The sequence below is a fragment of the Thamnophis elegans genome, chromosome 1, assembly GCF_009769535.1.
Source record: "Thamnophis elegans isolate rThaEle1 chromosome 1, rThaEle1.pri, whole genome shotgun sequence".
Lineage (NCBI taxonomy): Eukaryota > Metazoa > Chordata > Lepidosauria > Squamata > Colubridae > Thamnophis > Thamnophis elegans.
Genome location: NC_045541.1, coordinates 119724369 through 119868547, shown reverse-complemented (window position 1 = coordinate 119868547; position 144179 = coordinate 119724369).

The following is a 144179-nucleotide window of genomic DNA, read 5'->3' as shown; positions in this document are numbered from 1 at the left end:
TTTCAGTGCTGTTTGAATGGTCACTAAATGAACTGTTGTAAATCAAGGACTACCTGTAATAGTTACAGCAGAATCATACAATCGTTTGAATGAAAAAAAAAGTATCCTGTGAATGAAGGGCCAACCTTTGAAAGGTCCCATTTTGAAAATAACCTCTTATCCTTAATGATCACAGGATGAGAAATAAATGCTACTTTGAAACTTTTTAATTTTCTTTTATTTAGCCAGAGTGGAACCTGACAGGTTTTAATGTGATATTCCAGGTATCTTGGCACACTGTTTTATTACTCAAGGACTCAGTTTTCCTAGCTAGTAGAGAATAAAGTTTCTCCCAGATGACTTATTCTGGCCAACGTAGATGGAGGTCTAACTTGCAGTTGATTGCTTGCATACCTTCAAGGAGCCCATTCATAATATAAATGGCAGGAATTGAATTTGATCCAAATACGGAGCGTGAACAAGATTCTTATATGTCAAACTCTGACCACCCCAGTAGAGCCAAATAAAAGCTCTTTCTTTCTACAAAATAGCAAACTTACCATAGTAAGCAGAAAGCGATCCAGGTTTTAGCTAGCAAAATCTTGGGCTTTCTAACTTATTTTTCCCACCAGCATAGTTCTATGGAACAGAATTTAATAGGCATATATTACCTCTTGTATTAGTAAATATTGTCCTAATATGGGTTAGAACTCTTCAGTTTAGCAATTAAAATATTATGTTTTGGATTTATATATAGGTTTTTCGATAGGTCAGGGAGAATCTTCCTATGAATCAGTATGGAGATTAGGCTTGCCAAAAGAGTTGAGATTATAGTGCACATCTGAAAAGTAAAATATGAAACTGGATCAGGCAGAAAAAGGGTCAACTCACCCAAAGGACTTGGTAGTGGTTGTTTAAAAGACTTGGAGTAACTAAACAGAGAAAAAAAATATCCTTAACCAGGGTACTCAGATCACCACAGACCAATCCTTATGACCCAAGACTTCAAAAAGGATCTCCAAGACATATTAGCTGATAAAAAAAGTAAAATGGCAGAAGATCCCAGACTCTAGAATGCTTTGTATTTGTATGTGTACATATACCTGCATTTTAAATACATTTGTAAAAAATGCAATTCAGTGGTGAGAAAAGTAAGGTTTAACACTTAGGCAAGAAAAAAATATCAAAAGCACAGGTGTACAATAAGTGGTACCTGGCTCAACAGCAGTAACTGAGATAGGGGTCTAGGAGTCCTACTGGAGAACCGCTTAATTGTGTGCCAGCAGTGTGTTGCAGCTGCCAAAAAAGCCAATGCAGTTCTAGACTGCATCAACAAAGGGACAGTATCAAGGTCACAGGAAGTGTAGTGCAACTTTATATTGCACTGATAAGACCACCCTTGATATACTGCATCCAGTTTTGGTCATCACAATATAAAAAATGATGAGAATCTAGAAAGAATGCAGGGGCCCTGAAGTTAAAACACACGAACAATTGCGGGAATTGGATATATCTAGTCTAACAAAGAAGAGGACTGGGGTGGCAGGATAGCAGTCTTCCAATATTTGGAGCTGTCACAGAGAAGAGGTGAGTCAACCTATTTTCTAAAGCACCTAAGGGCAAGACAAGACGTAATGGATGGAAGTTTATCAAGGAGAGATTCAACCAAGAATTAAGGAGAAATTTCCTGTCAGCGAGAATAAATATCAGTGGAACAACTTGCCCCCATAAGTAGTGGATGCTCCATCACTGGACATTTTAAAGAAGAGATTGGACTACCACTTGTCCTGAATGGTATAGGGTCTCCTGCCTGAGCAGAGGGTTGAATTAGAAAACCTTGGAAGGTCTCTTCCAATTCCGTTATTCTATGTCCTTATAAGTCTTTATTAAAAACCTGGTAGTGAGACCAACGTTTTGGGAGATGTAGGACCTTTGCTGTCAAATTCCAATTTATCACTTTCGGCTCTAGCTGCAGCTCTGCATGCCATGCATTATGATAGGTCATTATAATAAATTCTCTCATTAGAAGGTTCATGTGTGTGGTGCGTATGGGGCCATTTCTCTAGTATTCAGTTGTTCTTATTTTTTTACAATTATTTTTGGTGAAAACTACTAGAAGGAGTTGTACAAGTGATATATGAAAAAGTTTAAATAATAATAAATAGCAATGGCAGGAATTGCTACAACTAGGATATTCCAGGAATAGCTGTAGCTGGAAGACCAGCTGGAATGGATAAAATGCAGTCTTCCTCATAGAAGCAATTTATTTTTTTCTAAATTTAATATTTGATTAAAGCCACACTCCTCAAGTCTTGTATATTTATTACTATTGCCTTTGTTTTTCTCTTTCTAAAAAGCTGTTTCTTAAGAATTCTAATAAATATCACAGGACATTGATTTAGTCTTATTAAATCATATTTGTTTTTACAAAATAAAAGTTCCAAGCATTTAACTACCATATACCACAAGAGCTGCAGTGGCGCAGGGGTTAGAATGCAGTACTGTAGGCTACTTCTTCTGCATGTAGTTTGGCAGTTGGAATCTCACCAAGCTCAAGGTTGACTCAGCCTTCTATCTTTCCAAGGTGGGTAAAAGGAGAACCCAGATTGTCGGGGGCAATATGCTGACTCTGTAAACTGCTTAGAGATGGCTGTAAAGTACTATAAAGCGGTATATAAGTCTATTGCTACATAGACATGATTAACCATGCAATATAAATAAATCTGCCAAAAGAATGAATAGCATAGCATTATTATGGAAGTAACTGTCAGGCCCAGGCCCAAAGACAACACAGCAAAATCCAATCATGTCCAATCCTTTATTTGTTTACACCTAATGGACACAATCTTGTCAAACTAAAGGTATAACCTTCCAAGAGATATTAACCGAGAGATTCTAGGATGTGGCTACCATGAACCTGTTCCCTTCCCATTCAGCTCAGGGCTGTACAATTTCTTAATTTGGGCCTCTCTCCTGAAAAGGTCTGTGTTGCAATAACAGACTCTTAACAGATATTAACAATTAATAGAATTGGAAGAGACCTTGTAGGTCATCTAGTCCAATCCCCCGCCCAAGCAGAGACCTACACCATTTCTGACAAATGGCAGTCCAATCTCTTCTTGAAAGCCTCCAGTGATAAAGGTCCCACAACTTCTGAAGGCAAGCTGTTCCATTGGTTGATTGTTCTCACTGTCAGAAAACTTCTCCTTATTTCTAGACTGAATCTCCCCTTGACCAGTTTTATCCATCATTCCTTGTCTGGCCTTTAGGTGCCTTGGAAAATAGCTTGACCCCTTCCCATCTGTGGCAGCCCCTCAAAAATTGGAATACTGATATCATGTCTCCCCTGGTCCTTCTCTTCACTAGATTAGCCACGCCCAGTTCCTGTAATCATTCTTCATATGTTTTAGTCTCCAATCCCCTAATCATCCTAGTTGCTCTTCTCTGCACTTTTTCTAGAGTCCTAATTCTTAAAAAGTATTTCATGTAAACACTTATACCAAGCATAATAATAATATTAATCCTTAATATTAATATATGTAATTAACATTAATATTAAATAACACCAATACTAATTAATAATTGAGATACCACCAGTATGTTAAATTAAATATACATTAAATGTAGTATTGTACTAAGAAATATTCTTAACATTAATAGTTACACCTTTTCAAGATAATGTCAGCTATCTTTAGAGGGTAATAGAAATTGGCATTTAGAACAGTTTATACCAGGAAAGATGAAAGACTGCCAGTTTTATTTCAAATTTGACAAATAGCTTCCTGTATGAAATAGGTTGCATTTGGCACAAAAGTATATTCTGGAATGCAGAATTTACAAAAGTCTACAGTTATACCTTTTTTTTATTACTATGATTCCAAGATATATTAGATTTCAAAATACAGGCAGCTGTCTAGATATTTATTTCTGCTCTTGTCTGTTTTATTTTCTTCTGTCAACATGTTTGATAAATATTCTAACATGTTATTTCTTTTATAATTTATCAAACTTGAATTTGAGTGGAAGGGAAATTACCATGTGGGTCTCTGTATGCCAAGATTACCTTTCAGCTCAGATTCAAAGATGGATTTCTGCTAGGTCTCAGAATCTTACCTCCTCCACCACAGCACCATTAACCATCTAGTCAGGCTACATCTTCACCGTGAAGATGCTTTCTAAACTACCATGCTGAGTCATACTGTCAGCTGTCCTGCCAAATTAATGAAAATGCACTTCATCTTGTATTGTCAAAGTTGGTATATCTCTCAGCTTGTTTAACTTGTGGCTTCAAGTAGTAATACCTTCAAGTACCTTATTGCTTGACTAATTATTATTTAATTTTCAGCATGTTCATATATTCATTCATACATTTATTCATTCAATTTGTACAGGAAAATATATGTCAAGATAATAGAAATAAGACTAAGAACCAAACTAGTGGAAGAGCGAATGGGTTTTGGAAGAAATGGAAGTTGCACTGATGTAATTTTTGTGCTCAACAACTAATAGAAAACTAAACAACGAATAGAAAAGAATATGGAATACAATAAGAATCTCTTTGTTGCATTTGTAGGCTAAGAGAAAGCACTTGATAGAGTTGATAGGAAATTATTAAGGCAAACATTAATTCAATGTGGAGTAAGTGAACATCTTATTAGAGTATGCAAGAGCTTATATAATGATTGCAAAAGTGTAGTCAGAACATCGGAACGCTTCAAAGTAGCATCTGGAATAAAATAGGAATGTGTACTATCACCACTATTGTTCATCATCTATATTGACAGCATAAGCAAAGAAGCCAACCCCCAAAATAGAAATAATATCAACAAACTACTCTTTGCAGACAATCAGGCATTGAACTGCAACACCATCTTATGGTGATGAACCATGAATGCCAGACATAATATGAAAATCAGCAAAGAGAAAACAGAAATAATGACTATTGGAAGAAAAAAAGCATAACCTAATGGCCTCAACCATTGTTAATTGTTGTAATATGTCTCTCGTATCTTCTCTCCTTCTTCTCCTGGGTTTAAAGCAATTCCCATCATAAATTTAAACATTTAAATATACACCAGTGAAGGAACGCAACACAATCTTACATCTCTCTTATATCTATCCCCCAGCCTAATCATAGTCAAAATTTCTCTTTATGACCTATCATTGATGTCCTGTGCAGCAGTCCTGATGATACAATAGTGGTATATTTTAGATCTGTGTAGTGATATACACAAAGTACAAGAAGGCATTTAACTACCATATACCACAAGAGCTGCAGTGGCGCAGGGGTTAGAATGCAGTACTGCAGGCTACTTCTGCTGCATGTAGTTTGGCAGTTGGAATCTTACCAAGCTCAAGGTTGACTCAGCCTTCTATCTTTCCAAGGTGGGTAAAAGGAGGACCCAGATTGTTGGGGGCAATATGCTGACTCTGTAAACTGCTTAGAGATGGCTGTAAAGCACTATAAAGTGGTATATAAGTCTAATGATGATACAATAGTGGTATATTTTAGATCTGTGTAGTGATATACACAAAGTACAAGAAGGCACTGTTTTGCTCCATAGGATTTCTTCTTTTATCTCCAGTAAGATGCAGATTGCTGTTTCGCTCAATCTCTTCTTGAGGTTTCCAATAAGTAAGTAAGTATATATGTATGAATGTATGTATGTGTGTGTGTGTTTGTGTATGTGTATGTATTTAAGTATGTATGTGTGTGTGTGTGTGTGTATATATATATATATATATATATGTGTGTGTGTGTGTGTGTGTGTGTGTGTGTGTATGTATGTATATATATATATTTATATATATGTATGTATGTATGTGGATGTATGTATATATATATGTATATATGTTTGTGTGTGTGTATGTATGTATGTGTGTGTGTATGTATATATGTAAATGCATATGTTTGTATATATATGTATGTATGTATGTATGTATGTATGTATGTATGTATGTGTATATATATATATTCGTAGATTTTCACGGGTGTAGGTATTCTGGTCTTGCATTCGGGTCTTTTCCCCTGTAAGATTAAGATTGTCTTGGCAACGTTTCGGGAAGGTCCCACTCGCCATCTTCAGGCTGGTGTTTTCGGCTTCGTGCTTGAATAAGGCATGGTCGGAGCTGTGATCTTTCTATAAATCTTGGTGGGGTGTGTGTGGAGTGCTGGCTTTGTTGCTGTAAGTGGGTTGATTGCCTGTGTAGTTGCATCCTGATTGGTAGGTGGAGTTGATGTTTGTAGATTGGTTGGCTGTTTTGTATCATCCTGTGTGGCTGAGGTGCTGGCTGTGTGTCCATTGTTCTTTTGTGTTGTAATGACCTGGGTGGTGGGTGGGGTTCGTTTGTTGACTAGGGCTGGTTTCCAGATGTCTGGTAGGTAGGAGGTATCATCATGTTTATTCACGTTGTGGGGCTGTTTCTCTATTTCGATGGCTTCCATAATTATTCTCTTGTTGAAGTGTTCTATTTTGGAGATTAATTTGGTTCCTTCAAAATCAATCTCATGTCCTGTTGCTTTAAGGTGCTGGAAAAGGAAGGAAGTTTTTTCTTTTTCTTTTTTGACTGCATTCTTGTGTTCTGAAATGCATGCATATTCTCAGGGTGAATATTTCAAAGTCTAAGTGAGTTTCCATTAAGCAACTGTCATAACTTTTACCAGTTTCTTTCTGTATATGAAAAAGTTGAATTACAATTCAGGAACTAAAAAGGAATCCTGCTGAGTATAACATCACAAAGTCTTACAGCACTATGTTCATTGTTTCCTCAATGTGAGGCAAAGTTTCTAGTTTACCCTCAGTGGTTTCTGTGGTTTCTCCTTGGCCTTACTGCTGGAACATGCCACTATTCATTAACAATACACAGGGTATAACGTTCTGATTTTTACAGGTGCTAGAAACCCCCCAATATTTGGAAAATCAGCTTATAAAAGGAAATCAACAGCAATATGACTGTACTTAATGAAATGAAGTTGTTTGTGAATGTTTTTAATAGATAAAAATAAGCTGGATTGTTCTCGCTTTCCATTTTGTGAACCTTCCAAGGTCCAAACCTGATGTGAAGTGGAGTTTCTGAAGACCCATATTTATCTTTAAACAGAAAGAAATATGTACTATGGAATTATGCTTAAATAAAAATGTACAAAACACCTCTTCACCAGCAACCAACACCAGATGAGCAGAAATTAACACCATTATTAACACAAGACTAACAATCAAGAAGCACACAAGACCCTAATCAATCAAGGAACAAACAAGCAGACAAACAAGCTAACAGTAAACTACAGTCCAATCAAGGAACCATAAAGACCACTCCTACCAACACTGACAGGGCGAGCCACTAGTACGGTATATAAAATGAGAGCAGTTAACACTCCCTATTAGCACTGATGATGTTACCTAGTTTGTTGATGAAAAGTTTTCAGGGAAACAACCAAACTCAGACAGAATCATTTTAGGAAAAAGTCTGGTGTGAAAACTGGAATAAAGAGTGGATGAAAGCAGAGGTGGGTTCCAGTCAGCTTTACTGCCAGTTTGCTTGTGTGTGCACTTTGTGAGCGTGTTGGATGCATGCACAGTTCAATTAAAATTGCTCTGTGCATGTGCAGAACCCAAAAACAAGATGGTGGTGGTGGTGGAACTGATTCGGGGGCGTGGCAGGCCTGGGACGCTGCCGGTACCAGTGACCCAGGCCACCATATCACTACCGGTTTGCCCGAACTTGCAGGAACCCACCTTTGGATGAAAGGGTAAGAAATCAGGAAGATAGTGTGTGGGTGGATGTCCTTGGAAATGAGAGGGAAATATTCTGCCAGGGAAACAGGCAAGAGAGACAGGAGCTCCCAGTGGCTTAACAGTCAGAGAAAGAAACTTAGGAAGGACCAATCCTAATGAAACAAGTAGTTAAAAGGTGGGATGTCCAGTCTTTCAAACTTGCAAAATTCTCCTAATGTAGCTTTACCAAAAAAAGTAGACTTAGTTCATCTACTCATGTTTCCTATCTGGTTTACCTGGGAAGGCTACTATCATATAAATTTCAAATTGATAGTTTCTTGCTTATGTTATCCGAGATATGAATTAGCAAAAAACATGGAAAGCAAACTTACCAAAAATTTAAGCCTTGAAGAATAATGAGAGCTTTTAAAGGAATCATGGCCATCATTGTTCTGTTTAAATTTGAATTTATAGCATTTTGTTACAGATAACTTGGTATATGAAATTTATATACGGCCTGTTCATTCTCCTTTTCATTAGGAAATTATGCAAAGCTGTTAGATTCATAAGTAATTGTACTTATTTCTGTCAACCAATAAAGCTTTTCATTGGCAATATTTTAAAAATCAAGTTCTAGTGATAAGGTGTTCGCTTAGAAGTTTCCTTAATCTAGTGTTAATAAAACACAAGAGAAATTACCTAACAAACTACCATATATTTTGCTCCATAAGACGCACCTGACCATAAGGCGCACTCCCATTTTTGGCCTCCATGCATCCCATTTTTGGCTTCGGGGTGCCCCAATTTTGGCCTCTGTGTATCTGTTTTTGGCCTCCATGCACCACGTTTTCAGCCTCCAGATGTCCCATTTTTGGCCTCTGCACACCCTATTTTTGGCCTCTGTGTATCCTTTTTTTGGTCTCCGCATGCCCCATTTTTAATCTTCATGTGTCCCGTTCTCTGCATCCTTCCTAAAATGAAAATGGATAAAGGGTGTGGCCCGGTGGGTATAGTGGGGTTTCAGCAATATTCATTCCATAAGATGCACAGACATTTCCTCCCGCTTTTGAGAGATAAAAACGTGCATCTTATGGAGCAAAAAATATAGTATATTCTTTATATGATTTAATTAGTAATTAAAATACATATGCATTGCATTAGAATTTCTCCTCAAAGCAAATTTGAATAAGCTGATGATTCTAGCATCTGATTTGCTCTGGGTAGTCTGAAAGAACAGTCTAAAGCAGACCTGACAAGGAGGATAGAATTACAGCCTTAACTCCCTTGTTTCCATAAGTCGATATCCACATTGTGTTATTAACTTTCCAAATTATTCTTTTCCTATGGAAATTGAGGAGGACCCTTGGTTAACTGCTCACAGTTATTATTTGAGATGTGTTTGTGAATTTTCATTTTTTATGTAATGCACTTTGAAACAAGAACCTTCAAGCCAAAAGAAATAAGAGTATAACGTAGTGTGAAATGGATATCCACCTATTTAGGAGGAAACCTCACTGAATCCAGTGAAATTCATGTTTGTGTTAGAGGCACACGTGACTCAGTTATTAGATTATTTCCTTTTGTATGTGTGTCTTCAAATCAGTGTTGACTCTCAGCAACTGCCAGAACAAGTCCATGCAGTTTTTCTTGGCAATATTTTGGAAGTTGGTATGCCATTGCCTATTTCTTAAGACTGGAGAGACTGACTAGCCCTCCTCCGCCTCCCCCTCCCCCTCCCTATTTATCAGGAAATGGAAGACATGGAAAGATGCAAAAAACTCACTAAGCATGCAGATTCAATGCCATCTCTAAACAGCACCATGAAAAGGGATTTGACAGTATAGGTGACAGGGCAATGTCTTTTAGATTTGTATCTGCCAAATAGTCTTAAGATATAGATGTGGGCTCCATTACATTTTAAACCTCTTCCTTGGAAGGAAGGGGTTCGAGAGCAGGTAGGATAAAGTTTCCAAGGAAATGCCATTGGGTCAGTTGGTGGAAAGTGAGCATGTTAAGTTCTGATCCATAGGGAGAGATTTAACTATAAGTTCTCCACAAGTATAATGACATCAGAAGTATTTACTCAGCACAGTAAGTCTTTATTTAGGCAAAACATAAGTTTTGTTAAGTATGACAGGTTTGTACTCTAGTTAATATTTTCCTGGAAAAAAACCTAAACCCACTAGCTACTTGTGGATAAAACTGAAACGGTATTTCCATTTGCTGACCAGCCTATTTATTGAGAGCTATTTCCTAAAGGATCATGTCACCAGCCATAACTGGATATACTAGAAGAACAAAAGGTGGAGGGAATCTCTCTTCTGCCAAATCCAGGGAAAACAACTAAACAGGTAATTATAATCTACTTGTGGAGGAAGAAAATGAAATACTGTCGAAGCATTTCTGTGTACTTTTGGTTGATTATCCCTTTGGCTTACCAGCAATCCTTTCCTGTATGTCTACCAAGAGTCTTTTTATTAATGTATAATAAAAAAATATTTTTATCTTCATATCTTCACTTACATTCTAGTTATGTTCTAATCTGCGCCAACATTCACAACTTTTCTGGTAATTCGGGGAACCTCTTGGGTTCTGCAACATGGCCGAATATTTGGAGAACATTTGCACCAACAATCTCTTTTCCTAATTTCAGATATTTAAAAGTTGTTTCCCAAGTCCCAGAAGCATAAGTGATGACATTTTTTAAAAAAAATAAGAAATTCTGGTTCAGTCATTCCTTGGCAGTACTAAATAATCTTTCCAAGAAAAAGTGTAAGATATTACATCTACACTTTGTAGAGAGCTGCACTATCCCTTCAGGCTACAAAGTGAAGATTTTAGCCACTCAGACATTTTTATGGAAAATGAGATCATAAAATAAAAAAGAGGATCCCAACAATTGTTACAAGCCTAACACCAATACTTAGAAAATGTTAAAGCAGCTAATAAAATAGAATAGGCCTACTTGTAAACATCTTGAAGACAATATTGTGATTGCTAAAATTCAGAAATGCTTTATTTAAAAACGGGGCCATGTGAGACAAATGCCATGTCTTTTGATAAAGTAACTATTTAGTGACAAGGGTGATTTATTTGTTTATTTTTTTTTTAAAAACCCATTGAAATCAGATGATTCTAAGTGGTTTTTAAAGGGAAAAAACCTAATAATTCAATTAGAAAATAATAATAGCATAACAATATTAAATTGTCTTAAACAAGAATCATAAAAACAGCTCTATGGCACTATTTTCACTAATTAAAAAGCTCTCCAGAAGAGCTCCATTTTAATTTGTTTTGGTTATAATGTACTTTGATTTTAGCAAAGTTCACGGTAAGATTTCACACAACACTCTTACTGACAAGGTGTGAGGATGTGATTTGGATGGCACCACATTAAGATGGATCCACAACAAGCTGGCAAACTGCCATTAGAAAATCAGCATTAGCAAATGTGTGCTTAGTTGTAAGCAATCTCAAGTGAGGTTCCACAAGGATCTGTCTTTTATTTTATTCAACATTTATTGAATATTAGTGAAACCTTAATGGTGAAACATTACATAATGCAATGTATAATACAATGTATTAATGACCTGGAAAGTAGGATTGATGGAAACTTATTATGAAGAGAACTGATAAGATGAAAAAGACAGACATTGAAAAGTCTGGCTAAAAAGGAAAGACAATAGGGATAGTATTTAAGATCTCCTCTAGTAGATCTTCCATTGATTTCCTGACTCTTTACTCCTTTTTACTGTCTGGCTGTTGCCTGCTTACATGTCCTTGCTGATCAGAAGGTCAGAACAGAAGAATGAAAAGTAATAAGCCTAGTAACAGCTAGCTATTAGGTGAACACCCCATAATCTTTTTTTGCTATTCTTTGAAGGTCAAACCGATGGCAGTAGAGGAATATCTATATTAAAGTTGCCTCCCAGCAACTTGTACTGATGCTGCGTCAAAATAAATAAACTTCTATGTATGCACAACTTATTATCAGAGTCTTCATGTTCTATGATGCAAGTAATATAAATACAATTTATATTGAGCCTTTTGTCCACAAGTATTCAGGATCAAAGGTACAATTTTAGAATTAAAAGAGGTTGAAAAAGCATTTAGCTTACCAACCCAATGATTCATCTGAGAATACAAATGAAAACATTCACGATAGATGGTTGCTCAGCTTCTATTTAACCATCCTTTAAAAGGGAACCACAGGTTGTCCTCCGCCTACCACAGTTCTTTTAATGACTGTTCAAACTTATAGCAGCACTGAAAAATGTGACTTATGACTGTTTTTATAGTAACAACATTTGTAGCATCCCCATGATCATGTGATCAAAATTCAGATGCTTGGCAACTGGTTCATATTTATGACCGCTGCTGTCTCCCAAGGTCACGTGATCACCTTTTGCGACCTTTTGACAAGCAAAGTCAATGGGGAAGCCAGGTTCACTTAACAAGTGGGTTACTAACTTATCAACTGCAGTGATTCACTTAACAACTGTTGCAAGATAAATCGTAAAATCTGGCAAAACTCAGTTAACAGAGGTCTTGCTTAACAAGAGAAAATTGGGGCTCAATTGTGGTTGTAAGTTGAGGACTACCTATAATTTAGCCTCTGCTGCTCTTATTGTTAGGATTTTTATCCCCTAACATTTAACTGGAACATTTAACCACTTTTCTATAATTTAAATCCCATATTCTATGTCCTACCTCCAGAATAATACAAAATAGGTCTTGTCTTTATTTTATGTAGGATATCCTTCAGTATTTGAAAAGTGCTACTGTACCCTATTTTCTCTCCTCAAAGTTAAATATGCCCAGATCCTTCCATTCTACTCCTAGGATTTTAAGATGCCTTTCTCCAAATCTATTCCAGTTACTTTGAACATTGCTTTAAGTGTGGTGCTCAGAATTTACACAAACCATCAAAGGAATCTGATTAACACAGAATGAAATTGAATAAGTATTTTCCAATAGAAGTATGCATCCTAAAATTGCATTTACCATATTTTTTTTGCAACCATATCATACTTTCTGTCTCATATTCAGTTTGTAATCAACTCAGTTGCTAAAATTAATGAGTGTATCTCCAAGCTAAGTGTTCCATAATCTATATCTATGCATTTGATTTCAAGCCATCCTTAAAGAGTTATGTGCCCACTTAATTGCCATGCTATCCAGCCCATAAATAGCTTATAATCAAAATGCCACCAAAATTGTTTTGTATGAATTTTTAGATAAGTATTTATAAGACCAGGATATGAGATACAAAACCTTTTCAGTGTCGTGATTGTGAGAGGCAAGAAGTAATAGTCCATTTGCAAGTACTGGATGTGTCCTTTTACTTAAAATAAGTTCAAAGTAATGAAAATGTTTCTTCAAAATCTTCACAAACCAATTTGCCATCTCTTCTCTTGTGCAATGCTTATTTTAAAAACTTGTCTTGTCCTTATTTGGGATTCCATTTTTAAACTTGAAAACATCCCATTTAAAAGCATGTCTGCAGTTTGATTATTCTAGCAGAGGTTGTCTTGTGAAGCTGGCAACATCTGATGCCTTCTTCTGGTTTTTGGTCAGTAGCAATTTAACAGCTTGCAAAAACCATGAAATAGTCTTTTATGGGCTATATTCAGTTACCTCATGTCTCAGGTAGTTGAAGCATGCTCAGTTAATCTTGCTGTCTGTCTGCCGCTAAAGATTGAAGTGTATTGCCTCAAGCGTCACTCATGAGAGGCAGCCATATAGTACAAAGAATAGTTTCACTTGTCTGAAATATCTACTGGCTAGCCATGTTGGGAATAGCTTTCTTATTAGCTGTCTTGTCTGTAGAATAATTGGGTTATAACCAGTGGTGGGATTCAAATAATTTAACAACTGGTTCTCTGCCCTAATGATTTATTCCAACAACCAATTCACCAAACTGCTCAGAAAGTTAACAACAACTGGTTCTTCTGAAGTGGTGCGAACTGGCTGAATCCCACCATTGGGCAAAAAGATGGTGAGAATGCAAAATTAATTCCAATTTCATTGTATTTAAGTGCAATGACAATAAAGATTATACTTATACTTATTAGTAGAGGCCATTCAGTCAGTTAGAGGCACAACTGATTTTTATCCATTCCCCATTTCTTCAGACTTAAATTGTTCTGACAGATTAGATGAGGAGAAAGTGCTATTCCATTTAGTGAACTTGCATGCAGGGTAAGAAAATAGCTGGGTTGTATGATCTCATTGTCAAAGGACATAAGGTCCAGGTATTCTAACTATCCCAATGACACATTTACTCTTCCTACATTTTTGAAGAGACAATTTAGGTAATGAAGCCTACTGAATTTTATTGCATTATTGCTTTAAACCCTTTCTATACTTTGTGCTTGCATATGTATTTCTGAATGAGCTTTCCCAGTAGACTCTAATTATGCTTATTTAAAAAAGTTATCATATTACATATAACCTTCTTATTTCATCTTCCACTTCTGGAGTTTTCCTTGTATAGAGAGCTTGAAAAGAAATATATCAGAATTTACGAGCATGCTGTATGTGTTTGTGGTTTATTTAGCTTACCACATGAAAGTTTGCTTTTCTAGTACCTTCCATAATGTTCTCTTCCTGTGTAAATCATGTATCAAATTTTGTGAAGAAAACTACAAAGACCTTTAATTCAAGGTTCAACCGTTCTAGCTTCACATGTGTCAGGGACCAGATGGAAAACCTTCATTAGTAGGTCCTGCATTAAAATCATAGACCAAAAGAGATTTTGGTAATATGTCAAAAAAATTCTAAAAAATTGTAAAGAAAGGCCAAGGAAAGTTTTAGAGACAAATCAATATGTTGCCCCTCTGTCAGTTTGAAGACAAACTCCTGATTCTGATCTTGTCTGAAAGAAACAAAGGGATTTGACTTGTTTCCTTTATCAAAGTTATCAAATTTGAAGCTTAAGCATATCTTATCCTTTCACCGACTACTAAGTTTTGGGGATGTTAATTTAAATTAAACAACTTTTCAAAAGATTTATTTTAAAAAAAGACAAATTTATGTGATTGTGACAATCAGGCCTGCTTTTTACTAGTTTGTTTTAAAAATAATCCTTGAAATTATAAAGTGAAGAAATCCAGCCTTGATGCAGAGATGGAATGGAGTGCCACCTATAAATATATCCTCACCTTAACATTAATCCTAACTCAATGTTTTTCAATTCTTCCACCAGAGCTTCTGAGCTTTTCATCCCCCCCCCCTTGTTTACTGCTGAATTAAAATTTCCTAGACTATATTATTTCATAATGTATGGAAGCCTGACATGTTACATGTTCCCACATGTAGAATAATTAAAAAAAACAATTTATTGAAAGGATTCATTTTTACTGAAAAGGTACTGTTTATAAAATCTAATTCATACATATGAAGATTTATTTACTGATTTGATTTGATGATTTCTAGAATATCACAAATTTCTGGGAGGATCCTATTTCAGAGGTAGGCACTAGAACAGTCTAAATTAAACTGGGAAATAAACTGAATCTTGAATGTTCAATGCACAGGGTTACTTCTATAGAATTATTTGATATAGTGGCTAAGTGACAGCATCAGGGTTCCAAGTATTAGACCCATACTAAACAAAACTCCAAGAAAGATGAATTCCTCAAATAATAGCTTTATTAGATGATATATCATATTGGCACAAATCTGGTGAAAACTGACTTTGAGGGATCTGCGGTTCTCACCTAATTAAAAGTAACATTTTCCCCCTTAACCCCAAAGAATCAGTCACATGGTCCAATCAAGGCACCATCTGGTGACCTGGTACCATCACTCCTCCTCCCTCCATAGAGGTGTGAGAAGTCCTTGGTTCCCCCCAAAAAAGTATTTTATTTTGACTACACAAGACCAGCTATCTCCAATCCCCCCTCCCTATCCCTCAGCTGCAGTGTGGCAGCACTGAAGCTCCAAGATGGCTTTGGCCAGGCCAGCTTCAGGGTGACAGACAGTTAAAATCTGTTAAATCCTCTTTGATCCAAGCAAAGTTATTGGTGTAATAAAGGAAGGTCAATGTTTAACACACTACATTTCTTTTAAAGTCGCACAGAATTATTTTGTGCATATCAGGGACGTGCAGTCACTAGAGGCAAGGGAGGCGGAGCCTCACCACTCTCCTCAGGAAAAGAAAAGAAATTTAAATATTTTTTTAAAAATAATTAAAGCCAAGATAGTTGCTACCAGATTCCAGGTCACAGTGGCTTGGTGTCTGCTTAGTGTTAACCAAAGCAGGAGGCGAGAGAACTTGGGGCCTCTTTTCCATAAGGAATTTTTCACCTTCTAAAAGTTAAGAAAGAGTTAAAAGGCAAAGAAGTTCAGATGGAAAAGAGGCACTAATTCTCCTGCCTCTTGATCTGGAAGCAGCCAATCATATCTTCTTGAGCACGCTTACGTTGGGTGGGTTATTTTGGAGGGCGCGCTTCAGAGGAGAGAGGAGTGGGGAAGAAGGAGGAGGCTCGCTCTTCACCCCTCCCCAACCTTCCCAGGGTCCAGATTCCCTTCGCTGCAAGCCTTGCTGTCTCTTGCATGCCAAAGGTGGGTGGGTGTGGGAGCTTTGGTGGCCCCAATTCTTCTCTGGGGGGTGGGGGGTGTCTCCTGGGGCTGCTGGCTAGATAGACTCCCGAGGAGCGACTCCTTCCCTCCTAGTCCCCCTGTGGGTGGCTGGAAATGTCAGCGCTGAGGCTCTGCGCAGCGCCGGGAGGCCACGGAGAAGCTTCGCTCCGCTTCTCACTCAGCTTTCCCCCAGAGGCGATCCGAGACTTCAAGCGGTGGAGTTTGGAGAAGCAGCGGCCGCAGGCCGGGTCAGCGGGTGGGCGGCGGGGCACTTTGCATCGCGGGAGCCGCCAAGCGCCTTTGCTGCAGACCCGGGCGCTTGGCGGCTCCCGCGATGCAAATTCTCTCCCCCCACCGCCGAGGCCGCAAATTCCCCCCCCCCACCGCTGAGGCTTCGCAAAAGGATGCCCAGTTGAGCCTCACCAGGCATAAACCTCACCGCACGTCACTGGTGCATATGTAGCAATTATTTTAGTTGCTCAATTCTTGATTGTTCTCTTTGTATCATTAAGATAGTATGTTTTGAGGGTATGTACATGTATGCGAGCGAAATACAGAAGGCCTGAACTTCTTTAAACTAATCTGCATACAGACATGAAAGTAGTTAATAACTGAACTATGCTTGGAATTCTCTTTAAAATATAACCAATTGGCTACTATTTGAAGCAATGGTTTACTGGCTATAATTTGTGGCATATTTGAAACAGATGGCGGCATCACCAAGTCTAGTTTATCCAAAGCCAAGAACATTTTTTTCATCCAAAACTATAAATTTATTGCTACATAAACAAAATGAATGATTTAAGCTTAGCATCTGCATATTCTGCACAGATTAAAGGTACTCAAATCCAAAGAGAAGGGAACCAACGGGGTGCGGGGAGGAAAGCAATAAAAACCCAGATGGTTATTGGGAACAGTCAACTACAAGTGCTTGTGTTGTAGGTATATTTTTTTTTTTTGGGGGGGGGAGGATTTTTGTCCTGAACTTGTTCTATAAGCACACAGATAAATTTGTACATACCAGATAAAATGTTGGATTATTTCAATAGTTTCTTTGAAAAACTAGTTAGATATTATGTCTCATGGAGTGTAATATGTACTCTGAATTCAGTAGTGTCTGATTCTCTGAACAGTTGGCCAAATGTCAGGCTTGGGTAAATATGCCCCTGTTGCAATTCGTTTGAATTTGTATTTAGTGATGACAAACTTTATTTTCCACCAAGGCTTTCAACTATATTTTGAATTTCTTTTAGAAAGATCATGTACTTTGGGGATCTTTAGATTCATTAACGAAGTTGAAGCAGGGGGAAAGACATGTTAAGAAACATTTCTTATGTTAAGAAAACAGTCAAAGGAGAGATGATAAATATTGCTATAGTTCTGAACTGTGATTCATTTTGGGACTGGATTTGCTTCTCCAATATCTTTCCTGTTTTCAAATACTCAGGGTCACTGCCGAGAAATATTCAAAGTTGCTGCAGATACAGTGATTTCTGGAATGCCTCATTCTTATTGTGAACCATTTGCAAGAGAAGATTTTATAAATCCCATTAAGAGTGATTTGCCCTCTGGATCATTAAAATTGTTATTAAGAACCTCCCTATGAAATCACTGTTGTTCCCAGTAGACATGTAGCCTTCTTTCTAGATTTCACCATGACTAGAATACATTGCTATCAGTTTTAGGGTTATATCTTAGCTCAAACAGGTGTACATGGTGCATGCTTTATCTGTTTCCCCGCCTCCTGTGACACCAGTTGCATTGAAAGAGAGCAGCTAGCCCCAAACTACACAGCCACATATAAGGTTGGACTTATATCTAAGTTTCCTTAACTCTAGGTCAACCTTGCCAGCTTTCAGTAGCCCATCAACTTTCAGTTTTAAATACTTGGGACTTCCAATCTTCCAGATCTTCAATTTTATGAGTTCTGAGATGTTTCCTTTGTGTTCATTTATTTATAGATATTTACAGGAATTATTACGCCACCAACTATTTTAGTCCTTCTATCTTTTATTGCCACTTCTGTTTTATATAACATCTGGAGCACTCTGAGCATTGGTAAATAAATTGGTACATATACCTTAATCCAGAACAGTTTTTCAAGGAACAGTTAAGCAAGGTGAAATATTTTGGATACATCATGCGAGGACCCAGTTTCCCTGAAAAGTTCTGAATTCTTGGAAAATTGGAGGAAAAGAGAAGAAGTGGATGATCAGCTGTCAGCCTTGCAAAACAATCCAGACAAGAAGCACATCCAGAAGTACTAGTTCTATTTTATTTCATTAGCAGAGTCATGTAAAATACATTTCTTCTCTGTCACTTTTATAGCCCAATAAACTTCTGAGACCTATGCTATGCCCACATTCCTTCTGTGGACTGAGATGCTACTTGTCAGATGGTTTGCCTGGCTGCAGCACTTCCTTCCATCTCCCAAGGTCATTCTCACATACCATTATACCACCAGCTGCACATCCCAACAGTGGATGTACTAGATTAGGGTGTTGAAAGACCCTGTTGGAGACAGGTAATCTTGAAGAAAATACCTCTATGTAGTTATTACAAGCTGACACTTACTTGATGGCACATAATCAGTCAATCACTGATTGATTTAATGGAGATCAACTAATTTAAACTTAGCCTATTTTCTATGTCAATACTGGGTTTTGAATTTATCAGTTGGTATCCAAAAAGAAACATATGAGGATATTACTTCCAGGTAGACTTATGGAATTTCTTGTTGAAATTTGAAAAAAACCAGACTGTCAAGCTAGCCTGTGGTTCATTTTTTAAAACACACACACACACACACACACACACACACACACACACACACACACACACATAATTATCTCAACTCAGTACAAATAGACAAAGAAATAGTGAAAAGAATGTTACATGTTATCATCCGAGGCACCGTAGGAATGGTAACCATAGTCATGAAATAAAGAGATGCTTCATTCATGAGCAAAAGAATACAAATCTAAACAAAATACTAAAATGCAAAGCCAATAACGATACAAATTATCAAGACTATAGTTTCCCCATATATGGCCATGTAAGTTGGACGAGCTGAAGGAAAATGAATGTTTTTGAACTGTAAGAAACTGTTGAGGATATCTTGGATCTCAAAAGGAACAAACCATACAATAATAGATGAAGTAAAACCAGAGAACTCACTGCAAGCATTAAAAATGAGGATGAAGTTTAAAGATTTTAAGCCTGTAAGGAGAAAGTATGTTTAGAAAAAGTGAAGACAATTGAAAAAGAGGCTGGCAGGGGATCAGGCAGCTAAGTACAGGTCCAAATATCACAATTGAAAAAGTGGCTGGCAGAGGATGGCCAATATCACAAACATGAATTTACATAAACTCAGAGAAACAGCTACTGGCAGACTATATTGTCCATCGGGTCATCAAGAGTTGGAAGCAACTGAATGACTGAACAATAACATCCAAAGTGCCTGCCCTTTAGCGAGAAAGCTGTCTTTCAACAAAAGTAAGAAAGAAGTCACACATGAATAAGAAAACAGTAAATGAAAAAAGACGTTTGCTCAATTATATAGAAGAGATTATTTAAAACAAAAACAAAACCCCAAACCCAAGGTCTAGTCTTTTACTTTCAGAAAACATAGCTGCTGGTTTCTAACAAATACCAGGCTTGATTTGTTTGTATAATGTGGTTTTGAATTCTTTTGTACATGATATATTTGTCTATTTCTCCATAACATCACTTGCTCCATAACATCACTTGTTGATGTGCTTTAGCAAATAAATATTTCCATACATATTTTATGCTTTTAACAGAGGTTGTCAGCAGAAATGCAGAAGCTGTAAAATTCTGTAATAGGAAATATAAAAATCACACCTGCCATTACGTACATTTGGCCATGCAAATAATGTAATTCATTACTGTTTCAGTTGTGAAGAAATTATATATGTGTTGAACTCTCAATAGCAAAACACTGATCCATTTGTGGAACTGTGCCAGAGGTGGTATTCAGCCAGTTCTGACAGGTTCTAGAGAACCGGAAGCAGAAATTTTGAGTAGTTCAGAGAACTGGCAAATAGGCTGGCCCTGCCCCCGATGCCTCCCAGCCTCTCAGCTGATCTTCTTTTGTTTCCCTGAATAAGAGAACAGAGCTGGAAAGCAGATTAATGAGGCGGGGAGGGAATGGGGAATTTGCAGTAACTTTCCCCCGCGAGTGGGGAGGGAATGGGGATTTTGCAGTATCCCTCACCTGCCATGCCCACAAAGCCACACCACACCCACAAAGCCACGCCCATAGAACCCGTCGTAAAAAAATTTGAATCCTACCACTGAACTGCATGTTTATGTAATTAATAAAGTATCATAATAAATTTAGCTGGCTTAGGATATTGGTCAATGTAAAACATGAGACAATGTTTAGGGTAAAGATTTGGCAGACTGAATTTGTTGTGAGTAGTGGAGTATTATTTACTACTGTATACACTTCACGAGTATAATTCTCTGAGGAAAATTGCAGATGACCAAGTTTTGACAAGACTTTTCTATTAAAAGCTGGTGTAATACATGCTTTTGTTCAATGTAACTATTTTTAGTTGCAATGTAACTCTCTAGAGTTTACATCTATAACATAATTAATTAAGTTAATTATTGTACCTTACCTTTGAAGATTACATGCAAAGTTGTCATTCCACTAGTGTTTTTATAACTTTGTCTTTACAAATAATCTCTATTTACTTGTACACAATAAATGCAGACATGAAAATTGCTCAGTTGGATGCTGTGTTTGATCAGGCAAGATGACTTTCATTAATCTGAAAAGCAGACCTTGAACCTGCAGGAATAATGCTAAGAAAATGATGGTGATCATTACAAGTAATATTTCACAATAGGTAGCCCTCTTCCACAAATAACACTCTCTACTAGATAAAAATGAGAGTTAAATGTGCAGAGAATCCTGTTGGTACATAACTGGTATAGATCTAAGGAACCTAAGTCCAAACTAATCCCTCCAAATCCCACAAAGCCCTTCTTTTCCTACTGGCTTTTGGCTTATATGGTGGGTCATCCTTTTCCAGTAGATTTTTGGCATGGAAAATGAGTCTAGGTTGCTTGCCTGCATGATTTTTAAGTTATCTTGCACGTTAGTATTTCTAAACCAGCCCGAGTCCTATGAAGAGCTAGACTGGTATAGAAATAATACAATATAATTAACTATATAAGTAGCCAACTAATAATTAACTCTTAGCTAGCCTTGGAAAGCATCAGCATCACATCTAATGTGAAATATTGAAGTACTTCATCTAGAATTCTCCAACAGTACATTCCTCTTAGAGAGCAAATCCATACAAAATAGAATATACGCAGACAGAAGATTTCAGTTCTGATCATTATTAAATAGTATCTTTGGAGGATAAACTTTTCAGTTCTGATTTTTAGTAAGACAAATGCATTTTGGTTTATAATGTAAAGAGTTTTATACAATTGTTCTTGTAAAATAACTTTAAAAAAACCCACTGTTTTCAAATGTTTCCATGTTTTGAGTGATTGATTATGTGCCGTCATGTTATTGTCTACTGTTAGGAATCATATAGATCAGGGGTGGACAATTATGCTCCTTTTAGGACCTATGGACTTCAATTTATGGAATTCCTGAGCCAGCCATGCTCAGGAATTCTGGGAGTTGAAGAGCACAGGTCCTAAAGTGGCCATAGTTACCCACCCACGATATAGATTGATTTTCTTCATGGTGATTTCTCCCTAACTGCGTCCTTTAGATTTCCCAATGGTGCACCCATAACCTTTGTATCTAAGTCCATCCACCTTGCTACTGGTTGCCCTCTTTCCTTCCACCTTTCTTGCCATTAGAGTCTTCTCCAGAGAACTAAGTGTTCGCATATTGTGTTTCCAGGAATATAATTTTATTTTGGCTGTACAATTTTTCTAAAAAAAAAAAAAAAAGAACCCAACAACCACAGAAACCTTATTTTAAATGACTTTGTGAGATATTTTCTCTCTTAAATTAAAACAAGTTTTTCCCCCCATGAAACATGTGTGCTTCCTTGTTTCTGGTATGTGAACCGGAGCATGCATTATGTAAGCTATAAAACTCTGGACCTAAATATGTTTCAATTCCTCAAGTTATTAAGACTGTCAAAGAAAAGATGTTGAATATTCCCAGAAAAACCACCTCGTGTCACTACATGTGCCGGATTTCCACATTTTAGTCTCAATACAGAACATACCGTTATTCAGTTCACTTTTCTGCTTTGTCGTAAGCCATGCCTATGGCAGACATGAAGACACTTCTGGATTATTAATCTATGATGGTTTGCCCTTTCTTTTAGTTCAGAAATTTACAAGCTGTTTTATTCATTATGTGAAACTTGACAGAATAGGGAATAGAAGCTGGTGAACCTGACATCAATATGTTCACAAACTCATTCTTCTTTTTTTGTAAATGAAAAGGATTTGGTCCATTTGGGACTCTGAAAGTACAGTGGCCTTGAATATGCATGAAATTTTTTATGCACTTGGGAGATGATCCACACAGAGACAGTTCTTGACTTACAACCACAATTGACTCCAAATTTTCCATGGCTAAACAAGATAGTTGTTAAGTGAGTTTTGGCCCCTTTTACAACCTTTCTTGCCACAGTTGTGAAGTGAATCACTGTAGTTGTTAAATTGTTAAGAGAATCTGGCTTACCCATTGATTTTCCTTGATGGAAGATCACAAAATGTGATCACGTGACCTTGGGACACTGCATCTGTCACAAATACATGTCAGTTGCCAAGAGTCTGAATTTTGATCACATAACTATAGGTATGTTGCAATGGCTCTAAGAGTGAAAAATGATCATGTCACTTTTTTGAGTGCTGTTGTAACTTTGAACTGTCACTAAATGAATGGTTGCAAGTTAAGCACTACCTGTACTCCTGGCTATTCTTTCAGCATCTGTTACTTCTTTTATTCAAGTCTTTGCAGATTGCCTGTAGAATTGCAAGACAATTCTACTATGATTAATAGAGTCCTAGAGTCATGAGCTAATTATCTCCATAAGCCAATTTTAAGAGGATGAATAATTTCAGTTTTAAATATTCATTGTACCAGCTTACCATGGAACAATTTGATAAGCATTATACCTCCTAATAGTACAACTGGAAGCAAAGAAGAGTCACTGTGCAGAAAAAAATGTGTGTACCCTGGCTCAGTGTCAGTTTCTAAACCCCTGCTGCTTCTGGTGGAAACCAAGAGTTATTGAAAAGGATATCATACCTCTCATGTGACAAAACAGCAGAGGTAAATGCATTCTTCAAGAGCTGCCAATAGACTAATTCCATTCATTTTATCTAAGCCATTTGGCCTCCACTTCTGCCTTCCAAAGCAATGCAAACTGAACATTCTGGGTATCTGAACTTTTCGTTTTCAGTTCCAGAAGCCTCCCTTTTTCCACTAAATATCCAGAAGCCACTAAAAATTACATTTCACCCACCATCTGGTTTTGACACGTGTCCCAGCCAGTAATGTTTTCCTCATTGTCACAGGCACATGTCTCTGTGGTGACTTAGTGAGGAGGCCAACCAAGTAAATACTTTTTGTAAACTTATAACATGTTATTTGAGGTATGAACTACATGTGCTATGTCATCTTTATGAAATAATATTTTTTCTTCCTTCATAAAATTTATTCTAAACTATTTTTACTTTCCAGTCTAAGAAGTGACAAATAAAACGAGACATTTAGAGAAAAGTTTGGCTTAATGTGGAAAGATGTGACTTACATCACTGGATATCATCTTCTGAATCCATTTCAATTATGTTCCCTTTACTAGAGCAGGGGTATCAAACTCACAGCATGACAGTAGCATCACGTGACGTATCGTGACTTTTTCCCTCTTCACTAAACCGAGTGGGGGCGTGGCCAGCACGTGACTTCGGCCTGCAGGCTGCAAGTTTGACAGCCCTGGGCAAGAGGTTCTTCTAATTAGCATTTTGAGCTTCATTTAATATTTGTATAAGAAATTCAACATGAATAAAAAATGAGGATCTCTGGTACTGGTATTGGATGCTGATCTTTCATCTTTCAAAAAATTATTTAACATTACAGTGATAACAATCACAATAGAGGTTATGGAAACAGATTGGAAGCTTCACAGCTAAAGACTAGTGCCTCTGTAATAGTCTTTAGCTGTGAAAAAGCACCTTCAAAATGTAGTTACAACCTGTGATGATTGTGGCATGCTTTTTTCCTTGTCTGAGTATAGGCACATGTTTGTGGAACATAGTCTTGCAACAATGCTTGTGGAAAAAAGGTGAATATTAGAGTAGCTAATGGATGAGAAGCTGAAGATTTATCAGATGAAATAAAGGAGGAACTACAGCAGGACTTGATAGGGACTGCAACTTTATTGTGAAGTGCTGAAACAAAAGTGTGCCAGTTGGATCCATTCTCCCATTAAATGTACAGCCTGTCAGTAATACAGATCAAAGGACAATTTGCAAGACTTACCGAATTCATTGGAAGTTTTCCTAGTCTGTTAAATATGTATCAGGGCAAATTATATTTTAAGGACTAGCTACCACTGTGTAGTTATGGATTATGAAGATCTAAGAAGGAAGCTCAAACATCTGGATTTCAGATGACATTCACATTCACACTTCCAGTTGATAGACGAGGACTGGACAAGTATGTGTATTTCTGCTGGAATGCCACAACTGGAAACAGATGTAATAGAGCTAGAAAAAAAATCAGAGAAGGGCAATGTTTATGGAAATTCTCAGCTATCCAGGTCAGAGTTTTTCCAAAGGTGCTTTTCAAAAGGCAATTGGACTGCTTTTTTTTCTCTTGAAGCAGAGGAAGAAAACATTTTGCTTCTCATCCAAGAAGCTTCATCAGTTCTGGGAGGATGATGGAGCGATGGAAGGATTAGTTCTTTTTAATACATTTTATTTATTTCATTTTCATTTTCATTTTATACAATCACTTATATACTGTGCGTAAAAAAAAAAAAGAGAAAAAAAAAAACCCAACATGACACTTCATTCCTCCATACACCCTCTCTTCTCTCCCTCCAACTTTCATTTCACCCCTCCAGCATTCCCCTCTTCTACTTCCCTTCCCCCTCAGACATCTCCCCCTCCCTCCATCTCACCCTCCTTACATTCCCTCTCACTCCCTCTTTACTTCTCCCTCCTCTTTCCCTCTTCTCCTCGCTTTGGTGTATCCATACATTTCAGTTTGTTTTAAAAGAGAAAAAGAAAAAAAGAAAAACGAGCCGCAGTATACAAGTGAATTCTTATTGTTCTAAGAATTGAAACTGTAATTCCACCCTCCCCCCTCCCCCCTATAATCCCCCCTCCCTAGCCCCCTTACGGCTTCGCAGGTCCCATACCCGGCATAATTCTTTAACAAGCATTTGAGTATAATAAGGCCAGCTAACTTTAAAATTAAAAAAAATAAAATAAAAGTAAAGCCAAAGAAAAAAAAAAGAGAATAGTAAAAAATACAAAATAAAAAAAAACACACACACACAAAGAAAGGAGAAACAAGAAGGGTCAATAAACCCACTACGTTAACACAGCTTCCCATTATCTGTAAATCTTAAACAATGTAGCTCATTCCAAATTTCGGTTATTTTACTACTTGCAGGGTTTCAAACTGTATTAGAGCCAGGTAAGTTGATCAATTAGGATTCCCCAACTAAAAGTCTCATTGCTTTGTCTATCTATTCAGACCTTTAATTTATCTCTTTTTTATCCGAATATCCAAACCTTTCTATAAAACCATTAAACTCAAGTACTTCTTTCATTTTTCATTTCCAACACCTCCCTTTCTATCCTTACCCACCTCCACATGTAAATTTTTTTACCTTCCACCCTGCCTTTATCCATATCCACATATATATTTTATCCGCATCCATTGCTCCTCCCATATTTACTCCACTTTCCTGAAGACTCTCCGACCAATCTTTCTTGACCTTATATTGAAATAGCAACTCAAACAAACATCAGCTTGCATTCTAGCCCCAGGTAGTCTAATTAAGCTTTCGCTACCCTTCCCTCTCCCACGCGCCTCCCAACTCCGTTCGTCCCAGACCACAACTCAAAAAGATCGCAATCTCCGCTCTCCTCGCCTAGGAAAATAATTCATGCGCAATTTGAGTTAGAGTTCAGACAAATCTTATATACAATATGTGTCCACAATCAGCAACGCTTCTTTCAGTCTCCATGTCTCATCATCGATATACAACTTTTCCATTTTATCCCAGACGGAAATCATAAAGCTTTAAGAACATCGCTAAGTCTTTATTCTTTAGTCTTCTGCCCTTCCGGAAGAGGAAAGCAACACCCTCCGCCTTGTAGCCACGTGTCTCGCTGTTTGTCTTCTCCTTCTCCTTGTCTCTCTCCAGGTCCGGATGAATCAGGAAGTCCCGCCTTCAGGGTCTCGTAGTAAAATTCTCGGGCTTCACAGACAGAATTAATGCGGTGTTTTTGGTTGCCAAATGTAACTGTAATACCAGCTGGGACTTCCCATTTGTATGGAATCTGAGAATTTCTGAGTTCTTCGGTTAAGAAAGCGTACTCTCTCCTTGTTCTTAATATTTGAGATGGTAACTCTTTAAAAACAATCAAGTCCTGTCCATCAATTCTCAACCTCTTGCTGTAAAGCCTCTGTATTATCTCATTTCTGGATTCCCTTGTGGTAAAGTATATAATTATGTCCCTCGGAAGCTGTCGCTGTTTTGCTACCCACGAATTCTGGCGGTAAATTCTTTGAATCTGCCAATCAAAGTTAAATCCCGGACTTCCCACCAAGCGGCTGAAAGCCTCAAAGAAGATCTGTTTCAAATTCTCCTGTTGGTTTTCACGCAATCCTCTAACTCTTATGGCAAAGGCAGTCTTATTATAATTTATCATGACAAGTTGTTTTTGAGCATTTTCAATTTCCTGTTGTAACGTTTGAATTTTGGATATCAAATTAAGATTAGTTTCTTCCAAAAGTTCCAATTTGTCCTCCGTTTCAGCAATATAATCTGTCATGACTGTCATTACTCCGATCATATCCTTCTTTGCCTGAGCAATTTTAGCATCAAATTGATCATATAAATCCGATATCAGTTGATTAATTTCCTGTCTGAAATCATTAAGCGTTTTGAGAAGAAATTCTTGTGTTAACAAATCTCCCGTGGAGGGTGTAGGAGGCAAGGGTAGCGGCTTCATAGCAGTTTTTGGAGATATGTTATTAAGGAAGCGCTTCTGTTTAGATTTGGGAGCCATTCCAGAGTAAAAATAAAAGACAAGCAATCAAGCGAGCCAAAAATCAAAGTCTCTGCTCCCCTCAGTTAATCTTTTAGCAATTAGTACAGAGAAGCCTTCAGGAGGGTAGGGCTGACTAAGTACGTCACATCAAACACAAAAGCTACGAGATCGCCATCTTGTGACGCAGCTAAAAAAGAAAGGGAGCCTTTTGCGAAATTGAAGCTGGTATTTTAGATAGTAATAGAAGAAATTCCTCAGGAATGGTCCCCGCCCGGATTGACTTTTAAATAGCTTAGCTTTGTCCTGGGGGGGGGGGGCAATCTGCCTAGGGCTGCAAAAAAGGCAGCGCGGAAAACTGGCCGGAGTAAAGGCTCAGCTAATGTTGAACCTCTTCTCCATTCACAGCAAAAAAAGGCTATGAATTACAAAGAGATCCTAACGACTGACCTTCTCCCTACCCCTTTCTGCCAGAAAGGGGAGATATCTATAGATCTTATAAGATATACGAACCAGAATCCTGACAGGAGCTTCGTTGAGCTCCCGACGGCGGCAGGCTCCTCCCCCCGAAGCCGGAAGGATTAGTTCTGACAGGATAGCAGGTTGTCATATTTCTTTGCAGTCATCTGGTTGTTAGCATGCTCTTTGAGAGTTCTTGCTCCAAATGGGAGTGGAATCTTCTTGGAACTGCTAAAAGGATTGCACTGTAGACAAGAGAAAGATGTTGAAGTGCAATCAAAATTATCAGGAACACTTTCCCTATAAGAAAAGGTTAAAATGTCCAAAACTTCTTTGTTAGAAAAATAGTAACTGGGGAGAAAGCATGACTGAAATATATAAAGTCATGCATTACTTGGAGGAAATACACAGGGAAATGTTTTCCTCTTTCTCTTAAAATAGCAGGATCATGAGTCAACCAATGGATCTGATGGGAAATTCAGGCAAAAGAAAGCACTTTCTTTCCACATTATGTGGATTTACGTTTGCTTCAGCATTCCTAGCATTCAGATTCTTTTTTTTTTTCACTTTATCGTTACTTCCCCCCCGAAAAAAAAGTTACTTAAAAACAAATACAATAGGAAAAGACAAAAATAAGTGTCCCAGTACAATCCAGGAGATGGCATCAACACACCATCTAAATAAAAGATAATTTAAATGATCTGCATATATAAGGCTGCATGTTTTAACTCATATTTTCTGCATATAATTGTTTAATAATTTGGTAAGAACCCAGTGACTGCCAGTTATACAGGGTAAAAAAAGTGTATAGATATTGCAGCAGAAATTTAGTAAATGAATGGAGGATGTCAGTGACTTCCTAGAAAAAGTTAATGCAGGAATGGGTTGTGTGGTATTATGCTGATGAATAAGTAGTTGTTTTCTACATTGCCATGGATGCAATTTTACTGAACATCAGTTATGGGGATATTTCCTTTACCAAAAACATATGTATACTAGATAATTTGTGCCCTATTGGACCATCATTGAGTATTTCCTTACCTAAACAGAGAAACAGAATGACTGTGGGAGTAAACAGTGGGAGTGGTAGCAATTTCCTTTTACCAACTTCCTCATTAAATTGTGAGAAGCTGGCAGGGAACATCAGAAATCACCCCCTTCCTTTCCTTTCCCTTCCTTTCTTTCTCTGTAGGTAGACATTACTGAATTAGTATGTCCCATTTACACCAACCTACTTTTAAAAGCGTCAGAGAAACTAGAACAGGAGTTTTTGGTGCTCTCTGAGTTTCATTGCTTGCTCAGACATCCAACTGAGTGCACTGATAATGTTACCTAGTTGGATAATGTAACATCTGCAAGCAAACGACGAAGCTCAGAGAGTACCAAAGGCTTCACAGTTGAATCCTGAGTTACATACTAACATTAAATGTTGACTTACAACATTTTGTTAAGTGACTGTTTGCAGTTACAATGGCACTGCCAAAAGTGCCTTATGACCATTTTTCACACTTACGGCCATAGCAGTATCCCTATGGTCAAATGATCAAAATTCAGATGCTTGGCAACTGACTCATATTTATGATGGTTGCAGTGTCCCAGGGGTTCTGTGATTCTCCTTTGCAACCTTCTGACAAGCAAAGTCAATTGGGTAACCAGATTCACTTAACAACCGTGTTACTAGCTTAACAATGGCAGTGATTCACTTAACAACTGTGTCAAGAAAGGCCGTAAACTGAGGCAAAATTCACTTAACAACTGACTTGCTTGGCAACAGAAATTTTGGACTCAATTGTAGTTATAAGTTGAGGACTACTGTATTATCCTCTATTGAAATTGGAACAGATGGAAAAAAACAAGAACGATTATTTCAGCCCTGGACACTAATATTATCCAGGAGAGGCTGAGAGAACTGGATATGTTTAGTCTGAGAAGATATTACTAAGGGTGATGTGCTTTTGAATACATAAAAGAACATAACAGAAAAGAAAGCTTGCTATTATTGCAGAGTGTTAGTTTCAGAATACCAACTTAACTCTTAGTTTTCTTTTTAATTAATTAAATACAAGCAAGAAATATAATGTAAACATAAAATAAGTAACAAAAGACAAAAAAAGAAACACACATACCTACATCAATAAAGGGAAACCAGGGTTCATTACAATCATCCATAGTTCATGTATATTAATCGTTTCTCCAGACTGTTGAATACTTGGAACCCAATGTTTGTCTTTCCAATGCTGAACATTAAGTCTTTTGGCTATAAGTAAGGTACAGGAAATCCATCTTCGTTGACTAGATGCCAACTTCCATGTGATAAACTTCAAAAGAATATAAACATCTGAAAATATTAAATCTCAAAATTGAATTAATGCATGAAAAAACCTTCTTTCACAAATGGAACAATATAGCTTGGAAGACTAAAACTCTGGTCCCCGTGACCGACTCAGATTGGATTGTGTAACATTATCCTGAGACACAGATATTTGCCCTCGTTCAGGTCCTGGTGCTCAGTAGTTTGCAGGAAGGGATTTATATAGGTAGTTCTCAATGTACAAACACAATTGAGCCCAAAATTTATGTACTTAACTGAGAAATTTGTTAAGTGAGTTTTGCTCTATTTTATGACTTTTCTTGCCATATTTGTTAAGTGAATCACTGAAGCTGTTAAATTAATAATGTGGTTGTTAAGTGAATCTGACTTCCCCATTGACTTTGCTTGTCAAAAGATTGCAAAACAGGATCACATGATCCTGGGAGACTGTAACCATCATAAATATAAATCATGACCATTGGGATAGTGCACTGGTCATAAGTGTGAAAAATGGTCATAAGTCACTTTTACAGTACCATTGTAACTTCAAATGGTCACTAAGCAAACTGTTGTAAATTGAGGACTACCTGTAGAGACTGTTAGAATGGTATATATGGTTCACCTTCCCTTAGGTTCTCAGAGCAAAAATAAATGTATGTTTCATTATATCATGCCCCCATGTACAGAATGTTGGGGAATCATTAGCTCCTGAAGATAATGCACGATACAGTATGTAGTCATTTAAATATAAAAGTCAATGAGTTCAGTTCTTGATAGATGGGTTGAAGACCATGGAATAACCTCGGGCTACCCATATCTTAGAAGTCCCAATAATAATAAAGAATAAAGGTAATGTGATACCTCTTTCTAGAATTTCCAGTAAGAATTACCTTTTCCAAATCACACTGTAACTGGGAATGAACTAGAATGGTCTACCCCAGACCATTTATTCTTTGAAACAAGCTGTCTTAGTTCTTATACCTCTTAAGGTTCATTTTGGGTGTTCTATAAGAGTGTCGATCTAAGATGATGAATTCCTTAGGAAAAGCTATTTAATTTGCAGCTAAATACATATTTCAATGGAAGGTAGATCTGGTTTCAACACCAGAAGAGTGTAATAACCATAACATCATAGTAAGTTTAGAAAAATGGTATTGATAGTAGGGGTTGTTCAGATAAAATGTATTGCTTTGGTCAACACTGACTTAAAGCTTCTTTTGCAAGCTCTTCAAATGATATCCTCGCAAAAGTATTTCTTTTGGTATACACTTTTTCCCCTTAAATTCAGTACAGAGAAGATAAGCAGTATCAGCTGCTATAACGCACAATAGAAGTCACAATAGAAGCTGTGCTATTATACTATTGCCCAGTGGTGAAATTATTTTTTTTTACTACTGGTTCTGTGGGCGTGGCTTGGTGGGCGTGGCATTGGAAGGACACTGCAAAATCCCCATTCCTTCCCCACTCCTGGGGGAAGGATATCACAAAATCTCAATTTCCACCCCACTCTGGGGCCAGCCAGAGGTGGTATTTGCCCATTCTCCTGACTACTCAAAATTTCCGCTACTGGTTCTTCAGGACCTGTCAGAACCTGCTGAATTTCACCACTGCTATTGCCTGGTTACACTGTATATATGCCTGATTTTCTTTAAACTAAATGTCAGATTACTGTACAAAATAAATAATAGATCTCAAACTATAGGATAAAGATAGTTTGTGGATAAGGATACTTCATACCCCCTCCTGTCACATGTGAGCACAAATGCACATGCAAAACATTGAAAGTTTCTAATGACATCATAGGAAGCCACAAGAGAAACAAAAAAGTGAGATATTTCTGTGTTCATAAGGCTGTCATGTAATTATAGCCTTTCACAAGTTTTCCTGCCCTAGCTTTATAATTCAGGGATATAGTTAGTAATTTTAGTGAGGAAATGTTTTTAGACGACCAATGCCTGTGGGAACTTTATCAACTGTTATTCTCCCTGCGAGACACATTCCCAGACCGAGCCAAAGCTACTAACTTCATTCATTTCCTGTGAGAGTTGAAAAGTGTCTCCTAGTGTTGGTACCTACCACCAAAAACTTCACATTATTGTCATACCGCCATCAAAGCAGCAAGCAGCATATCGTCTATGTAGTTTATTGTACTGTAATAAGCAGTACAAGAATTTTGAGGAAGAGGAGGAAGAACTAGCAACTAAGGCAATGGCCAGATAAAAGAAATATGAGTCCAAGGCAGAAATGTAATTTGAGAAATTACGTTTTACCATTTCAAGTTTGCAAGATTCTGTTGCTGTATTCTTACACTGTAATCTTAAATTAAAATCTTATATTAAAAGGTATATTAACATTAAGAAAATGAGAAAGATTAATCAGTGGAAAAGCTTGCTTTGTGCAACTATGGCTTGCTCTCCACTGCCTAGGGCTCTGAACAGCCTGCGGTGTCATTCTGGGATCCTTCATGCCCAGAGAGCCGAGGAGAGTGCAGCACTGCAGGCTACTTCAGCTGACTGCAGTTCTGCAGTTCGGCTGTTCAAATCTCACCGGCTCAAGGTTGACTCAGCCTTCCATCCTTCCGAGGTGGGTAAAATGAGGACCCAGATTGTTGGGGGCAATATGCTGACTCTGTAAACCGCTTAGAGAGGACTGAAAGCCCTATGAAGTGGTATATAAGTCTAACTGCTATTGCTATTGCTACCGAGGCTCCCCTGGGGGATAAGGGTTTGCCGCTCTCCCTGGTCTGGCCTTCCACCGCTGGAGACTATGGATCCCCCCCAGCCCTGCCTGGGTCACCACAGGTACTCCTGACACAAGTGATGTCGAGTGGGCCATTCCCTCCTAGTCACGTCTCCCGTTCGCTCGAGGTCAAACACAACCCTGATGTGGCCTTCAATGAAATCAAGTTTGACACCACTGGATTAGAGTGATATACAGAACACAAGCAAAAGACCATAACAAGGGAAAGGGGAATGGCAATGATGAAGAACTAGGCCAAGTACACCCCGAGTACCATATCATGCTACTGGTGTTTTTGCTTTCATCGCAGGCTGAATAAGTTCTCCTGTATTTACTTTTCTTTATGCACTCTAATCTTGGCAGGTACAACATAATCCCAAAAGATTCAAGATTCTTCGGAAAAGACCAACCAGCTGGGAAGCGTTGCATTAAAAGTTGTGATCACCAGGCACAGTCAACAACCCTTTTGTACATCTTTGTAAAGAACACATGTTTTCTTTGTAAAATGTACATCATCTACTTTACATTTCACAGATTTAGTTCTATATTCAATCATTGAGACTAATTTATGGTTAGTTGGTTAACCAACCCCCCCAATCTAAGTTCCAAGATTTTGTTGGTTCAATATAATTATTGTTTCCATTTTCATTCTTGACTGTGGTAATCTAAAAATGCATTGTTTGACACACTTGGCTTGTTGAACCATTGGGGAAAAAAATCACTTCCAGGAGTATGAATAATTAAAAAGTTATCCTTTTTGTGCAGCTCATTATTCTGATCTAAAATGTTGGCAAAGGTCAAAATAGCTACAACATTTTTGCTCATTCTTACCACAGTATTGCAATAGTGGACTGTCATGATTTATTATAAGCTTCCAAGATATACAGACCAAGTAGTGGTATAGTAACAGTTTTTTGTTTTGCAAACATGAAACTAATCTTTATATTTTGCACTGTATCATTGGCATTGAGTGGCAAAAAAATATTTTCTGAATGAAAGGGCAAAGGGGCATCAAAGGACAAAAATATAGTTAGTTACTTATTTGTCTTGCTAATTAATTTATAGAGCTTACCACCCAAAATTAATCAGGGTGCTGCAGAGGCAAAAGCAAAAAAGAACAAAAATAAAATACTAAAGAATGCTACATTTCTGCCAAGGCAATCCAATCAATGCCATTGGATCACACTGTCACAAGATCACAATTCTTTCTCACCCGGTGCCTGGGGGAAAAGCCAAATAGTTCAGGCATTACAATAGGCAAGAAGGGTCAGGTTTTCCCTATCTCAAGGGAGATATGAATCCATAAGGCAAGTGCAGCAACAGAGAGCACACATTTCATTAGGTTTCATGCATAAAGATAACTTTGTTTAACTGATTAGAGACAGTTCCACAAATTACTCAGCTTTGGGTAAATCCAAAATGGATTTTTGCAAAGGTCCTGTAAACCGCAGCTGTTTGAGCAGAATTTGTGAATCAATGTGAATCAATCTCCAGATTTTGTTCCAGGGGAAATACAGTCTCATTTAAAACGAGAGGTAGAAAATCTCCAGTTCATAGCAACTTGCTTTTACTAGGGATGAGCCTAGTAAATTACTCCTCTACATCCACATCCACACAGCCTCCAAACACTCCAAATGTGCATTGAAATATCATCATGCAAATTATATACTTGTCCGTCATGCTATGTACAAATATGCATGAAGTGGAACATGCACTCTGACATTACAATGCATATTTTGTCACGTTAGCACTACTGTGATTAGGAATGGGCGATTTCGATGCTAATAAATACTTTAATACATAGACACAGACCTATAATAAAACAGCCTTTAATTTGTTAGAACAAATAATATGTAATGCCTAGCCTAGAAACGTCATGCAGTGATTGGGCACTTCAAATTAAAAAAAAAATTGGCTATAAACATGTAACAACTTATTTGTCAAAGGCACTGCATAAATAGACCAGGCTACAAACAAACAAGTAAATAGGACATGGTCTGGAGGCATAAGCATTGTTGAAGTTAATACAATACAATAGAAGAATTGAAAGGGACCTTGGAGGTCTTCTAGTCCAACCCCCTGCCTAGGCAGGAAACCCTATACCATTTCAGACAAATGGCTATCCAGCATCTTCTTAAAGACTTCCAGTATTGGGGCATTCACAACTTCTGGAGGCAAGTTGTTCCATTGAATAATTGTTCTAACTGTCAGGAAATTTCTCCTCAGTTCTAAGTTGCTTCTCTCCTTGATTAGTTTCCACCCATTGCTTCTTGTTCTGCCCTCAAGTGCCTTGGAGAGTAGTTTGATTCCCTCTTCTTTGTGGCAACCCCTGAGATATTGGAACACTGCTATCATGTCTTCCCAGCTTCTTTTCATTAAACTAGACATACCCAGTTCCTGCAACCGTTCTTCATATGTTTTAGTCTCCAGTCCCCTAATCATCTTTGTTGTTCTTCTCTGCATTCTTTCTAGAGTCTCCACATCTTTTCTACATCGTGGTGACCAAAACTGAATGCAGTATTAAGTATTAAACTTAAGCAGATATCTTTCTATATCTGAATAAGACAGAAAGACAGCTTTAGAATCCTAAGTTGTTGTTGGTTGCGAAATTGTGTCCGACCCATCCTGACCCCATAGACAATGTTCCTCCAGGCCTTCCTGTCCTATCCTCTGGAGTCCATTTAAGCTCATACCTACTGCTTCAGTGACTCCAGCCAGCCACCTCATTCTCTGTCATCCCCTTCTTCTTTTCCCCTCAATCTTTCCCAGCATTAGGCTCTTTTCCAGTGTCCTTCCTTCTTATTAGGTGGCCAAAGTATTGAGTTCCATCTTCAGAATCTAAAGAACAGTCAGGATTGCTCTCCTCTAGGACCAACTGGTTTGATCACCTTGCAATCCAAGGGACCCTCATGGACAGTACCAAAAGGCAAAAAAGAACCCTAAGTATACTTCTATAAATGAAGAAAGGCAGAAGCAGATATTATGCATTATGTATTAATCAACCACATTGTAGAAGAGCTCTGAGCACATCCAAAGAATCAGCTGTATTGAAGACTCACCAGCATGTTTGTGTGTGTTTTGGGGAGTCTGTGAATGTAGTTTTGAGTCATTTTAAAATGTCCCTGTTTCCCTGGAAGCCTACCTACCTTGTGTTGTCTGAATTTGAAACTGGGTGTCTTGAAAAATTGGAAAGATTTATGAAAAAGAATACTAGGCTATCTGATTCCCAGGCTGCTTAGAACCAAAAATACCATAAGAGCATTCTGAATGATGCTTGGAAAGAGTCTGGCATTTTAATGCCTCTGATGCTGCTTTCTCTTTAAAGCTAGCCTAGAGTGTCCCATATTAGCTGTAGTTTGTAAGCTCATCGTGAGCATTGCTTCTTAAGATTCTGAAAATATGAATGAGGTTTGCCACATGCTTGTCTTTGAGAAAAGGCTAAAATGGATACACACAGAAAAACACAAAGAAATCTCTGTAGGCTTTAGCTACATTTGAGCAGAAGAATGCTAGATCACACTGAAGATACAGATTCTTCATCCTGCTCACTATGTAACATAAAATATTATCAATACCATCAAATCTATCACATTCAGGAAGATCACATCCAGGAAGAGGTGACATTCCTCTATTTCAAGGGTGTCACTCGTGTCATCACAGCAGCATCACATGACATGTCCAAACTTTTTCTCCCTTTGGTAAAGTGGGCATGGCCAGTGCGTGACGCATCCAACCTGTGGGCCGCGAGTTTGACAGCCCTGTTCTGTTTGATGGGCTGCCACAAAGAAGAGAGGGTCAATTTATTTTCCAAAGCAACAGAAGGCAAGACAAGAAACAATGGATGGAAACTGATGAAGGAAGAGAAGCAATCTGGAATTGAGGAGAAACGTCATAACAGTAAGGACAATTAACAATTGCCTTCAGAAGTTGTAGGTGCTTCATCACCGGAGGCTTTTAAGAAAAGACTGGACAGCCACTTGTCTGAAATGGTATAGGTCTCCTGCTTGAGCAGGGGGTTGGAATAGAAGATCTCCAAGGTCCCCTCCAGCTCTATTCTTATCAACTGCTATGGTGTATCCAAGGAGTGAGCAATTTTTCTCTAAAAGGAAGACTGGACTATAGTCTACAGTTTCATTTCATTTTCATTTATTAAGATTTATAGGCCGCCCTTTTCCCTGAGGGGACTCAGGGCGGCTTACAATCACGGGGAAGGGGGTGCAATATCAAAAAACAAACAAAATGTGAACAAAAGAAAAATAATAAAACACAACTTTCATTCAACAGTCAACACTCGGGCGGGTAAATTGGGAACCTATCCCCAGGCCTGATGGGAGAGCCAGGTCTTGAGGGCTGCGCGAAAGGTCTGGATGGTGGTGAGGGTGCGGATCTCGACGGGGAGATCGTTCCACAGGGTCGGAGCTGCAACAGAAAAGGCTCTCCTCCGTGTAGTCGCCAGTCGACATTGACTGGCGGATGGGATTCGGAGGAGGCCCAGTCTGTGCGATCTAATCGGTCGGAGGGAGGTAATCGGCAGAAGGCGGTCTCTCAACAGTTAAAGTAATGTTGTTCTAGTATCTAAGGGCTCATTCAAAATAAGCTTGACATCAGTTTTCTTGGGACGGTCACACTTTCCTTATATTCCCCTAGCGATTGATAGTACATGGGAAGATAAAGCAGAAGCTATAAGAAGTATATAATCATCATGGGTAATACTAATAGCTCCATTGTACATCAAGTTACCTTGCATATTTGAAATGAAAAAAAATGTGTTTCTAAATAAATATGTTTTGGTATCTAGAAATGGAATTCACATTATTATATTTCCTGGAATATTTAATTCAGGAAAAGCTTTTCTGAATTTTTCTTCTTAGTTACATGCAACATACAGTACTCTACTAGTCTCGCAATTGTAAATTGCAAGCTTTTACATTGTATTTTATATTATTTTAGATTTTGAATGACTGCTTGCATGGTGTTTTCACAATGTTTTATATGTTCTTTTTGATATGCTTTTATTCAAATGGTTTCTTTTAATGTATTTTATAGTAAACTGCTCACTTCTGCTAGTTTAAAATTTATAAATAAAATAAAAAATAAACTATGTAACAATTACTTAGGATGCAGTAACTTTCATAATTTACATGTTTGATATCAACAATCTCAAAAATTTCATACAGAAGAAAGAGCTGATACATGTTAGGATTCACTGTTCTAAAAGTTCAATTCCTTTAAAAATACTACTTTCTATCTTCTTTACACATACAGTACTTATGGTTGCTGGACTTTCTGCAATTCACATGTTCATCCAAACTTGTGTAAATTTTTTTAATCCTGTATGTTTCTTTCTCATGTTTACTTAACATACCAACCAGTGGTGGGTTCCGGATCCCATCGCAACCAGTATGCTGCAACGGGGCCGGATGTCCACCTCGGGCATGCACGCTGCACATGCATGTGCATGCCACTGCCCTGCGATGCCCCAGCTGCTCAGTGAAGTTGCGCAGGTACCGTACGCTGTGTGTGCGTGTGCAATTGTCCCGTTTCCTCAAAAAGAGGTAAGGAACGTGAGCGGGTGGGTGGGCCCACCAAAACACCATTCTGGTACAGAATGGCTGCTTGCAGCGGCCACCTGTACGCCCGTACCGGGCCGTACCTCCCAGAACCCACCACTGATACCCACCATATCTTCCAAAATATGATAACCTGCCTATCCATAACTGTAAAAAAATGACATCAGGAAAGGCCAATGGCTAGAAATTTTTTCTATATTCCGTGAGAATCAAATATATTGTAAAGACAGTGTCAACCAAGACAGTAGTAAAAATGTAATTATATTGTTGCAAAATTGTATAATGTAAGAATTCAGAAAGGTAGATTATCAACTTAAAAACTTTCCAATAATGAAAATGAAAATGGCTGGATTAAAAAAAAATCCCCAAGTAGCTTTTCTGTCAGTAAGAGAGCACATTTATTATTGTCAGGAACAGTTTTACCATATGATGTAACTATTTATCTAGACTGTCTCTTATAAACAGAAACATTCTTGTATCCAGCAAAACTTCAACTCTGTGAATTGGCTACTTAGAATAAATGTATTGTGAAAGTTTTAACCGAATGACATAATGACCTTAGTGACCAATAAACAGAATAGGAATTTGGCAGCATCCAAATGCCACTTGACATACATTTACACAGAGAGAAAACAACAGATTTGATTGATTGCTGGGTAGTTTCTCATTTGACAGTTATCCTTAATAAGCCAGTTTTGCATAGAACTATATGCAAACTATATCTCCATATTTATAGCCTTCAAGGGTATTAATCAAAAATATTTCCTCACTATGTTTCATTATTGTGATATAAGTTTCAAGCTGATGAAAATGCTGATATACTACATTCCCTGTGGTTACCTACCCCAAACATTTTGATTGCAAATACAGGAAGAGAAGAAAAAAAGGGAGACAAACAATCCTTTGAGGCATTAGGTTTATTAAATTCTCCAGGTTTCTTTGGACGGCTGGCCTCTTGAATTAGTTTTTCTGTTTTAAATTAATTAAGTGTCAACATACCAGAAGCTGCTTGATTTACCCTATCTTAGCTTTGTTCATCATTAAGTATGCTAAAGAACATTCATAGTTCAAGGAACAGAGTGAAGATGGGAAATGACATCAGAGAAATATGCTCTTCTCTCTTCCCCAAATAGGGACATTAATAATAGCTGTCCTGTGGGAAGACACTCAGGAGAGAGAGAAGGCGGCTAAATGAGAATCACCAAAGAACCCAGGTTCTGGTGCCCTTTCCTCTTAAAGGGAATGCAAACAGTCTTAGAAATATTTTCTTTATATATTTTGATATAATGGATATACTATTTTTACTTACAATTATATGTATTGCTTATAAAATAACAGAATAATAGAGTTGGAAGGGACCTTGGAGGTCTTGTAGTCGAATCTTCTGCTCGAACAAAAAACCTTATACCACTTCAGACAAATGGTTGTCTCTTCTTATAAATCTTTAGTGTGGGAGCATCCACAACTTCTGGAGGCAAGTTATTCTATTGATTAATGCTCTGAGAAGATTTTTTTATCTCAAAAGCGGAAAAATACAGGCCCTCACTTAGGTTCTCACTTAAACAACTGCCCTGTTTAGTGACCATTCACAGTTACAACAAATATATTTTTGACTGATCCTCACATGATTATTGCAGCATCCATATGGTCATGTGATCAAGATTTGGATGCTTTGCAATTGTTGGCTGTCTATGACTTATCACTATATCCCATGGTCATGTTATCACTATTTGCATTCTTCACAGCCAGCTTCTGACTTTCATTTCCCCCCCCAATTTTATTAGCATTTGTATGCCGCCCACTCCCTAGGGACTCTGACAAGCAGAATCAATTGAGAATCCAGTAGTAAAATCATAAGTTGTGATCATAGGACGTCTTGCTTAATGACACCTCACTAAGTAACAGAATGGCAGATTCCAATTTGGTCTTTAAGCAAGTACTACCTGTAAAGAATTGTAGAAAAGAATAAGTCAATCAAAACTTACTAGGACCAACAAAAAGAGCGATGATAATAATGAAGGACACCTAACTGGCTGAAAGAGTCTTCTGTGTCATTTCCAACTGTACAATTTCCATCCTTGGTGTCTTTATTTGGTCCCCAGACTGTTGAGTTTTAACAAAGGCCAATATTCTAAGCAGCTTTTAAACTACTTGGCCGGAACAAACTTACTTTTAAAACAGAGCACACAGCCTAGCAACTCAACAACATTTATGCCATTGTTTTTCATGTTGATAATTTGTGCCATTGTTTACCATGGTGATAATGTGAAGGGTATCTTTCAGCGCATTCAATGAAAGAACTACATTGAGATGTTCAAAAGATCTTATAATAAATACTTTCTAATCAGACATAGATTGATAGATATACTATATTGCCAAAAGTATTCACTCACCTGCCTTTACTCGCATATGAACTTACTGTAAGTGACCTCCCATTCCTAATCCATAGAGTTCAATATAACGTCGGTCCACCCTTTGCAGTTATAACAGCTTCAACTCTTCTGGGAAGGCTGTCCACAAGGTTCAGGGGTGTGTTTATGGGAATTTTTGACCATTCTTCCAGAAGCGCATTTGTGAGGTCACACACTGATGTTGGATGTGTTTATGTGGCCTACCACTTCGTGGCTGAGTTGCTGTCATTCCCAAACACTTCCATGTTCTTATAATACAGCTGATAGTTGACTGTGGAATATTTAGGAGCAGGAAATTTCATGACTGGATTTGTTGCACAGGTGGCATCCTATCACAGTTCCACGCTGGAATTCACTGAGCTCCTGAGAGTGACCCATTCTTTCACAAATGTTTGTAAAAACAGTCTGCATGCCTAGGTACTTGATTTTATACACCTGTGGCCATGGAAGTGATTGGAACACCTGATTCTGATTATTTGGATGGGTAAGCGAATACTTTTGGCAATATAGTGTGTTTCTGCTATTTGCTTCACTGAAACTTTTAGAGTGAATTTTCAGCATACGTACAACATACTCAAGCAGCCCAAGCCAATCGAGAACTGATATAAACTCATAGGCATCTGTCATCAACCATTAACAGCAATTAATCCTGTATATTACACTGACAAGATGCTAAGCCTATGGAATGAGCGTTTTCAGAATGTATATTTTCTTGATGAGATTTGCAGGATCCTTGTCAATAGCTGGCATGATTCAGAGATATTTGTCTTTATTACCACAAATCCCATGACATATAGTTCTTTTAAGGTTACATCCTTCCATCATGATTAATCAACGGGGTACAAATTCATTTACTTGCAACCTGTCCATGTTATTGTGGAATTTTAAAGAGGTAAAATTCAGGACTGCTGAGATAAATCCTTATGCCTATATCATGTGAATGTGTGTAGGGTGCCTAGTTTTCCTGATAAATGTTCATTGGAGTGTAGAGTAGAGCTAGAGTAGAGAAGAACTTCTGACTGATACAATCTTAACTGATTTCAACACATGACCTTCCAGAAACTGAGTCTGATTTTTTTTTTTTTTTTAAAAAGGATCTTTGGCTGAATCCCTTTAACACAGGACAGCCAAGGAAACAAATCTGAATGCAAAACCCAGGCAAGGGTTTGACAAAAGCCATAGCTATTCATTGATCAATTTCATTTGATTTGTTGTCCCTCTCACTTCAAGGCAACTATTCCAGATTTCACTTCCAAACGTACAAATTAAGAAATTAAAGACAGAATCGCAACCCACAAAATTAATAAGTGGATTTCTAGAATCTGAGAAATTGCTAGTAAATGTTGCAGAGAGCAGACTTATACTAGCCAGCCAGCCAGGCACAGGGCTACATTGTCAGGCACCTTAGTGCCAATTACATTATTAGCTAAGGAATTCCAGGCATGTGTTTGGATTACCCGCAATTTCACTCCTTTTCCTGTTGCTGCTCTTTTCAAGCAGAAGCAATTTTTTCCAATTACAGGAAAATGTCTGTAGACACCAAGGTTTCATCTCAATAGGAAAGGATCTTAAAATAATTTTTCTTGCCATTTCCTCCAAGTGAACATGCAACCTATTATATTAGTATTTTTCAGACTTGGTTTCTTTAAGTATGCTGGCTTGGGAATTCTGGGACTTGACATGCACATATCTTAAAGTTGCCAGTAGGAAAACACATACCACATATATAGCCTATAATCAGAGATGGGTTGCTGCCAGTTCAGCCTGGATCAGCTGAACTGGTAGTAGCAGCGGCGGGAGGCTCTGCCCACCTGCCTGGACACTTCTGCGCATGGACAGAAGCATTCCACATGCAAGCACACCCGAACCAGTACTAAAAATATTGGTAACCCACCTCTGGCTATAATGCATCTAAAGGGACTCTGTGGTGGTTTAATTCACAAGATATAGCTAGGCTTTGCTTAATGACTAATTGCTTAGTTCCCCCCCTCCCCAGGGTAACCACAACCAGAGGGTACTTACAACCTTTCCAGAGTTCCGATAGTGGCATTCCCCCATGGTCAAATGACCTCGTTTCAGACATTTGACAATATTTATTTATTTATTTATTTATTTATTTATTTATTTATTTATTTATTTATTTATTTATTTATTTATTTATTTGTTGGCTGATTGCAGCATTTCATGGTCATGTGACCATGATTTATGACATGTTTTGCATAAATGTAAAAAAACGCCCATAGGAATGAATGGACTCACTTTACATTCCCATGTTTGTTTTACGACAGCAAAATCAAGGAGAGCAAAGTCTACATTCTGGACAGAGAGAACCACTGGTTTGAAAGAGGAGTCAAAGAGGCCATCTACATTAAAATTGAACAGCCCTTTATCAACGTGATGGTGTTATCTCCTGTTTGTAACACAGTCCTTTCAGCAGTTCCAAAAAGGTTCCACATCCATGTGTTCTATTCAGGTGACCCTGACGGGATGGATAAATCTCCAAGTGGCCCAGTGGTGGGTTGCCAATTTTTTCCCTACCGGTTTGGGCTCAGTCCTGCACTTGCTTGTGTGCATGCACTCCTGCGCATGTGTAGAAGCGTCCAGATGGATGGGCGGAGCTTTCCGCCACCGTTACTACTGGTTCATCTGAACTGAGCCGAATAGGAAGCAACCCACCACTGAAGTGGTCTCAACTACTGTCAGAGAGAATCCTAATGATGACTGTAAGGAATAAATCCTTCTATTCTCCATATTCAGTCAGAACTAAAGAAACCTCTTGGATGAGAAGCAAAATGTTTTCAAGGAAAAAACAAAGAAAGTCCAAGAAAAAGCACTGTTGGACAACTAAGTAATGCTACATGGTTCTGAAATGGATATAACCATAAAAAATAGATTCAGGATCTGGCCAAGGGTCAACTATGAGTTTTTTGTTTGTTCTTTCAATTAGTTTCCTTTGAATAAAAACTAAAATACACTTAGTACATAAAAAAAGAATCCTGAGGAAAGTGGGCTTCCTATATTAAGAATTCCCTTGAGGAAAATATTCAGAAGCCGTTGCAAAAAACAAAATCAAAAAAGGCAGAAGCATTCAATGAAAGGAGATAAGTGGTGCTTTCACTGTTCACTCATGATGTCACCTTGTTGGGCAATGAAACACCTGTAAGCAAAAACCAAATTCAGGGAGCACCAAAGGCTCCACAGTTCAACCTTGAGCTACGTATATTCTCTTCTTTTGAAGTAGTATTATGCTCACTCTTTCCCTTGACTCACAGGAGTATGAGGGGAAGGGAGAAAAAACACAACCAGACTGGCCAGATTCTGTTAATATAGCCTATCTCATTAAAGTTTAATTTTAGTTTACTCAGCTCAACAAAGCTTTGTGGAATATCCTTTCTGCACTAAAAATGCCTTGTTATTCTAAAGTCCTTGGGTCACCCGTCTGCACTTGCTTATTTAGCAACACCACACCCAGACAGTGTGGACCTTCCTGGCTACTGCAGTTTCTCTGCCACAGACAGCCGGCTGATTAGAGCTTGGTCTCTCTGCCCATTATGAACACTTTCTGTATTTAGTCGTCAGCTGGAAATATGGTAACCGTGCCATATTCTATTTAAAAAGAAAAACATGGCACAAATGACTTCTTTGAGAGCTCAGACTGAAATTTCCATACAATGCACTGTTTAAGACATGATAATTAGAAATTACCTGTTAATTATTAATATATTAATATATTTTGTTATATAATATTTGATAATTCAAAGTTGGCAACATTGACTCAGAAAACAAAACTTACCAATTTGTTATTCTAAAAATGAAATATTGCTCAAATGCCGTATCAGATTATTTCCCGAGAGTGCTATTCACACTAAATAAGAGAAAAAAGAGAAGAGAGCATTGTTAGACCATATCATATGTATTTATTAATCAGATTTATATTCTCCCATTCTTGCAGGATACACCTGTCTCCAATATCTTTCCCATACCCACAACTCTGTGAGGTAAATGAGACAAGCAAAGGTAATTAGTGAACAGAGATTAAGTTGGTTTGTAGGTTTTCTATAAACATCTTCTAAGAGATATTGAACATTAAAATGTTCTAAAAATTCTATATAGCAAAAAAATAAATAAATAATTTATATTTTTAATGTAATGATTTTCCATCAATTACGTAGATGATGGAGAACAATGGGTGGGGAATTAGCAGATGCCATTTGACTATGGAATGGTATGTCCCAACTTTAAAGTTATTAATAAATGTATTAAATTTATTGCAGTCTTATTATGTATTTAATTGAGTCTTCCAAATAGCATCAAATGATAGGGATATTAAAAAGCATTGGCTGCTTAGTGTTCTTTAACATTTGAAAGATAAAATTTTTTCATTTTGTTATGTGATTAATCTTGGCAACTTTCCTCAAAAGCTTTAGGCACCCATTACAGTGATACCAGATCATAGATAATGACTTTAACTCATGGAAGCAGAAAGTATTGCAGAGCCTCACTGGTGAAACACAGCTTCACCTCCCTTCCTTTCCCCTTTTTTTATTAAGATTAATGACTAGGATGTGTATCAATCTGAAGCTTGGATTGAACATTTTAAGCCTCCCATAAATGCATGACTAAAAACAGATGTCTTAGGAGAAATTCATAAATGCATAAATAGCTACATCATAAAGAATTTTACTTAAAATCTAAAACAGGACATCTCTCCAGATAACTGGATAAAATACACACTAAAAGAAAATAAAAAGAGTAGATATGGCATGAGTTTCCCCTGGCCAAGCCAAATTGTATCATAAAAAATGATCTCGTAACAGACTGCAATAAATATTATATTTATCTCTATCTCTATCTCTATTTCTATCTTTATATCTATCTATCTATCTATCTATCTATCTATCTATCTATCTATCTATCTATCTATCTATCATCTATTCATTTTCATGCCAAATCATTTCATCACTTTATTTTAATTATTATTTTTAATTCTATTCATCTTGCTTGGAGAAGCATTTGGGATGGGTGGGAAATCACATGAATTCCTCCACCAGTTTCTTTTTCTTTGTTTCGTTTGTAGTAAAAAGGTAGTACTACATTTAATCCTTAAAACATTAATTCAAGGCTTTCTCTGCAAATGACCCTTTCAAATATTTTTAGTTTTTAATATCCATGAGTATTGGAAGGCCGATAACTCATGGGAATTCCAAGTGTCAATGTGGAGTTTGAGCAACCTTAACAAATCCAATGAAATAAGTAAATGCAAACAAACTATTTGAGTGATTCATTACTATTTTAATAGAGAGAGTCTTCACTGATCTGTACGGGGGCCACTATAACAGAATATTGAACAGAGATGGAAAGGAAAGAGAAGATGAAACAAACATACAACAATATAGACAAACGTACTTCCCATCCCCCCCTGGTTTTACATTCAATTTCCCTCCCTGCTACTGACTGAGATGCAAAAGACCGAATTTTTCCACCTGCATGTTAAGAAAAAGCATAGTTATCTGAGAGACAAACAACAGGGAGAGACCTTTCAGGATATTTCTGGTAGCATAGAGGCTAGCCTTTGTGGGAAGCAGTGTGATGCAGGAGAGAAATTCCTGCCCTCATTGAGCACAGTGTTCCCTATGTTGTTATTTAAAAAAAAACAAAAAAAAAAAACAGGTGCTCATGGTATCCTTGCTGAGCTGGCAAGCTGGCAGACAACTATGTGTTGCAGGAAAAACAAAACAGCTCTGGTAATAACAGTTCTGGTGGCAGAATTATCCTTTCTTAAGGTTAAAAGAGGAACCAAATTTAGTGTATATCGACCGTACATGTAATTATCATTCCAGTTGTAAATAAATATATCCTCACGGTGGTTAGAAAAGGGTGTCTCTTTGCGAGGATCACATTTCTTCATGTGAAAACATAGACAATAATAAAGCTGACTTTTCTGTCATCAGCTGTCAACATACAGCCATTTTTAAAAGCCACAGTCTTGTTGATGCCATGTGCATTTCTCAATGACCTCTGGATTCTTTGCTTTCTGAATTGATGCTTTTAACGGAAGCTCTTCCCCTATCTGCCTACCCATTTGTGGATTCAAGTACCATTTTCAGTTTATTAACACCACAATGATAGATCTTTGCCTTTTCCTAACCATACATAATAACCTACTAGGACACCATGTCCTCTCTATCATCTGCACGTATTTGTGATGCTGAGAACCAGAACCAAAACCATGAGCTTGCAAGCAACGAATATTGCAGCTTCAGTTAATCTATTGCATATGTGAATGAACCATTCAGATGAAATATTCATATAACTTTCCCCCATAATTCCAAATGTAATTGGAAGCATTACTCAAAACCATGACAGTAATGTCATTGGAAGTGGCAAATCAGAGCTAATCTACTTAATATTTTATCAGCATCCAAGAATTTCATTGAGTGATTTTTTTTAAAAAAAATCCTGATGCTATAATCTATATAAATTGAATAATGAAAAAGGATTTATAACATTATATGATTACTCCTGCCACCTAAAAACTGTTAGTAGAAGAAGAAAACTCTTCATGCACATGGTAGTTCAGAGGTCAATTGTAGATTTAGATGTCTATGGCGATTCTCAATCAGTCATGGTTATCTCAAAGGTGCTTTTTCAAAAGGTAACCGGACTGTTTTCTCCTTGAGGAAGAAGATGTTTCACTTCTTATTCAAGAAGTTTCATCAAGTTCTGGGAGGATGATGGGGGTGATGGAAAGATTAGTTCTGATAGGAACTAAGTTTGTAGATTTAGGTTGTTAGGATGTAAAATTACTATGCAACAAGCAACTGAAGGAGTATTACTGTAAAACAGGGGTGTCAAACTCTCAGGGCCACATTGTCATCACATGATATATCACAACTTTCCCCCCTTCTCTAAAATGGAGTTGGACATGGCCAGCATGTGATGCATCTGGCCCATAGCCCACAAGTTTGACACCCCTGGTATAAAAGATTATTTAGCTCAAATGATCTCATTGTTGGAAATAAAGGGATTTATGCGCAAGTGCTTATAGAAGAAATAAGGCAACAGTTTTTGTCATACAGGTGGACTTATTGGTAAATATGATGATTCCTAAGTGAGTTGTGCCTGATTTTATGACTTTTTTGCCATGATTATTAAGTGTATAACTGGAGTTGTTGTGTGAATCATGTAGTCATTAAGTAAATCTGGCTTTACCCGTTGATTTCGCTTGTTGGGTGTTGGTTGGGAAGGTCACAAATGGCAATCACATGACCCCAGGATACTGCCTTCATTGTAAATACAGATGACAAGTACCTGGGCTTTGATGATTGTGAGGATGCTTGATAGTCCTAAGTGCAATGACTGGTCATATGTCACTTTTTTCAGTGCCATTGCACCTTTGAACCACCACTAAACAAATGGCTGGCAGTTGAGGACTAGCTGTAATTAATAAAAATCTGCATTGGCACTTTTTGCCTAGAGGTCATCAAATGTTCTCTATTGGATCAGAAGTCTAATAACTCAGAATGTAGAGATCAGTTCTCCTCCTCCTCCTCCTTCTTCTTTTTCTTCTTCTTCCTCTTCCTCCTCCTTCTTCCTCCCTCCCTCCCTCTCTCTCTCTCCTTATGAGATTTAATATGAAATGGTCTCTCCACAGTGCTTGTCACTCTACAGTGGAGTGCACCACAACCAAATAGGACTAAATGGTCAGCAAACAACTGGTAAAAGGCTTTTGAGTTAGATGTTCTGGATGCTTTTTCTCCAATCGATCAGATTAAGGGGGCTTGTTTAAACCTATGTATTGTCTGGGTCTTATTCGGATCATAACAGTGTGCAATACCATTCATTCTATCCTCTCATTTTCACTGCTTTCTCTTCATGACTAAGTCTAAGCAGTTGGAAAAAAAAAAGCTTTGAGTTTCTCAAGGATTCTTAGCCATTGCAATCGTAAGTCAAGTGACAATATAAAGAGAAAATGACAGAGGCCTCTTTAGCTCTCCAAATAAATACAGATTTCTTCCAAAGGGTCAGTTTCTGGTTTCTGTCATTAATGTTTTTTAATTCTAAGCATAATTTGATCTAAACTCTTTTTAAAAAGGCAGAAAGGGATTACTTGTGTTTAATCATTTTAGGCAGTATTACAGTTCCCATAAATTTTGAAATCACTGACTTGAAGTAGCCTTTGTCTTATTTTTTCCACATAAAAGTAGGAATGTAATTTTAGCCTTATGGTGCTCCTAATACTTTGGCTTGGCATTATTATCATTGCACATTCCTATTGCTTTCTGTTTTCTTTTGGCTACTGTGCTCTTGGAAAAGTATGACATTAAAAGAGTGAAAACCCAAAACAAAACTTTTTACCATGTGTTTTTTACATTGTTGGATCACATGTTGTGGCTTTAAAACCTAATAACCAAAATTGTGCAACAGACATTATAAATTAATCTGGTGTCACAAAATATTGAGACTGAATATTATGGTTATTTTTAAACATGGTGGTTTACATTGTCCCCTATTTGCCACTGAGTTCTCAGTAATGACTTTTTCTATTTCATGTTGAGCAACAATGCACTTTTTGTGCATCAGAAAAATAACAGCCATTACATTTAACATAACTTCATTCAATAGCCTACTGAGCTGGTCTAGCAGAAAGCATATAATTTTTTCATTGTATAGAGGCATCTTGCTGTTGCTGGCATCATTATTGTTGAATATATTTAAGTAGTTCTAAGACAGGGGAAATCAAACTTGATTTCATTGAGGGCCGCATCAGGATTGTGTTTGACCTTGGGGGCCGGGGTGGAAATGGCCAGAGTGGACATGGCCAGCTAGATGTTACTCGTGTTGAGGACATTTTGGTGGCTCAAGTGCTGGGCCAGTGAAAACCAGCTCCAAAGCTCTGTTTCCAGCTGTGATGGCCTCCTGCAATCCTCTGCCAGTGAAAACAGAGCCTAGCCCACAACTCTTGCAAACTCCATTTTCAGCTGCGATAGCCTCCATTTTCGCTGGCAGAGATACTGTGGGCCTGTCCATTGCTGTTTCCAGGGCAGCCTCACAGGCCAGATCTAAACACCCTGCAGGCTAAATCTGGCCCCTGGGCTTTGAGTTTGACACCCCTGTTCTAAGAAAACTACTTAAGACTTTGAATTGCATCATTCATATCTCATCAGATTCTTTTGAACTATTACTAGACTATTATCTATTCCTGTTTGTGGTTAACAACATATTTTCAGAGTATAAGACATACCTTTTTCCCCCCAAAAGAGGGTGAAAATTTGGGTGCACCTTATACACTGAATGTAGCTCCACCTACCCCCACCAGAGGCCAAAAATGGGAGGCATGGAGGCAGCGATGGTCTGCGGCAATCTGGAACAGCTGATTGGGGTATTCGGGCAGTCCAATCCACCCATGGATCAGCTGTGCTGAATCAGGCTGCAGTAAGTGCTGAAGCTGACCTGGCTGGTCAGAGTTTGCAGCAGCAATCACATTCAAAAAGCACACACAAGTAACTGATTCATCAGGATTCAAAATAATAATAATATACAGTACAATACCAAAAGCAGGTTTTCCAATGTAGCAGTAAATACAAGCAAAACACAAGCAGTTTCACTTTCAATTCTCAACTAAGCCAGGCTCCTTCCTGTCTCCTTGTTGTTCACAACAGGAAATACTGTTTCAGTAATAGCCATCATTGGCTGACTTAGTTGTTATGCCTATTAATTGGCTGACCTTGTTACCATGTGTTCCAAGTCATGAACTTTCACACACAATGAATACTAGCCGGCTGAATACCATGGATGCTAGTAGGCAGAGGCAGAATTTTTCTTGTTCTCATTTTCCTCCCCAAAAACTAAGGTCTGTCTTATACTCCGGAGCGCCTTATACTCTGAAAAATATAGTAATATATTGTAATACATCAAGCTAATCTGAATTTAAAGATTATGTGACCACTCTATTTATGAAAGTATTTGCTGAATTGTAGCTTCAACATATGGTCTTGTTGGGGTTACAGACTAGTACATTTTACCTGCTTATTTAGATGTGGTATTATTTTGTATAGAATGTGCCTAAGAGATTTGAATTAATTATATATCATCTACTATAATGAAATAGAACACATATTTTGGGAGTGATTGGGGAGAAGTCCTTGTCAATGTCCTATATAAATAGCATGATGTAATAGGAGAGAAAAGAGGGCAAAACTTGGCCATAAACAAGGTATGAATAAATTCTGCAACATTCTTAATGTGCTGCAGTTTCAATGCAAAAATGTAATCCAAGAACTAGGATTCTGAAAAATTGTGTAAACAGCATGCAGGAATAGATGGAAACTTTGTGAATGGAGAAAACCAGGAACTAGAACACTGTTTTAATAAACATCACTAGAACAAACACAAGTATCTAAATAATGGATGCAAATTCTAATCCAACCACAATTTCATTGGCACTCCACATTCTAGTAAAAAAATGAGATTGATATTTAGATAGAAAAATAGAATGTGGTACAGAAAATTATATTGATTTTACCATCAAAAATGGCCTCCAAAATTATGTATGTGCATCAAGAACCCTAGTACAGCTAGACATATTGAGCTGGGCCTTTCTGAACATATATGGACATTTCCAGAAAGATTAGAGTTGATTATAATATCTCAAATTTCTAAATCAATGCCATCATTCTTATTCCAGCCCAGATTCCCATCCCCCCATGGGGGAATGTGAAGCTAAAATATAAATGCAAAATATTTTAGGATGTTCTACCTATTCTTTCGGTTGATCTGGAGATGCTTGCAATTTGCTCTTAATTTTTTGACCTTGGTGTTCTCAGTAAAATAAAATATGTTGCTCTTTATCATTAAGCAAGCTTTTGCTTTATAAGTCTTCTATTATATCTGGTGGAAGAAGGCTTTTTTCCATAATCTCTGCATGTCATTGTGTTAAGAAAAAATAATTCCTATCCCATATTCATATACTATATGTGGAAAATCCCTTTATGAATTCAAGTTGCAAAAGAGACATAGTCTTAGCAAGTTCTGTTAAACTCTGACTAATGTCTTCAAAATTTGGATAATGAAGCCTTGCAAGAAAAGCAACTTCTTTGTTATTTTTTACTTTTCTAAGTCAAGAAAATCCTTCCTGAGATGTATATTTATAAGTCAATTTTAGCCACAGATCAAACTAATATCGATTTTTTTTGCTGTTTCCAAATATAAATTCAATGACTGAGTCTGACTTTTAATTAAGCCAAGATTCTAGATTCTTAAAGGGTGGAGACAGTTCAGTTATTGAACTGAAATGCCTCCTATTCATTGGCCGTAGTAGGTGGAACTGAAGAAGGATATAATTCAACATATAATTCAAGGGCTGATCTTTCATAATATTATGAACCTGACTTTTACACTGGTGGGTCATATAAAAGGTCTTGTTTGTCAGGTCCTCAGTTTGAATCTTGGCATTAATGATGAGATAAGTCTGTCCTGTTTTGGAGCAAATATCTGGACTTTGCTTCTATTGGCATGAATATGGAGGCAGAAGGAAAACAGCTAATAAATTTTCTAATATTTTTCAAAGTTCAGAGTAGTGTTTTTGGCTGCTTTTTTTTTCAAATAGTCTCAGTTAAAAACTTCTACAGTATATAAGTATAAATAAGAAGCAAAAATAACATGAAATATACAGTGAAATAACAGAAATATGTCATTTTTTCAACATTATTTATTCACAAATGAAAAACCTAAAAGCATGAAAAATTGTGAGCCAAACATATATTGCTTTCTTTTTGGCTAAAGCTTTTTCTCTTTTCCAAAAATTCTCTTTTGAAACTAACAGTAGCAAAGCTGATCAATTACTGTTACATTCCTCAACCGTACAATGAATTATTTACAGTATCTTTCAGTGATATCAATCTTTCAAATGCGATTTTCAGATACATTTTCAGATCTTGTCCAATGACCTGTAAAATCTAAAGTAAATTCAGTTTGGATTAATTTGAACATGTGTGGAATATCCACTGCAATGTTGGCCTTTAATCAAATTAGTAGAATTTGTCTCCTGTTTATATAAACATGGCCAGAAGACCTTCCTGGTATAGATTCTGCTACTCAACCTAGCCAGCTCGGTGAAGACACGTTTTGCACACTGAAAGGATGTAGGAACAGGAGTCCCCATAGCTTCAAATCCACATCCTGTAAATCCAGATGACCTCTTGAATAGGAACTCTACAAGATCTAGAAACTTTAGCAAGGAGAAACATTGTAGTCAGTTTAGTAGCAGGCCCAATTTTTTGCAAGTAAAAGATCTCATGTTGTTTCTTTGACCTCTGCAGTTACTACTTGGTGTGGCCAACAGCTACCACTGGTCATACAGTGGTTAAAGTGCAGCATTGCAGGCAAACTCTTCCCATAGCCTGGAGTTTGTTCATGACAGGCTCAAAGTTGACTCATCCTTCCATCCTTCCGAGGTTGGTAAAATGAGGATCCAGATTGTTGGGGACAATATGCAAATAATGCTTATATTATAATGCCCTAGAGAGTATTGTAAAGCAGGGGTCCCCAACACCTAGGCCGTGGCCCACTACTGGTCTTTGAGTTTTTCAAAACTGGGCCATGGAAGTGGCACGTGTGTGCATGCATGGACACATCCCCACTCACACAAGCAGTAGGCAAGGGCATGCGCGGGTCACTTGCCCACCACATGCATGGAACCATCCCATTCCCCCCCCCTAGTCCACAAAAGGTTGGGGAACACAGCTGTAAGTCACTATGGGTTGATATATAAGACAAAATGCTATTACTGTTTCATGTAGGGCAGGAGCAGCAGGAGGGAGAAGATAACAAAGAACAACTGGGGGGCAGCAAGCCCAACAAAGCACAGAGAAGTGAGGATGGATGGGGCTTTGCGCTATGGCTCTTGAGTAGCTGGCTGCAGTGCAGGGTTTAAGAAAGCACTCCTCAGTGGCAGTGGTGGTGGTGACAGCATTGGGGCTGAAGCAGAGGCTCAGGTGCACTGGCAGTTGGTGGAGATTTTTGAAGGCTCCAGGCCTCTAATTCAGTCCCAAGCCAACTGATGCTACCACTGCCACCACCACCATGAAGAACTGCTAAGCAGACCACCAAAAGGGCAAACATGGGGACATATAGGCAAGTGGGAGGAATTCAAGAGGAGGCAGTTCCTTACATTACCAAGGTTCAAAGTTGGAAAGTACCAAGGCTTGGATCGGGGAGAGTCCTAAACTAACAACCAATGGGTTTTGGTTAATAATGGCAATGGGAACTGCCAGGATTATGCTGTTATGTGACATCATGTTTATGACCACATGGCAGGAATGGAAATGCAGGTCCAATCACCATTATTAACTGAAGAATACCTGTATATGTTCCGTGGTACTAGATATGCATCTTTTTTTAAGGCATTAGTGCTTAACGCAACTTGCTAATGGATCATTTGTATTGCACCATTAGCAATGCTGTTACAAGTAAAAAAGTTTAGGATATTGTGCATTTTTATATGGGTAGAAAATATTTAGTATCTCTGAAGAACCAAACTTGACTGAAGATAGAAATATAGACCCGGACTGGAATCTCAATGCAGTTACATTTAAATAAAAGTATTACATCCGTTCAACTTATGGAAATGGAACATAACTTGCACATTTCAGTCAGTGTCTTCATGTATTCCATAAGCTCTACATTTGAAATATTTCAGTGTTTAAGTTAGGAAGGAAACAGTCTGTGGGAAAAGTTGTTTAGGCAAGGACAGATTTAGGCAACGCCATGTTTAAGTTGATGTCAGAAAAATATTTGTCCCACTGACTTCTACTGCTTGAAAAAAAGAGCAACAACCATAAAGAGAGCTAATAAATGCTGGCAGCATTAGAAAATTACTTCATCCTGTTGTAGGTGGAAAATGTGATAATGTGAACCTTACCTGTGAAGTTAGTGCTGTTATTTTTACTTTGGACAGCAGTAAGTATACTGAGGCTAGGTGGTTCATTTGCAAAAAAGAAAAAGGTTATACAAACTTGTTCTGACCCCCCTCCTCCGTCCAGGAACGAAAGCCGAAACCAACGTAAATGAGAAGGTTTCTTTCAATCAGTCAAGACTCTCGTTGGCTGCAAGCCACATAAACAAAGAGATAAGCACTCTGGCAGCAAGTCCTACAAAACTTGGCAGCAATGCAAACAAACTGGCAGCAATCCAGTCTGCCAAGTTTGTTTCTTGTTAGTCCTTAACGTTGACTTCTGCAGAAAGGTGTGGCACAAGCAGTCTCTTTTATAATCAGGAGAGGATCTTAATGAGCATCACCTGAGCGTAATCACCTCTTGTAATTACGCCGTTGTTCTTGACGGCGAGTAGCCTTTCAACGGCGTGCATCCCGGAACAACTCACAAGTGTTTTCTGGATTACTCACTCTTGTCTCCTCCCCACTAATCCAAGGCTCAGACGCCACCTGGTGGCCAACCAGTCTCTCCTTGCCCTGCTCGGAGTCGGCACACTGTCCAGGGTCCTCCACCACCTCCAGGGCCGACTCATAAGACTCCTCGCTGTCGGAGTCTGGCGGCAGCTCCAATGGCTCCTGCCGGGCCACAACACAAACTATATTACCGTATATACTCGAGTATAGGCCGACCCGAATATAAGCCGAGGCACCTAATTTTACCACAAAAAAACTGGAAAAGTTATTGACTCGAGTATAAGCCTAGGGTGGGAAATGCAGCAGCTACCGGTAAATTTAAAAAATAAAAATAGATACCAATAATGTTTTTGAATATTTATTTCAAAGAAAAACAGTAAACTAGCGGTGTATTCAATGAAATACTTCACTCACCTCATGATGCTGATGTCCCGCTGTGATGATGATGTCCCGTGCAGCCGCGGGAGTGATGTCCCGCCTCCTATGACACACGGCACAGTGATTCCTATCATTGGATCACTGTACCAGAGGAGGTGGGACATCGCTATGTGGCTGCTTGCCATAACAAGGAGGAGGTGGGACATCGTTGCAGAGCGGCAGGAGGGGGAGGAAGGGGAATCGTAAGACAGCCCTGCATTACATTAGAACGTGAGGAGGGGGGATGGTGCGGTGTGCGCTGCGCGGCAAACTGACACAGAGGGAGGGGAAACTCACAGGGGCACTGGGCCATTCACGAGTGTCACCCAGCAGCATGGCCCCGCCCCTTTTTCTCCTCCATTTCGGGCAAATTTTTCACTGACTCGAGTATAAGCCGAGGCGGCTTTTTTCAGCCCAAAAAGTGGGCTGAAAAACTAGGCTTATACTCGAGTATATACAGTAAATTCAATTTCTCCGCCCATCATACACCATAACATTTCTAGGAATTTCATCTCCATCTTGGATGAGGACACAGTAAAGTCCAAGACTCTTGAAAGGATGGTTTTAGTTGCTTCAGAAGGTCTCTGAAAAATTCACATTCTTTTTAAAAAAAGAGAGAAATTATTTTATTGGGAATTGCAGGGTTTTATCTGTTTTATAAATGTTGGTGACATATACATTTATTTTATTTACTTAATTATTAAATTTCTATATAAATCATTTGTATTTGTTTCATTTTATTTTGGAGAAAACCTAAACTTAGTTTCCACCATTCTTTCAAGTATATAAATAATGTATTTGTAACTATGTATTTATTTATTTACACCTGCATTCCGACAGCTTTATTTATGGAATTTTATGCATCTTCTGGCTGACTATTTTGCCTGAGAAATAAGCAGTTGATCATTCCCCAGTGCCTTGAAGCAATGTATGTTTACTTTGCATAATTTATTTCTCCTAAAAACTCAATGTATTTTTTTAAACTAAAAACTTGTCTGCAAAATTTAGACACCTGCACAAACCAACAATTAACTGCACTTTAATCTGTAGTTCATTTAGGAAGTACAAATTAGATTAGTTCACTTAAAAATCAGTTAAAATTTTCTAGCGAGCCACCCAGGAGAAGTAGACAAAGAATGGCAACGTTGTGTTTTGTTTTGTTTTGGTGCTTCCATCATTCATTTGGAGAATATTAAGCTTGCACGTCAAGACACAGAATAGCCAACTGGAGACAATTTTAACCATTGGAACCAGAGAAAAACAAACAGCTGTGAATGGTTTGAAGATACAATGATTTAGAGTTCATGGTCTCCTTTCTAGAGTCTGAGCTACAAACAGTGGCATTGCTACCTATCTTTTTATATTCTGAGCATTTTTATTTGTTCATAAAAGTAATATTAAGTAATTTAAGAGTTGCTAAGTTCCTTATCCAAGGATGAGATATTGTTTGGTCTCCCTTAGAATTTCTTAAATCTTGTTGAACTGACACATCTTTGACCTATATCAACTAGCACCCCAAAGAGCTTCCCAAATGCACACCTGCACTCTACATGTTTTCTGAAATGAGGGGGGAGGGCGGGGGCGAGAGGGATAAGGTCAGGATGAGTGAAAGGTGGCTGTTCTATTTTTGTGCAGGAAAACGAAAATGGATTTCTTTTCATGCTGACTGAAATGCTCTACTAGATTGAACCAGTTCTGCCTTAGCTGTCAGTCTGTGTTTTGGTCTTCTGTACTCAACTGACTGCACAAAGCTCCTCTGTGTCCAGGCTAGGAACTATATGATATTCCCAGACATACTTTTTTACCCACATTTGCCATTTCAAGCACTGAAGAGCTGTGTGTTTCTCTTTCCTGTTATTTCAAATTCCATGCAAACTCCAAACGTTTAGAAGTGCAGAGAGATGTTTGCTGAAGATTGGTATCTAACAGGATAGGTCTTTAGAGTCAATTTGAAAGCAACCTCAGCGTTGTGCCCAGATTTGCTGAGGAGATTCTATTAGAAGATAGAAGATCTTGTACTCAGACAGGACAAAGGGCAAGCTACCTTTGTAGTAGGCATGGTTCTCAGACAGCCTCTGTAAGCTGGTACAAAGCACATAAAATTAACTTAAGAGAGCTAATCCGAGAGCTGAACTTCAAAGTATATTCCAGATAGAAGATATCACCGTAATTTATAATTGTGCTGCAATTTTACTTAAATATTGAGCATGAGATGGGTAGACAAATGAATTCGGGATTGTGGTTGCTAATACTAAGATTATAGTTTTGGAAAGTGAGATATATCTGAATTGTAACCCCTTAAAAAGTTATCTTGACATGTAGTGTTAGTTACAAAACTGGTAGTTCAGTTTTAATAAAGTTCATGTGATTGACTTTATTTCTCCCACAGAAATATTCCAAAAATAAACAGTATCAGAACTTTTTTGTTTTTGTAATTGCAATATTTACATGTAGAGTTTAGCTTTAGATCTACAGACTATATGTAAGTCCTTGGATGTAGTAAGATTTCTTCTAACTGAACATGTATGTGGGACAAGCTACATACTGTTCAGAAAAAAACATTGCTAAGTTTGAAACTAATATTTACTGATATTAAGGTAAGGTTTTGAACTATGTAGGCATTTTGTATGCAGCACTATTCAGTACAAACTGAATGTTGGCAGAAGTAAAATCTAGTAGCATTTGTATTTCCTGGGAAATATCCAAAAATATTTGAAAAGCAAAAAAATATGTGGTTGCTCTATTCTCTGGAATGATCATAAGAGAAGCTTCAACTCTTCTTCCCTTTAGGAAAATCATTAAGACTTGGATCTTCCCTCAAGTATTCCGACTGAAAATTTGGAAAATTGGTCCCTTCCTTAATTTGACCACCTTAACTCCTCCTACCCCGAAATACAAGAGAGTAGGCCCAAACATCTGGAGTCATATGCTCTGGAGCAGTGATTTGCAAACTTGGCAACTTTTAAGACGTGTATTTCAATCCCAGAATTCCCACAGCACATTCCCTCCTCAGATATAAATTCCCACTTAACTATTTCAATGGGATATTTTTCTACTATAGTACTTGCAAAATGTACCACACATAGTTCTTGCTTTCAATAGATGGAACAAGTAGAAAGTTGAGAACAAAGCCAGATACAGGCAGCTACTGCATTGCTTCATTTTGCTTAATAATAGGCTTTGCCCAATAATAGGCTATTATCTCTGTTGCCCCTTTCAAAATGCAATAACTACTAATACACTTTATATATATATTATTTCAGTCCTACACATATTCTCTGGAAACAGATTCCGTTAAAATCAGCATTATTTATTGTGGTATAACCTGACTGTAACAAAATTTCCTGTTTTAAAAAGATATTTTTCCATTTGTAACCATCTCAGTTTCCTGCAAGAGCATTATCGAAACTTTGATCTTTCAAAAATAATCACATTAAGAATTTTCCAGGCAATCCTGCTAAGATATGCAGATAAATGATATATATATATATATATATATATATATATATATATATATATATATATATATATATATATATATATATATATATATACACACACACACACACACACACACACACACACAATGGGAAGAACTCCCAGATTTGCTTCCATTTCAACTTAGTAAATTGAAAATGTGATATCTGAATATACTGTTTATAGAAAATTGCAGGAATGTAGGTATGGAAAACCATGTATCATTGATAACTGGCACTAAGTTGTTAAATATTTGTGCTGGCATGTGTATCCCTCCTTATAATATTGTGGCAGTTTATGCCATCAAATAGCTTTGCAATTTGTCATGTCCATTTCAGACATGCAAAAATATTTCACCTAGCAGGAGGGGATGGGAGAAATCCTTTGAGAAATGAGTGAGCCTGACTTTTTTTTTTTTTAAAAAAAAACTCCTTCTCTTCAAAAATAACCACATCAAATTTTCCTTGCACGAAAACCACTTCATTTTTCAACATCATGCCTTTCCATTGAAGTTACTTTGGAACAAGTCAGCTTCTTAATTGCAACTTCTCTTTCATCAATTATTTATTAACAAAATTATCCACCCTAGTTTCCCTAGTAGTTCAGTTTGAGTGACAATAATAATAAATATTCACCCTGCCAAAAACCATAGCAACTGCCAATCATTAATTTAAAATAAACAAGGTGCATAAACTGGGCTTAACCGGCATAATGCATGGAAAGATTAGGAAATATTTTTAAGGACTTCATTCTGTGTAGAACCAAATACATTGGTTCAAAGTAGGATAAGCTTAGGACAGCACTAGCATTAGAAAGAGTGAGACTTTTGCTTCCGATTACTTATTTGATGTATTTTTAAACTAATTTTATTTCCAGCCTATCTTGTTTTGAAGTGATTCTGGGCATAATACATTTATGTTCACAAATATCATATTTGTTATTCTTCTTTGTGAAGGATAGAATATTTTAGGACCAAGGTGAATAACCTAACATACCCACCCATTAGAAACTAACTAAAATTGACTGAAAAATGAAAGTTGTAGGCCTTTTTGAAAGAGCATTACAGGCAGGAATAAATGTTTCTCACATTCTCCCCTCCATTTCCAGCCTTAATCTTAGAAAAAAGGGGGAAATGAATTTCAGTGTCATTAGCATCTGCATGTTGTCCACCCTTTTAACGGAAATGCACACAGTGCAAGTATGTCACATGTAGGTTTTTTTAACCAGAATTTGTTTCAGTTGGAATTGACTATCTTTACAAGTATATAAGGTGTAAAGATAATACTTTTATATTGATGAAAATAGGAAGGAGCTGGTTGCAATTAAGTTCCTTCTTCCAAACTCTGTTCATTGTCTGTATTAGGAATATAATCTAACAGTTCGGTTGGCAATATATAAATCATGTAACAATGTATACCTGCATTCTTTAAATCATACTGTAAAATGTGATTGGTTGCTGTTTTCCTCAATTGGCCATAAGAGGGAGCCAAAATAACTGTTAGCTCTCTGTTTTGTTAGATGCTGGGCTGATCTGACCTGAATGTATTGGAAGCTGGCTGTTAGAAAGTACCGTGAGCTATTGTAAGTTTTGCAACTGCTAGCAAACTTTGAGTATTGAACTGATTGTATGATACTGGACTATGTTATTTGGATTATCCTTTAACTAACAGACATTGATGACTGACTGTCTTATCCGTGTATGACTTGGACTGTTTGATGGACTCTGATATCTCTATTTCCATAAAAGTCAAAGCCTATTTAAACTGCAGTGTCTCTGTATGCTGGTTTGTGTGTTCTCCAACACAACTCTCACAACGCTTGTCTGAACGTACTCGCTCTCCCAATGGGGAGCTTACCTAACAGTCTGTATGATTAGTATAGGATAAAACAAGAAAGAGTTCAAAGATCTACCCTTTAAGTTCACAGGGATTCATGTTTGCCTTGTATCTGTGCATCTCTGTGGTATTCTTGGGTTAATTGAGCACCAAGGATGGAACATATTTTAAACTTAACTTTATTGTTTTGCATGCCTCCTATCACACAGTACCTGATCTATACTGAAGTCAAACTAAAGAAGAATGAACCTTGTTAATTCTTTCATGAAAGAGCACCAAATACAACCCCCCGCCAAGTTTTAATTGGACTGGGAACAGGGGTGGGTTGATCCCGGTTTGGCCTGGTTTAGCCGAACTGGTAATGGCTCTGCCCACCCACCCAGATGCTTTTGCGCATACACACGAGTGAACTGGTAGTAAAACTGGTACAAACCAACCACTGACTGGGTGGATGGGGAAAATTACAGAACAAGGAAATAACAGTTGTCGCTGAGAAAAAAAATGTTGGTGTATTTATATGAGCTTGGTTCAAGTCAGACATTACCATTTTACTCAATGACTCCTGGTTATGTCTTCTTTTTTTCTTTCTTTTTTTTTTGCAAAAGGTTTAACTGAGATGAATGATTCGTCAGTCGGCCATTTCCCACTCAATATTATAAAAAAACATTCATGAAAGAGACCTAAAACAAGATGGATTGATGACATCAGCAAGTATTGCGAGCCAAATTGTCAAAAGAAAAGACCCTATTGGTTGGAAGAGGCCTTTATCCTGCAGTCACTAGACAATGACTAAAATAATAACATCATGACAACAATAATGATTATTACATCATTTAATTCTTGAAAATGTCACATATCATATTGAAATTTGTATGAACATATAATCATAGTTTATAAAATGCATGCCTCCAATCGGTTAACGTGAGAAACTGACAAGCAAACTGCCTTATCTCTTTAGATTTTTTCCTTCTGTTTTATGCTTTGAATTATTATTGTAGGAAAATACTGAATAAAGAAATATCGGGAATTTTCTAATTTTCTGATACTGTTTCATACACACACAAACATATTTAGCAACAAGTCAGGCCGTTAGTGAGTTTTAAACTCCAGAAAAATAATGACAGGCAATAGATGGAAGTTGTATTATTTTTCAATAATAAAGTAAAATTAGATTTAGTTAGAATCCAACCTGACTATTGAGCATCATATTAAAAAGATATCACTATAAAACCAACTGGTGTTTTCATATAATTTAATATTGGTATACTTATTCAGTTTTCAGCCACTCTGGCATACTTTGATTACATTTCTCTAATTTTTTATATCCAAATATCTACCCTTATATATAATGACTTTCTCCTAATTGTTGTTGGAATCTAGGAATGTATCACTTCTTTCTTTGCATGCTGGTCTTGATACTGTAGATAGTGAAAGAAAGTATGTAAAAAGAAAAAACCTTATGGCATTGTTCATTGAATTTTCTTCTTTAGGTTGGACTAAGAAATGAGCAAGTAGGTCAACATCAGGTGACTGTAGCTTGAAATGCTTTTGATGTTGAGTGTATGAACCGCCTTCCAGAGAGAATGTTGTTTTGTTTTCCAGCTTGTTTTCCAAGTTGTTGACTTTCAGCTGCCCAGAGGATATATGCCACTCTGCCAGTGACCAGAAGTCAAATTACCCTGGACTGGTAAGCCATGGCTTTGTCTGCACACTATACAATTAACACATTTTAGGAGGCAACAAGAGTGACTGAATCACTAAGTTGTTGTGAGATTAATATTAAATGGTATTAGATATTTCACTTACATAGAAGAAAAGATCATCTTGATAAGCCAGCAATTGTATCTACTCAAAGATCTTTGCACTGTAAATATCTCAAGGGAAAGATTATTATTATTGGCCTCAATCCAGCTGATCTACATAAGCCTGTCAGAGAAGTGTCCCACCAGCTGTTTTGAAAGAAGAGCCAAGCAACTGGTTCCAGATGTTCTGTTCCAAATATCAACCTGCAGCATTGCTGTTTTTTCAAGAGAAGAGAACAGTGTGAAGACAGCCATCTGTGAATGTACCACCACAACTGGAACAATTATAATTGTTAACATTAATACATTTCTTGCTAGTGTTCTTTATGTCTTATATAGTTAAATGTGGGGCATCTGCAGGGCAAGGTGGTGCTATGGCAGAATAATTGAAGGTCTACTTGATTTTTAAGCATTGCTCATAAATAAAAAAGGGGTTCAATTGTAGCATCCTGGTCACCATCTTGACTTTTTTAACCCCATGCCAAAGGCAACTCTGCTTATAACAATCCTGTACAATCCATCAGCATGATTTTCTCAGAGGGCAGATAGGAAGCCATCCAGAGTGAAATTCAGCAGGTACTATCAGGTTCTGCAAATACCACCTCTGGCTGGCCCCAGAGTTGGATGGGAATGGGGATTTTGCAATATCCCTCCCCCAGGTATGGGGTAGGAATGGAAATTTTGTAGTATCCTTCTTCTGGAGTGGGGAGGAAATGGAGATTTCATAGTATCCTTCCCCCACCTTGCCCACCCAGCCACACCCACAGAACCGGTAATAAAAAAAAATTGAATTTCACCACTGAAGTCACCTCCTGAGTTCCTGAGAAAAAGTTACTGCGGGTGACTTTAGCAGTAACCTGAAGGTATGTGCATGAAGGAGGGCTGATATTTTAAAAGGATTTTCAAGATTACTTAAAAATATTACCATTATTTATTTACATGCAACCAATATCATTGTAAATTATATTGCATGTGTGGCTGACTTCATTGAGAGGGTAGTAGGCAATAGTGTCTTCTAATTCTGAGAACTTCTGATAAAGGAAATTGTTAGAAGCACTTGATGAATAATTCCATAAAAAGAATAATTTAACATTGGAATTTCATGGCAAATGTTTCTAGTTTTATACCATATTATGTGCACATATTTCAATATTCATAATATTTTTGTTGCCCGTAGCCAAGATGAATGAAAAGGCATCTGTCAATCAAACATTTAAAGGGCTGTGAGAAACAGGATCGAGAACAGGATATACAAGCTCTTAGTCTATGGAGGAGGATATATAAGCTCTTTGTAGCCTTAACCACTATAATTTAAGCAGCCGCATGTGTCTGGCTAAGTGACAGAATACAATGAAATGTTAAATTAGTCTGTACGATGTTAGTAAGGACAGAAGATAAATTTTATTTAAAGAAAGTGACATTGTATTTCATGCCAAACTGAGGTAATTTCCTTCCACTTTCTATATTTCCTTGCTTCCCAGATTCAATGGTGCTTGTCGGAGCTTACCTGAAGAAAGCATTATTCAGATAATGTAATTAATTCAGAATATGTCAAGGAAATATTTTTGCACAGGACCTAGATTCCTAAAGAAATACTCCAATGTAGCTCCTTTCCAGTAAAATTACAGCATTAATTGAAGTAATAAATAGAACACTATTAGCATAGAGTGAAGATTTGGGGACTATTACACACTGAGTTTTCTGTGCAAAAATAATTGGAACTTTGCTACTTAATAGTGGGATGGTGATTTATAACCATTTTATTTGTTTGTTTATTTATTTATTTTCAAACTTTTTTATTAAGTTATAAAGTATTATAAAATGCAAAATACAAAAGTAAATAAAAGAATAGTGAATGGATTTGATTTGATTTGATTAAACTTATATGCCGCCCTATTCCCCGAGGGGACTCAGGGCGGCTAACAACCAAATAGGGAAAAGGGGTAATACAAAAAACAAAGAAGACAAAACAAATGCAAAAAACAATTTAAAAACTCATCAACAGCTGCAACAATTCGAGTGGGGCTGGGAACTCACCAGCCCCAGGCCTGCTGGAACAGCCAGGTTTTAAGGGCTTTGCGGAAAGCCTGAAGGGTGTGTGAGGGTCCGAATCTCCACGGGGAGATCATTCCAGAGGGCCAGAGCAGCCACAGAGAAGGCCCTCCCCCGGGGGGGTCAACAGTCGACACTGACTAGTGATGGAATCCGGAGGAGACCTAATCTGTGGGATCTAATTGGTCGTAGGGAGGTAATTGGCAGAAGGCGGTCTCTCAAGTACCCAGGTCCGATACCATGTAGGGCTTTAAAAGTAATGATTAGCACCTTGAAGCGCGTCCGGAGTCCAATAGGCAGCCAGTGCAGCTCACGGAGGATAGGTGTAACGTGGGTGTACCGAGGTGCACCCACAATCGCTCGCACGGCTCCATTCTGGACAAGCTGAAGTCTCCGAATGCTCTTCAAGGGCTGCCCCATGTAGAGCGCATTACAGTAGTCCAGTCTTGACGTCACAAGGGCTTGAGTGACTGTTCTGAGTGCTTCCCAGTTCAGATAGGGATGCAATTGGTGCACCAGGCAAACCTGGGCAAATGTCCCCCTGGTCACAGCTGACAAATGGTGTTCTAAAGTCAGCTGTGGATCCAGGAGGATTCACAAATTGCGAACCCTGTCTGAGGGGCGTATAATTTCACCCCCCAGCCTGAGAGTTGGAATACAAGGCCAATTATTGGGAGGGAAAACACAAGCCACTCGGTCTTGTCAGGATTGATGGAAGGGGAAAGGGGAGAGAGAAGTGAGGAAAAGGTAGGAAAAAGAAAAGAAAAAGAAGCATTAACTTCCGATTCTCTCTGTTGCAGTAGAATAGGGCATTAACATCACTTTTGTTTTTTCATAATATGAACAAGTCATTTCTATAAAGATCTATCAATTTAATCTGTAAAACCCAAAGTCAAAGTTACATTTTTTTATGCATCGATTTAACCCTAAAATGGAAGAGTTAAAGGCAGTGATGGGTTCCTACCGGTTTTGACCGAACCTGTAGTGGTTTGGCGGTCTAACTTGCTAGAACTGGCAGCGACCCAGGCCTGCTATGCCCCCAAACTGGTTCTTTAGGTGGCGCCATAGGCACCGACATCTTGTTTTTAGATTCTGTGCATGCGCAAAACAATTTTTATTGGATTGTGCAGGCACGTGCAGCGTGCCCACAAGCAAACCAGCGATAGTGCCTGCCGGAACCCATCCTGGTTAAAGGCCTTCATTCTATGGATGAATGACATAGGCAGCTATTCAAATATAATAACTAAGCAAACCAATAAATAAATATAAACCTGTTTCTCATAAATTGCCATTATTGGAGCCCTTTGTTTCATTTTTTGCTTCCTTGGATATAATTTATGTTGTGCTATAATTATTATAGCTCCAGCACTTACAATTATATACTATTTCATAGTGCTTTATATCACTCTCTAAGAGGTTTACAGAGTCAGCATATTGCCCTCAACAATCTTGGTCCTCATTTAGTGACCTCAGAAGGATGGAAGCCTGAATCAGCCTTGAGGTGGGGGCATCAAACTTCTGGCAATGAGACTAAACCTTCAATACTGCATTCTAACCACTGCCCCCTATATAGGATTGATTTACATTATTTTCAGTTGAGATTATTCATTTCTGTCTGTAATAGATAAAAGGAGGAATGGTTTTTAAAAATTCAGTGAAGATGCATTTAAGCGATAAGGACATATTTTGGAAAATCTTTGAATCCAGCACCATCATAGGAGGCTAACTTCACTTTTGTTCTTTTAAGTGATTTTCTTTTATTAGTGAAAATCTTATTCAAAAAGAGAGTGTTTTGCAATAGTTTCTATTTCTGATTATTGCAATGGACTGTATATGATCTGTCTCTGAAAATAATCCAACAACTTCAATAATTTCAAATCAGGATAGTTATATTGATAATTGGAACTGGCTGATATATAGTCATTGTAGGTCCATTTCTGTATTCCAATTCAAACTGCTGGGGCTATAAGGTCCTAGATATTGTGGATTCAGGCTAACTGAAGGATGTCCTCCCCCCATATTTACCTACCAGGACCCGAACATATTTCTCAAAGGGCCTTCTTCAGGTCGTCTACCCAGTGACACAAAATGGCTGGCTATCAAAAGAAAATGTTCAAATCATTCTGTGGAAAACATTCTTTAGAGAGATTTGCCAAATCCCATGTTGTTTTCCTAAGCATTCTAAATATCAGTTTAGATGTTTTATTACTATGATGACTTTTCTTTATTATTATTATAGTTGGTCACACATTGAGCCAGGTGTTTAGATTGGATTTGGCATTTTTATCCACCTATCGAGTCCTTTCCAAGGACCTGGGACAGGCAGTTGTTGATGTTTGATGGTGTTAAAGTATTATCACAGGATGTAACCTGTTCCATGTTAAGCTTCCTTTTGCAATTGGCTGAGGGTGATTTTGGCAATGCCAAAGGTATTCAGGTTGTACTCTAGATGTTTTGGGATTGCATCCAAAATGTCAATTACTATTTCTACTACCTTTGCTTCATTTGCCACAGTTGTTCTAGTTTTATTATTATTGCTGCTCCAGATTATTATTTTATTTGCTATTCTCTTCTCTATGAAGATTAATATTTAAAAATTCCATTAATATATTCACTAAAGGATTTTTAGGTTGCTATTAAATATTTTCAGAAATTTGGGGGTGCATGACTATAAGTATTTGGAAAACAATTTGACAGTTTAATGATAAAATGAGAAAAAAACAGTAGCTTAAGTTCTGTTGACTACTTAGTATAGAAAACAAAAAGATTTTAGAAATTTGCTCTTGGCAAGCAAAGTAGAATTGCACAATAGGTTAGAGGAATATTAAATTCTGATGTCTTTATAATAATTTACAATGTATTTTTCCTGTTTTTTAAAAAATAATTTTATTATAGAAGTTTTCAACAGAATAAAAACAATGCCAATTTTAAGTTGGAAGTTAGAATAATAGGGAAAAAGTAAAACGTACGTAAAGAGCAAATAAAAATAGTAGAAAAGGAGGAAAAAAGAAAGAAAAAGAAAAAAAAATACAAAATAATGCAATACAAAAAATGTCATAAGTTCATTTTCCTATTTTTAATGCAAAACCCAACAAAAGTACAGGTAGTCCTCAATGTACAACCACAATTGAGCCCAAATTTTCTGTTGTTAAATGAAACAATTGTTAAGTGAATTTTGCCCCATTTTACAATCTTGATTGTCACATTTGTTAAGTAAATGATTGCCAGTTGTTAAGTTAGTAACATGATTGTTAAGTGAATCTGCCTTTCCCATTGACTTTGCTTGTCAGAGGTTTGCAAAAGGTGACTCCAGAACACAGCACCATCATAAATATGAGTCAGTCACCAAGCATCTGAATTTAAACCTTGGGGATGCTGCAATGGTACTGTGTGTGAAAAATGATCATGTCACTTTTTTCAATGCCATTGTAACTTCGAACAGTCACTAAATGAGCTGTGGTTGGTCAAGGACTATACATCTGCATTATCTTAGGAAAGGATTGGCTATTATATAACCATAATATGCAGACAAAAGAAACAAAGTTTGTGACTGAGGTCTTAAGAGCCCCATGGTATCAAGAAGAGTAAGTGGGAAACCAGAGGAACAAAGATATCAGCATATACTAGTACCTGCTTTCAAGTGGATGGACATTATTGCAGCCCAGCAAATTTTGACCTTAATTCTTCCTTCAGGAATAACTTGATTTATTCATTTAAGTGTTTCAAGGGGAGCCATGGAAAACATGAGAAAAGTTGGGATGGAGCTTTTATTTTAAAGATACAAGAGTCAATATGTTAATAATTTATTGGAGTTGTTACTTCTTATTTTTGCTACTCATTTGTTTTCTCGTGTTTCCTCTATGACTTAATATTTTATACCATTTTGTACCCCGGATCCAAACTAAAGCTGGACATTTCCAGCGGGGAGTAAGCGGAGCCAAGGGAGGCATCTCTTCTGGTTTCTCACTCCAGGACTTGGGATGCTGCCCTCTCCTGCTGCTGCTGCCCTTTCCAGCATGCTGCCCCCATCCCTGCCGTGGCTGCAATGGCAGCAGCTTCAGAAGACACTGCCAGTGGGGCGGGGGGGGGCCCTAGCTAGCACAAATGCTTACCTGTGTAGGCAGGCAGCAGTTCTGTGGATGCTCATGGTGAAGGTGAGGTAGGGTGAGCATCAGAGCGGGCCAGTTTGGAGGCATGGCCATCCATCCATTACTACCGGTTCAGTGACCCATGCCCAATTATCTCTACCAGTTCAGCTGAACCGGTCCAAACCGGGAGCAACCTACCTATGAGCAAGAGGTATAATAAGTACATTCATCTGTAAGATCTGACATCAATGTTCAAAAGGGGTCCAGGACAGGGCTGGTATACACTTACCTTTCCTAATTCCGTGCATGCACAGATCCTGTGCGTTTGGCGATAAATGCCCTAGAGCCGGGTGCAGGTGGGCAGAGCCACCGGCTATTTTTGATACCAGTTCAGGCGACCCGGTCTGAATTGGTAGAATACCACCTCTGGTCCAGGAGGCAAAAACAGGTGTATTGGAATGTAGCTTATATATGCAAATATGGGCTTAATACATTTTTAATATTCTCCTGGACTTGTTGAATATATATAAAGCTTCTATATTCAGCTTGCCCAAAAGCACAAAGGATCTAATGAGAAAGCTGACCCTGCCCAGCACTGCCAGAAATAGGGGATGGGGCTCCCATTATGGGATTTGTAATTTTAATTATTTTCAGAATTAATAAAAGGATGCAACTCTGGCTGATTTGGTAACCCACCTGTTACAGACATTATAGGTGGGACTTTAAGTTAAACACTCATAAAACTTTCCCTTGAGGAAAGTTTTGGGGAAAAGGTGATGAAATCGGAATGAATCTGATCATTTTCAGATGAAATATTTAATATTAGTGAGCAAAACAAATGGAAAAACATGCTTACATTCTATAAGATTATAGCCGTATTCCCCAAAGTTTTCAGTAAATGGCCCGTATCAGCCCTTCTATTGCCGCCTTCTTGATTCAGCTGTTTGCAAGTTGAAATTGCAGGAGGAGGGGAACAATCATCCAATGCAGGTTTCTTGGATCTTAAAATCTGCACATCTGTGAGAGCAGATATTTTAGCACTTTTGGAAAGCCTCCAAAACATCTGTCATTTCTACTCCCATGAATGTAATTGTATTTCTGAGAACTGTGTAAAAATTTAAGAACAGTCCCTTTTTGCTTAGGCTAAAGAGCTATCTGGCACAGTATTCTGTTTCTCACATTGGCTAACGAGTTTCAACTCCCTCATTTATGGGTTGGTGAATAAGGCAATAATTATTTCCTGTACCTAGTATTCTGATCCTATATTTCTGGGGTGTCAATCTGGCGACCTGGAGGCTGGATGAGTCACGCACAGGCCACACCCATCTTGGCTCCGCAAAGGCAAAAAATGTCACGATACAGCACAATATGAGAGAGAGAGAGAGAGAGAGAGAGAGAGAGAGGGAGGGAGGGAGGGAGGGAGGGAGGGAGAGAGAGAGAGAGAGAGAGAGAGAGAGAGAGAGAGAGAACCTCATATATAAATTCATTAAATGTATTAACATAAAGGGGAGAAATTGAAAAGAAATTATCCTTACTCTGCCCTTACTCCAATGTTGTTGTAAAGAAGAATAAAATGTAAAGTTAGGAAAAAGATGAGCAAAGGGACAGCAGATCAGCTAGATCAGGGGCCTTGAGTTTGACAGCCCAGGTCTAGATTATATGGTAGCCTAAACATAGTAAATACCTAAAAATATCAGAATAAAAATATTTATCATTTATAAATTATATTTTTAAGGCATATAATTTATGCCAAGTGTGTGTTAATAAAGTCAAAGAACCAGAACATACTGGATAAGGAGATTATTAGAAAGGATACACATTCACATGTGGAGTTCAATTAAGAATAATTTATTCTAGACTTACAGATCTGAAGACCAGTATGAATAAGGCATTGTCTTATCCAAGAATTGAACATGTCTTATACAAGAATTATACTCTGCAATGATTAAAAGGAAAAATAGCTCCAGAATAATGTATATTTATATTAGCCCACTCATAAATCTACTTTTCGTTTCATTCCTAAAGAATGGCAAGTATTGTCCTTGATCCTGAGAGTTGGGAAGAAGATGTTTGCTGTCTTGCTTGGAGATCAAATTGGATTTGCCACCAAGATGTCTTCTGAATGAGTTATTTGGAACATAAACATAACCAATACCGGTAAGCAGGTTTTCATAGTCTCAGGCAGCAACAGAACAAAATCTCTCAATACTGATCATTTGGGAAGAAAATTATTGATATTTTGCATGATAGCTTAACATGTTTTGATCAAAGTAGAGCAATCTTTGTTTTAATCTATTGCACCTGCCACAATCCAGAAAACCTTGAAGAATGTGTATATCATTAACCTTTCAAAAATGGCAACACCCACTAATGTTGAAAATTGAAAGGACACAATGTAACAGCAGGTTGTAAATTGCCATCATCTGGAGAATTGTCCTAGACAATCCTCCAAATGATCATTGGATAGTAGATGCAGATCTTTAGAGGCAACATCTGGGAATTCTAGCTTAAGGTAAATCTACTTGGGCTGGGGGAAGTAGGGTATACAAGTAGTAATTAGACATTCAATGGCCTATGAAAACAGATAGAAGAAGAAAAAAGTAGTGAGAGGAATGACTGAGAGCAACTCAGAGAAGTGTGAATTGAAAACACTGCCATGGCTCTGAATCCCCATTCCTAGTTTCATTTTCCTCTAGCTCTCTGGATTTATGAACTAGAAAGAACCTCAAACTATGTTTGTAATATCTTTAAATCCTATCTTTTACATATTGAATCAAAGGTGTTCCATTACAAAAACTCATGAAAACTGCATCCTATTTGAGTTTGTTAAAAAAAATATTTTTACTTACTAACAATGGGTGCAATTGGTAGGAAGCTAGCCATATCCCAGAAAAAGAAGATGCAAATCTTCCAATTTTTAATATTTGACCAACAGGCATCTTCTTTTCAAGCTCTGAGAAGTCCATTATGAGTTTTTATTGCTGTTATTTCATCCTTCCTAAATTTTGAGAGAATCAGAGCAAAATATACCCTCTAGATATTCCTTTACATAGCCTGGGATCCATACTGGAAAAGTCCCTCTTCCATATAAGAGTCTGGCATTTGGGGTACCATCAGAAAAGTACACCTCTAGTCTCCAAAATTGGAGGAATAACTTGGTGCAACAAAGCATGTAAATATTACAAATCAATTTGTTATCATCAATATAAATTGTAGATATTGTTTTGCATATATAACTGTTGTATTCAGAGCTATTGAATAATATGTATATATCAAGTCTCCATAGTTTTGTTAAAGTGATCGGTTCAGCTAATAATCTTTTTAACTTCTATATAGCAATAGCAGTTATATACCACTTCATAGTACTTTACATCCTTCTCTAAGCAGTTTACAGAGTCAACATATTGCCCCCAACAATCTGGATACTCATATTACCGATTCAGAAGGATGGAAGGCTGACTCAATCTTGAGCCGGTCAGGATCGAACTGCTGGAGTGAATAGTGAATTAGCCTGCAGTACTGCTTTCTAGCCACCGTGTGCACCATGGCTCATATGTTGAAAAATTGCTTATAGTTAGGCAATGTATCCTATTAATTCAATGATGATGTTGGCTTGCGTGTGTGTTGGGTGGGTCTATGTACTATGCCCTCGCCCATTTCTATAACCGATCATTTTAATCTCATTGCCAGGAGGATGTAATTCTCATTGGTGAACTTCTTAGAACCACAGCTGCAGTAGCTACAACCACAGTAATCCTATCTAGGAAAAGCAAACATGGGTATTGCAGAAAAGCAATTTCTTCTAAATGACTACTTGTCCATTTGTGGCTTGCTTAGGATGGAGTCTGAAAATGACCCAGAACCTTCAACTGATTATTGGTACTATATTTGAAAACTTGTTTTTTGTTCTCCTTATTTTGGTAACCTGGCTGTTTTATATTTTAAAATGTTGCTGCTTATTTTGAATTACTATCATTTAAGAAGTTTCAGCAATGCAGTATTATTTCATGCTTTGGTTTACATTATGTCTGCTGCACTGAGATTTTTTTTCCAAAGGAAAAATTGTTTTAAAAATCAAAACACAGCAAAAAGACCATGTATATGTTTTTGGTGGATCAATTCTTATGCTAGTGCTTGCTTACTTATATGAATATGAATTAATTGTTATTTAATTATTTCCAAGGAAATGGATTAGAGTCTGATCAGAGGAGAAATAACTAATATCAGAGAGAGATGCATTCGTTATTACAAAATTAAACCATACAAGTTTATATACCTACCAATGTATTAGGCACAGGAAGGTAAGAATAGCTATGAGATGCATGCAAAATTTGCTTCATAATTTTTTTAAAAAAATCTAGGTCTGTATTGCATGAGTTAATCTTTAAAAGCCAATAAAACATTTCTTACCTAGAGAAATATTTGACTTTTTAAAATATATTTGTCTGAATTAAATTCACAATGAGTTTATTAAAAGAGTCAAGTCGATTCAAATAGAATAGAATAGGCAGGGAACCTACACCACTTCAGACAAATGGTTATCTAATCCCTTCTTAAAAACTTCCAGTGTTGGAGCATTCACAACTTCTGGAGGCAAGTTGTTCCACCTATTAATTATTCTGTCAGGAAATTTCTCCTTAGTTCTAAGCTGCTTCTCTCCTTGATTAGTTTCCACTCATTGCTTCTTGTTCTATTCTCAGGTGCTTTGGAGAATAGTTTGACTCCCTCTTTTTTGTGGCAACCTCTCAGATATCTTGTCTCCCCTAGTCCTTCTTTTCTTAAGACTAGACATATCCAGTTCCAACAACTGTTCTTTTTTATGTTTTATACTTGAGTCCCTATCATAGCCCTATATCAGAGCTCTGTACTCTTTAATCAGACTTTCTAATACGTGTGTTGTATTCTTCAAAGTCTACCATCAATATGGCTTGAAGTTGTTATGAGTTTGTAGCTAATATGACATTCCTTGACAACAGTGCAAATTTCTCTAATTGTACCATCAAATGGTATGGAGGAAGGTAAGGTTGTAGAGCTTCCTAAAGGGAAAAAATAATCAGGATTCTTCCAAGCAGTTCAGCTACTAATATTGGGTTTTTATGATTAAGGGTGTTCAGGGAGGAAGGGGTGGGCAAAACAGTCAAGATGGCAGCTGTAACAGCATAATCAAGGCTTGCACGCATGGCACATGTAATTAAAGGGACAGGATTCAATTACATTATTGTAGTTGTCATTTTGACTTTAAACCACAGCTATATGTGACAGATGACAGTCCTCAAAGTTTTTATCTTCTAGGTTGCATATTAGCATATACTGTATTGTGTACTGAAAGAGTTGGGAGAAAAATCAGTTTAGTCTTCTTTGAGCGTGCTGCAAACATTTATGTCAATGCTGTTTATGGTTTATTGTGATACTATTTGGATTGTATTTATGCATTTTGGGAACCAACCTTCCAGAGAATGTTAAATGTGCGGCTGATGGGACTTAAAACATTTCAATGTGCACAAGCCTTCACTGATATTTTATGCTTGTTCTCATACATAATAGTGTCCCCAAATTATACAAAATGGGGTAGATTATTTTAAAAAACACATTTTCTCACTTGTTTTATGAGCAAATGTGTTCAGATTTGGAACAATGAAATGAGAGGCTCCCATCAGCCATTAGACTTACTACAAGTCATGTAAAATATTAACACTTTAACATGGGGATAAAGTGACATATGAGCTTCCATGAAAGATTGCTTTGTCTGATGGATGGGAAAACTAGTGTTATAAAATAGATATATTATTTCAATTACAAATACCAATTTTGCATTCCAACATAAACAGCACATTCTCATATACCCAATGGATATATTTTCATATCTGAGACACGAGGTTAATGAAACTGTTAATTAAGTCTGTCTCTTGGAAGATACTATCTATATTTCTGCTATGACATACTAGTATTTTTATGCTTACAAAGAAAACCAATAAGAAAATTCACATTTTTGTAAAATCCAAGAACTTTCTGAATCTTCCCTCAATTTTCTCTGAGATAATTTTCAAAATTTGACTAGGTTATAAGATCACCTTGTACTACAATATTGTATTCAATTTACATAATTCATAAGCTGCTCCAGTCACAACAGGCTTGGAGGGGCATGCATTATACCTCAGTAACTCAGATTAAACAAACAAAACTTAAAACCATACAAACATAATACAAGACCAGGAAAAGGTTGTCATCCACTTTCCCCACGCCCATTAAGCCATTCTCATGGGGAGGAGAGATGTCTCATTCAATCTTTTGGCACTTTGATTTGCATCCAGAAGCCAACTGGCAACATTCCCAAAATGGGGATGTTACATAGGAACAACCAGGATGGTTTGGGGCAATGCATTTTGTAGCTTCTGGATGCTTGTCAAGGGTAGTCACATAGAGCACATTGGAGTAATCCAACAGAGACATACAATAGTGCTCAAGGGAGCTGACCATAACACAGAATACATGTAAACATATAATTAAAATAACAATCAAACAGATAAACAGATAAGCAAACTTGTCAAAATCAAAATATCTAGGTGATGAAATATAACCAAGATAGAAGTAGTTCTGAGATTCCTGCTCTTGATCTCCCTTTTGCCAAGAATGGCTTGGCAACAACAAGAGTAGGAGACAGACAGAAGGAATTGCTTAAGCAATATAAATTATTATCCCTATTAAATTGTTCCAGCTGCAAATCACAGTGATGCCAAATTGATGATATCACTGTCCATAGTGATATCATCACAGAAAAGACACCATTACATACTTGCATCTTGATTTCTCAAACAAGTACAAAAGTCACAGACTATACAGGAAGACACTCTTACAGATGTTTATCTTTTGGTTCTCCATGCTTCCTGCTGCAGATGACCACAGCCACATGTGTATTGCTTGAAGCAGCTGTGGCCACAAATGTAAATGCAAGAATTGGCATTTCCTTTCCTTCAAAGCAAAATCTGACATGTTGCCCGTTTTCAGTTTTTCCATTTGGAAATATTTTCAAACAAGTGACTCAATGCAGTGAAAGTGAACAAGCTTTATTCTTAATCAAACTATAAACATCAGAATGAGTTATCAGCTTCTCCTTTGTGATTACTAAGCCTACAGCTATTTGTATACTTTATACTGTTTCTAAAAAGAGGGTCGTTCACCAGAAAAACAGGTCAGTTTAGCAACTGTTGCTATTTAAAAAAATATTTGTTCAAAGAAAAGCCTACAACAGGATGCTTTCTAATCCATGTCCATTTTAGCTTTACTCAATTTCTCAGGCAATCCCAGTTTTAGTTCATTTTAACTATTTCAGGGATTAGCTTAAATTTTAACCATAGTATTTCCTCAATTCCCATGTATTTAGTCTTCAGTTCAGTGAATCATACTAATGCATCACGATTTATCAGAAGTAAATCTTTTACATACATCATCAAGAGACTTTTAATTTTTAAAAGATGTAAACCAGATGACACTGATCTTTTCAGCTGAAAAGCTGACAGTCTGGGTTTGAGATTCATGCGTCGTGCGATGGAGTGAGCTCCTGTTACTTGCCCTAGCCGAACAGTTTGAAAATAGATGCAAATGCAAGTAGATAAATAGGTACCACTTTGGTGTGAAGTGTTCCATGTGCTTTGGTGTACAGGCATGCTGGTGACATGACCATGGAAGCATCTTCAGACTATGCTGGCTCCCTCAGTTAAAAAACGGAGATAAGCACTGTTAGATCGGCGGTAGAAATGACGAGGAGGCGTCTGAGGTAACCTTAAGCAGTTTATTCAAGCAAGCAGTTTATTCAAGCAAGAATGGAACGAACATCAACTGTGAGTAGACCGGCACCTCTCCTCCGTCTGACAGCCTTTTATACTCGGCTGTCAAACGGTCGAGCCAATAGACTCGCGTATGACAGCCCGGCAACCGGCAGGCGCGTCTGATTGGCTAAGACGCGCCTGGCTGCTGCCGAGTTGTCATTCATAAGTCCGAGGACGTACGAGGCTACAACAAGCACCACTTTCTAGAATTAAACACTCCTGGACAGGGGAAATATTACCTTACTTTTCCAACCTTATCAATGTAATGAACAGATATATAGTGTTCAAAGACCACTTCTGGCCAGACTTGTCCAGACAGTAGATAGGTATACTTGGTCTTACTGCCAGTTCTGTGGACATGTTCCAATGTCAAGGAAGTAACATGATGCATCTTTCATCAACTGCATTTCTTTGCCAATCACTTCATCTACGGTCCTCAACATTGCCCATTTCTTTGTGTTTCTTCAAAAAGTTTGAACAGAACATCTTGAAACCCCAGGCTTTTTTGAAATCTTTGCTTGGGAGAGACTTTGCTGGCACAGTATAGCTACCTTTTGTCTTGTTCCCATGCTCAGTTTTTCTATGGTGTATGACCTGTGACATGAAACTGTCTTCCATAAACTCATCCTAATAGCAGAGTTCAGTTGCTCCTCACCCAGTTTTAAAGCCCACTACACAGCTGTTTCCATTTCAGCTAATGACTGTTTTAACCTACATATGAAATTGATGATCATTAGCACCTGCTTGGTATAACTGGTAAATCACACACCTGACTCTAATCCTACAAAATCACTGACTTTGTGCAAGTGTAATAATCGATGCTGTTTTGAAGGCAAAAATATTAATTTATTTGGATTTCTCTGCTGTTCATTTACTTTCCATTTTGTTAACTGATAAAAATAAACTATTAACACTTTGGTTTCTGAGACTATTGTTAATTTACAGCATTTTTGCACAAATACCTAACACTTTTGTACAATGTGTGTGTGTGTGTGTGTGTGTGTGTGTGCAGTGAACCAGTTGTATATCCTTTAACACTCTTTCCTACACTCCACCATTGATTGCTTATTGTGGGTATCAGCAAGGGGGGATTGCCTACTAGCAAGGCTTTAATACATTGTTATGTGTTTAGGTACTGGGCACTTAATTAAGGCAAATGTAGGAAATAATTAGTTAATCGAGATAAGGGGATAAAAAGAGACTAGCATGTCCAAGCAAAAGTTTGGATACTAATTAAAAATCCAGTTCATCCACAGGACGGAGTGTTAGGACAATCTGTGATTAAAAAGGAACACTTTTGTGAAAAAAAAGTAATGACCAATTTCCCCCCAAGCTATTTTCCACCCTTAAATTTCCCAAAAGCTGTTTCCCTTTATGAAGTTCCAGATTTATTCAGGAGAAAACATAGATCCAAAACCATGGTACAAATGAATGAAACAAGTTTCAGGAGGAAGCTTGGTATTGATGGAAATAGGTTTTAGGAACTTTGCAGTTTCTCATTTTCTTATTACCCTTGTGCCCCTAAAAATGAATATTGTAATGAAGTTGTATGGATAAAAGAGTCATAATACTTAAGCCTATTAGCTAATAACTAAGTCACTTTGGTTTTGGAACAATAAACTTGGCACTTGCTGTTCAAAAACCAGAGGACATGTTATTAGCTAATAAAAGCTTGAATTAAATATTTAGTTTCTTGTAGTGAATTGTATTCCACACTTTACATTGATGTATTTATTCTCCCCTCCCCTCCTCTGCTTGCAATAATTCAAATCAGTGTTTCTTTTACCATCTGCTTCAACAGATGGCTAGGTTGTATATATGTCCACTTAAATCAATAGGCTTTAAATTTGACTTTACATAGGGCTGCACCTTTTTTTATTTCTCTCATTGTGGAGCTAGATTTTGAATAAGATCCAGGAGTGCCTCGCCTCAGGAAATAACCGTAAGCATGGAAGAGGGACAAAAATGCTTTTCTAAATCAAGCAGTTTAATGCTGGAAGGCTGCCCCGTTAATTTACTACATAGTCAAAGACCTTGCTTGAATCATTTGCCAAGATCAAGGGAAAACTTCATTTCTAAGTTCCTTTCTTATAAGGTTGTATACAGACAGTGGAGACAAGAATCTGAATACTTTTTAAGCAGGTAAAAATGAAGCTTTTTCAGGGGGGGGGGAACCCTTTTGTTTTTTCTTTAGAATCTGAAAAGCAAAGCAAAAAAATATGTGTAATAAAGTCTGGGTTCAATAAGGCTAATTTCTATTTAAATAGTTTAGAAATTTGAGTAACAGTAAATGTTTAAAGATTGCCAATTTAAAACTCAGCTATCACAGATATACTAGGGAGATAACTTTGGCAAATATCTGGAAAGGGATAGAATCTTGAGGAGGCAGAGGGGCAGAAAGGAATAAAGAGAACATCTCAGATCACACCCACACACACACACACACACACCCACACACAAACACCACGCCTAGGTCTTAATAGCTTTTGAAAACTCAGGAAACTAGGAGGTAATATGATTTCTGGAAACAGCCACAAATTCAGAGTATTTGGAACCTGGAGCAAATGAGTGGAAAGAACAGCAGCTACGAATCCAATATAATCCATTGTCATCCCAACCACGAAATCAACTCCATAAGAAGTCTTTTATTAAGATTTGCTATTACCTGATTGTGCTGTACCTCCTTCTTCTTACAGTTCAGTAAATTAAGAAGGCATCTGTCTGAGCTACTTCCAGTAAATTAAGAAGGCATCTGTCTGAGCTACTTCCAAATATTACCTGGACTTTCTACACTTGATAAATTGCCTTTTGCTTAGGTAATAGCTTGGCACATCTCAGTCAAGATCATCCTCCTTACTCTCTACACCCAACTACACCACAGTAGGCAGCCTTGCTCCATCTCCATCTCTGTCTCTACCTTATGATACCATAGTCAAACAGCTTATTGGCAGGTTAACAGCACTTACCCACATCAACCCTATAGATCAGGGGTGTCAAACTAGACCAATAAGATCCCATAGATTAGGCCTCCTCCGAATTCCATCAGCCGGCCAATGTCGACTGGCAACTACCCGGAGGAGAGCCTTCTCGGTGGCTGCTCCGACCCTCTGGAACGAACTCTCCGTGGAGATTCGTACCCTCACCACCCTCCAGACCTTCCGTATCGCCCTTAAAGCCTGGCTGTTCCGACAGGCCTGGGGCTAAAGACTTCAACCCCACTCGAATGGTATGACTGTTGTGCTTTTTTAACGGTGTATGATCTTCATGTTTGTAACTTGTCTGTTCTCCCCTTCCCTTGAATTGTGAGCTGCCCTGAGTCCCCCCAGGGAAAAGGGCGGCATACAAATAAAGTAAAAAAAAAACAAAACTCAAGGCCTGTGGGCCAGATCCAGCCCAGGAGGGTGCTTAGATCTGGCCCACCCTGGAAACAGTAAAGGACCAGCCCACGGTGACTCTGCCAGTGAAAACAGATCTCAGGAGGGCTGCGCACAACCTTCTTGAATTCCGTTTTTGCTGGCAGAGGGTTGCAAGAGGCTGTCACAGCTGAAAATGGAGCTTGGAAGTCTATTTTCACTGACAGAGCACTCAGGTCACCACAGGTGCCCTCCCCCCATCATGAGTGATGTCAAGTTGGCCATGCCCATCCCAGTCCCTGAGGTCAACCACAACCCTGATGTGGCTCTCAGTGAAATCAAGTTTGACACTTGTGCTCTAGATCATTGGTAGATAAGATGCCCATTGTCCCCTCATTTGCCAAAAAAATTAAATAATCCAAGGCTTTTATTTGATTTGAGTTTTAAATTCTCTACAAACAATGCATCCCATTATTGCCTGCACTTGGCATAGACCACCATCTGAGAAGTGGGGGGCAACAACAGGAAGGGCCTATTTCAGGATCTTGCAAGTAACATTTCCTTATGGGGGAAAGTGCAAAGAGAATCTTGTCTTCCAAATCTTAATAATTAGGGAGACACAACAAAAAGTAGGCAATTCCAAAAAAATCCTAGCCCCTTCCCACAAAGGGCATTAAAGATAGTATTCAGCATGAAACAGACGTTCAAGCCACTATTCTATGTGAAATGGTCACTGTTGTAGCCTCGTAAGTCCTCGGACTTACGAATGACATTACTGCGCCGATCTAACAGTCACAGAAGCATATTGGTTTCTTTCTAAAGAGTACATACAGTATAGCCCTAATAGCCCTTTCAATCCAGGTTCACTTATGCTAGCATTTAAATATTTGTTGCTGTTGTTATTTTTATCAGAGATTGGTTTTATTACCTAGAGAGAAACTTTCTTATATATGAGGTGGTGAACATACCTAATGCTCCTGCCTCCTATTTTTCCCGCAGTAACCATCCTATAATCTGAGAGGACAGAGAGTGATTGGTCCACACAGTCACCTTTTATGCCTAATCAGGGGTTTAAATACACTTCCTGGGCCAGTATCTTAACCGCTACACCAAACTCTAAGCAGTTTACAGAGTCAGCATATTGCCCCCAAAAATCTGGGTCCTCCTTTTACCCACCTTGGAAGGATAGAAGGCTGAGTCAACCTTGAGCTGGTGAGAATTGAATTCCTGAGTGAGCAGTGAGTTAGCCCTGCAGTACTGCATTCTCACCACTGTCCCAATACAGTTCCTCGCTTATTGGTCCTTCAGAACCTGGTCACCTCAAGACTGAATGTTTGTAATTTACTCTAAATAGGATTGTTCTTAAAGACCCTCCAGAAGCTACAGCTGGTACAAAATATAGTGGAGAGTGATAATGCGTACCTCCCAGTATACCAAACTGGCTCTCATAAGTATATTACAAGTATATTATGCAACCTGTTCAGAATGTAATTTACATTTTTTTTATCTCTAGGTAGTAAAACCAACCTCTGAATAAATATTAATTGATAATTAGTATTTGCTTAGTTGTAAAATGAAATGTTTTAACATGGTTCACTACCAGCATTGGGAAAATAAAAGTCAGATTAAAAGTGCAGTCCTACATCTGTCCATTGAGAAATATGTTGCATTAAATTCAAGGAAGGGGGAGGGCTTTATTTGAAGGCTTCATAGAATTGCACAAGGATACATTTGTCTGCACACAGCAAAGAGCTTTCTTTAAAATCTCTGCATGGAGTTGCTATAGATTCTACATCTGCAAGGAGCATATGAAATTGTTCTGCTGTGCATTAAATCAGCAGTGCCAAATGAATAGTTGTAGTGTGAGTTGCCAAGACTGGATTGGACATATACACCTGGTAAATCTGCTTCAACATTTATTTTTTGAAAGTACAGCCAATGTCATTTGACTTCAGTCCTAACCTGGGAAGAACTTTATTTGGTTTCTTCTGGAGTTTATCATTTTTGGCCCTTAATATGTCAAGCTTTTGGAAATAGCACCAACTCCAAGGCAGACAGTGTTGGAATTATGGAAATTGCATCTACCATGACAGGTGTTTTTACTGGAGCAACAAATGATAAAGAACAGAATTCAGTGTCTGTTGAATACTTTCCTTAGAGTTTGCTCTCTAGCAACATAAATTTGATTAAAGGGTTTTTGTTTTTTGTATAGTGGAAGTTGTGATGGAAACCCCAGTGTGGTAGCTTACCTTCTCAAGGCAGACTATCATTCAACTTACTTCATTTAGTTTCAGCAGATCCAACTTACTTTGTGCTCAGAATCTATGTAGGGCAAGGTCTAATAAGTACTTTAATGGAAATAATACAAGAATGGGTTAGCATTTTTTTAAGAATTAAAAAGAAAATAGTAACACTGTTTTTGCTAAGAAAAATGCATGAATGTGTTCATGAAGTAACTAGAAGTGACTAAAGATCAAACTTGATTGGAATGGGTGAGATTCTGTTTGGGAAGGCACACTCAATAGTATAAGGTACTAGCTGACTATCCGGCATTGCCCAGTTATTTATTTATAGGGGGAAATGTCTAGAACAAATGTAATTTCTAATGTTGGATTTTCCCCCTTACCAGAAGGAGCCCCCTTGTGGAGTACTGTGAAGCCATTACCATGGCAACACCACTGTGCTGTACAGTAAAAGTCATTTTACTGCAGTACAGTAGAAGCAATTTTAAGGCACAACAGGCTGTATATCAACAGAACACATACCCCAAGGAGTGTTAGGGGTGTCTTATCCCCACAGTTGTTTTTTCCAGAAAGTAAGTCATCTATGTACCAAATTTGGTTGAAATTGCTCCACTTAAACTTACAGATTCACTTATATAAAACCTTCCAATGATTTTTCTTTTGTTTTTGCTTAGTATGATGTCTACACTCAACAGCAATAGTTTTATCAACTATGAAATGTGTTTAGGTTTAGGTTTATTTGACTTGTATGCTGCCCTATTCCCGAAAGACTCAGGGCGGCTAACAATCAGAAGGGGAGGGGGGTACAAAAATAAAAATAGAAAACAGAAATTTAAAATACAACAACAGTCATAACCTCGAAGTGGGCTGGATAGTTCAACAGCCCCAGGCCGCCGGAACAGCCAGGTCTTAGTTGCTTTGTGGAAGGCCGGAAGGGTGGTGTTAACCGAAATAACTGTGATTTGGCTTGGAGTCTGACAATCTGAGGATTGCTTTTCCTCTTATGTGCCAGTCCAGATGTAAACATCTGCATGAGAGACCACTCTGAAGATGTCATCCTTCTTAAGACTAACTGATCTAGCCCATAGGATAGGACCATTTCCTACCTCATTTCCAAGTGGTGAAATTCCTTTCCTGAGAAGCTATATTAACCCCCATTCACTCTGACTTTTAAAAGAAAGTCAAAGTTCACCATCCTTTTTACCAGATATTTAACTATTAATTGATGTTAGGAATGTTAATGTTTGTGTGTGTGTGTGGTGGTGTGTGTGTGAGTGTGTGGGGGTGGAGATCGAGATGAAGATGAAGGTAGAAAGAGACAGAAACCGAGACAGCTGTGTTATGTGACTATGGGTGCATTGCAGATAGATCAGTGTGTCTCAATGTTGGCAATTGTAAGATACATGGACTTCAATTTTAAGAATTTCCCATGCTCACATGTAAAGTTGCTAAGGTGAAGATACACTGATATAGATAGATAATAAGAGAAAGAGACCTAGTATTCAATATTTTATATGCTCTAGCCACTTTAGAAATATGAGTAGAAAACAGAGGATATAAACTGAATAAAGGTAAGAAGAAAATAAAGAAGGAATAAACAGCCTACATATTTAAAATTCTGGGTGGGTGCAATGTGTCACTAGGCATTGTCCTTGTGCATTGTCTTGCACATGGATTTACAGCACAGCCCATTACCCAAAAATTTGTTTTCTGTCATATTTCAGGATCTAATCACATTTTTAGAAGGTGCAATGTATTATTTGAAAAGAGGGAGGGTTTTTCTGCTACCTCCCAAAAAACAGAAGCAAGAGAATAATTTTAATCAAAACCAATTTGGACCATATTAAAGGTAAAAGTTCCCCTTACACATATGTGCTAATCGTTTCTAACTCTAGGGGGTGGTGCTCATATCCGGTTCAAAGCCAAAGAGCCAGGGCTATCCGAAGACGTCACTGTGGTCATGTGGCTGGCATGACTAAATGCAAAGGTGGATGGAACGTTGTTGCCTTCCCACCAAGGCATTTTTACTTACATTTTTACGTGCTTTCAAACTGCTAGGTTGAAAGAAGCTGCAACAAATAGAATAGAATAGAATAACAGAGTTAGAAGGGACCTTGAAGATCTTCTAATCTAACTCTCCACCTGGACAGAAACCCTATACTATTTCAGGCAAATGGTTATCCAATCTCTTCTTTAAAACTTCCAGTGTGGAGCATTCAGAACTTCTCGAGGCAAGTTGTTCCACTGATTAATTGTTCTAACTGTCAGGAAATTTCTCCTCAGATCTAAGGAATGGGAGCTTGCTCCATTAAGCAGCGCTAGGGATACGAACCACCAAACTGCCTGACCTTCTGATCAACAAGCTCAGCATCTTAGCCACTGAGCCACCGCATGCCTTTTGGATCATATAGCAGAGGGTTTTTTTTTCCTATGAGCGAACTCATTTGTTCCTTATTTGTGAACAATGTGATCATTTTCCTCAGGTAAACTGGCTGTGTCTGTTTCGCAAACTGGGCAATTCATCTACTGCTTTTGTCTGAGAATGTTGTTGCGATGGAGAAAGGCTGAGGATCTTCATGTACAAAGAGAAGAAAAAAGCATTTGTTTCTCAGGCTGGCAGGGAGAATCAGTCTGCAGACATACCTGCAGAAGTCATTAACTCCCTACCATTTCTAGAATGAAGCTGACCAGACACAAACAAATTTAAAAACAAACTTTTAAAGGAGGACTTTGGCTTTCATGTCCAAAGTAAAATAAATATTGACCAAGTAAAGAGGCTCCTGTTCCCTGATTGCTCAAACAATAATGGTTTTTATATATTTTGTATGTGAGGAAATATTGTTTGCTAGAGGAAATATTGAATTATTATATTAATTGAGGAGAATTCAAAGCAATTATATTTCTATAGGCTTTCTGATTTTATTATGCTCATAGTGGGACAGTACAGCTGTGATTCAAGCATGTTTCATAATAAAATACTTGACAAATATCTTAATGTGGGTCATCTCCCCCTATCTTTTTTAGCATAGGCAAAGTAATCCACTTTTTGCCTGCCATTGTTTAGATCACATTGCATAAGCCAGCCAGAGAAGAGAAGCCAGCACACCAGATCCTCCTGCTGTTTGTAAACAATATCTCACCTAAGTTGGACCCTGGGGTGTTGAGTTGTCTTGCTTTGACTGAATGTCCTTATTTCCCCTTCCTATCCTGCCAAAAAAATTATGAGGTAACTGGAGCAGCCTTAGCTTGCCTATGTGGTAATACACGGCCCTCGCGCAAAATAATGTACCCGGGAAAGGAGGCATTTCAAAAAGCTTGTAGAGAAATGTTTTTAAAAGGTCACCTGAGGTTTTGAAGTAAGATCCCTGGTTTTGATGATCACTTCCATCAAGAAACAGCTTGTCCGTGGCTTTGATTGTAGACTAGCAATGGACAAATCTGTCAGTTTCAATTTCTCCTAGATTTTTAGTTATTCTATTTATTGCGTGTTTATTTATTTATTGCATTTTACATCTTTAGAACACATAATTAGCCAACTTTAAAGAAAAAAATTTAAAACCAAAAGGGAAAAAAGTTTTCAAAACTTTTTTGAGAAATTATCCTGAATAAAGGGAGAATTATCCTATGTACTATACTTATAAAAAGTCACTTGTTTACTAATAAATAGGCTAGTAGTAAATACTAATATTATTGTTAAACACCAAAATCTGTGCCTTGGTAGCACATGTTTCTTAAACCATTGATTAATAGAAAATATTGCCTTTCCAAAATAGATAAATCACACATTTCTGACAACTATTTCTTAAGACCTCGAATAGTATACTTTTCCAGTTCTGTTTGATTCCTTAAGCCACGTACCTTGGGTTGATACAACCATAATTCCTAATAAATAGATTTGAAAGCTTGTAACATCACATTACAATAACTCTTAACATTTATGGAATTTCCCTTAAATCTATTTACTATACTTTAACATATTGCAGAAAGATATCAAATGATCACATGATAATATGATATGGGTCAAGGAGTCCTCAATTTTTCTCCTTCCAAAATAGAAAATCTAATTATTCTTTCAAATTCTCGGGGGTCCAATGCACCCTGAATATATTTTAATTAATTTTGGAAGGTTTAAAATGGCTGATTGATCAAGAACCACTTAGAGCAACAGAAAGTTTGCGTCTCTTTACTAACTGAGGTTACTATCTAATTTATAGTCAAATCGCAGTCCGAGAATAAGTGCTAATGAACAACTGGAGTTTGAAGAGGGAGGAGATATTGGGGCCAACCTAAGAAGCTAGTGAGAAGAAGAAGCAAGGTCATTGGGTTCCTAGTGAAGCAGTCATAGGAGGGGAATTCCATATTATGCAAGCTGCACATTAGAAGAGTGTTTTCCATCATACACTGGCTAAATCCAGAGACAAACATGTCAATTTCACTACTTTGTAAGTTCCAGGACACCAGTCCATTTACAGTCAAATTACTTCTCTGGTAATATTGATTGCTAACTAGAGCATACAAGACATTTGCTAGACCAATTCTCAAATACAGTTCATCTGTTAGAACCCGCACTGCATATCGGACATTAATACAATGAGCGAGTCCAGAGATATTTACACGAGAAAATCCTCCACTCCTCTGCTTGTAACAGGATACCTTATGCCACCAGCTTGAAATTTTAGGCTTAGACAAATTCAATCTGACCTAAGCGTAGTAATAAAATTATCTGCTACAATTCCTACCTGTACTTCAGCTTCAACCAACAGCAATACACGAGCACACAATAGAGACAAACTTAATGAAAAACTTCTCCAAACTTGATTGTAGAAAATACGACTTCAGTAACAGAGTGGTCAAAGCCTGGAATGCACTACCTGACTCTGTGGTTTCTTCCCCAAACCTCCACAACTTTAACCTTAGACTGTCCTCTGTTGATCTCATCCCAAGTGCACCAAAGTGCCTACCGTCCCTGCCCTAATGTTTCTTTTTATTCATATCCATTTCATGTATCCAAAATCATGCTTATACTTATATCTGTTATCTGATATATGCTTGACAAATAAAGAAATAAATAAAAGAAATAAATATAGGGCTTTCAATCTCCTTTCAGAGGCTAGATGAAAAGAAATCACCACTTTTAGAATGGCGCATCTAAAGCTGCCCTTAGGCTGCCCTTTGGCATGTATACCATGTGTGCGTTTGTGTGAGGCAGAGATAGACATTTGACATGTATTTGGAAACGCTAATGTTCCATCTTCATGCTGTGTGGATTGTGCCTATTTTGGTGTCTATTTCATTCTGTTCCTTTCTGTCCCTTCTCAAGTTGATTTCTTTTTCATGTGCAAAGAAAGACCTCTTATTGGTCTCCACTCTCTAGCCAGAACTGGATGAAGAAGAATGAATTGTCTAACTAAAGCTGGTGGCATCCAGTTGCAGGGATGTGAGGATCGCATTTCAGACGTAGTCTCTCAAGTCTCTGACTGTTATTCCCTAGTGGGAAAGTATTACCTTCCTCAAAGCCAGCAATTTCTATAGCAAAAGGAAAGAATGACTGGAATGGTGAGCTATTCACGGCAATATTAAAAGCTTAAAATAGAAACCACATCTTTACGTGGAATAGAGCCATGGCTGCTCTGAAAGTTTTTCCTCTCAATTCTTGCTTGTTTGGAATTATGTTTTGTTGAAGTTATACACCCAGAGCTCAGTAATGTGGTTTCAATTCTGAAGGATACAAAAGCTACAAGAAAGCTTTTTTGTCCTGAAGGATCTTCAGGCATCTGGCATTCCTGAGTAATCAGACTGGACTCTTCTGTTAGCAGTCAGTATTTTCACCTCTTAATCATATCTGGAAATCAGACTGCCAACATATTGGTCTTTCAAAGGCCAAATATTAAATCTGCATTTTTTTCATTATTTTTCTACTTTGATTCACGCCAATGTCTTGGCTTCATTGATTCACAGCCAATGTCTTGGCTATGGCATATCTTAGCAGCCCCCAAATTCTTCAAGATCATGAAATCTGGGGTAACCCGATTCCTCTTTCTTTCATTACCCTTTGTTACTTCTATCACTAAATCCCTCAAACTAATGAATAAAACAATTTCTTCTGGTATTCCTGGTATCAGTCCCTGGTGGTTTCCTCTATAGCACTGAACAGAAATTTTCTGTGTGCATTTACAGTATAAAAAGACTACCTCCCTTGGAAGGAATGATAGAGTAGGAAACTCATTTTTCAGATGCTACCTGAATCTATCCAAAATTCATCTCCTAACTCAACTTTCATAGATAGATGTACTCTATGGCTCTTTGATTCTAAGCAGCTAGGATAATACACCTTTTATTCTCCTTTCTTTTCTTTCTTCCTTTTTCTTTCTTTTCTTTCTTTCTTTCTTTCTTCTTTCTTTCTTTCTTTCTTTCTTCTTCTTCCTTCCTTCCTTCCTTCCTTCCTTCCTCCTTCCTTCCTGTTCCTCCTTCCTTTGCATCAATTGAAACAAAAATAATGTTTAAGACAGTATTTCTCTACCCACTGTTGCTCACAGTCTTCCTTGTCACATATCTTCCAAGTGTTTACCCAAGAATTGTGTGATATCTTTTGAAGTCCCCACTCTCAGCTCAAAAGGAAGATGTCGATTGGATTTTTCATACCCACAGATACAACTTGTATCTACAGTAACATGCTGCTTATTGGACTTTTTGGAATTCCCACATCTGGATTCCTTCAGTTAGTTATAAAATATCCCCCCAAAGTCTAAGTGCCTCAAGAAATAAAATGCTCAAAAAAATCAAATCAAGTGGAAAAGTAATTTTAAAAAAGCAGCTCCCGGGGAGAAATAATGTTCATTTCAGCAGGTAGAGCTATAAAGATACATTGAAGAATCTATACTTTATATATAGTAGTTCTTCTGGAGATTTGGATGAAAGCCAGACTAATAGGGAAATGCTTTTGCTAAATTTGAAAGCAACTGTTTTAAGAGAATTGAAATCAAAATCTGCTTCTCTAGCAGTAAAGTGCACTGTATTTCAGATACAGGTAGCCCTCAACATATGACCATAACCGAATCCCAAGTTTCTGTGTGCTAAGCGAGACATTTGTTAAGTGAAAAATATCCGCCATTGTATGACCTTTCCTACCAACAATTATTAAATGACCACTGCATTTGTTAAATTAATAGAAGATTGTTAAGTGAATCTGACTTCCCCATTGACTTTTAAAAAGAGCCGAGGTGGCGCAGTGGTAGGGTCCAGTACTGCAGGCCACTTCAGCTGACTGTTATCTGCAGTTCAGCGGTTCAAATCTCACCGGTTCAAGGTTGACTCGCCTTCCATCCTTCCAAGGTGGGTGAAATGAGGACCCAGACTGTGGGGGGCGATATGCTGAATTTGTAAACCGCTTAGAGAGGGCTGAAAGCCCTAGGAAGCGGTATATAAGTCTAACTGCTATTGCTATTGCTATTTCCTAGTCAGAAGGTTGCAAAAGGTGATCAGATGATTCTGGACACTGCAATATCATAAATATTAATCATTTGCCAAGTGCCTGAATTTTAATCATGGGAAGTTGCAATGATTGTAGTATGAAAACGTTCATAAGTCATTTTTATTTCAGTACCGTTGTAACCTTGAACAGTCACTAAATGAACTGTTGCAGTCGAGGACTACCTGCATTCACTTTCACATTTAATGACATTTTATGGATCATGAGACAAATGTATTTGTTATTAAAGGGCTTAGCAGAACCCTGTATCTGAAGGGAGCTGGCTAAGGACAGAATACAATTTGGATAAATACTTCCCACAGTCTTAGAAACTGATAGGGCTATTGGAGATCTAAAGGCAGTTTAGAAAGGCCTCAGGAATCTTCTGGCTACATTTTAACCATTTTATTTATCTATTTATAAAATTTATAGGCTACCTGTCTTACTTCAAAAATTGCTGTGAGCAAGACCAAGACAAAACAATCTGAGAAAAAACAATTACTTTTTAATTGCTGGTTTAAATAATTGGTTTACTTTGTGATGATTGAACATTCTTTTGATTTATTCCCATTGTAAAATAAGGCATTCTTGAAGATGATAATAGCAGGGTGTTCAATACAGCTATTGTATTTCAGAGAGAATAGTAGGACCAAAAATATCCCTAGGGTTATGAACTTACAATGTCATATTTCATTCCTGCCTCAGTGATAGCAGCACCTCCCACTCTGGGAGAAAATATCCCAGGTTTCTCAACTGTTCACTTTAATTAAAAAAAATATAAACATACAAACTGCCAGGTTGGAGTCAGAGGCAAGAAGACATGTAAAAATGCACCTGGGTTCTTTACTTATTACGATTATTATTACTTTTTAAAGGCTTTTTCTTGGAAATTCCTGGAAAAGTCATGTGGTTGCATATCACATTATATCTAGATTTATAATTGCCAAAAGTTTTGTGATGGAAGCCCAAACAAAATGTTATCTAGAAGCATTAAGTTTTTTAAAATGTTGGCATAGTTCTGTTATATGTTATTATTGTAAACTGCCAAAAATCTTTGGAACAAGTTGTTTGTACAGAAGTTTATTAACAATTTATAATTAATATAACTAGAAAATAAGCAAAAACTTTTTCAAACAAACTTTATTCCTTGCAACTCTCCTATGGGAGGGAACCAGCCATTGAATTTGCTGATGGACACAAAATTGTATATACAAACAATCACTCACAGAACAAAATATCTTGTAGATTAATCAATATCCTAAAGATAGAGATAAAAACAAAATTATCTTGCTAAGTTAGACATATAGGGAGAAAATAATTTAAAAAACGTAACAGAGAGAAATCAAAAGTTATTCACTGAGGAAACAGAAAATCAATGGCATGGGATATAGATGGGACCTGTGAAATAGTCTTGGCATAGTAGGTAATTTATAAGTAGTCAGGAATGTGATGTGGCATTGATCAGGCACCATTTTGAGTAATGTTCTGAACACCACCCTTTTAGGATGACTCAGAGAAAATTAGGAAAAATTCAAAAATGGACAGTGGGGATGATCAGAAGCTAAATTCTCTTAGATGTTGTTAAATTAATTTGGAAAAGTTTTAAGAAAAAAGGCTGGGTGGAATGGATTTGCAAGGATGCTATACAGTGAGAACACGTTCTCCATCATTTCATCTTTTGGCAAGATTCAAAAATGTTTGTAAATTACAGGAATTTGTGATTGGATTTAAAAAGGTCTCTGTCATTAAGAATACTTTGAAGCAAAACTATCTATAGAGTTGGTAAGGGATCACCCATTACTAAATACAGTCCAAGTTGCTTTCATCTGGATCCTTGTATGGAGCATGTTATTGGATTCAGTGGTTTAAATGGCCCTTCCCAGTTCTATGATCCCATGATTCATTGCTAACTCAGATCAAATGAAAGCTTTCTACTAAACCAAACAATGTTGAAGATCACTGCTTTAAAAAGGATACAGCAAAATAAACAAAGATGAGCATCTCCGCAGACTCAAATATATGTCCTGCCAGAACAATTGTAAGAAAGAAGGCATATGGCAGTATTTTGCTCTAGTTGTCATTTTGACATAGGGTGTTGACCCACAATGCAATCTTACTTCCCAAAAAGTGTCGAAGCACAAAAGTTATATTTGCAATGTGCTAGGTAGCACATGTTTCCCTTCAGTAATGTCAACAGATTACAAAGCTTCCCAGAAAGCATCTAGAGATTACAGTTTTAATTTTCCCCACTCTGTTATTTCTTAAAGATGTGTTGGCCACAATGCTGGCTAGATGCGGGAACCCAGTGTGAAAAAGCCAATTTCTACATAGATCAAGGAAGGACAAAACTCTTTTATTAAGATGACGTCTTTGGCTTTCATACTCCAGAAGTGCATCAGAAATCAGGCACAGTTATTTTTATACCATTTGCTACGAGAAACAAAATGAAGGGAATTGTTGGTTGGTTATAAAGTTACAGAACAGTCACACTTGGTACAAAGCAAAGCTATCCCACGAAACTCCATTAATTATTTAATTCCACTTCATTATCATAAAAGCTGATTACTTCTGGGTGTGTTTTTATAATGCTCATGAGGAATTTTGCTTACCTCCAGACTGTTGTCCAGACACCTCTCACCACTGCTTAAGGTAAATGTGGCATTGCCGTCCTCGATTCCAGTAACAGATTCACTTGCAAAGTATCTTAGTCAAGTGGCAAAGCCACAACATGTAAGTTAGTCTAAATAGGAGACATTTGTGATCAATCCATGAGGTGTTTGCAGTAAACTTTTCTAGCTCTTGCTGACAGGTTACTTCTAGCAGGCAAAGGCACAATAACTAAGAGCTAACGTTAATTCATAGGTAACAAAAGCCTCCAATTGTTTTTTAATAAGCTAATAAGTCAACAGACCCTCAAACTGCAGGAATATCATAGCTATACGTAAAAAGTAAGCAAAATTTCCTCTCATCCTACAGATGGATATATGATCTTTTATATGCTGTTTAGTTGGTACTTGTCTGGCTAAGCATGCAGTGAAAATGGAAAAGTTTTCATCATATATGTTTTATGAAAATGTCAGGAACCTTTTGTATGCATGTAGTTGAATGATCCCACGTTTTAAAATTAATTTAATTTAATTTTCTATTTTATTGTACCATTGTATGCTTTTAATGTTATAGTGGGGTATGTATGCGGAGTATACCTGGCCGGTATATATGAGGGGATTGAGAGTGCGGCCTGGAGCCCCCTCCACTGAGTGCAGAAGCAAAAGTGGATGGGGGCCCTGACCCGCCTCTCATCCTAGAGTGCATGGTATGAATGGTCTGCCGAGAAGAATGGGGGCCGTGGGAGGGAGGGGGGTCTACAGGGATGGGGATGGGCCAGAGCATCACGGTTACAACTGGGAGGGGCAGGTATGACGGGAGCTACAGGGCTAGCCATTGCCGGGGAAGGATGGTTCGCTACATCACAGCGATCCCTTGTTTTGGTCCTGAAAGCTCAACTCAAGGACCAGGTGACAAGAGAAGTCAGGGCCCTGGTCTCAGGTTGCTGTTGCTAAATGCCAGGTCTGTGATTCATAAAGCTCCCCTTGTCCGGGACTTAATATTAAATGAGGGGGCAGACCTGGCATGTATTACTGAAACCTGGCTGGGCCACGAGGGAGGAGTCACCCTCTCAGAAATGTGCCCAGAAGGGTTTCAGGTGCTCCACCAACCATGACACCTGCAAAGGGGTTGGGGAGTGGCAGCTATTATCCGGGAGTCATTAGTCCCCTCGCAGGATCCCTGCTCCAGAGATTGTCGGGTGTGAGTCCCTCCTTGTGAAGTTGGACCTAGGGGGGTCAAGTGGGCTTGTTTTTGACATACCTACCTCCCAGCTGCGTCACAACAGCCCTCCTGCACTCCTAGAGTCAGTAGCCGGACTGGCGGTTGAGTTCCCCAGACTCATAGTACTGGGGGACTTCAACCTGCCATCTCTTGGCGAACGCTCAGACGGGGCCCAGGAGTTCATGGCCTCCATGACAACCATGGACTTGACTCAGGTAATTCAGGTTCCGACTCATATAGCGGGACACACACTCCACCTTGTGTTTCTCTCGGGGCAGTGGAGACGTGATCTGGAACTGAAGGGGATAGAGATCTCGCCCTTGTCATGGTCAGATCACTTCCTGCTGAGGCTTGACTTTCGGAAGCTACTCCCCCACTGCAGGGAGGTGGAGCTGATTAAATGGTTCCGCCCCAGGCGCCTGATGGACCCATTGAGATTTGAGATGGAGCTTGGAGAGATACATAACTCCCTTGCCCACAATCCGACTGAGTCCTTGGTCGCTGCTTGGAATACACTAGATCGGATTGCGCCTTTGCGGCCTCTCTACAGCAGTGGATCCAGGAGAGCACCTTGGTTTACCGAGGAACTCTGGGAGATGAAGCACCAAAAAAGACGCCTAGAGTGACGCTGGAGGGCTAGTAACTCCGAATCCGACCAAACACAACTAAGAGCCTTTATTAGGACTTATTTAGTGGAGATACGGGCGGCAAAATGTACTCATTTTTCCGCTCTTATTGCATCCGCAGAATCTCACCCGGCTGCCCTGTTTAGGATAACCCGCTCCCTCCTGAAAGGGAAGGATGCAGGGGAACCCCTACAGGGAAGGGCTGAGGAATTTGCTCAGTTTCGGTCGGACAAATGCACTCAGATTCGGACGGACCTGGACTTCATTTGGACAGTGCCAGCAGAGATGCCGAAGGGGGGCCTTGATCAGATTTCGTGGAGTGAGTTCCAGCTTGTCACTCCTGAGGAAGTGGACAAGGCCATGGGAGCAATGAGTGCCACTACCTGTCTGCTGGACCCGTGTCCCTCCTGGTTGGTCTCAACCAGCAGGGAGGTAACACGAGGCTGGCTCCAGAGGATCGTGAACACCTCTCTTCAGGAGGGATCTTTCCCGCAACCTTTGAAGGAAGCGGTGGTGAGACCCCTCCTCAAGAAGCCTTCTCTGGACCCAGCTATCCTTAAAAACTATCATCCAGTCTCCAACCTCCCTTTCTTAGGGAAGGTTGTTGAGAAGGTGGTGGCCTCCAGCTCTGACGGACCTTGGATGAAGTGGATTATCTAGATCCCTTTCAGTCTGGTTTCAGGCCTGGTTACTGCACCGAAACCGCTTTGGTTGCGCTGACCGATGATCTCTGGCGGGCCAGGGATAGAAGACATTCCTCTATCCTGGTGCTCCTTGACCTCTCAGCGGCCTTCGATACCATCAACCATGGTATCCTTCTGCGACGGCTGGAAGAGGCGGGAGTGGGAGGCACCGTTTTACGGTGGTTCTCCTCTTACCACTCTGGCAGGTCGCAGTCGGTGTTGGTTGGAGGACAGAGGTCAACCCCTACGCCCCTTAAATATGGGGTGCCGCAGGGCTCGGTTTTGTCCCCCCTCCTATTTAATATCTACATGAAACCACTGGGTGAGATCATTCGCTGGCACGGGATTAAATACCATCAATCTGTGGATGATACCCAGCTGTATCTTTCCACCCTGTGCCAACTCAGTGAAGGACCTTCTCTATAGCTGCCCTGGCCCTATGGAACGATTTACCCCCAGAGATCCGGACCCTCCCCACTCTCTCGGCCTTCCGAAAGTCTACTAAGACCTGGCTATTCCGGCAGGCCTGGGTCTGTTGACCTCATGAATGAGGTCCATCCCCACTAAGATCGAGTGCATGATGTGTTTTTTTTAACCTGCTTTTCCTCTCTATTTTAAATTTATTGTATTCTTTTTAGCATTGTTTTTATGTAAGCCGCCCGGAGTCCTTCGGGATTGGGCGGCATATAAATTCATTAAATTTACAATGTAATTTACTTTTTTGTGAAGGACTTGCTAGCAAAATGCACCCAGAAATCCATTGCCTAATTTTAAAAAAAGATTTAACCATTTTCCCCATACTAAATTGACTTTATAGGGAAACCCAACTTTTAAAACTGGAGAAAAAAAGATGATATAAAAATTGGGTAGAAATGGGAATATTGTCCTTGTATGTTTATGGAGATTCTCAGACATCCAGTGTTTCCCCAAAGATGCTTTACCAAAATCCAACTAAATTTTCTTGGGTTTTTTTCCCCCCTTGAAAATGTTTTGCTTCTCATCCACGAAGCTTCTTCAGTTCAGTTTTTTGGAAAAACACCTTTGGCTTGACCTTGTATCAATTGACAGATGATGAGGATGATTTTTAAACTATATTATCTTTTAAAAGATATTAAATAATACTCACTGATTGTAATCCAACTGAAATATTATAACATTTGTTAACAACATTATTTGGACCAGTAGCATATTCAGCTTCTGAGACAAGCTATTAAGATAATAAAACAATACAATAAATGCTTTAAAACTTAAAAAAACCCTATTATTAATTTCTGTAGTTATCTGTCATAAGTAAATCAGTTTGGTATGCAGATATTAGGAAATGAGTGAGATAAAGAATTAGAGGTTCCTATATTACCTATAAAATGGGAGAGTTTGACCTACAATGTCAATGAACTTAAACTACAATTTTTACAACAAAAATTAATATTTAGAATTTATTGTATTTTATTATGTCTTTATAGAAAAAGATTACCCAACAGCATTTTTTTGGAGATGTAATAAGGATAATGCTTCTTTAAAACACATGTTTTACAATAGCCTATAAATAATGTTTTGGGAGAAAGTGACTATATATACATATATACAAGCTAACATTTTCAGACAATAATATTCTTTTGAATTGCATAGCCTAGTATCTGGACATTAACAACTGGACAACATAAAGTTATTCTGTCCTTTCTATGCCAAAAAACTGATATTGAAGCATTGAAAAGATAAATGTGGCCCCTTTTACTCAATGGCCTGAGGATCTGATTGCACTTGCCACCTGTAAATGGAATGCCTAATAGACATAGACTTTGTATGGACAAATGTAATGAAATTTGGGACTCATATATACTATAGTTATAAATGTATTATAAATGATTCTATAGAGCACTGCACACCAGAACAACTAGATGCAAGAACAGTTTTTTCCCCAAATGCCATCACTCTGCTAAACAAATAATTCCCTCAACACTGTCAAACTATTTACTAAGTCTGCATTACTATTAATCTACTCATCGTTCCTATCACCCATCTCCTCCCACTTATGACGATATGACTGTAACTGTGTTGCTTGTATCCTTACCAGTGGTGGGTTTCTAACTGGTTTACTACCGTTTCACTTAGAGAGGTTGTTTTGCATGCACACAAAAATTTTGCGTGCACGCTGGTTGCTGGTTGATTGCTGTGCATGTGCAGTTTACTGGCGATGTGAGAAGAGACCGTGGAACCAGTTGGGGGTGTGGCAGGCCGGGGTTGCTGCCAGTTCTAGCAACCCAGGCTGGAAAACCACTACCGGTTCAGCCGAACCATTCCAAACCAGTAGGAACACACTTCTGAGGGTTTATATTTATATTGATTGTTTCCTAGTATGATTTAATTGCTTATTTCTACCCTATGACTATCATTAAGTATTGTAACTTATGATTTGTGATGAATGCATCTTTTCTTTTATGTACACTGCAAAGCGCATGCTCAGTGAACCGGTAGGAACGCTGGTAGGAACGCACCACTGCTGTGAATCTGTTGTAAACTCAATGTTAAAATTGACTGTAAAAATGAATTTAGTTACATGATACTGGTGCTTTGCATTTGCTTGTCAGTATCCAAGTACTCATTTAATCATCTTTCAATTTTTCTTGCTTTAAAGATGCTTGTAGCTGGCTGGGAAAAATGGCCAGCAGACCACATGGGTGGCCATTTGATATGCGCTGGCTCTCTGGGGAAGAAAGGAAGGATGCAAATTGAGTGTTTTTTTAAGTAAATAAGCTGCCTTGTGAACATTTCACTTAATACTGCTTTATTTGGCCCTTGCTGAGCAGAATTCTTTAACATCTGACAACACTTATCTGCTGTTGTCTGTTAGCGAGCACTACATAAATTACTCAGAAGGGAGACATTTGGGATTGTTCCAGTTTTCATTTCAAAGCTATGCAGTGGACAAATGGGGTCATAAATCATTGCAAGCTGTTCATGGGATGAAGAGTTTTATATCTGTTAATTACGAGGTGGGAAAGAGACAGAGAAATTGTTTATATTTGTCATGATGAAGGTGGGAAGACACTTTTTTGGTTTTTTTACTTTCTTGGACTTTTTGTTCTCCTTTTTATTTATTTCTCTTTATTTTTGTATTATCTTTTAGCAATCAAAACTTGTAATAAAATTACATTTAAAAAATACATTATTGCAAGCTTTTATTCTGACTTCAGTTAAAATATGATGTCATCAATTTTGGTAATAATGACAATTGATAGTTTATACACTTTATAGCATTACTTTGTGGAAGCCGTTCACATATTTAAAAAAAGACACTTTACTTTTTAACTAAGATGAATGCTCAGGAAAATACTGTAAGAATATTTCCATTCATTTATTAAAATATTAAGTAATCTGAGTCAGTTTTCTTGTTTTATGGAATATCCTGATCTCTCTAAGTCATGGATGTCAAACACACATCGTCATGGCGGTGTCACATGGCAGTGTCACATAATAAACTGTGTAAATAAGGACCCAGATTGCTGAGGGCAATATGCTGATTCTGTAAACTGATAAGAGAGGGCTGTAAAGCACCCTGAAGTGGTATATAAATCTAAGTGCTATTGCTATTGTTATTGCTAGTTCTTTTCCTAATGATTTCAAACATGGGTTTTACCATTTTGATGCAACAATGGTAGGACTCATCTCTTGGGGGGCGGGGAGATGAATCTGCCTATCGAGATGAGGTGGACTGGTTGCTTTCATGGTGTGGAGACAATATTTTGGTCCTTAACATCAATAAGACCAAAGAGCTTATAGTGGACTATAGGAGGAATAGATCAGACATCCAGTCCTTGCTTATCAATAGAGACTGAGTGGAGCAAATGGCCAGTTTTAGGTTATCATAAAAGAGGACTTGACCTGGGGTGCCCACATTGCAGCCCCCAGCCTTTTTGGGTCCTTTTGACTACCTAAGACTTCTCAGGAAACAACAACTGAATGAAAAACTGCTGGTGACCTTCTACCGCTGCACTATAGAGAGCATCTTAACGTACTACACTTGTGAATGGTTTGCTAATTGTACAGTGGCGGATAGGACAGTGCTCCAGAGGGTTAACTACATTGCCCAGAAGATCATTGTTGCCCTCTCCCCTCCTTAGCTTTATAGCTGCCTCTGCCTTGAGAAAGTTTAAAATGTTGTTAAAGATCCATCTCATCCTGGGCACTCTTTTTTTTTTTGAACTATTGCCATCTGGCAGATGGTACAGGACAATAAAAAACAAGGATGAATAGGCTGAATAACAGCTTCTATACCAGAGCAGTAACTATTTTGAATTCTATATATAGTACAATACTAATGCAGTATCAGGGGCTTTCGATTCAATTGTGTAGAATGAGAAGGATATGTGTGTGTGTGTGTTTAAAAATTATTATTATCATTTTCTTATGTATGATGTACACTGAAGATGGCATTTAATTTCATTGTATGAGGTGCAATGACAATAAAGTCAACTTCACCTTTTCAGTAGCTACACACTAGGTTACTATTTCCATTTAGCTATCTATTGTGTTTAAAAAAAACCTTTTCCTAGTTAATCACTGACAGTTCAGTTCAGTTTTAGCACTAAGAACTATCAGTACAAATTTGTTTACCCTGAACTGTATTTAGCATTTTGAAATTCACTGACCTAGCTAGGAAAAAAAAACTTTTTTGAAACTATTCCCAATCCCTTTCTGGTTTTATTGAACAGTTAGGTATTAACAAATACTGCTACCCCCATTACTCAGCCTAAATCCAGATCATTTACAGACTGTCACACTACCAATTTCCAATCTCAATAGAAAGGTCAAAACACCCTGATTCAGAAATGTTCTGTTTCTTCTCTGTACCATGAAAATGTTGGACTGTACATTTCAGCATTTTTGGAAATTAATCCAGAATTGGTTCAGAGTATCCTAAACGTAGCATTCTAGACAAAACAAGGCTGTTTGGGGAGTGGATCACCACAGAATACCTGAGCCATCTGATGTTCTGAAGATTTACTTCTGGAATCTGTGAAGCATCATTCCAGAATTACATGGTTGAGAAAAGGTTGGCATGAATTAAAGAACTCTGAAATGTTCTGTTCCTGAATTTATGAGGTTTTGAACCCCTCCTCTTTGCTACAACTATTAAGGCACCAAACTTTAAGATTGAGCTCCTAACTTCCTTTCCCTAAAAGAAACATCAGTTAATAGTTGCTCAAAAGTGAATGCAAAAAAATTGAATTCACTTTTGATTATTCTTCTGTCTTTTTAATTTTTATCATCTTTTCCACAATTAAACATCATTTCATTTATGCTTTTGTATTGCTCTCATATATACTGTATTAAGGAAGAAAATATTGTATTTCTTTTTGAAAGGCAGAAGGCATAATCTTGTTCAGTTTCACACCAGATACAATATATTCTTCATACAAATACACAGAAAAAATGCTTTAAAATGACTGCACACTTTCTAAATTGCCTCTGAGGGGAGCCATAACCAAAAGTTGTTATTCATGGAAAAAAAGTTATGTCTGACTACATAACGCTAAAAATTTTTAATAGGTTTCAAAATCTCTTCCTAGATCTGAGCCAAGGCAACAAAAATGCTATAAAATAGTAGATATTTTTAGGCATATTTTAATGATCTTATGTGAAATGCACTGATGTGTTTCAAAAGTTAAAACAGAAATTGTATTGGGCAAGCAATGACCTATTAACTGTATTAATACGTTTTTATAAAAATAAAGCAGATGAGTTACTTTATCAAGTAACTGAATTGCTGTCCTTGTGTAAGATCTTATTTTGTTCATAATTTTATCACAACATTTTCCCCACAGCGTAACTATTGCAAGACATCTTACATCTTCTGTGGGCCTTTGCCTTTAAACAGAGGAAACCAGATCAGTCCAGCAAAATCTGTAATATTTTAAAATAATATTAATCCCAAATCAATCCTCTGCAAAATGAATATTTCTTCATTGAAGATTATAGATTATAATTTACAAACACTAGCCCAGTGCCAATTGGGGTGATAGACAGAAGCTGAGTGAATGTGATTGGCTCAAAATCATCCATCCAGCTTCCCTATCTAAAAGAAGACTGGAATTTAGGTCTTTTTGCTTCTATTAAACACCTTAACCACAACACTAGATTGCCTCTCAAATCTCATTTATCTTTATGAACTCAATTACTATTGCAGGATAGCCTGAAGAGTATCGTTAAGTGTTGAAATAAGACAGAGAATTTTGTACTCTGATATACCATAAGTCTTTGCAAAAGCACAAAAATGGCTCATGGAGAAGCAGTGAATAATCTAAGTCATTGAAATCTAAAGCTTCATTTTTCACTCAGGGAGGTGGAGAATATAATTCAGCTGGCAGCTTCTGGAAACCAATTGGACAACTATTTGTCTGAAATTGTGGGGTTTCATGGTAGGTTTCCTGCTTGAGCAGAGGATTGGGCTGGAAGACCTCCAAGATCACTTCCAACTCTGTTATTCTCTTATTCTGTTATTTAAATAGGGAGTTGCATAGAGTCAACACACTAAGATGTATTGTATATTGTCTTGCCTTGATTATTCATATTGTCCTTTTTCAGAGGGTGGGGGATACTTGCCTTGCCTTGCCTGAAGAATGCATGGATATTTGAAAACATACACATTACTTTGTAAAGTTTAAGTTGGCCCGTTAAAATAAGTAAGAAGTGATTTTGCCGAGACCCCAGTGAATCCCTGACACTCTCCATCATTAAGATAGAGCATGAAGTTTAATGATTTCAGTAATTGCAAAAGATTCCACAATCCAGCACTAAATTAAAACTTCAATTAATATTTATATGCACATTTCAATAAAGCAGCAAACAGAATTTCAGCTACATTCCTTGCTTCATAGCTATAGTGATATTACTGAGCTTTCCAGGAAACTGTAAACTGGCTTAAATATGTTTAAGGATTTGCATTCTGTCTCTCTCAGTCATTAAGATCAGCTAACAGCTGTTCAACTTACACTCTGAGGGATATCATTTATTTCTTTTTGTGGCCAACTGGAATAAAACAAACTACAATGCAAAGTTTAATCATTCATTGAATGATCATGAGAGACTACAAATTATGGGCAGTCCAGAGCATTCCCCCCTACAAATACTTCCATGTAAACATGATTCTTAAACACTGAGAAAATGATCTTTGACACCAAGTTTTTCTTCTGATGTCTCCCACGTACGAGAACAATGAATGAGCTGAGTGAAGCTTATTGTAATACTGTACTCACGTACTTACAGTCTCAATTGTCAATACAAAATGTATGAAATTCTGTATCTGCACAGGAAATAATCTCACATATAATACATACTTTCATGTGTATATTAATAATTACTGGAAACATATTTTCAGTTAGGGCCTAATTCAGGGTGGGTTGCTGCCAGTTTGGTCCCTCAAAAATTTTGTGCTGGCCAGAAGTGCACTATATGTGCATGCACATTTGCAAATAAAAAGGTCTGTGCATGTGCAAAACCTTTAAAAATAAAAATATACATTTTTCCACTGAAAATTGTACTGAAAAACAAGATGGCTGCCCCAGAAAACCAGTTGGGGCGGCATGGCAGGCAGGGGTCGCTGCTGGTTCTAGTGACCCAGACCACCAATTTACTACCAGTTCAGCTGAACTGGTCCGAACCAGTAGGAACCCACCTCTGCCCTAATTCCAATCCAGTCAAGAAGAATCAGCTGCATCAGTTGAACTATGTCAATGATAATAGAAATGCCTAGGCCTGAATGTGTTTTTTTTAAAGTCTCTTAAATCAGGGCTTCCATAAGTTATATCTGAAATAACTTCTGTGTCCCTAGGGACCATCATCACAGCCAATCAACCATGGAAGGAACTAACAGATATGGGAGATAATGCCCTTGGTTTTAGGTGAAATGTCCCTTGCTAAGAAAAGGGTTTTATGAAACTGAGTTGTGTGTTTTGAACATTTTGTGTCTTGGGGAGTAGCATGTGATGTTTTTATCATTTTGACAAAAAAAGCTAGATCCTGAATCATTTTATTTTATTGGTGGAATAGTAATTATTTAGTATGATATTCTATAGTTACTTCATATTGTACATTTATTATCCTTAGCAGGTCTTTATTGTCGATGGGCATTTATTATGGTAAATAAAATATTTATTTTAATAAAATATTTTTAAAATCCTTATCATTTATTTATCACAATAGGACATTTCTGTACCTTTCTTCTGCAGTTGATTAGCTATAAATGGGAATTTACTGGTGTGTGTATTTAGTTGAATACTCATCAGGAAGTAATTAGTTTCTCCAGAATTCTTTTTTATTTGCCAAACACAAATAAAGCTGATAAAAATGGGAAAGGGTGAATTAGTATAGGCAATAAACAATATGAAGCACACTACTTTAGATGGTGAGGTACCTTCACTGGAGGCAAAACTGTTCGGAATGTACTATAAATTTAAGATTCTCATGTTGTTCAAGAAAGCTGGATCTATAACATCATTTTAGGTTTTATAATAATGTGTTTCTATAAGGTTTGGCTTTCTTGGCCTATGCACAATATACATTTGTTTAATTTAGTTAAATAAAACATCTGTGTAAAAGTAATTCTTCATCATGGTCTTGAACTTCATGTTTATGGATCTTGGGTTGCATAGATATTTCTTGGAATGGTCTAGAATCGAGAAATTTGACAAGTATTATACCATACTACATGTACTTGGGCAAAAAAAAAAATGCTATTAACTTTCCACAATTCTACAGTGGTGGCACTGTGAAAAGAACATCTTCTTCTTTTCAGGGATATCAAGTCCTTTCACATGCATTGTTGCCATCAGATATTTCTCTTTTTGAAGCTGATGCTGGATCAACAACAACAAAAAAAACCTCTTCCTTTGGACAAAGTCTTGGCAGAATGTTTCATTTTGTGACCCTTGTTCCCTGTGTCACTGAGAGATTAATTTTGTGACTGTAAAGAATAGGGCAATCAGTGTCTCAATTATGGATATTATTTTTGCTTCATTTTTCTAAAAGAAATTCATTTAATGATCTCTTCTCCTTACTGGCACTAGTTTATTAAGCAATAGCAGGATGTTTCCCCTCTCATCTTGGGTCTTTGCTTTGGGAAGCAATATTCCACTGCCGATGTTCCTATGGATACAGTTGCTAGGACTTGATGTTATGTTCTCTACTGCCCTTTTTGCCTGGAAGCTGAGTCAGGGTAACTGGACTTCTATCCTTTCCTTATTGGTTTGAAATGTTTTGCTGTTTATCCAAGCAGCTTCTTCAGTTAAAGCAAGTTGGTTAGGAGGACCCCATCTATATCCTCCAGGGTGGTTTCATTTCTAACCTCCAACCAACTTACTCTGACTGAAGAAACTACTTGGATAAGCAGTGAAATGTTTTGAACCAATAAGGAAAGAAAATAAGTCTAGTTGCCCTGACTCAAGTTCCAGAGAACTCGACCTGGATGACTGAAAATCTTCATAGGCACAATGCCGTTTTTGTTTTTAAAAAACCCATTTTCCAGTAACTTCAATTGCATTAATTGTAATAAACCTAACTGATTAGCTCTGTTCCATATCACCAATGTAAATATCGTGCCTAAGAAAACCAAAGCCAGACATAACATGAATCTTTGAAAAAGAACAATTTACCTTCCAACTATGATTATTTGTTGTTGAAGAGAAGAAGGAAGAAGAGGCCGTGGCTGCATCTCAATCACTTCATTCACTGTCATTTGGTTTCCTTTGAACTATTGGGCATCCATGTTTTACCTTTTTGCTTCATCATTGTGTTCAGTTCATCTTCCAGAACCACTGTTGGACTATTTCCAATGAAATATTCAACTTCACAACCAATACTTTTATGTTACAGATTACTTCCATGGCAAGATTTGATCCTCTTTTGATCCTGATATTAGACTGTAGGTCTCTGAAACTTTTTTTAAACTTTTGCTTAGGTAAAGGAACGATAGACTGCGCAGCTCTCCACCCATTCACAAATCAATATTACTGCTACAGTTCAGATACTTCAATCTTTTATAGTATTCAGCAGTTTCTGACCTATTCTGGAGAACCGGTAGAGGAAATTTTGAGTAGTTTGGAAAACCGGTAAATACCACCTCTGACTGGCCCTGCCCCCATCTAGTCTCTGCCTCCCAAATCCCAGGTGATTGGGAGAAAATGGGGATTTTGCAGTAACCTCCTCTGGAGTGGAAGGTATTGCAGTATTCTTCCCCTGCCACACCCACCAAGCCATGCCCATCAAGCCATGCCCACCAAGCCACGCCCACAGAACTGGTAGTAAAAAATTTTGAATCCCACCACTGATTACTACTCATGCTTGCCTGTATTGCTTTCACGTCTCTAAACAGGACAACCCTGTTTTGTCCCTACTTTGCATGTGCTTCTTATGCCTGCTCTTATTCCCTTCTTCTGGGACCATCTGCTTTGCCACTGATGACTCCAACCATAATTTTGATCTCATGTTTGTTACCAATACCCCTCCCCCCCAATGCTTTGTATCACTCTACCATAACATGTTCTTTTATAGGTATTTTTCAACAAAACTTAAATCAGCCTGGGTTAACTTGGCCAAAGAACAGGGGACATAGGGAGTTACAGTCAAAAAAACATCTGGAGGGTGCTACGCCAGGGAGGTCTACCTTCTCTAGTCTATTTTGGCTGCAATGAGATGGATATTATGTGCATATGGATTGGACTGCAACATTAGATTAAATGTAAAACCTTGTAAATATACAAGTTTGAATTTTGGATGGCTTAAAAAAGATTAAAATAAGAAAAGTCTTCAGAAATTCAGATCAAATCTCAGTAACAAATTAATACAGTATATTTGAAAAAATCATCAACCATTTACTTTATAAATCCTGTCAAGATCCAAAGGAGTTAATAATTCTGGATGCTTACTGTATAAAGACAATAATATGGAACAAGGTACATTCTCAGCTTATAAGAAGAAGTTATCGGTCTGAAGCATCTGTTGAAATGGAAGGAGGCCAACCAGGGCGTGAACTGTAGAAATGGCATTAACCCAGAAACATAGTTACTGAATGCATTTATCCTGTTCTCACACATTCAAGAGATGCTCTTTTAATAGATAGCATTATTTCATTACAAATATGTTACACATTGTAAGCAAAATTTGATGGACATGATCCAATCAAAGCTGAACACTTAGAAGCTACATTTTTTATTATATTTGGAATATTCCTCAGCTGTCTACTTTGTTAAGACTGTCCAAAAAGAAGATGAGAAAGAAATATGGATTTATATGTTTATTAACTTAAAATGCAGTATCTGCTGTCTATTAATAACATCTTCTTTTAAAAGGTATTGTCTTTTAATTTCATATCAGCAAAGGGCTCCTCTATGAAGTGTATTCTGAAAGACATGAAGTAACAACCATTTGTTTAACAATGGTGTACAATTACAGCTTCAGAAAGGGTAAAGCATTCCTGCCATCACAGAAGTTGCACACCACCACTCCTGCAGTCATGTGAATGGGATCTGGGTATTTGATAACTTGTTTGCACTTATTGTTATCAAGTACATCACAATCATATTATCATCATTTGAAATCTTATCTGATGGTTTCCCCAGAAAGTCAATGGGGAAGCCAGCAGGTAACATTGCAAGCTGCTTCCACCTCTGGGGGCTGGCTGAAAGAACTGCCTTCCTAGGCGAGCTGAACTCCTTCAGCAAAGTGCAGAAATGGAACTGCAAACCTAATATTTTTGCTCCATTCCTGTACTCTGCCAAAGGACTTCCTTTCTGTGTATACAGGGGAGCTGAATTCATTTACTGGGATGCAGAAATGGAGCCAAAAGTTTTGAAGGTTTCAGCTCAATCTCTACACCTGATAAAGGAGTCCCTGTCTGTGCACAGAGGGGAGATGGACTCTACTTTGGCAGAGTGCAAAACGAAGCAGAAATCCTGAATGTTTTGGTTCCATTCCTGTGCCCTGCTTAAGGAATTCCCCTTCTGGGCATGGAAGGTAGCTAAACTCTTTTGGCATGCAGCTCTTTAGAATGAGTGAATGGAAAACTAAGCAGAGAACAGAGAGTCAGCACGGTAAGGTAAGAAGTAAGGAGTACCTCAGGCTGGAGGGGAGATCCTAAGAGGTTTGCACAGGCCATGCATGAGCACGGGGCTGAAAATTCTGCCTGAGTTACAGCAAGGAGGAATTTCAGTTTAGGAGCAGAGAAGCACTCTGATAAGGAATGGAGTGTTGGGTGCCTCAGGGGAGTAAAGGATGCCAGCATTGGCCACATGAGAGTCTCTCTCTCTCCACTCAGGGGATGAAAATCCTGCTTGACTCCATCCACTTAACAGCTTATACAATTGTTTAATGACCATAACTAGGAGTGCCCCATGCATGCACTGTGTAGCTGAACTGGGATGACGCTTGCCGTGCCTGCAGAAAGGGCTCCACGGGCCACCTGCCTTAGGTTCACCATCACAGGTATATACTATCAAGTTGTTTTCAAATGTTAGTGACCACATAGATAGATTTTCTCCATTAATCCCTAATCTGGTCCTTCACGTCTTCCAATGTACTCATCACCACTATAACAGAGCCCATCGACCATGCTGTTGGTCTTCTTCTCCTCCTTTCTTTCATCTTTCCCAGCATTAGATCCTGTTACAGAATGTGTTCACATCCCGGAAAGAAATTCTTTTATGATGCAAAAGAGAAATGTTGGCTAAACTGTGAAACTTCTGGAATAGACTGAACAGTTTATGTTGGATCATGATGAATTATTAATAATGATGTGATGCAGCTGACCTCAAAAATGCATTACCAGAAGAATGAGACAGTAGCACTGCTTAGCTAGGACTCAAACCAATTCCCACGTGCCATTTAAAGGCATGTGGGTGAGTGGGAGTGCTTTTTACAAACATCTAATTGTCACAAACATGCTGTCACAGAGCAATACAGAGTCCATATGATTCCCATATTGATTACTTTATATTAAATAAAAATGATACTCTCTGGTCTCAAGTACCCTGCACTAAAGTATACATTGTACTCTCACTTAATAGTCTTGCCATTGACATTGACATTAAGTTTCAATATGATAAAGATTTCTTTAATGGATAAGTAAATCCAGGGGACTAATAGCCAGTAAAATGCAACCAAAGATCTTGTATCTCCTAAAAGAAAGATAATGACACAAAAACATAGTTTGGTTTGCTCCTATGGTTGGTCCTAAATTAAGTTGAATTAAGGATATTCATCAGAGTTGATAACAGTCTCCAGAGTCTACCATATTGTTCAAGAGGAATTGCTAATAGTTCAGACACAATTTTTACTTGGAGAGAATTTGGGTGGCTATAAGAAGAGAGAGAACAGGAAATAGCTCTTTTGCAAATCTGGCTTCTAAATCTCAAGTCTAATCTTCTTATCTGCAGAACATGCTAATACGGCTAGACCCTTGCTAAACAGAAATAGCAAGTGGGTATGTCTAATAAGGGGATTAAGTAAGATTATGGATTACTACTGAATGTAGTATTTTTCTGCCAGAATTTTGTATTTAATAATGTGTCAAGGCTGCTTTTCAGAAAATATGCACATAATGGGATATTCTTCAAAATGAAGTTTTTGAAGGACAAATTCTATCGTGAGTTCCATCATGATTGACTTGTATGTTTTTGCTTTATGAACCGAATGCTCACAAAAATGATCTGAAAAAACATATATGATAAACAGCAAATCCAAAACACAACTTCTGGAATAAAAATGCACCCAATTTGTTTTTCCCAAATTAAGACATAGTAGAGAAACATATAATATAATACTGAAAATCCCTGGACAAAGGTACATTTTATTTGAAAAGGTTTGGGAAAAGAAGTTGTGTGTGTTAGTCCTATAGGTGAGTGGGGGGGGTTTCAAACTGATGGCCCATGGTCTGGATGCGGTCCTCGCAGCGCATGCCCACCCCAGCTCCCCAAAGGGAAAAAACATCACGACACATTCACATGACAGCAACATGATGCCATGAGTTTGGACACCTATGCTATAAGCAGTCTACTCAGTCATCTCAAGAGGTTGTATGGTATGTGCAAATGACTTTGGGAGAGAATGGAAAGAGCCACAGCCAGGAGAATAGTCTGATAAGAGGCAATTTAACCTCCAGCAGGAATGTGGACATGGCAGACAATTCAGAAAGAAGCTCCCATAGTTTCTTGGATTGTGAAGGCAAAAGGGGGAAAAATGTATTTTCAAACTTGTAAGATGTCAACTTTTCAAAAAGGTTCAGGCAGGAAGCAGATAAACTGATTCCATGTTATTGTAAGCTACACTAAAACATCCTGCAAGGGAATGGACTCCATAGGTCATCTAGTTCAAGAAAGAAGCAGGGGAGAAACAAATTTAATGATTTAAAAAAAATTGATGAAATGACTTCTGGATATGCTATACAAGACACAAAATGCATACTGACATTTATTAGCTATGCTGCAATTACTTCAACCAGAATTAAAATGGATTGAGCACGAAATGGTATGCCTTTATATAATGCAGCATTCTCTAAAGTGGAATAAGAATCAAGGAGTGCAATTTTTTTTTAAAAAAAAGAAAGCTAGGTTATTGTCCTATACATTGTAGAATGTGAAAGGAATATAGAATAAAAACATAAGTCAGTCTATATTGGCAATCACAAGGGCTTATGACAGATAGACTTGGAGAACATTTCATCCTGGTGCTATGTAGTAATATTTCTGCAGAAATATTAGAAAGCAGTAGAAATGCAATAGATTAACAGAATAACAGAGTTGGAAGGGACTTGCAGTCTTATAGTCAACCCCTGCTCAACCAAGAAACCTTTTACTATATCAGATAAATAGTTGTCCAATCTCTTCTTAAAGACCACCAGTGGTGTAGGATCTCCTGTTTGGATTAGAAGACCCCCCTAAGGTTCCTTCCAGGTCTATTCTAACTGATTGATTGAGTTTCCCATTGGTCTCCGAGCATGATTCAAGGTGCTGGTTATCACCTTTAAAGCCCTACATGGCCTAGGACTCAGATACTTGCGAGACCGTCTTCTGCCACATACCTCCCTTAGACCAATAAGATCGCACAGGATGGGCCTTCTCCGGGTGCCTTCAGTGGGACAATGCTGGCTGGCGACACCTAGGAGTAGGGCCTTCTCTGTTGCCACTCCAGCCCTATGGAATGAGTTGCCCCAGAGATCCGGGCCCTACCCACTCTCATGGCCTTCCGCAAAGCTATTAAAACCTGGCTTTTCCGGCAGGCCTGGGGCTATTGATCTCTTGACTGAGGTCCAGCCCCCCTCTGATTGGGTGTATGTTGTGCTTCTTCTTAATTTTGTTGTCTTATTGTTTTTAATTCTTTTTTAATATTTTCATTTCTGTAAGCCGACCGGAGTCCTTCGGGATTGGGCGGCCTTGAAATTCAATAAATGAAATGAGTGAAATGAAATGATGTTGGATCACCCACAACTTCTAGAGGCAGGAAAGTTATTTGTTTTCAAAATTATTCTCTATAAATTTGTACCATCAAGACACATATTAACAACAACCTAATCAAATTGAATTCCCAGATTCTTCTCATGGTTTACTGATATGTATTTATAGTTTAGCCTAAAGGTAAAAAGAAAAGAAAAACTTGTACGAATCACTTTCTTCTAAATTCTTCTTTTAATTCATGTGAGAAATGATGCATTGTTTTATTACAGTATTGCTCAAGTTATTTCACATTCTACACAACCTTATGAAACACCACTGGAGTTTATTAGATAATATGCATTAGTTAACAGAGAGATTTGACATTTGGAATTAGATTGTAAAGTATGTTTGCCTAGATTGTAATAAAACTGCACCAAAAAAATTAAGAACTTTGGACTTGTATAACTCTCTGTGGTTTTAGGATGGACCATGGTGTGAGGTCTAAATGAAAACAAGCAAATAGCTGTAATTGATCCATTTCAGAAACTCTCTTCAGCCATTTGTAGCTTACTCAGTGCAAATAACACAAGCCCATGATAACTGATGTACTGTACTCCCACATGTCTTTACTTTTGGTAATCTAAGACAGCAACTGACAATGTGGACTCTTGTTCATCTTATTCAAAACTACTTTTACCAAACATACCAGAAACACCAACAGTTGATGACAGTATAGAGCAGTGGTAGTCAACCTGGTCCCTACCATCCACTAGTGGGCATTCCAGCTTTCATGGTGGGCGCTTGGGGTTTGCTGTAACTCTGCTTTATAAATTTTAATAGCAATAGCAGTTAGACTTATATACCGCTTCATAGGGCTTTCAGCCTTCTCTAAGCGGTTTACAGGGTCAGCATATTGCCCCCAACAATCCGGGTCCTCATTTTACCCACCTCGGAAGGATGGAAGGCTGAATCAACCCTGAGCCGGTGAGATTTGAACAGCCGAACTGCAGAACTGCAGTCAGCTGAAGTAGCCTGCAGTGCTGCATTTAACCACTGCGCCACCTTGGCTCTTAATAAAGCCGAGGTGAGAAATAATGCATAAATTTTATAAAGTGGAGTTACTTCTCTACTTTATAAATCACCATTACTGTGGAACCGGTGGGCGGTTAGAAAATTTTACTACTAACAGAGAAACAAAAGTGGGCAGTAGGTATAAAAAGATTGACTAGCCCTGGTATAGAGAGTCATAAGCAAAATCATTACCTGCTCTAAAAACATAGTGTGTTGCATGTTGTGAGCATTGTAGAACAGGAATGCTAGACAAAAATCAGGGTCTGGGAGAACCTCTGCGACAACTACGGTATAATTGTGAATTGTGAAGCTGAAGAAAGCAAAAGGTGATAAGATCACAAGGTTCCTGACTCCTTAGCTGATGACAGTCCACCTCCGGATTATGATAGGTGCAATGTTAAAGCTCAGCACTCTTAGATACAATTAATTTTACTATTTTAGGACTTTGGTGTTTATTGCAATAGTTTAGTTTAATTATTTTTTAAAGTTAAGTCTTGCAGATGATTTCATACATATACAGGTAGTCCTCAAGTTACAAATTTAATGCCAATTACAATTGTAACCCAAGGATTTGTTGGAGTGAATTACGTAAAATGAACATGAAAACTCCCTGCTTTTGCCCATGCATTTGCTAATTGAATGTGCAGTTTATTAAATGCACATGAGGTATCTCGGGGAAGGTCATGGGGGGAGGGCTGATAGAGCAGGTCACCTGCTTAAGCTCACCCAAGGCCTCCCCCAACCCACTGAGATACCTTTGCTCCCCACTATTGCTTCCCCCCCAATCCTGCCACACTGGGTCACTTACTTTGCAAAGATCTAGTGAGCTGTCTCCTCTCCAGCCTCTCTGCCACACTAGATTATGGTCCCCTAAAGCTTCCAGTTTCTGCGTAAAATGTTTGCAAGCTGATGGGATGCTTTGAGGGAAAGTAAGTGACCTGGCTCAGCAGGATAACGGAGGAAGTAATTGTGGGGGCAGAGGAAGAGGTAGGTTAATGTTGCAGTGTCTCTGCGGTCACTCATAATGGTGAACAAATGTTGTGGTGCGTCAACATTCATAATTTTGAGACTGTGCTATAAATACTCAGAGAGGGTTATCATGTAACTTTGAACAGTCACTAAGTGAACTGTCGTATCTGGAGGATGTTCTGACCTAGGTTTCCTTAAAACATGAAGCAGAGTCTTGGTCCCAGCAAAACCTCTGTTATTTACACGACTGTGAATTCGTTTCATTCACAGTCAGCAAGGCTTGGCAAATGGTTTTTCAGAGGAATATTTATCAACATGAATCTTATCTTGCTTGGATTGCTGCCAGATAACTAGTTTCCAAATGCAGGGCAAGGCAACACTTGGCACAGTGTCTCTTATAGTCACAAACAGAACTTTCCACTCTTGAAATGACCGTAGGAACAAATTGCTTCCTGCAAAAGCCCACTCCTCATTTGCTCCTCTCTTGTTTCCTATGGGAGGGGCCAATCACCTCCAAGATGTGGCTTTACTCTCAAGTCAATCCTGCTTTCTTAGTTGTTCTCGTCTTCTGGCAGCTGCCCCTCTGCCTCACTGCTGTCTAGCTCCCTCTCTGCCTCCGATGCAGAGCCCTCGTCTGAGCTTTCCTCAGCCCCCAGGACTGACTCATGTTCTTCCTCAACCTCCTCACTGTCTGACTCTTCTGCCAGAGGATTACCTATAGGTAAGATGGAGATGGACTTTTCTCCAGATACCCAAAGGAGAAACTACATCGAAAGAACATAGCAATATTGTTGTGATACTTGAATGATAATTTGGTGGTTTTTTTAAAAAAATAGTTTGTTTAAAGAATATGCACACCAGACAAAGAACTCTGTTTTAGGCTGATGGGGAAAAAAAAAAAGAATCCATTCATTATGAATCGAAAGTTTCCGGAATGTGTAATAGTAGGTTACTGAGAAGGTGGCAGAGAACCTCTGCGTCATGCCAGAAAAAAATTCAAGAGTTCGTTTAAATAGTAAGTGGTGATAATAGCAAAGGAAACTCCTTATGAATGAACATGCCAAAGGCCATTCAATCTATGCACCAATCTGACTCATGTCCACTTCAAGTGCAACACTTGACAGCCAACTTAGTAGTAGCTGCTGTTTGAGACACTGTTAACACCCAAAATAAATCATTTGTGTGGTCAGGAAGGAGGTGGTCATACTCACTCCTTTTGTATAATGTAAAAGGCAGGGAAATCATTAAGTGCTGGCTAAGTGTTTACCTTGCTTCACCTGACAAAATTCTCTACTTTGAGATGGAGACACTTAATTCTTTCCATATGAATATTACTCAGAATTGAATCTTAGCCACAGTTCTCATCTCTTGTAACAAAATCTCTGCTGGGATGGGGTTGTGTGATAAAGCATTTGTGTGGAAATACCAAGTGTTGACTGAGTGTTTACCTGGCTTCACCTGTCAAAATCCTCCACTTTGCAATGGAAACACCCAATTCTTTCCATATGAATAAAGTTGTTCCTCAGAATTGGAACTTTTCTTCTAATAAAACCTCTATTAGAATGGAGGTGTGGATTGTTTATTCAAGACTAACATGGATAATTCGATCTTGTCTCAATCTTTCTGGAGGCAGTTCATTTCACTGGTTTGTAGATTGTGGTGAGCTGTCCCTTTGGCATGTTAATTCATAATATGTCTCCTTTGGGATTATGTCCACTCACTGTTTAAATGCACTCTTGAATGTTCCTGGCACAATGCAGAGGGTCTCTGACACCATCTTGTAATCTACTATTACCCAATTCATAGTGAATTGGTTCTTTTCTTTAAAAAGTCTCATAACTTGGCCAATTTATGCATAGCTTTCTTGTCCTCTTATGCTTGGGCAGGATCCATACCTTCTCCACACTGGTCTTCCAGGAAACCAGATTTCTGCTTTTCCAGCTGACTATGCTGGAAATATTCTTGCCCCAGATTTAATCCCATCTGATGACTTTATGGTTGCCTGTGTAAGTCTCGGCAAAAGGAGAAGGAGGGCAGCAGAGGATGAGATGGTTAGATGGTGTCATTGATTCATTGAACATCAATTTGGGCAAACTTCGGGAGACAGTGCACAACAGGGGGAACCTTGGGTGCTATGGTCCATGGGGCCGCAAAGAGTCAAGCATGACTTAGAGGCTGAACCACAACAACAATGTAAGTCTCGGCTTATAGATGGCAAATGAGAAAAGAATACTGCAAACATAAGGAACTGTTTCTGTTTCTCCCCCTCTCCCCCCCTCCCTCCCTCCCTCCCCTGTACCTTTATCTTGGCTTTGGTTCTAGCATATTGCTTCCTTGCCTGTACCAAGTACTTCCCCTATGGACATGTTTTCACCCATGGTTACAGATTGTGTTGCAGGTCTTTGACTTATGGCCATGATTGAACCCAAAATTTCCATTGCTAAGCAAGAAAGCTGCTAATAGCAATAGTAGTAGCACTTAGACTTATATTCCACTTTACAAGGCTTTGCAGTCCTCGTTAAGCGGTTTACAGAGTCAGCATATTGCCCCCAACAATCTGGGTCCTCATTTTATCGACCTTGAAAGGATGGAAGGCTGAGTCAACCTTGAGCCTGGTGAGATTTCAACTGCCAAATTGTAGTCAGCCGGCAGTCAGCAGAGGGAGCCTGCAGTACTGCACTCTAACCACTGTGCCACCGTGGCTCATGGTTATGTGAGTTTTGCCCCATGTTGCGACTTTTCTTGCCACAGATGCTAAGGAATCACTGCAGTTGTTGGTAAGACAGTTGTTAAGTCAGTGTTTCTCATAGCTGGCTGGGGAATTCTGGGAGTTGAAGTCCACAGGACTTAAAGTCGCCAAGGTTGAGAAACACTGTGTTAAGTGTATCTGGCTTCCCCATTGACTTTTGCTTGACAGAGGGTTGGAAAAGGTGATCACATGATCCCGGGATACTGTCATTGTCATAAATATGAGCTAGTTACCAAGTGACTGAATTTTAATCACCTGACCACGTGGGATACTGTAATGGTCATAAGAATGAAAAATGGACATGTCATTTTTTAAAGGGTTGTTGTAATTTCAAGCAGTCACTGAACAAATGGTTGTAAGTCAAGGACTAGCTGTACTGGATCCTTTGAAATGATCTGTGTTACCGTGCTCATTCTTTGCAATAGCTCAGAAGTTTTGCTTGAGTTCAGAGTGCTTTCCTTAAGTGACATGGGAGAAAAAGAAATGTATAATGTATATATCATGTGTATCAGGAATACATAGTAGGGAAATGCTTCCGACCCTCCTTTTTAGTCAGAATGAAGGCCATGCCAGTGGGAAAACTGGCACAGCTTCAGAAAATTGCATCCTCCATCAGTGACTGTATCATGTTCATTTTAGACTGAGCTCCAGGAAAAATATAGAAGGACGGTTAATTGGTTAGGGATTTTTTAAAATGGAAATGTATGGTAAGTTGATCGCATCTGTGCCATAGAAATGTCTAGAGTGCAATAGTTACCAGTAGATTAAAAAACAACTAATTATTGTGATGAGATTAAGCAGTTCTAAATATCCGTTGAAGTCTATATTTGTCTTGTTTGGTTTTTTTAAAATAACAAGATAGCTGCCATACATACAGACAATTGAAGTCCCATATCTTTTGTCATTCATGTAAAAAAAAGTGTGAGGCTTCAGTCACATGGTCACCATATTGACTTTTCTGACACACCCAATCTGAATTCAAGGGAGAAAACATTAGTCTTGGTGCTGTTCTTGACATCACTTAAAACCTTGCTTTTCAGAAATTCTTTCATAATGGATAAGCTCTGGGTAGTTGGGGTAGACATAGTGCAAGTCGATTGTGGCTTATTGTCACAATGTACTTATTTTATTTACTGCAATAGCAATAGCAGTAGACTTATATACCGCTTCATAGGGCTTTCAGCCCTCTCTAAGCGGTTTACAGAGAGTCAGCATATTGCCCCCAACAATCTGGGTCCTCATTTTACCCACCTCGGAAGGATGGAAGGCTGAGTCAACCCTGAGCCTGTGAGATTTGAACCGCTGAACTGCTGATCTAGCAGTAGCCTGCAGTGCTGCATTTAACCACTGCGCCACCTCGGCTCTTACTTTATTTACTGTAACTTTATTATTGGAATCAGAATTATAAGCAGCTCTGAGTTGTTGATTTGAGTGGCACATAAGCATTAGTAAATCAATAAATAAATTGTGTTCAATGCTTACAAATGCTAAAAGGTTTCCTCCATTTATTTTACTTGGAAATGACTTTTGACTTTAAAAATAATGATCAGTCCTGGTTGCCTCGTTTACTTTAAATTAGCACCTCCTTGCTCATAAGAGCTTCTGCGTGCTTTCTTTGAAGACAACCAGCTCTGCAGGAGATATGAAAAGTATAAAAATAGGGTTATAAAGATTGATGGAAATGAGGCCCCTTTTAGTGTTGCTTGTATACACATACTATTCTATTCTGCCTAATTTCTTGACCAACGGAGAAAAGTCCTAAAAAACTTGTTTCCAATGCAATGTTTGCAATGAAAAGTAATTGTTATACAAAACGTATTGTTTCTTGTTTTTGTTTTTACACCTAAAAGAGAAAACTGGGGTTTCTGAAGTGCCCAGGGAATGTGACTGGTAACATTATGAAGGGCTCAAATGCTTCAGCTTTTTTGAGGAAGTCAAAAATTGTAAAGGTTTTGCAAAGTTTAAGGGATTGTTCCCTCCAAAGCCCTTACATTCCCTCCAAAGCCCTTACATTCCCTCCAGAGCAAAATGTTTGGCTCTATCTTTTCTGGAAGTGGTATATGTGCTTTGGGAGTACATGTGGAGTTACAAAATGGTCCTCAAAACACATAATCTATAATCTATGGGTAAAGATCAATCTAGTCAAGATTTCTTCCCATAAAGTTGTAGACTAAACTTTTTAGGTAAAGAAACAAATCAGAAGATGTGAAGACAAAGGCAGGTAGGAGAATACTAACCACATCCTTTTTCCATACATTTTAAAGATTTTTGCAATGGAAAAGGAATTTTTGTTATATAGGCTTACCCTCTGACCCTTTGTATCCTAAATCCTTGTAGTAACTTTATGTTCTAGAGAATATCTTTGTACAATGGTACATTTTTTAATCAATTCTAAGTAAACACATAACATAGGTGGGGATCATCTGCCTCTATTAAGTTAATACTTTGTTGTTCTTGTCATGCCCATTTAGTCTCATTCTTTGTCTGATTAAGAGAAAAAGTCTGAGAAATATCTGAGGATATCCCTAGAGTGAAATAAGAATATTTAGTCTTTGAGTCATGAAGTGTTTGGGTACTTTCCGTCCTAGAGTAAATGACTGGTAGCTTTTGAAGCAGATAGCTAATGCTGTGTTGTTTATAAACTGGAAGCTGCTCCAGTTCTTTCATATTCTTCCATTACCAAGATTTCTCCAAGAACTTCAATCATTTCAGGCCGTGTAACTTTAATAGAGATAACTTTATAAAGTTAATTTGTGGAACTGTTCCACTGAAAATGTAATCCTGCTAGGCTGTTTCATATAAAGCCTCCACTATATGTACATTGTCTTTCATGTTAGGGAAGAAATGATTGTTGAAACAAAGCCAAGTAAGAGTTGAAGCCATCCATGGACTTAATAGTCCAGACAGAGCTGTCTTAGCTCAACTGTAAAAGAATTCTGATAAGAACAGTCTCAGTCCATAACAATTTACTTTCATAAAATATGAATGTATGAATCAGATTATGTCTCCAAATTTCCATAATGGGGACTAAATAATATCTCTCTGTTTTGACTCATGAGGAAAAATAACATCGGTGTTCAGTAATTCCAGAACAGTATTTGGGAAATATGTTTTATTCTATTTCAAATTTTATTATTTAAAACAGAGAGACTCCAGGGAACTGTATGCTTTTCAGTATAATGTACACATACCATAGACTAGAACTCAAATATTCTTAGCAATGCTCTTGGGAAAAATATTTTATTATTGCCTAATAGAAAGAATTCCCTTTTACCTGCAACACTCCTACAATACTCTTTCCCCTTAGACAGCACTGATGAAAAACGAGGTACCCTATGGCTTAGGGTGGACCACCACAACTAGATAGGTCCAGGGTCATGAAGCTTAGCACCTATAGCATCATACTTGTGTTATTATTGCTGTTTTCATTTTCATTCACTATTTTCCTTCCTTCAGTGTAGTATTGTGCCACTGAGTGTGCGGTAATGTAGTCGAGAGGTGCAGGAGGGATGGGCTCTTCCCCAGGGGATAAAGAGACAACATAGCTTAGACCAGGGGTGGACTGCTACACTTTGTCTGGATTCGGGAGAACCAGTAGCTAATGTTATGGCCAATTCAGAGAACCTCCAAATCCCACCCTGGCTGGCCCCACCCCTCCCACCCTGCCCCTCTGAGGAATCTCCATGTGGCCCATTTTGGATGCAAGGTAAGTGTAGGGCCCATCAGAGGTTTGGGGAGGGGGAAAACAGGCCTCCTGGAAGTTCCAGAAGGCCAGAAATGGGCCTGTTTCTGGCCTCTGGAGGGCCTCTGGAGCCTGGGGGAGGAAGTTTTCATCCTCTCAGAGGCTCAAGGAAAGCTTCCAGAGCCTGGGGAAGGTGAAAAGCCCTCCCCCCAGGCTTCAGGAGGCCAACTAGCCAACGTCCACCATGCCATGCCCACCCAGAAACCGGGCAGAGAACCTGTTGCTGAAATTTTTGAAACCCACTCCTGGCTTAGAAAAGGGGTGAAGGTGGACACCCTCCTAGCAGTTCACAGGGTATGTCTAATAGTTATGCGGACAAGTGGTTTAGTCTGGCAAGTTTTCTGTCTATAGGCAAACAAAAATGAAGAACTACTCTAAAGGAACTCCTCATATCGTTCTTGGTTCCTTGGGCTTGATTCTGATCACACGAATTCATCCTTATTTAAGTATCCACTACTCTGGCAGATAGTTAGAACTGGACCTTTCTACCCCTAAATCCTGAATGCAGGACTGAATGACAGTTATTCTTCAGTGTTTAATCCCTATGGGGGAAGGGTGGGGACCTAAATGTTTTTCTTTATTTTAAGGTATCCGCAAAGGGTCTGCAGCTTCTATTGCACCATCTCCTTAATGATCATTTCTGTTTTGTTGAGATACTTTCTTGTGAGGGTTTTCAGGGGCTGCTTAGCGCAGCTTCTAGAAATTATCTGTAGGATTACCTCAACAGAATCCATTTGGGTTATTTCAAATCATCTATTAAGAATTACAGCAGTGGAAAACTGCAATGTCCCAATCAATTTCCTACAAATATAGGCATGTGGTAAATGCTACCACATAGTACAAGCTGATTGTGAAGCTCTGTCATGTATCAAATATGTGAAAATTATCACCGGTTGACAAATACGGACATGGAAGTATGCAACTGCTAGATTACAAGTGTGTGCCAGAAATAGAGCAATTAAATAGCTTTTCAGACTGTTCAGTGTTGAACCTCTCAAAAACAATAGAAAGAAGAGCTCTAGCTTTATTTTTGTCTTTGCATGCACCAAAATATATTTATGAGGTTAACATTATTGTTGTAACAGTAAAGCTTGTGTTACAGTGATAATTGTGCCAAACTTTGCAAACACAGCTTCAGGAGTATTAGTAATCCTGTTGTTTGATTTCTGCCTTTATGGATGTTGCTGAATTCTGAATTCATAATCATGAGTATTTCGTTCATTTATTCATTTACAATGCTTATATTCTTTCCTAGTCCTGGAGAATTCTGAACAGTGTACAGCAATACCCCAAATGAAATTACATAACCACAAAACCAATTTAAATATAGGATTTTCTGCCCCTACTCAGGGCTACTCTGAGTTTATTGAAATAGTAGGAAAAGGAGGCAGTTTGTTTTGCACATAGTGTTTGTTTGTGTCTATAGATATTGGTCTTGATCTTTAAGCAGGTCTTAGAAAGGTCTCAGATATTTAAAGAGACAGATGTATATATCCTGCTGCCTGAACTACTGACTATGCCTCCAAGAAGGTGGATTCCAGATCAAGATGGACTGCATATTTTAATTACATTACTAAATTTTATTATTTAATTTAGCCTGAATTAAACATTGGCACCTTGTAGGGTAGATAGTAGCATAAAATTGATAAATAAATTTATTATTAATTCATGTGTCCTAAAATCCCATCTTCCTGCTACAGAAAGCAATCCCTGCCATCTCCAGATGTGGTAATTGAAGCTTCAATTCCAAAGCCCATTGTCAAATGGCAAAACATCCTAATTCTAAATCACCATAGTTTTACTCTTATTAGTGGATGTTGACACTGGAGAAGGACTCATGTTGGTAGCCCAACTGGGTTCTGTTGAAGAAAGGGAAAAGAAGAGCAAACCATCTGTGTGATGTGATGGACCAGGATGGGAGAGAATCTTAGTAACAGAATGAAACTCATAAATTTTAGCATTTCGTTGCAAATAGTATACAGTTCTGTGGTTCTCAGTTCTAGGCAAAGCTATCTCCTGGCTGTCTTCCCATATTCCTCCTGGCATAGGTAGGACTGCCCTAATTTAATAGACCCTGCATCAAAAGATTTGAGATACTGGAAGAGATTGGAGTATGTTGAAGAACACGTTCTTTCTCTTGGCATTGCTGCTATGCTGTTGTTCTGCTGATTCTGTATCTTTATTTGCCAAAAAAAGTCTGCTGATATAGCCCTTTTTCTCCAAAGCAGACAGATTGTAACAAACACTTTGGCATAGTAGAATGCAGTAAAATTATGATTGCATTGGGACTAAAAAGCATTCCATAAAATAAAATCACAAGTGCATGTCATTTAAAAGGCAGCAACATTTGCATCTTGTTAAAATGAAGCTACTAAATGTTGTGTTTTCAGGAAACACAAACACACACACACACACACACACTGCATGTATGTGTGTATACAGGATGTAGGGTGTGCCAAGTAAAGCTGTCTTTTGCAATCAATTGATGGTGATTTTGTTAATGCTGATGTTCAGGTGGTGCTCCAGATATTTTGGGATTGTACCTAACATACCTATTAATATTATTATCTTTCTTTCTTTTGCCACAGTCATTCTACTTTTATTCTCAGATCTTTTATGTTGTGATTTTCTCCATTTCTTTTTCATCTGTTATATAGTCTCCAAGTACTGTGGTGCTCACTACTCGGACTCTTTCTTTCTTTCTTTCTTTTCTTTCTTTTTCTTCTTTTCTTTTTCTTTTTCTTCTTTCCTTCTCTTTTTTCTTTCTTTTCTTTCCTTTCTTTCTTTTTCTTTCTTTCTTTCTTTCTTTCTTTCTTTCTTTCTTTTTCTTTCTTTCTTTCTTACTTACTTACTTACTTACTTACTTACTTACTTATTGACAGTTGTTAAACTGAAGTGTTATGGTGGCAGGTGCATGTCTGTACGAATTTAAAGTTCCAGATCACTTAAGTTTCTTCATTTACTATTACTTTGCCTATTTTGATCCCAGCAATTCTGCTTGCAGGGAAGTGGTATTTTTTTGCAGATCTTCCAATGCACTATTGTTGCTACTCTGTCATATTGTCATTTGTTTTCAGTCTGCTAGATCTTCTTGCAGCAGCTAGTTAGTGGTCCATTGCTTCTTCAGTTTGCTGAAGAATTTTCTTTCTGCTTTAGCATTTGCTTTCTGTTACTGTCTTCTAAATTATGGCTTTGTATACATTTCCTTAAAGATTGTCTCTTTTATTCATTAAACATGTTCAGTCAAGTGAACATTTAAAATGTATCACAAATATCATTGACTGATGCTGATGGTTGTTGCAGGTTGCCACAACCTAGGTCTTAACCAAGTATCTTCTTAAAATGTACGATGTTCCGAGTAGCAGTTTTTTGCAGTTTGCTGGTGTTATTGCAAGAAACTGCAATTTCTTGATGTATTTTGTAAAATTCTTGGACATGGTACCAAGTGCCCCAATGACAGTTCTTTTTCTTCAACTTTGGTGTCTCCTGGTACAACAAAATCAATAAATTGTATAATAACAACAACAACACAACACAACAACAACAACTCCGCCGTTGCCGGTCCAAGCCTGGATGAGAAAGGAGGAGGGTTGGGGTCAGGTTGGCATCTGGTCCGTAAAAATACCCCCAACCCATACAATATGGTGAAAAAAACAAATAAGAATTCCATACCGCATCGGTCATCGCGCGGGTTAACAAGGGCCGCGGCGGATGTTGGGGTCCCTGGACATCCGTCGACAAGTGGGCTACAAGTGGACCAGCCAACAAAACGACAAAATATAGTGCAGATGAAACCGTGCCATAAGGCCTGTTACTACAACTCAGAGCCAGAAAAAAGAGGCTATTTAAAGCGAATGTATGAATTATGGAAACAACAATATCTAGATTCAAATGTTAGTGAACAACGACTAGCAGATCAAAGGCGATTTATTACACGGAATAAAGTGTTTAGTGAAGTTGAACATGAGGAAATCAGGCAAATTGCAAACCCACAAAAAACAATATCACAAGCGGAATAACTGATATTCAAGACACAACTAAAGACATTATAGTAGAACTCCCAGAAGTAGCTCTCGGGGGGAAATAACATCACCACCACTAGAACCAGTTATCACTGAACCAACTGATGAACTAACTCAAAAACAAAAGAATTGAAGGATAAGATCATGGAGCATTTTCTGCTTAATGAGGAAAGGCAGTTTACCATCACTAAAAACTGTGCCTAAGAAAATTTTGGCCCCTATCATGAAAATGGTTAATGCAGTGTTTTCAACAATTGAACCGGGATCCATCTTGGAAACAAACCAGTTAATGTACAGCACAGCTGTAATAGTCACTAATGAACTAGGCATTAAAATTAAAGTACCTAGTCACACAACAGAAAAAGCATCAAAGCCAAAGTGGAAAATCCATTTAGAACAAAAAATCAAAAAATTAAGGGCAGATGCTAGTAACTTAAAGAACATCATGAGCAACGGCTTAAAAAACAACAAAATCATAGATCAGCTAATCAGAAGATATAGATTGGATACAAGAAACATCAATGAAGCTGTAGAGATTGTAAAACAGCAGATAACAGCAACAGCTAGAAAAATTGAAAGATATGAGGCACGAATCATCCAATATAAACAAAATCAGCAATTTCGATCAGACCAACGGCGTTTATCAAAGACTTAATGTGAATGGTGACACCAAAAGTGAAAACCAGAAAAACAGGCCACAGTTGAATTCTGGAAAGAATTGTGGGAAAATTCAAAGGACTACAACAAGGAAGCAAAGTGGATATATGACTTTGAGAAAAGCATTGGCAACAAACAAATGCAAGTATTAGAAATAACAACTGAGATGGTCAAAAATCGAGTTAAAAAGGTAAAGAATTGGACATCACCTGGAAAGGACCAATTACATGGTTTCTGGCTCAAATCTGACAGTTTGCAATATTGGCCAGGCAACTGAATGAAATTTTACAAAAGGGCCAAATTGATGAATGGTTGACAACTGGAAAAACATACTTGATTCAGAAAGATGCAGCTAAAGGAACAACACCTGAAAAACTACAGACCAATAACATGCTTGCCAACAACCTTCAAATTACTCACAGGCATTATTGCAGATAACAATGGATTATTTGGAAACAAACAACATCTTGCCAGTAGAGCAAAAAGGCAACAAAAGAAGGAGCAGGGGCACCAAAGATCAGCTTCTAATGATAAAATGATATTAGAAAATTGTAAGAACAGAAAAACGAACTTGAATATGGTCTGGATGATTACAAAAAGGCATTTGACTCACTGCCACATAGTTGGATCATAAAATGCTTAGAAACAATTGGCATTAGGAAAAATATTACATCCTTTACTGAAAAGGCGATGAAACAATGGAGAACGAGTTGGCAGTAGGGAATGAGATCTACGGAATGGTAATATCAAGCGAGGAATTTTCCAGGGTGATTCACTTTCACCTCTTCTCTTCATCATCGCAATGATCCCACTATCAGTAATCTTAAAAAAAATGAAATTAGGCTACCAAACAGCCAAAGAAGCTGAAAAAATTTCACATTACTATATATGGATGATTTGAAACTCTACTCAGGAAAGTCAAAATAGAAATCCAATCATTGACAAATACAGTCCGAGTATTCAGCACCGATATTTCAATGCAGTTTGGCATGGAAAAATGTGCCACTGTATCCATAAAAAGAGGCAAAATCACTGCATGTGAGGGAATTGAAATGCCCAATGGCCAACTAATTAAATGCAACGAAAATGAAGCCTACAAATACTTAGGCATTCTGCAGTTGGATAATCAAGCATGGAGAAGTAAAAACTGTTGTCAGGCAAGAGTACACCAACAGAGTTAGAAAATTTTGAAATCTAAATTGAATGGTGGAAATACAATCAAGGCCATAAATACCTGGGCAATACCAGTTATAAGATACACAGCTGGTATAGTTAACTGGACACAAGCTGATTTGGACATTTGGACCGAAAAAAACCAGGAAATAATGACAATGCACTACAGTTTACATCCACATGGTGATACTGATAGACTGTACCTGCCCCGAAAATCAGGTGGCAGAGGATTATACAAGTGAAGCAAACAGTTGAAGAAGAAAAACATGCACTGGCTGATTATTTAAAAGAAAGTCAAGAACATCTATTAATCGAAGTAAAGAACAAAAATCTACAGAAGGCCCAACAGATGAAACAAGAATACAGAAAAGATGTGATAAAATCAAGAAATGAAGAGTTGGCAGAACAAAGCACTGCATGGCCAATTTCTGGAAAAAATAAAAGATAAAGTGGACAGTGAACAAACTTGGTTATGGTAACAACAGGTACATTAAAGAAAGAAACAGAGTCACTAATCCTGGCTGCGCAAGGACAAGCTATCTGCACAAATCCCATTAAGGCCAAAATCGAAAAATCCTCTGATGATGCCAAATGCAGACTTTGCAAAGAAGCTGATGAAACTGTTGATCACATACTCAGCTGCTGTAAAAAAATCGCGCAGACTGATTATAAATTGCGGCACAATTCAGTAGCACAAATGATCCATTGGAATTTGTGCAAAAATTATAATATTAAAACAGCAACAAACTGGTGGGAACATCAGCCTGAAAAAGTCACCGAAAATCAGATGGTCAAGATCTTGTGGGATTTTCGCATACAAACAGACAAAATACTGGCGCATAATACACCAGACATCACACTGGTTGAGAAAAATAAGGTCACAATCATAGACATTGCAATACCAGGTGATAGCAGGGTAGCTGATAAGGAACATGAAAAAATTGCAAAATACCAGGACTTAAAAATTGAAATTCAACGACTATGGCACAAACCCAACAGTGGTAATTCCAGTGGTAATTGGCACACTGGGTGCTATTCCAAAAGCACTGGAATTACATTTAAAACAGTTAAAAATTGACAAAATCACCATTAGTCAAATGCAAAAAGCCGCACTGCTTGGATCTGCACGGATATTACGAAATACATTACGACGTCCTAGGCCCTGGGTGGGGCCCGACTAGTAACCAATGCCAAATCCGGCGAAACAACTGGCCACTGTGATACAATTGTATAATATATAATAAAATATAATAATAATAATAATAATACAACACAACAACAACAACAACTCCGCCGTTGCCGGTCCCAAGCCCGGATGAGAAAGGAGGAGGGTTGGGGTCAGGTTGGCATCTGGTCCCGTAAAAAACCCCCGCCAACCCATACAATATGGTGAAAAAAACAAATAAGAATTCCATACCGCATCGGTCGTCGCGCGGGTTAACAAGGGCCGCGGCGGATGTTGGGGTCCCTGGACATCCGTCGACAAGTGGGCTACAAGTGGACCAGCCAACAAAACGACAAAAATATAGTGCAGATGAAACCGTGCCATAATGGCCTGTTACTACAACTCAGAGCCAGAAAAAAGAGGCTATTTAAAGCGAATGTATGAATTATGGAAACAACAATATCCAGATTCAAATGTTAGTGAACAACGACTAGCAGATCAAAGGCGATTTATTATACGGAATAAAGTGTTTAGTGAAGTTGAACATGAGGAAATTCAGGCAAATTGCAAAACCCAAAAAACAATCACAAGCGGAAATAACTGATATTCAAGACACAACTAAAGACATTATAGTAGAACTCCCAGTAGAAGCTCTCGGGGAGGAAATAACATCACCACCACTAGAACCAGTTATCACTGAACCAACTGATGAACTAACTCAAAAACAAAAAGAATTGAAGGATAAGATCATGGAGCATTTCTGCTTAATGAGGAAGGCAACGTTTACCATCACTAAAAACTGTGCCTAAGAAAATTTTGGCCCCTATCATGAAAATGGTTAATGCAGTGTTTTCAACAATTGAACCGGGATCCATCTTGGAAACAAACCAGTTAATGTACAGCGCAGCTGTAATAGTCACTAATGAACTAGGCATTAAAATTAAAGTACCTAGTCACACAACAGAAAAAGCATCAAAGCCAAAGTGGAAAATCCGTTTAGAACAAAAAATAAAAAAATTAAGGGCAGATGCTAGTAACTTAAAGAACATGCATGAGCAACGGCTTAAAAACACAAACAATCATAGATCGGCTAATCAGACGATATAGATTGGATACAAGAAACATCAATGAAGCTGTAGAGATTGTAAAACAGCAGATAACAGCAACAGCTAGAAAAATTGAAAGATATGAGGCACGAATCATCCAATATAAACAAATCAGCAATTTCGATCAGACCAACGGCGTTTTTATCAAAGTCTTAATGTAAATGGTGACACCAAAAGTGAAAAACCAGAAAACAGGCCACAGTTGAATTCTGGAAAGAATTGTGGGAAAATGCAAAGGACTACAACAAGGAAGCAAAGTGGATACATGACTTTGAGAAAAGCATTGGCAACAAGCAAATGCAAGTATTAGAAATAACAACTGAGATGGTCAAAAATCAAGTTAAAAGGTAAAGAATTGGACATCACCTGGAAAGGACCAATTACATGGTTTCTGGCTCAAATATCTGACCAGTTTACATGCAATATTGGCCAGGCAACTGAATGAAATTTTACAAAAGGGCCAAATTGATGAATGGTTGACAACTGGAAAAAATACTTGATTCAGAAAGATGCAGCTAAAGGAACAACACCTGAAAACTACAGACCAATAACATGCTTGCCAACAACCTTCAAATTACTCACAGGCATTATTGCAGATAACATGATGGATTATTTGGAAACAAACAACATCTTGCCAGTAGAGCAAAAGGCAACAAAGAAGGAGCAGGGGCACCAAAGATCAGCTTCTAATTGATAAAATGATATTAGAAAATTGTAAGAACAGAAAAACGAACTTGAATATGGTCTGGATTGATTACAAAAAGGCATTTGACTCACTGCCACATAGTTGGATCATAAAATGCTTAGAAACAACTGGTATTAGCAAAAATATTACATCCTTTACTGAAAAGGCGATGAAACAATGGAGAACTGAGTTGGCAGTAGGGAATGAGATCTACGGAATAGTTAATATCAAGCGAGGAATTTTCCAGGGTGATTCACTTTCACCTCTTCTCTTCATCATCGCAATGATCCCACTATCAGTAATCTTAAAAAAAATGAAATTAGGCTACCAAACAGCCAAAGAAGCTGAAAAAATTTCACATTTACTATATATGGATGATTTGAAACTCTATGGAAAGTCAGAAATAGAAATCCAATCATTGACAAACACAGTCCGAGTATTCAGCACCGATATTTCAATGCAGTTGGCATGGAAAAATGCGCCACTGTATCCATAAAAAGGGGCAAAATCACTGCATGTGAGGGAATTGAAATGCCCAATGGCCAATTAATTAAATGCAAAGAAAATGAAGCCTACAAATACTTAGGCATTCTGCAGTTGGATAACATCAAGCATGGAGAAGTAAAAACTATTGTCAGACGAGAGTACACCAACAGAGTTAGGAAAATTTTGAAATCTAAATTGAATGGTGGAAATACAATCAAAGCCATAAATACCTGGGCAATACCAGTTATAAGATACACAGCTGGCATAGTTAACTGGACACAAGCTGATTTGGACCTTTTGGACCGAAAAACCAGGAAACTAATGACAATGCACTACAGTTTACATCCACGTGGTGATACTGATAGACTATATCTGCCCCGAAAATCAGGTGGCAGAGGATTATTACAAGTGAAGCAAATAGTTGAAGAAGAAAAACATGCACTGGCTGATTATTTAAAAGAAAGTCAAGAACATCTATTAATCGAAGTAAAGAACAAAAATCTACTGAAGGCCCAACAGACAAAACAAGAATACAGAAAAGATGTGATAAAATCAAGAATGGAGAGTTGGCAGAACAAAGCACTGCATGGTCAATTTCTGGAAAAAATAAAAGATAAAGTGGACAGTGAACAAACTTGGTTATGGCTAACAACAGGTACATTAAAGAAAGAAACAGAGTCACTAATCCTGGCTGCGCAAGAACAAGCTATCTGCACAAATCCCATTAAGGCCAAAATCGAAAAATCCTCTGATGATGCCAAATGCAGACTTTGCAAAGAAGCTGACGAAACTGTTGATCACATACTCAGCTGCTGTAAAAAAATCGCGCAGACTGATTATAAATTGCGGCACAATTCAGTAGCACAAATAATCCATTGGAATTTGTGCAAAAATTATAATATTAAAACAGAACAAACTGGTGGGAAATCAGCCTGAAAAAGTCACCGAAAATCAGATGGTCAAGATCTTGTGGGATTTCCGTATACAAACCGACAAAATACTGGTGCATAATACACCAGACATCACACTGGTAGAAAAAGGTCACAATCATAGACATCGCAATACCAGGTGATAGCAGGGTCGCCGAGAAGGAACATGAAAAAATCGCAAGATACCAGGACTTAAAAATTGAAATTCACGACTATGGCACAAACCAGCAGTGGTAATTCCAGTGGTAATTGGCACACTGGGTGCTATTCCAAAAGCACTGGAATTACATTTAAAACAGTTAAAAATTGACAAAATCACCATCAGTCAAATGCAAAAAGCCGCACTGCTTGGATCTGCACGCATATTACGAAAATACGTTACGACGTCCTAGGCCCCTGGGTGGGGCCCGACTAGTAACCAATGCCAAATCCGGCGAAACAACTGGCCGCTGTGATACAATTGTACAACAACAACAACAACAACAACAATAATAATAATAATAATAATAATATAATAATAATAAGAAGAAGAACTGAGTTGGCAGTAGGGAATGAGAGCTACGGAATGGTTAATATCAAGCGAGGAATTTTCCAGGGTGATTCACTTTCACCTCTTCTCTTCATCATCGCAATGATCCCACTATCAGTAATCTTTAAAAAAATGAAATTAGGCTACCAAACAGCCAAAAAAGCTGAAAAAATTTCGCATTTACTATATATGGATGATTTGAAACTCTATGGAAAGTCAGAAATAGAAATCCAATCATTGACAAATACAGTCCGAGTATTCAGCACCGATATTTCAATGCATTTCAAAACTTCAATATTATTATTGTACAATTGTATCACAGCGGCCAGTTGTTTCGCCGGATTTGGCATTGGTTACTAGTCGGGCCCCACCCAGGGGCCTAGGACATCGTAACGTATTTTCGTAATATGCGTGCAGATCCAAGCAGTGCGCTTTTGCATTGACTGATGGTGATTTTGTCAATTTTAACTGTTTTAAATGTAATTCCAGTGCTTTTGGAATAGCACCTAGTGTGCCAATTACCACTGGAATTACCACTGCTGGTTTGTGCCATAGTCGTTGAATTTCGATTTTTATTCACTAACATTTGAATCTGGATATTGTTGTTTCCATAATTCATACATTCGCTTTAAATAGCCTCTTTTTCTGGCTCTGAGTTGTAGTAACAGGCCATTATGGCACGGTTTTCATCTGCACTATATTTTTGTCGTTTGTTGGCTGGTCCACTTGTAGCCCACTTGTCGACGGATGTCCAGGGACCCCAACATCCGCCGCGGCCCTTGTTAACCCGCGCGACGACCGATGCGGTATGGAATTCTTATTTGTTTTTTTCACCATATTGTATGGGTTGGCGGGGGGTTTTTTACGGGACCAGATGCCAACCTGACCCCAACCCTCCTCCTTTCTCATCCGGGCTTGGGACCGGCAACGGCGGAGTTTTATTATTATATTATTATTATTATATTATTATTATTATTTCAACTCTCTGCATTACTGGATAATCAAGTGCCTAGAAATAACAGGTATCAATAGAAATATCAGAAGCTTTGTGCAAAGATTGATGGCACAATGAAGACACAGTTGCAGTCAATGATGAGAGACTTGGAGAAGTTAATATTCAAGAGAGGAATATTTCAAGGACATTCACTATCACTGCTACTATTTGTCATAGCATTGTTTCCTCTGTCAACAATACTGAATAACTCAGGCTATGGATATCAAACATAAAAACATCTGCCAGACTATCCTACCTCCTTGCATGGATGATCTAAAGTTCTATGGAAAACACCATCTGAAATAGAATCGCTGCTCAACACTGTTCATATATATATATATATATATGTATGTGATGTATGTAGTATGTATGTATGTATATTATATATTATATATATATATATATAATATATTATTAATATATATAATATATATATATATCCAACATATTGCAATGGACTTTGGATTGGATAAATGTGCTACACTCACTATCAAACAAGGAAAAATAGTGAAAATTGAAGGATTCAAGATGCCCCATGAAAATAACATTAATAATCTGGATGAAGATGATTACTACAAATACCTGGGCATCTTTTAACATCTGACAACATCAAGCACACTGAGGTCAAGAAAATGATTAGAGGTGAATATATCAAGAGAGTGAAAAAGATCTTAAAGTCCAAACTCAATGGAGGAGATGCATCAAGGCAATCAATACCTGGGCAATACCAGTCATTAGATACACAGCTGGAACAGTGAACTGGACTCAAATAGAATTAAAACCAATGGATATGAAGATCAGAAAAATAATGACAAAGAATCAACCCTTCATCCTCACAGCGACATTGACAGATTCTACCTGCCAAGGGAAATAGGTGGACATGGAATGTTGCAAGTACATCACATAGTTGAAGAAGAAAAAAGGGCTTTGGAAGAATATCTGAAGGACAATGAAGAAGATGCACTGAAGTTATGCCAGGAAGGCTTGCTGACTATGGGAGAGACCAAACTGGCCTACAAGAAAGACCAAATGAAGAACAGAATGGAGGCATGGGAAGACAAAGCACTACATGGCCAGTACATTAAAAAAAATAGCAGGGAAAGCAAATAATAACAATATGTGGCAATGGCTAAGAGCAGGAAAAAAGAAAGACACCAAGGGATTAATTCTGGTTGCACAAGACTGAGCCTTAAGGACAAATGTATACAAAGCTAGAATTGAGAAGATAGCAACAGGCAGCAAGTGCCACCTATGCAAAGAAGCTGAAGAAACAGTGGACCACCTGGTAAGCTGCTGCAAGAAGATTTCACAAACTGACTACAAGCAGTGGCATGATAAAGTAGCAACAATTGGAAGAGCTACAAGAATCATCATTTGCCTGTAAGAAACAAGTGATGGGACCATAAAATAGAAAAACTCATAGAAAATGAAGATGTTAAATTGGGCTGGGACTTCAGAATCCAGACAGACAGGCACCTGCCACATAACACGCTGGACTTAACAGTTATCGATAAGAAATACAAAAAAGCCTGGAAAGTGGATGTGGCAGTGCCTTGAGACAGCAGAATAGAAGATAGGAACTGGAGAAGATAACAAAATACAGAGACCTACAAATAGAAATAGAAGGATTATGGCAAAGGCAAGCAAGGGTAGTACCAATAGTAATAGGTGCCTTGGGTGCAGTCCAAAAACAACTGGAGCACCACTTGAACACCATAGGCATTGACAAATTTGCCATCAGTCAATTGAAGGCAGCTTTACTTGGAACTGCTTCCATCATGCTATGATATCTGTAACAGTATCAAACATCCAGATTTGCCTATCCCAGGTCCTTGGTAAGGACTCGATAGGTAGACAAAAATGTCAAACCTAGTTTGAACATCTGGCTGATTGTGCAACAATTAATAATAATAAATTATTTGTTCACATCAATGTGAAGTTAAGCTGCCAATTGTTTTAGCTAGTATTAGCCTTCGGGTGTATCAAGTTCTTGGGAAGAACCTGGGATGTTGTAATGATTATTGTTATTATTCAGAAATTTGGCACACACACTCCTAAATCTTGAATCTTGATGATCAGTACAAAGGTAATGTTGCTGTGGTTTTGATAAGATAAAGTTTTGGAAGGGCTTGTTGTAACATACTTGGGATTTCCTAAGAACATTTCCTAGGAATGTTTCAGAGATCAACAATTTGGTTGCATGGTTACTGAAAATGAAAGGTGATGACTGAACAGTAGTTAAACACCATCCAAAGTGTGATTGAAATTGCATGTATGTGTAGCAATAAGGCTAAACTAGATATACACAGTTTAAACATCTCAAGTATCTGATGTCTAAAAAATAGGATAGAAACATTGGTCATTTGATGGATGACCATTGCTAAAACTGGACCAAATGATTCATTTAGTGTGTTGCAAAAGATGATGGATTAAGGCTACATAGAGATAGCATTGCATAGTGTTGGCCATGGCTACTGGAAAAGAGATGAATAAAATTACATCAGGGTAAAAAGGTTACCGCATCTTTACAGAAATAGTGTCCTAGTAACGATGTAAGGAAATGTGGATTTTAGATTTCCTATGAATACATGCAATTTTCATTCTCCATCAATCTTTTGTTTTGTGGTCTGCTGATGATTATGTTTCAAAATTTCTTTTTTTTATTCCATTGGTTCTGTTAAATCAAGTAAAGTTTGCTAAATTCTTTATCACTGACTTCATCTCCTTATTCAGACATTCCAATATCATAAACACTGGATTAAACTGCCTGTTGATGTATCAGCCACCTAGATAGCGAGACAGTTTGACTAACATATAATACACATTGGGCTGTAACTTTGTAAAGTAGCTGTACTTTTCTTTTTCTTCTTCCTACCAAATTGATAGATTTTTAGAAGGTTGATTTCATAATCTTCTCTTAATTGAAGTTTTTATTGTTAGCTCCCTAACATAATGGCATAACATGGCAAGCAAAAAATATAGTTAAATAATTGTGTCACAAAAGTGATTAAATAATAAACATAAATAAACCCATTGGGATCTACAGGTACTTACAGATACTGAGAGATTGGGGGTAGGAAGTGTTCAAATTGAAGTGTAACTTGATTTTGGCAGATACAGAAAAGCACACTAAGTAGTGAATAAGATTGTAATGAAGACAAAAATATGTTATTAACAATTGATAACGAACCATAACCTACTTGAAAAGCTTTAAGTGAAACAAAATCCAAACCAAGTCTGACAGTTTAGTTACTTATCCCTAAATTTATAAAATAGCTTTCTGCAGTTACATCAAAAGGAATTGCCATACTAAATTTCCCTGAATCATATCATCTCTGACTGCTTAAAAGGGACAACCTCTACATGGAAATAATAGTGCTGCCCATATATGGCTTGAATATTTGCTGTTCAGCAGCGTCATAGCCAGAACAATGTTCTCTGAGGAAGTTTTGCAAAGAGAAAGAGACATTCTCTGCATAATCATTACAGGGGAAGGTTAATAATAGACGTTACTTTTCAGTAGTACTCTTTCTGGAATGCAAGGAATCTTCTCAGGATTTTCTTGTGTGTGTGTGTGTGTGTGTGTGTGTGTTAGAGAGAGAGAGAGAGAGACAGACAGACAGACAGACAGACAGACAGAGAAAGCTAAATTATATGCACACCCACAGTAATAAAGTTACACTAAGGCGTCTTTGAAGCAAATTCTGTATATGGTTTCTTGATTTTATTTATGAAGGAAGAAGCAGTGTGATGAGTGCTAAATGAGACTAGGTGCATGTTGCCAAATATAAATATTTATCTGCAGCTGCTGCAGAATTCAGTATTGTGCTGGATATCATTAATCCCTAATAAGAAAGATTATTTGAGGCAGACATATACATACAAAAATCACTGTCACATGCATGCATATTTACTCATTGGCACACACACTAATTGCCACACAGCAATACAGACTAGAAAATCTTACCTGTATTAGTTCCGAGTTATAATACAGAATTTGAGCGCCACATTTTTTACTGCAACTAATTGTAATCCAGTTTATCCATTTGTGGATGATGGCCTGATCCTTTGAACAATGAACTTATTTATATTATACCTTCCTTGTTTAAAAGTAATCTATTGATTTTAAATCCAATTTTGATATTGCCGTGTGTCTTATATCAACTATTTAGCAGTGTTGAAGAAAACAGTTGCTGAAGGATATTTGGGAGTTGAAATCCAAGATACCAGGCATACATTAGGTTAGAGAAGCCTGTTAAATGCTGTGACAGCTTGAATTTAAAATGTGCCCTTTTGCCTATTTTTCTGTCTCGTGTTGAGAAGAGGAGGTTAGCTTCCTGGAAACAAATGTTAAATCCAATGTTTTATTATTGCTACTCTCATGGTAACTTGTTGTAGCACAGGGCATGGTTTTATGTTATTAAATGATTTTGAGTTTTATTTTCAGCAATTTTTTTCTGCAGGATACTGAGGGTATTTTTGAACTGTCATAAATGAAATAAATATTTATGAATAAAAACTTCCAAAAGGTACTGAAGGGAACCTTGAGAGCTTCTGAGCTAAAAAAAATGTACTTGGGGCATCTACTGACTGATTAAGTGAGGAACTGCTGGAGTACAGTTGTTCAGGGGTTAGGTGCAAAGCTTTCTGTGTATGTTTTGGGATACTTTTTGCCTTGTAAGACAAAGAAAACTGGGTGCTGAAGAATCTAGGGCTGAGTTGAGGTTACATCTTGGTGGAAATGCAATGTAGTAAAGATTTTTTTTGAAAAAAGCTTGACTATGAAAAGGAAGCAAATTGTGACAAAATAACATTTTTTGGTGAAAGGCTATTATGCGAGGAAATAAGAAAGGGGTTCTTCTATGGAAAAGAACAAAATTTATGTTCTTGTATATAAAGTTTGCTCCTTTAAAAGAAAAATGGGAATTTTAAAATACTTCAGTCTATCTGGGAAATATGCCATTAGTTCAAAAGGTCTGTTTCTTAATTCTGTTTCTAGGAAGGACTGAAGATTGTAACTGAAAATGACAAAAGAAAAGGTTCTGCAAACACTCATTTTATTCAATATGACAATGGCTATGAATACTGTTCCAGTGTAAGTTAGCGGAGTATCATAGTATTTGTTATTTTATAAAATGAAAATTCTTGGTTAAGGGCCATCTGTCACACATCCGCCTATTTCACAATTATTTCTATTTTTCTTTTTCAACTGACAGACAAATTCCATTTAAGGTTCTTCCTTCTTCTGTTTCTAAATAGAAGTTTCTTCCATGTGTACCGTTTCCTTTTCCTGTCCTCAGTAGGTTGAAGTAGACTTCAAGATTGTCTTCCCTTCTATTGATCTTGAGTTGCTAAAATCACATTGAGCCAACCTGTGGTCTCCATCTGAAGATCCTGGGGAAAAACCCATTAGTGAACACTGCATCCAAATCCTGAAGATCATCATCATTATCATCTAATCTAAAACATGCCAGATATCACAGTTGTCAAAGACCAAAGATTACAATTTATTGATATCGCTGTATCAGGAGACTATGCAATTATGAATGAAACATGTTACAGTGATACCCATTGTCATTGCAGCACTTGGTACCACGTGCAGGAATTTTACAAAATGCATCAAGAAATTGCAGCTTCCTGCAACACCATCAAAACTGCAAAAAAAAAAAACCTGTGCTACTTGGAACATCATACATTTTAAGAAGATACTTGGTTGATATTTAGGATGCTGGCAGCAACTCATATCAACTATCAGTGCCAGTAAATATTATTTGTGATACATTTTTAAATGTTCAGTTGGCTGAACATGTTTAATGAATAAAAGAGATAATCTTTAAGGACAAATGCACACAAATGCTGCTCATGGAAACAAGCCGAAGAACAGACTGATTACAAGCAGTGGCATGATAAAGTAGCAACAATGGTGCACTAGAAGATCTGCAAGAAATATCATTTTTATGCAAGCAAGAACTGGTGTGACCAAAATAGAGAAAGTCATAGAAAATAAAGAAGTTAAATTGCTCTGTGACTTTATAATTCAAACAGATAGCCACCTACCCAGATTTAACAATTGTTGATAAGAAAGACAAAAAAAGTCTGGATAGTGGATGTAGCAATGCCTGGAGACAGCAGAATAGAAGAGAAAGAACTGGAGAAGATAACAAAATACAAAGATCTACAAATAGAAATAGAACAACTGTAGCAAAGTAAGCAATAGGGGCCTTGGGTGCAATTCCAAGATAACTGGAACACCACTTGAACACCATTGGCATTGACAAATTTGCCATCAGTCAATTGCAAAAGGCAGCTTTACTGGAACAGCTTCCATCTTGTGACAACAGCTGTAACACCATCAAACATCTACATCTGCTAATCCCAGGTCCTTGGTAAGGACTCAATAGATAAAAATGCCAAACCCAATCTGAACATCTGGCAGACTGTGCGATGAACAACAACAACAGCAACAACAATAATAATTCTCATTCTCAAAAGAAGGTTCTCAAAAAGAAGGTGAATGAATTGGGTGCCTTCAATGCATCTGTATGGATTTATAAGTAGTTATTATTTTTACCATTTGCAAATAAAAATTGCTAGTAATATTGTTATTATTAGGCTGTTATAACAGGTTGAAGTTGCCTGGCTACAATTCCTACTTTATATAACTTTTTGAGAATTAAAAAAGTTGGCTTATTATCACTTGTTTGGTTTTGCACTCATGGCTTCCATCTGCCATGTCCCCCTGTTTCTATATCCTTGTTCACAGTAGCAGTTGCAAAGGGGGGGGGAGAGGCACACAATAATTTCTAAACAGCCCAAATCCCTTCTTCCTTTCACTGAAGATGAAAGAGAATGAAAAGAAAGAGGAATATCAAAATCTGCTTCTTTCTATAATATATCATAATAGCCTTCCTTTTTTCCACCATGAAATAGTTTGAAGGAGGATGATTTTGAGCAGTTTTTCCCCAGCGGAAGTTTAATCAACTATTTTTAGTCCTCCAAAATATAAGAACAAATCCCAAATCATAAAAGTATGTGCCATTAGATGCTGACTATGCTAGATAATAAACCATTCCATTTATTTATTCATACATTTATTCATTCATTCATTCATTCATTTGGTTTACAAGTCAACATATTGCAAATCTCTCAATGCAGCATAGATAGAAAAAACAAATTCAGCCACTGGTTTACAAGAAAGGCAGTATGAACAGTTAAATTATAAATATAGAAGGGCACTTGACTCTTTTTTCCTTTTCTCTTAAGTGAGCTAGAGGCTAATAAAGTTGTTTAGTATATATAAAACATGAATCATGGAGGTCTTGAGTAGAGAAAGTCTTTATGAGAATAGAGCTAAAGGATAAGATCTTTTTAGAGGAACAATGTGGGGGAATGAGTGGGAGCTATTTTTTCAACCACATTTCTTTCCTCTATTGCATGTCTCCTTGAAAAGAAGCAAATATTTATTCCTTTGAGTCTGATTAGACACAATGAAAGTCATGAAAACATCAACTTACAGCTGTTGCAATTCAAGTAAACCAACATCTTCATTTACTTTAAATAATAAAAGCATTGAGAAAAGCCCAGGGTGAGCTTGAGAAATATGAATTGAGGTTTGCGGCCCTGACATCTTGAGAAATAAAACTCAACTGCTGCCTCTTTTAATAGTAATATTGGTTGCCTATGGTGATTGCCTTTTTTGTCACATTCAAAATGGGACAACTCGTTGCAGCCGACTCACTGTGCCCAATTCACTACGGCCAACTCGCTGAGGGACCAGTCACCATGGCCAACTTCCTGAGGGGAAATTTAACAATTTAATTTAATTATTTAAAATAAATAAAAAATATTTCAAATTTGTCATTTACATTTCATTCTGCCCCACCTTTTACATCCTTTCTTTAATGAGTCTATGCCATCGTTCCTTTGATGTTAATGAAACTCTTGTCCTCAAGCAAGTTGTGCCATGACGAGTTGGCCATGGCATGTTGTCCCACAGTGAGTTGGCCATGGCAAGTTGGCTGTGATGAGTTGGCATAGAGCTGTCATATTATGGCATGATCCAAAGACTGAACCTATATGGGTAACAATACAGATTGTGTAAACTGAGCTTTAATTGTTAGGATTACAAGGTGTAGAAAGGACCCCACTTCATGGTATACAGAATGGCAATGGTTGGCCAAGCAGATGTCAATGACAAAAAAATATTCTGCCAATGTGACAAAGGTCAGCCCCTTTTGTAGACATGTCACAACACTGTACACATGTACAAAAGAGATGAAGCTTGCATCATTGCTGAGAGGACAGCATTGCTTTCATCATTTAGATAAAAGTGTTAGATCCTGCAGACAGCTCTGATGGTGCCATTAGTGTGTTTTAGATAGGAGGAACCTCTCTAAAATGAACAATGACTAGTGAAGCAATCCATCTAACTTTCACAGAAGAGTGTTTAATATGGGATATGTACATGGAAGAGTGAAAGCTTAGCTCCAAACTAACTAACTCTTTTTAGCTGAGTCTCAAGGCAGCCCCGGGCTCAAAAAACAAAGGCAGAAAGAAGGTATTTTGTGATTAGCAATCATAGACAAAGAGCAAGCAGAGTAAAAGATGGAGAGGGTTAACATACCCCCTCCTCTTCTATTCAATAGGATGTAAAGTCTGAGAGTCATTGAAATAGAGGTGTTTGTTGGAATCCATTGTGTGTGTGTGTGGTGTGTGTGTGTGCAGGGCAGTTTCTGCTGTCTGAAACACACATACACAGGGATGCAAAAACATCGCACCAGAAACATCTTTCCGGCCTAAACGGCCAGGACTCACTATGCAGCCTCATGTAACATGAACTATGTGAGCCAGCTACTCCCACACATGCCCTTTCTCCCCCCTATGCTGTGCTGTAATTTTCTATTCCCCCTTTCCCCTCCCAATGCCATGCAGCTTGTTGTCATATAACTCCTTGTGTAGACCGTGTCTTTTCTCCACATTGGCCTCATGGACGACCCACGGGAACATCACATTTGGTAGCAGAGGATGGTTACATCGCAGGTGTTCTTCTAACATTCCTGGTTTTAATCATTTCAGTAGTTTTGTTTCCATCAGCTTACACAAATAACTATATTCTTAATTATGGGGAAATAAAAAACTCCCTTATAATAATATAATTCAGAAATGGTAATATTTCCCAATTTAGAATTTAACATTACTGATTTTATTAATGTAGATCTTGCATCAGAGTGGCTGACTGTCCTGTAAGGATAAAATTGGCTCTTCAAGTATCTTGCTTTAAGCTCATTATTATATAATTCTTAGTAAAATTCCTATGCATTAAAAATACTTGCAAGAAGACTTTCAGTGAGGACATGGTGAGCTGAAGATTATCAATGGATTGGGGACGGCGTTGTAGCAAAAACCAATTATCAGAAGGTTGCTGCTTTCTATCTCTCGCTCTCAAGAAAAGAGGTATTATGAGATATGCACTCCAAGCAGCTGTGTCTCACAAGTTGACTACATGAAATTAAGTTTTTATGATTGGTTCATGAATGGAATGCCTGAGAGTTGAGAGAGTTTCATAAGCTCATAGTTGTTAATGTAGCCTATGGACAAAAAGCTCAGTTGAGCCTTGTTTCTGAATCACTTTTGGAGTTGTTCTTTAATTGCTTGTTACTTATTAAGAACTTTTGATTGGTCAAATTTTATTACATTCATTGGGTGACTTTCTTACAACCCTTGGAAAAATAAATTTTAGGAGCAAGATTGCAAAAGCCTCGCTGTGGAAAAATGTTGTTGTTCAGAAAACAAATATGATAAGATAGGACTTTGAAGATTGGATAGTAGAGAGAACAAAAAAACAACAACCCTAAGAGTATAATTAAGAGGAAGAGCACTTAAATTCAACTCACTAATACAGAATGAAGCACAATATTGTAACTTTGGATAAATTTAAGGATATTGGGAACAGTGGACTCAGAAATTAAGATTTTCTGCTATAATGGACAAACTGGTTTAAAAGAGGTTATCAAAGGGGAACAGTTACATTGGATAATATACAGTCTGTGATTGATTCAAATGTAGATTTAAAAATGACGTTACAAAAATGATATGAAAAAAGATGTTACACTGGATGTAAACATGAAATTGGATGATGCCATAAGTAAAAGAAATATATACATAATAAATCAGAAGAGTGACTTGGATAATTTTATTATTTTGGATTTCTAAAAGAGATTTGTTCATTAATGATGGTGAATATATGTGTCCCCAGGATAATGTTGTAGGATCCAATCTGGGTCAGTCATTGTGACCAGAGGTTTTGTCTTCTGAGCTTTTGGACTTGTGCTGGAGCCCATCTTCAGGAAACTTCTCTCTAACAGAGTGTGCCCTGGGTGACTGACCCCGATTAGATTTTTTAATATTTTAAAGCTTTTCTGAAAAGAGACAAAGAGAAAATGAATCAAGTTCTGAGATCTTATTTAAGGAGATTAAAGATGTGTTGTATTTTCAGAGAAGATGATAATTTACTGAAATTGTTTTCTACTTGTGTTATATTATTTGTTCCTTTTTTGCTTTGTTTTTATATGTAATTTCCTTTATTCTTTTTTACTGTTTAGTTTTTAGATGGCGAGTTTGGAAAGTGAGATGAGCAGCTTATAAATTAATTAATTAAATAAATAGCCTTTTATATTTTTAACTGCAAATTTTTGTAGAATTGTACTAAAAACAATTTTAAGTTATAAAAAGAAAAGATTTGTCATGTGTAAACTACCCAGAGAACGTTATCTCGAGGAGCTGCATAGAAATATTTTCAATGAATAGTATTAATTTTCCATATTTGTCTGTCTGTCTGTCTGTCTGTCTGTCTGTCTGTCTGTCTGATGGTTTGTCAAACATGTACAAGATACCAAGTATAGGTATGAACATAAACATGAACAAAGGAAGTAAATACAGATAAATGGAGACAGTAAGACAGGGACGATAGGCATGCTGGTGCACTTATGCACATCCCCTTTATGGACCTCTTAGAAATGGGGTGAGGTCCACAGTAGACAATTTGAGACCGAAACTGTGAGAGTTTGAGGCTGTAACAACAGAGTCGGGTAGAGCATTGCAAGTGTTGACCACTCTGTTGCTGAAGTTGTATTTTCTGCAATCGAGTTTGAATCAGTTTACCTTGAGTTTGTATTGTCTATGCTTTCAGTTGACTATAGCAGTTAGAAGCATTCAATCACCTGAAAAAAGCAGTTTTAGTATCTCACGTTCTGTGTGAGGATTGAAGATGGTGAGCAGAAACCACATTTCCTTTGTTGAAGAAATGTCCATGCTCTTATACCCTTAAGGGCACAGCAACTGATACCCAACTGATTCAGAAAGTTGGAGGGGAAAAAACCCTAGAATTTAATTTCACTCCTTTCTCTTTCTCCTTCACTTGATTGTGATGAATTGCAGTAGAAAAATCTTCGCTTCATTATGGGCTCATTCTAATCTGCCATAAAGTAACTAGTCTAAGCAAGTCTTGTCCATGAGTTTTCAGTCGAGTCCACTTCCTGAATTATCTGAAGCGAGAGAGGTGGAGAGAATTCCATTCAGAAAAAACTTGCTGGGATACAGCTTATGTCCTCAAAAGCTTCTAAGAATATGAATCCTTCTCTTCCCTGCCCATTTGGATGGTAGCCATCTTGCATTTCATTGGCTAAGAATCAACATCTGTTTGAGGGGACCAAGGAACTACCTATGAAAGTAACCTATAGTTCTAGAACCATAACAAGAAAAGAAATGCTAGAACCATAACAAGCATCGGCCCTTAATTCCATGGGGGAGACTAGAAATGTTCTTTATCAAATACTCATAATTTGATAAAATTCAGTGATTAAAGAAGCTCAGACTTTATTACTGTGTATACATTCATTTTAAAGGAAACACATTCTCTATCTGTAGAATAAGTGAATCAAAGCAACCAGAGGCACAATAAGCATAGGATATCTGGCACATACAAATACATTTTGACCTATTTTATTCTGGAAACTGGGCCTAACCTATCGGTAAGCTCACAGGAAGTGTAGGTTTTCCTTCTTACAGATATTTTTCTATGGAAAACACTTCATCAAGTATGTTAATCTCAAAGCAGAATTTTCGCCAACAAAGTGCAATAGGTGAATGTGTTCTAATGAAAGAATCTAAACATAAACCAGAGCTGCTGACTACTCATCAAGGAAACATGCTTTTATATTGACGTAAATTACCTTCAATGTTTAGAGATCCCTTTCCAAATATTGTGCAAGACGGTTGCCTATTCAACTCACTATTGCTGAAATCAGATGAAAGAAAGTTTATGGAATCCTGAATCTAAATTAATACATTCAAAATGTTATGCCATATCAGTACAAAATAATTTTGCCCAACCTGACACTATTCAATAGCATTAGACTAGAACCATCATCATCTCAAGTTTGCACGGTTGTTGGCAATGCTGGCAGGAAATGATGTCTAGTTTAATGCATCAGATTTGGGGAGATTGGTGTAAAACCTCCATGCAATATATGTTCAAAAGTTGAACAGTCTTGCATTCTGGCTACACTTGGAATCATGTACACTTAGAAATTTGGAAGGTGGGCTGAAGAGAAGGGAACAAAAGAGATGGAAGAATTAAATTACTGAATGTATATACTACTAAAACTTTTGTGCTTGTTGGATACTTTGTAACCTTCAATTAGGCAAAATCGGAAAATATGGGCCAACAATTATTGAACAAAGGTAACTCAAGTGAACTAACATCCAGAATATCAAGATCCATTGCACCCAAGGGAATAAAATTTGGTTGTGGCTGCTTCAGCTTCAGTGGAGAAGCTGGCTGTAAGATCCTGCCTCTCCAGTCTTCTCAAGAAAGCAGAACTCTTGAAATTATTATTTCAAAAGGAACTTTTATTGAAAGACAGTGATAGCAAAGGAAATGTAGGTAGGATCTGAAGTTTCCCGCTGAAAGTGTTAGGTTAAACCGCTACAAGCAAAGCCCCTCCCAATGTCCAGTTCAACATGGAGCCAATCCCAAGGTGTGAATATGTTTTGAGAACCTCGAGCAGAGAAGGTGATAACTGTCAACTCCCAGGCACTTCACTTTCACTTTCTCCAGTGGTGAGATAAAGCAGATGGCTCAAAGCTCATTCTCCCCACCCACCCCTAAGATGATCCAAGGCACATTCCTTCACACACTCCCTATCTCTCACAAGATCTGCAAAGCAAAGCAAAAGAAACCCTGTGTACAGAATCCCCCCCCCCCGCAATCCACCCTCTCCCACCAGAATGTCCATAAAGAGGGCTATGGGACTTGACACTAGCAGAAAGTTGGAAGTTTCTCCTGCTCCCATTGCTTTTTT